The sequence below is a fragment of the Chelonoidis abingdonii genome, chromosome 1, assembly GCF_003597395.2.
Source record: "Chelonoidis abingdonii isolate Lonesome George chromosome 1, CheloAbing_2.0, whole genome shotgun sequence".
Classification (NCBI taxonomy): domain Eukaryota; kingdom Metazoa; phylum Chordata; order Testudines; family Testudinidae; genus Chelonoidis; species Chelonoidis abingdonii.
In genome coordinates this window covers 99,397,598-99,541,776 of record NC_133769.1, presented here as the reverse complement: position 1 = coordinate 99,541,776, position 144,179 = coordinate 99,397,598, and the positions used below count along the sequence as shown (strand labels likewise).

The 144,179-nt window shown below is 47.3% G+C and overlaps 3 protein-coding genes across 3 annotated transcripts; 1 reads left to right on the top strand and 2 right to left on the bottom strand.

Moving 5' to 3' along the window:
* Positions 1–20,309: 20,309 nt before the first annotated feature.
* Positions 20,310–32,676, top strand: KDELR3 (KDEL endoplasmic reticulum protein retention receptor 3). The gene is made up of 5 exons (XM_032791915.2): positions 20,310–20,869; positions 23,159–23,259; positions 24,574–24,732; positions 27,465–27,717; positions 31,855–32,676. Exons 1-5 carry the CDS (start codon positions 20,779–20,781, stop codon positions 31,893–31,895), a joined length of 645 nt encoding a protein of 214 aa, XP_032647806.1. The 5' UTR covers positions 20,310–20,778; the 3' UTR covers positions 31,896–32,676.
* Positions 32,677–33,444: 768 nt separating this feature from the next.
* DDX17 (DEAD-box helicase 17) lies at positions 33,445–65,265 on the bottom strand. The gene is given in 17 exon segments (XM_032791930.2): positions 33,445–36,607; positions 37,370–37,609; positions 41,793–41,852; positions 42,234–42,295; positions 42,738–42,848; positions 43,203–43,375; positions 43,460–43,620; positions 46,871–46,873; positions 47,310–47,360; positions 47,363–47,447; positions 47,771–47,792; positions 47,794–47,832; positions 48,980–48,984; positions 49,223–49,356; positions 49,680–49,779; positions 59,534–59,672; positions 65,015–65,265. Coding segments are annotated over 17 exon segments (2,124 nt in total). The 5' UTR covers positions 65,251–65,265; the 3' UTR covers positions 33,445–36,104.
* A 13,698-nt stretch (positions 65,266–78,963) lies between these two features.
* Positions 78,964–137,191, bottom strand: DMC1 (DNA meiotic recombinase 1). Its single transcript, XM_075061548.1, has 14 exons — positions 137,148–137,191; positions 134,626–134,716; positions 133,921–133,965; positions 132,442–132,588; positions 132,057–132,139; positions 124,003–124,055; positions 120,775–120,816; positions 119,079–119,151; positions 117,527–117,618; positions 89,700–89,773; positions 89,467–89,581; positions 88,537–88,597; positions 81,024–81,140; positions 78,964–79,835 (listed from the first exon to the last, which is right to left on the bottom strand). The coding sequence occupies exons 2-14, from the start codon at positions 134,680–134,682 to the stop codon at positions 79,766–79,768; spliced, it is 1,029 nt and encodes a 342-aa protein (XP_074917649.1). The 5' UTR covers positions 134,683–134,716; positions 137,148–137,191; the 3' UTR covers positions 78,964–79,765.
* Positions 137,192–144,179: the final 6,988 nt, after the last annotated feature.

Sequence of the window (144,179 nt, the reverse complement as noted above, 5' to 3'; positions counted from 1 at the left end):
CAGGTCCTTTTTTTAAAATCACAAAGTAAGGTCCTGGACCTTTGGGTTTCTTCTCTACTGGAACCCCACTTGCTTCATCGAGTTCTTTTCTAATATTTCAGTATATGGTGTCATTGGCCTGGTCCTGCCCAAAATTCTTATACAAGGGAACAATATGTCCAAACTCAAGGGAGACTATTTTATTTTCACCTCCAGGACTGGTCTCTGTGGAAGTTGGCCCAACCTCCAGTTCAACAACAGTCCAAGTTGCCTCCCCACAAGCTGAATGAGATCAGTTACCTACAAGCACCACCTTTTGATTCTGGGGTCTGCCCTCCTTTCTCATTTAGTCTTCCAGGATTTACTAGATGCTGAAAACATGTCTGGGGCTGATTCAGAGAAGATGGAAGGTAGTCTATTTACTGGAGTCATGACATCAGCAGCGGGCTACTACGTTCCCTCAATCAGTCTACTGGGAGTAGATTTCCAGACCCTGGGAAGTCTCATCCTACAAGCATGTGGTATAGAAGTTTAGGAATTACAGCTTCTGTCTGACTTGCTATTCTTCCCTGAACCTCTATTTGTATAGGAATGGATGGGCAATAACTAATTGTCCTGTGTATGCAGGTTATTCCTGTGTGTTTAGCCTGAGACATTGGTGTGATGAAGTGGGGGATTTTCTTGATTTTCCTTGTTTTTCCAATGGTTTGTGTGCAGAGGGGGTGAGACTCAGTTTCCCTGGGTGTTACTGGTTTGACAAGATGAGGGGAGAGGGAGTTTATTGTTACAGAGGATCGGTGAGGGTACTTGGGACCTCAGCCAATGGCCTGAAGGATGGATACCCCAGCAACTGGTGACCCGGTGATCCAGATGCCCAGTTTCGGAGCCACAGCCGGTTCTGGCCAGTGGGAGGACAATGGTCTGTGAAGAGAGGACCCTGGTGACCTAACGAGCTGGTTCCAGTCAGAGGAGGCCAGAGGACAGAAGAGGGGAGAGGAGGCCCAGGCAACCCTGTTTACCTGGAGAGAAGACAATGGACAGAGGCGGGGTTTGGGGTCAGTGATATCTGATGCTAAACTGGGAAGCAGGGGGACTCTGCGCTGGAGAGAGAGGGCAGGCAGAGCCCACCTGGATGAAGGGGAGACTTGGATGTGCTGTGCTGAGGGCCAGGCCTGAGGGCTGGGAGAGTTTCCTGTGCTGTGTTCAATGGTCAATAAACCCTCCTGTTTTATGCTGGCTGAGAGTCACTCCGGTCTAGAGAACAGGGTTGCAACAGCCCCTTTGGGAAGTGGAAGCCCTGGGGGTCCAGAGCGAGTGGACTCCCTGACAGGGCCCACGGCAAGAAACAGATGTGCTAAGGCTCAGAGAGGTGTGGCTCCAGGAGATGGGGGGATTACCCCCAAGAGAGAGCTAACCCCCGGGAGAAGGGCTGTCTCACTGAAAAGGGTACCCCTCCATGGACCACATGGGGCCAAGAGTGAGCAAGATCTGTGAGTCCGTGACAATTTGGTAGCAGAAGATGGTTCGCAGATGCACCCTGTAGACGGTTGGCTGCGATCACAGGCACTTGGCAGTGAGTGGCTGCCAGCAATAGAACAAGGGTATTGAAAGGAACCAGCCTGGAAATGGCCTATAACCAGCTCTGTAAGAGTGACCTGGCACATCTTGCAGGGAGAGAGGGCTGAGCATCAGGAGACTCTCTAAGGAGCAGCTGATTGCTCAGCTTGTAGAGAATGACCAGTCTGAGGAACAGGCTCCAGACTCCAGGGGGTCTCCTGGGGTGCCCAGAGAGCCAGGGAGTAGCCGTGGGGGCAGTCTGTGTAGAGACTGGGACTCCATCAGACCCGAATCCCTGGTCAGCATGGGGATACCCCAGTCGAGTTTTTCCCTAGAGGAGTTGCGGAAACTGGAGCTGGAGCTGAAAGCGAAGAAGCTGGAACTGGAAGAGCGGAGGTTGGTGGACTGTGCAGAACAGTGAAAACACAAGTTGGAGTTGTAGGTGCAGCGGGCCAAGAGGGCCTGCTGGAGGGTAAGTGGGGAAGGGCCCTTAGATGCCAGTGTTGTGGGGAACCTACACACCAAACTGCTGCCCCAGTTCATGGGGGGGCGGATATGGATGTCTACCTCACAGCCTTTGAGAAGGCTTGTGATCTGAACCAGACTGACGCTGCAGACAGGCTTCGCTGTCTAACCCCCCATGCTGGGTCCCAAGGCCATAGAGGCATTCAGCCTAATGAATGGTGTTGAGACGGAGGACTACAACCTGTTCAAACAGAGTTTGATGCTGAAGTTTAAACTGACCCCTGAGGCATACAGGAAATGATTCTGGGGTGTACGCAAGACCTCAGGTGTCTCTACAAGGAGGTCACCAACCTGCCAGGGCAATATCTTCATAAGTGGGGGAAGGGCACAGGGGCCACTACTGCAGAGGCCGTGTATAACCTGGTGAGGTTGGAGCAGCTGTGTGACATCTGCCCTCCAGACCTTAAGACGTGGTTAGTGGACCGGAAGCCCAAAGATCTGCACAATGTGGGGGCACTGACAGATGAGTTTGTGAACAGCATATCAGGGGCAGGAGGGAGACCCACATCTGGGACTCATAAGGGGAGTCACCCAGAGACCTCTCAAAGGTGGGACTCCAGGAAGCCCAACTCAGGGTTTCCCGTGAATGCCAGGGCCGGACGACTCCCTCTGTGGGACTTGAAGGGCCTGTAATGTAATTACTGTGACACAAGGGACACAAGGTGGCACAATGCCTGAAGATGAAGGAAATCGCAGCCAAGCAGAACCTACAGGGTGTCAACTGGGTGGAAGCCCACCGAGAGGGGGCACTGCTGGTCCAGGGGGCCGCAGTCAAGAGGGCTGTGCCAGGGGGAGGGGATCGCCAGGCCAGCAGGGGAAGGCAGGGCCCCAAGTCCAGAATACCTGTACTCCATCAGCTGGGTGAGCATGGGACAGGCCCTGGGGGACAATCACCACATCATCCCCATTGAGGTGGGAGGAAGGAGTCTCCAGGGATTCTGGTGAAGAGGTGATGCTGGTGCAGTCCGAGGTGGTGGGCCCAGACCACCTAGTGCCCGATACCTACATGACTCTGAGAGGAGTGTTCGGGCCCCCATTAAGGTGTCTGTAGTGAGGATACACCTGAAATGGAGGGCTAAGGAGGGACTCAAAGGGGTCGGGTGCACGATCACCTGCCTACCAAGGTGCTAATGGGTAATGACCTGGAGAACTGTCTGGATGGCACTCAGAGTGCCCTGGTCCTTACCCGGAGCCAAAGCCAGCAAGGGACGCAGGACCTCCTGAACGGGGGGACGAAGCACTGAGGGTAGGGCTCGAAACTGAGGCACCGCCAGCCAGGGCTGTATCCTCAAACCCAGCAGCTGAGTTCCAGACTGAGCTGCAGAAAGATCCCTCCTTGGAGAAGCTGGGGGTCCTGGCTGGCCACAGCAGTGCAGGATCCCAGGGGGAAGACCGCCAGGAGAGATTCCTGTGGGAGAAGGGATTCCTATGCCAGGTATGGGCTGGTTCAGGGCAAACTGAACCTTGGAAAGCCAGGAGGCAGCTGGTGGTTCCCCAGAGGTACCGCCATAGTCTGTTGTACTTGGCCCACAATATTCCCCTTTCGGGGCAACAGGGCATCCAGCGCAACAGGCAAAGTCCGCTGCAGAACTTTTACTGGCCCGGGGTCTTTGATGAGGTCCAACAGTATTGCAGGTCCTGTGAGTCCTGCCAGAGAGTGAGGAAGGCCCGGGATAAGTGTAAAGCACTGCTGAGACCTTTGCCCATCACAGAGGAGCCTTTCCAGAAGGTGGCCGTGGATATAGTGGGACACCTCAGCATGGTGAGCCGTTCAGGGAAGAAATATAGTCTGGTGGTGGTAGATTTTGCTATGTGCTCCCTCAGCACAGCACATCCAAGTCTCCTCAGCATCCAGGTGGGCTCTGCCTGGTCCCTCTCTCTCAGAGCCCCCCGGCTTCCCAGCTCAGCATCTGATATCACCAGCCCCAAGCCCCGTCTCTGTCCATTGTCTTCTCTCCAGGTAAACAGGGTCGCCTGGGCCTCCTCTCTCTTCTTCTGTCCTCTGGCCCTCTCTGGCTGGAACCGGCTCATTAGGTTAACCGGGTCCTCTCTTCACAGCCCATTGTCCTCTGACTGGCCAGAACCAGTTGTGACTCCTGAGCTGGGCCTCTGGGTCACTGGGTCACCAGTTGTTGGGGTCCCCATCCTCCAGGCCATTGTCTGAGATCCCAAGTTCCCTCACTGGTCTTCTGTAACAACAAACTCCCTCTCCCCTCAGCTTGTCAAACCAGTAACACCCAGGGAAACTGAGTCCCACTCCCTCTGCATGCAAGCCATTGGAAAAACAAGGAAAACCAAGAAAATCCCCCACTTCATCACATCTCTCCCCCCTTCAAACTGGGAAGCAGGGAGGGTCCGGGCTGGAGAGAGGGAGCAGGCAGAGCCCACCTGGATGCAGGGGAGACGTGGATGTGCTGTGCTGAGGGAGGCCAGGCCTGAGGGCTGGGAGAATTTCCTGTGCTGTGTTCAACGCTCAATAAACCCTTCTGTTTTATGCTGGCTGAAAGTCACTCCAGTCTAGAGAACGGGGTTCCATCATCCCCTTTGGGGGGTGGAGGCCCCAGGGGTCCAGAGCGAGTGGACTCCCTGAGGGGGCTCACAGCAAGAAACAGATGTGCTAAGGCTCAGAGAGGTGCAGCTCCAGGAGTTGGGGTGGCTTAACCCCGAGAGAGAGTTGACTCCTAGGAGAAGGGCTGTCTCACTGAAAGGGACACTCCCCACAGACCACATGGGGCCAAGAGTGAGCACGATCTGTGAGTCCATGACAATTGATTCCATCCCGCCAATAGCCCAGACTAATGTGGCTGCATTTCCTGAGTCCACTAAAACAACACTACACCATTCATCCTGACTGGCCACGTATATCTACATGGAGTCATAGCTACACATACAAGAGTGATTAATCCACATAGATGCTCACTATCCCCCAAGTTGCATTGCATGAGCTCCTCATAGTTTGGATATTGAACAGCTATATGCCCTAGCTCCCCATAAGCATGACAATATATGTAGTCCTGGATATTCCCCCCATTCTTTGGGCTACTGGGCCTTATCCCATGGCCTCTTTCCCCTGCTCCCCAAGTCCCTTCAGACTCCTCTTCAGCATCCCTTCTCCCCAGTATAGTCCTACCTGAACTCTCAGAAGTACAGACCTTCAGGACTGGGGTTGGATCCTGGTCTGGTGCATCTCTTCTCTGGTAGTCCGAGAAAACTCTCTGAACTTCAAATGTCTCTCTGTGAGGGTGACCAAACCATCATAAGAGGAAGGGTCATTCACAGATCTGGGGGCAGGTCCTCTCAGGAATCTGTCCAAAACCAACTGTTCTATTATCTTTTCCACAGTGTGAGTCTCGGGACTCAGCTACTTCTGCGTTAGATGGATAAAGTAGAACAGTTGCACTATTGGTGCTGTTGTTCTCCTGGAACCTCCTCTCATCGAATCTCTGGGCCCTTAAGACTGTAGTCACTCTGGGTCTCCCCAGGACCGCAGTTTCCAATTGGGTGTAGCCTTTAGCAGTTTGCACTGCCACATCATAGTAGGCCTCCTGGGCCTCTCCACACAGGAAGGAAGCGAGGATACTTGGCCACTGGTCTCAGGGCCAGGACGCACATAGGGCTGTTCTTTCAAATGCGAGAAGATAAAACCTCAACATCTACTCTGTCATCATCTTTTGTAGGTAACTGCTGGCCTTTAAGGATTGCGTTCCATTGTGGCCACCTCTCAGAGCAGGCAGGGCTTTCAATTATCTCACCACTTCCTGTAGGGTGGCTCACTCCTGTACCACTGGGTTCATCAGCAGTTGAGTCGTCTCTTGTATTTGTACAGACTCCTGCTGAGTGGCCATCTGGACTCTAGTAGCCTCTTACTGTGCCATAGTGGTCTGCAACAACACCCTCACCACGTGGTCCATGCTCAGGAATGATCTACCTTGTCCCCGGAGTACTTTGCTCCATCAAATCCCACCTCTAACACCTCTTTTGCCCCATCAGCCTCAACGTTTCTGCCACTGGTGGTGGGGCTGGAGTAAATCAGTCCTACTCTGGAGGTTTTTAATTCTCAACTTTGGTTTAGTCACAGTATTTAAAGGTGGGCCCCAGGGTAGGCCCGAGCAGTTCTCTTACGCAAAAATATCCACAACACAAAAGAAATCTCTCCTTGCCTCCACCAGAGCATTGATTTATTAATGCTGGTATCTGGTCACTAGGCCCTCCCCAAATAGAAAGAAACTCAGTCTTTCCTCTATTGGGAGAAGAACAGCCCTCCAGCTAGGAGAAACCTTTTCTCCCTGCAGCAACTTGTTTCTTGTTTCTTCCTCTTCCTCTCTCTCTCTCATTGGAAGAGGGAGGTTTTAAAAGGTTCCCAGCAGCCCTTAATTGGACACAGGTGTCTCTAATTAACCTGAGGTAACCTCTTTTCAGTTAATAGGGAAAAATGTCTTTAGCCTTCTAGCACAGATACACCTGCCTTCCACCACGCCCTTCCAGCTCTTGTCACAGTGCCAAAACATGACACACCATGGTTCTGAGTTTCAGAGGGGTCAACTGAAGTCAATGGGAGCTGTGTGTGCACAGCAGCCTGAAGAAAAATTAGGCCTTAAATGTCTGAAGTTGGGCATCCTTCTTTTTGGCCTAGACAGCAGTAGACTGGGCCATCCCACCGTCATGCTCTATGCTAGGAAGAAGGTTTAATCACTGGAGTTTCTCCCTTGCACTTTCCCATGCTCCGTTATTGCGCTCTCCTGTCTAGGCCTGTTCCTCATATACGTCAGGTCAGCTCTTGCCTGACAGGGTTACAATATTAGTGAGACAAGGCGGGTGAGGTAATATCCTTTATTGGATCAATTTCTGTAAAGCTTTTGAGCTTACACAGAGATCTTCCTCAGGTCTCTCTAATATTCTGATGCCTACGTGGCTACAACAAACACTGCACACAACAACGTGGGGCCTGGCTGGGGGGGAAAAGGTTTACAGTGCCATGTGAACCACCCATTCAGGGAGGCTAGCCTCCAACCCTCCCCCTTCCACCCACCTCCCCTGCTGGAGCTCCGAGCCCCCCACTGCAGCCGCTGCCCCACTCGAGCCCCGTAGCACCAGGTGGATGGCCCAAGCAATAGTCCCAGCCACCTTGAGTCCCAGGCTGCAGGCCGGTCCACACTAACTCCAGCCCTAGCCCCCACCCACTTCAGGGAAGAGGAGCAGCCTGAGCTGGGGCCACAGAGGAACAGCAGGAAGGGGCCTCGAGCAGAGTGTGATCAGGACCATACCTGGCTGTCTGGGGAGGTTTAGCCTGCAGGAGAATAGCAAACTGGGGAGGGGGAATACCATATGCTGTGGGAGCAGGGCAGGAAGGAAGCTACTAGTTGCTTGAAGTATCAACCAACTTTTTCCCCTAGAGAGGAGGGTCACATTGTCTTTGCCCAAACCCCAGTTGTACCAGCTCTGTATCAGGCTGTGACGATTGGGGAATTTATCTATGCAGCTTATGACTTCTGGTTGATACTATGAAGTCATCATGAAGTGCTACTAGCAAAACTGCTGTATCCTGAATGCTTTCCCCAGACCTGAAGAAGAGCTCTGTGGAGCTCGAAGGCATGTCTCCTTCACCAACAGCAGTTGCGCCAATAAAAGATATTACCTCCAGGGCCAGCTCCAGGCACCAGCATTCCAAGCTGGTGCTTGGGGCGGCAATCTGCAAGGGGTGGCAGTCTCTGTTGGTTTGCCCCCAAGCAGTGCGCCAAATTGCTGCAGCGGGCAGTGAGGGCAGTCCGTGCGCTGTTAGGGCGGTAGGCACGTTTCCATGGTGGCGGCAATTCTGCGGCAGCTTCTATGTTTAGCTGTCTGGGGCGGCTTCAGCTAAACATAGAAGCTGCTGCCATATTGCCACGGCCGTGGAAATGCGCCTGCCGCCCTAGGGCACATGGACTGCCCGCACCACCCATGGTGGCAATTCGGTGCGCTGCTTGGGGTGGCGAAAACTGTAGAGCCGGCCCTGATTACCTCACCCACCTTGTCTCTCTGTACATGTATCTGCCATGTCTTCCCAGCCCGAAAAGCATGTTTCCCCCAGACTGAGAACAATAGGAAGGTACTTAACTTTTAACAATGTACTTTAATAACAATAGGTATGCTACAAAGTAGCTTCCTTCTTTGAAAAGCAATTTTATATTATCCCTTTTGTGGGGGGGTGGGGGGTGGAAAGTTACCCAACAGACAGAACAAAGGAATCCAGAAGTTGGAAAGTTGAGGGTTAAATAGAAATCCACACAGGATCAGAAGTGAAGAAGGAAGGGGCCAATTTAGTCAAGGACAAAGAACGCAAGGTGGGGGAAGAATACTCCATGTTCCAGCCTGCAGGCCATACCCTGAACTAGAAGGCTCTGACCTTTGGGTGGGGACTGGAGTTCTGCAAGTTGGTGTAGCCAGTTTTGGGCCCCCCACTACAAGAAGGTTGTGGAAAAATTGGAAAGAGTCCAGTGGAAGTCAACAATAATGATTAGGGGGCTGGAGCACATGACTTATGAGGAGAGGCTGAGGGAACTGGGATTGTTTAGTCTGCAGAAGAGAAGAATGAGGGGGAATTTGATAGTTGCATTCAGCTACCTGAAAGGAGGTTCCAAAGAGGATGGATCTAGACTGTTCTCAGTGGTACCAGATGACAGAACAAGGAGTAATGGTCTCAAGTTGCAGTCAGGGAGGTTTAGGTTGGGTTTTAGGAAAAACTTTTTCACTAGGAGAATGGTGAAGCACTGGAATAGGTTACCTAGGGAGGTGGGGTGGAATCTCCTTCCTTAGAGGTTTTTATGGTCAGGCTTGAAAAAGCCCTGGCTGGGATGCTTTAGTTGGGGACTGGTCCTGCTTTGAGCAGGGGTTGGACTAGATGACCTCCTGAGGTCCCTTCCAACCCTGATATTCTATGATTCTATGTAAATATACAGTTGTCTAGGGGTATGTCTACACTGCACTTAACCCCAGGTTTTGAACTCAGGCTCAAGCCTAACCCCCTTCTGTCTACACACACATCATGCTAATCCAGGTCTTGGACCTAGGATCTTAGAAACCCACAAGAGTGGAGGGTCTGAGCCTGAGTCAAGCCAGGATTCAAACCCTATTGCTTTGCAGTGTAGCCAGAGCCCCATAGCATCTGCCAAGATCAGGTAACAATGCCAGCCTGAGACATGGTGATCTGCTCATGGGGCTGAATTCAGACAAGGCAGCGACCACCTTAACTCCTCCACCTTCTGGCATCAGAGTGTCAGCAGCATGTACAACCCAGAAATGGGAAGAGGTGGGCAAGGGGAATGGGGCAGCATGTTGGGACATGCCCATTTCACCAGGGCAAGAGACACTCCCTAGAGCTAGCCCCTTGGCTGGCTGAGGTGCTGGCAATGGAGATCAAGCAGAAGACTGGAGCCAGGCTCTGGTTTTTCCCTGTTGAAAGGATTAAAAATACCTCCATTCTCCTTTCAACCCTGGCTGCCTGAGGGGAGCTTACCAAGGCTTTGCACCAGCTCAGCCAGTGTGGCGGGGTTGGCTTTCAGCATAGGCACAGACCAAAAGAAAACGGAAGTGGATGCTCAGGATGAGGAGGTGGACTGCCTTGTTAAGTGGGGAGGTACAGTATCCTTGCTCTGGTGGGTGTGGCAGGAAGGAGAGGGTAATGCAGGGGTGGGCAAACTATGGCCCGTGGGCTAGATCCAGCCCATCAGGGATTTGGATCCAGCCTGCGGGATTGCTAAGGCAGGCTCCCTACCTGCCCTGGCCCCACGCCACTCCTGGAAATGGCTGGCACCATGTCCCTGTGACCCCTGGGGGAAGCAGGGGGCAGAGGGCTCAGTGCACTGCCCTTGCCTGAAGGAACCATCCCCCTGCAGCTCCCATTGGCTGGGAATGGGGAACTGCGGCCAGTAGGAGCTTCAGGGGAGGTACCTGCAGGCGGGGGCAGCATGCAGAGCCCTCTGCTCTCCCCAACCCCCCCAGGGGCCGCAGGGACGTGGTGCTGGCCAGGATGCAGGGCCAGGGCAGGCAGGCAGGGAGCCCATCTTAGCGCTGCTTCCACCCCAGAGCTGCTCAAGTTAAGCGGCGCCAGGCCAGAGTCCACACCTCAAACCCCTCCTACACTCCAACTCCCTGCCCTGAGCCCCCTGCAGCACTCCACACCCCTCCTGCACACCAACCCCCTTCCCTGAGCCTCCTTGTACACCCCACACTCCCCTCCCGCACCTCAACCCCTTGCCCCAGCCCTGCATTCGTGGCCCTGCATGCAATTTCCCCACCCAGATGTGGCCCTCGGACCAAAAAGTTTGCTCACCCCTGAGGTAGAGGGTATGTCTACACTGCAACAAAAGGTGTGCTCTCAACTTGGGTTAGTTAGTTAACTCGGCTTAAAACAGCAGCGTAGACATGGCTTTCAACCTCAGCTTTCCCTCTGGGCTTTAACTCGAGCTGTGAACCTGAGTTAGCAACACCCCCTTACCATGTCATGGAATGGCTCTGATAAGGAAAGGGCCCATGATGAAAAACTGTTTTCCAAAAAGTCATTACCCTCACCCCAGGAGAAGGGGAGAACAAGGCCCCAAAACTAGCAAATAGAGAGAAAATAAATAGAATCCAAAAAACGTCCAGTTTCAACTGCCAAATCCCAGCTTCCTCTCCTCCTTGTCACCCTGGCGACATGGCTTGCAGTCACCATGGAAACCCAAGGCATGGAGAGAGAGCATCACAGTGAAAGACAGTGGCAGTGTCTTGGATTATTTTGGGAGGCAGGGAGACACCTGGTGTGAGGCTTTCAAGCTTATTTAGTGGCAGGGAAGGAGGTGTGGGGGGAGAAGAGGTTTATTTTTAGGTGTTCCCACTTCATGTGCCAATTTTCTTTTTTTTAAGGGTTCCAAGTTTGGATGCCTCTTCCCCCTCCTCCAGGCCCTTCCTCCCTCATCTCCTCTCTCAGGCGTCTTGGTGGCACGGGGATCCCACAGCTGATAATCATAGCTCCCCTTGCTCAGTTCCCAGCCTGCTTCTCTGCATCAAGGCCCAGCCAGTGACAGAGAAGAATGGATGTGGTGTCACTGTCAAGGCTTGGCCTCACTTGCCCCAGGCATCCCTGCCATAATGCCACACAGAGGCCATGATGCCCAGTCAGTGCTACATCCATGGAATCCCTCCGACTGGCTCTTCCGTGCCAGTCCCACAAAGTCAGCAGGGTGCTCAGCCCTAGCAATGGACAGAACTCACCCTTTGGGTGGGGGAGTGTCACATGGGACCACCAGCTCCTGTGAAGTCAGAGGTTAAAAAGAACGAGCCTCTGTCACAGGCAATGGCATTACCATTTCCCTGCTGCTTACTTCAGTGAAGCTGCACCTTGTAGGAGGAGCAGGTGTATTAAAGGAGCATCAAAACAGGGGGGGAAACACCGACAGCTCTTAAAAACAGCAAGACTGCATTGGTATCAGAGATCCAGGAAGGGATTGATGAGGGCTGGGGTGAAACATGGCACCTCTTGAGACAGGGACAATTGATCACTATTCCATTGCCCTTGTCCTGGTTAATTTATAGGCATCTGCTGCACTCATCTCACTGTAGTAGGAGAGCCCCTATGAGATTAGGCTAGATCATGGCCCTCTGAAGGAAGAAAACACAGTTACTCACCTTTCTGTAACTGTTGTTCAAGATGTGTTGCTCACGTCTATTCCAGTTAGGTGTGTGCGTGCCGCGTGCATGGATGTTAGAAACCTTTTCCCTAGCAGCTACCCATCAGACCTGCTGGGGAGCCCCCTGGAGTGGCGCCGATATGGCTTTCTATACAAGACCCTGCCGGCCCGACCCCACTTCGGTTCCTTCTTGCCAGCTACTCCGACTGAGGGGAAGGTGGGTGGGAATGGATTAGATATGAGCAACACATCTTGAAGAACAACAGTGACAGAAAGGTAAGTGACCATTTCTTCTTCTTCGAGTGATTGCTCATATCAGTTCCAGTTCGATGACTTCCAAGCCTTACCTCGGAGGTGGGGTCAAGAAACCGCAGATTGGAGGATCGCTCTGCCAAAGGCCGCATCATCCCGGGAGTGCTGGATGATGGCATAGTGGGATGTAAAGGTGTGAACTGAGGCCCACGTGGCAGCCCTGCAGATTTCCTGCAGAGTAATGTGTGCCAGGAAGGCAGCTGATGACTCCTGAGCTCTTGTGGAGTGAGCCGTTACAGCAGGCGGAGGGACGTTTGCCAGATTATAGCAAGCACGAACGTACCCGGTGATCCACGAAGACAATCGTTGAGAGGAAACCGGGGCGCCTTTCATCCACTCTGCAATGGCTACAAACAACTGGGTTGTTTTACGAAAGGGCTTCGTTCAGTCTATAAAGAAGGTGAGTGCCCTTCTAACATCAAGAGAGAGTGGAGGCGCTGTTCACGAAGATCAGCATGCGGTTTTGGGTAGAAAACCATGTAGGTACAGGACACCATGTGACTCAGCAACCTCAGGCACTGCCTTGCTGTGGTGGTGGGAAACTTGCCGAGGCTGGTAACTATGCTTGCTATAACCAGGTGCCATGCTTCCGGAAGGAAAGCCTTCGCTTGGTTTGCGTCCAGAGCTGCACCTATGAACTCTGTTTTTTGAGTGGGTGCGAGGACGGACTTACTGACGTTTACCATGATACCCAAGCGAGTGAACGTGTCCATGATTAGATGTACCTGAGACTGGACATGATGGTGAGACCGGCCCTGTATAAGCCAGTCGTTGAGGTACGGGAAGACGTGCACGTGGTGTCAGCAAAGAAAGGCTGCCACGATCACCATGCCCTTGGTAAAGATGTGAAGGGCTGTGCACAAGCCGAACGGGAGGGCTGTGAACTGACACTGCATCTTGGTCACCACAAAGCGGAGGAAACGTCTGTGAGACGGAGTAATTGAAAGGTGAAAGTACATGTCTTTCATATCGAGGGTGGCATACCAGTCGCTCGGATCCAGTGAGGGAATGATAGTGGCTAAGGAGACCATGTGGGACTTCAGGTTGACGATGTACTTACTGAGCTCCCTGAGGTCCAGAATAGGTCTTAGGCCTCCCTTTGTCTTGAGGACAAGGAAATAGCGGGAATAGAAACCCTTGCCCCTGAGCTCCTGAGGAACTTCCTCCATTGCCCCTGTTAATGACAATTAAGATAAGAGAAGCTAGGGATAAGTGGAGCACTTGATGAGACAAGAAACCACTGTTCTAACAACCATCATGGGCGGTGAGAAGGAACTGAAAGGGGGTCGGGCTGGCAGGGTCTTATATAGAATGCCATCTCAGCGTCACTCCAGGGGGCTCCCAGTCGGCCCGATGGGTAGCTGCTAGGGAAAAAGTTTCTGACATCTGTGCATGCGGTGCGCGCACACACACCTAACTGGAATTGATATCAGCAATCACTCGAAGAAGAACTTGCCTGTTCAGCTGATTTCCAGTATGGAAGCAAGTAGTTGATTCTGTCTGTCTGAGCGTCTTGTGCTATGGCTTTTGGAGGCAATACAAAGTTTGAACAGGCATGTCATATGGCATGATTTAAAGGTAGAGATATTCAAGCTCAGTATGATGCCCTACAGAAATAAGTCTCATAAATGTAGGCCTTCCACTGAGAATGCCCTGCTTCCCCCATCACAAGCTCCAGCATGGTATCTGTTGACCAAAATGAACCCGCAGAATATAGCGGAGCAGGTGGAGAAGAAGTCATTGAAAAAACAGGGCCTAAGAGAAAGGACTTTGAAATGGACCTAGAATTTGGCGCCACCTTAGGGTGCGAAGGTCTGATGGGAGGAAGGCGCCATGCCTTTAGCGTCAGGCCAAGATGGAGTGCATTACAATGGGGGAGACAATGCACGAGTCACTGTTGCTAGTCTGCATTGGATTGGAATAGGCAAAGCGATTCAGCTATCAGAGGTGATACAGGCACCTCTTGCCATTACTGAGCACCTGGGAGAAGTGTGGAGATGAGCAGGACCCTGAAACCCCATAATGATTTCACCAGAGGTCAGCCATTGTCAATGCAGGAATGAGGTCACCTTTTTAGCCAGATCCACAGTGTTTCCCCTTTCCAATGACATCATTCCCATCCTGCCTGAGGCAGCATTTAGCCAGTTGCTCTTCATCCAGCCCTTCCCAGGCACTGCCTCTCAAAGGGAAACAGAGTGGACACGTTTGTTCACAAGGCACAGAGCTGGGCACTGATGGCATCTCAGTTTGTAGTGTGTTCTGACAGTTTCCCCTTGTGGCTTCATACTGGTGTTGAATGAAAGGATAGATTCCTGGGAACAGGAGCAGCTGCTATTAATTAATGGGGTCTGTCTGAAAGGGACAACCTACGCCCTCAGGTCCTGCAGATGGATGGGAAAGATCTAATTCTCCATGAGGGATGCCAAATGCAGTCAAAAGCTCTAGCAGAACTAACTTTGTTCTCTAACCATTGCCATGACTAGACCAGATGATCAGGGCCCTACCAAATTCACGGCCATGAAAAACGTATCACGGACCATGAAATCTGGTCTCTGCCCCCCATGAAAGCTGGTATTTTGTGTGCTTTTACTCTATACTATACAGATTTAACGGGGGAGACCAGCATGTCTCAAATTGGGGGGCCTGACCCAAAAGGGAGTTGGGGGGGTTATTTTTTTGAGGGGGTCGCAGTATTGCCACCCTTACTTCTGTGCTGCCTTCAGAATTGGGCAGCCGGAGAATGGTGGCTGTTAGCCAGTTGCCCAGCTCTGAAGGCAGCACCCCGCCAGCAGCAACACTGAAGTAAGGGTAGCAACACCATACCAAGCCACCCTTACTTCTGTGCTGCTGCCTTCAGAGCTGGGAACCAGAGCGTGGTGGCTGCTGACTGAGGGCCCAGCTCTGTATGCAGCAGCCTAGAGGTAAGGGTGTCAATACTACACCAGGCCATTCTTACTTCTGCGCTGCTGCTGGCAGTGGCGCTGCCTTCAGAGCTGGGCTCCCAGCCAGCAGCTGCTGCTCTCCAGCTGTGCAGCTCTGAAGACAACGCCATCACCAGCAGCAGAGGAGAAGTAAGGATAGCAGCACTGCAATCCCTCCCCCCACAATAATCTTGAGACCTTCCAACCCCCGCACTACTCCTTTTTGGGTCAGGCACCTACAGTTACAATACTGTGAAATTTCAGATTTAAATAGCTGAAATCATGAAACTTACAATTGTCATAAACAGCTAAGAAAAGTTAATAGCACAGAAGTACTTTACATCTCTTTGACTGTAAAGAGTTAACAAGTTTAGTAAGCCTGGCTGTCACCTGACCGGAGGACCAATCAGGAGACAGGATACTTTCAAATCTTGAGGGAGGGAAGTTTCTGTGTGTGCTGTTAGTTTTTGGTTGTTCTTCGCTCTGGGGGCTCAGAGGGACCAGACGTGCAACCAGGTTTCTCTCCAATCTCCCTGATACAGGCTCTTATAAGTTCAAATAGTGAGTACTAATAGATAAAGCGAGTTAGGCTTATGTTTGTTTTCTTTATTTGCAAATGTCCATTTGGCTGGAAGGAGTTGAACGTTATTTGCTGAAAGAGTTCAAATTTGTATTTTGCTGAAAAGGATTTTAATTGTACTTGAATACTTAGGCTGGGAAGGTATTCCTGCCTATAGCTAAGAAAACCCTGTACCTAATCATCTTAAATTTCAAAAGATTTTTAGCTTTTTTCTCTCTTTAATAAAAGTTTCTGTTTAAGAACTGATTGTTTTTTTATTCTGGTGTGAGACCCCAGGGAACGGGGTCTGATTCACCAGGGAATTGTGGGGAGAAAGGAGGGAAGGGAAGAGAGAGGCTTAATTTCTCTCTGTGTTCAGGATACTTTCTTCCTCAGGAAGAGTCTGGGAGGGGAAAGAGAAGGAGGGGGGAAGGTGAATTTTCCTCTCTGTTTAAGATTCAAGGAGTCTGATCAAGTGATCTTCCAGGGTAACCAGGGAGGGAAGCCTGAGACAGAGGCAACAGTGGGGGAAAGGGTTTACTTTCCTTGTGTTAAGATCCAGAGGATCTGGGTCTTGGGGTTCCCCGGGCAAGGTTTTGGGGGGACCAGAGTGTACCAGGCACTGGAATTCCTGGTTGGTGGCAGCGCTACAGGTTCTAAGCTGGTGATTAAGTTTAGAGGAATTCATGCTGGTACCCCATCTCTTGGACGCTAAGGTTCAGAGTGAGGAATTGTACCATGACAACAATTTTTAAAATCTTATGACTGTGAAATTGACCAAAATGGACTGTGAATTTGGTAGGGCCCTACAGATGATCTATCAGTGCAAAGAGTCCAGCCATGATGGCACATTCAGACCTAAAACCCGGCAGGAAGAGATCCAAAATATTTGAGGCAGGCAGATAATGCTGGAGATGTTCCACCATGTCTTTCTCAATGACTGTTCCTTGGAACGAAGGGCCCAAGCCCAGACAATAGCATGTGAGATCGCTGCTGTTGGTTCCTTCAGCACAGGACAGACTGGTATGTTTAGGGGCTGACAGCATCTGACTCCTCTCAGGGAGGCGCTGGTGATCTGAACAAAGTGGGCTCAGATATTCTGATGCTCATCAGTGGGGAAAAGTTAAGCCACCAACTTCAATGCTGTGTGGGCACTGGTGGGTTTCACTCCTTTACCTTGTGGCTGCCTCATTCACACAGGCTGTGTGTCCAGTCAGTGCAAGATTTTGTGAAAGGAAATGTGATTGTAACCTGCCTATTCATGCTTGGCTGTGCTTCTGGAAAATTGAGGTTGGGGGGCAAAGAGAGGACCAGCTAGATACCCTCCCCCATTTCTCAGTCTAAGAACCCTATTAAACTCATTCTGGAAGACATAGGTAGGGTTGTCATAGTTCAGATAACTGCACTTATACAACCCCTCCGTGGTCCACCAAGGGCACCCATGCCAGGGTCCTGGCTCCTACGCTGCCATCTCTCTTGGGCAGAGACCTGCAGCTCTCTCCCTCCTGATCATCATTTTTCCAGGCTGCACAGCTCCCTGCCTACACTGTGATATCCCCAGCAAGCCAGACTGCTAAAAGGCTAGCTTCTGCATCATGCTCTCTCTTCAAGGGCTATGAAAAGCACATTTGCTCACAGTTACAAGTTACCACACAGCTCCATCTAAGCAAGCACATTTATTCTTAAGATGGAAGCATTCCAGAGAAAAATGTATTAACAATGATAAAAGAACCTACACACATGCTAGAAGGGTTAGCAGAGGTCATCCCAACTCCAGTCTTGTGCTCTGGTCAGCGTCAGACCTTCCAGTCCAGGATTGGGCCACCCCTTTTTGGACAGAAAGTCCTATCTGTTTGCTGGATCAGAAAGAAAGTCTCGAGTCAGTTAAACTTGAGCTATTTATCCAAAAATCTTTTGTTTGTTGGTCTCTAGAGAATACAGTTTGAACTAGTGCCTGTGAGGGTCCCCAGGAGGTTGTACCTCTCTGGTGGTGTTACTACCTGCCTGATTTGCCTTAATTACCACCTACTGGTTTTAGTTCCCAGAGGAGCCATGGCAGTTCTTCCTCGTGGAGTAGAACACCATTGTAGACGAACCATTCATTTAAAGCAATGGACCCCAAAGAGACAAACTTAATTCAATAAGCTCTCCCGACGATATGTAGGAAATTGACATATCTGTCATAGGGGTCTTGTCTGACAACATTACAGTGGTGCTGGGGCATCACTGGCTTAGCTCAGAGAAAGCTAAACAACCCTTTGGATAGGCCAGTTTGGTGCCATGCCTGCCACACTGAAGGAAGATGTGTATCTGGGAAGAGGCTATTATATTGTATGGGAGAGGGAAATGCTGTGTACAGCTGAGTATGGGAGGGGCTAGCGTCTGGGAGAGGGATGCTCTGGGCATGTCTGGAGGAGGGGCTTTTATATAGGAGAGAGAGCTGTGTGTGTTTGTGTGTGTGTGCGCGCAAATGCTTGTGCAGCTATAAAAGAAAATGGAGCTCTCTCTGTGTGTATGAGTATGGAGAGAGCTATTAAATGGCAGAGGGGAGCCTATGACCTCTTCTGTGATGCTCCCCACTGGCATCCTTAGATTATTTCCTAGCTATTCAAAGGGCAAGAGTTCCTCACAATCTCTTTCTTTACTGACTTATTCCCAACTCCACATGGTCCCACCCTCTTGGGGGTGATGCACTGAATTTAAAAAGGGGGAGCGCCCTGGCAGATACATGATGTCAGATTGGAGGGAGGTCTCATGTGGGGTTCTACAGGGATCTGTTCTGGGCCTGCTGTTTAACATCTTTATTAATGACCTGGATGTAGGAATAGAGAGCATACTGATCAAAAATGCAGCTGACACAATGCTGGGGGACTGCCAACACTCTGGAGGATATTGCTAAAAGTCAGAGGGATCTTGATAAATTGGAAAACTGGGCTCTAGACAACAAAATTAAATTCAACAAGGGACCAAGGGAAGAAAGACCAAATGTACAAATACAGACTGGGGGAAATCTGGGTTGGCAGCAGCACTGCTGAGAAGGATTTGGGAGTTGTGTCAGCAATGTGATGCTGTTGCAAAAAAAAAAAAAGGAGATGCAATTTTAGGTTGCATCAACAGAGGCATAGCATGCAAGTTACGGGAGGTGATAGTTCTGCTCTACTTAGCGCTGGTTAGGCCTCAGCTGGAGTACTGTGTCCAATTGTGGTCACCAATGTATAGAAAGGATGTAGATAAAATGGAAAAGACCCAGAGATGATCAAAGGGATGAAATGCAAGCTCTGTGAGCAAAGGCTGAATGAACTGGGTTCAGATTGGAAAAGAGGAGATGGCGGGGGGGGGGGAGGGGATATATAGTGGTCTTCAAATATTTGAAAGGCTGCCATAAAAAAGATGGAGAAAAGTTGTTCTCTCTTGCCACAGAGGGCAGGATAAGAGGCCATGGTTTCACACTACAGCATAACAGATTTAGATTACATCTCAATGTCGTGTGGTATGCATACCCCATCCTCCAGGATGGGGTGGGGATGTGATATCACTGTGGTTACAGTCACCAGACTTCCCTTATGCTGAAAGTGGCACAAGCTAGCAGTCAGAGCCAATTATAGCAGCCCTCAGGCACTAGGCAGCATGGGCCCTCCCGACTCCACCAGGCCCCAATCCAGGGCCCTAACAGTGGCTGAGGGGTCCACCACTGGGTCAGGGGGGAATCCTACTGAAACACTCTGACCTCATGCAGGTAGGAGACACCACTCACTCACCCTCCCTGGGTGGCTTTCTACCATTCTTACGAAGCTGCAGTCCATGGGGCATTGAGGTCTCCATGCTCCTCAGCACAGGTAATTCCTTGGAGCTCTGTTGGCCGCAGATCTTCTGCAGTCCTAATCTCAGGATCTCCAGCTCCCGCAGGCAAGGACTGTGGCATCTCTTCAGCTGGAGCCTTTTCCAAAGGACTTTCCTCTCTGGCAGTCAGCCTAGAATGAGCTGGGCTGCTCCCTTTTATTCTGAGGCAGCAGTTGGCCCGTGCCCAGCGCAGTCTATGGGGTGGGACTTCCACCACCCATAGCATGGGGTTAACTCTTTCCTGCCCAGTGTGGGGTATCCCCCCATCACGCTCAGGAAACACTTCCTAACTGTAAGAACAAAAGGACAATGGAACAGGTGCCTAGGGAGGTTGTGGAAGTTCCTTCACTGGAGGTTTTCAAAAGGAGGCTGGATCGCTGTCAGTCTTGAATAGTTTAGACACAACAAATCCTGCATCTTGGCAGGGGGTTAGCCTAGATGACCCTTGCGGTCCCTTCTAACCCTGTGATTCTATGAGGGGCAGCAGCACCAGATCAGGAGGTTTCAATCAGGCACAAGAAACAATAACCACAACAACTGCACTTGTCACCTTCTAAACACTCTGCCCACAAGTGACTAAAGAGACAAAATTGAGCAAAGGGGGATTATGCATGAATATCAAGAAATATTTCCCACCTGCAACTTCTGTTAGAGGGGGGAATCAGGCAAGACTCACCTCTGCAGGCCTTTAAAATGGGACTGAACAAAGCCCCAGGCACTATATTGCAGGAAACAACCTGCCCTGCTCAGATCAGGGCAGAACCATGATGTGACCTAATGGATCTCTTCCATCACTAAAGGCTCCATGCCTCTGACAAGGGCTGATCATTTCCATCTGCCTTTTCCCCTTTAAGGACGTTTCGGGTTGTAACTTGAGAAGACCAAGCGGGGAAAAAGAAAGAAAGAAAGAAAATAACTCGGCTGAGTTTCTCCCGCCTCCTCCTCCGCCCTTCCCATGCAGACAGCAGCCACGTCACCCAGCCTGCACTGGGACAGCTAAGCAGGCTCAGACTAGGAGGGACATTCTGGGGGACAATCCCCGACTTTGCACTGGCACACGGGAGGAAAAGGGCCGTAGGCAGATCACAGAGTAGGTAGAAATTGTGTCTGATAGAACAGAGATTAAATATACCAGGAGGAGTGAGGGGACCAGTTCATTCTGGAGGTAAGAATATCACAGGAGAAAGTTTTTATACTAGGAAAGAGAGAGTTAACTCGTCTGCCAGGAGACAGGGACAGGGGACTCCATACCCACAGAGAAAGAAAGTTTAATTGGGAGAGACAGTTTAACTGATCCGGGACAGGTAAGGGAAAAGATTCACTGCAGAATTTTACCAGGTAATAGAGAGAATCTCTTGGGAGAAACCAAGAGACCTCCCCAATCCTTTCCTCCTTTTCAAAACTGCACTGAATAATTTGCCTCGGGGAAGTTCTCGGAGCAATGAATATATTCCGGATCCTGGGAGATGTCTCCCATTTGCTGGCTATGATCATATTACTGGTCAAGATGTGGACATCCAAGTCCTGTGCTGGTGAGTTCTCTCTCCCACAATTTTATGTGTGTGTGTGTGAGAGTGAGAGTGAGAGAGTGAGTGTATGCATGCGTGCTTGGGAAGGAGGGCTCCATGTGGCGTTGGCTGTGAGAAAGAAGACAGTGTGGAGATGAGGAAGGGGCAGTGAGTGGGGAGAATCAATGGCTTGCGAGTTAGTGGCACTCTGTGCCCTCCCTTTCTGAGTTCCTAGGGAGCATTAAATCTCCCTCTCTCCATCCCTCCCACCTGCCATCTCACTACCTCTTCCCCCATCTTCCTCCTTCCCCACTTGTGTCCCCCACTTTTTTGGGGGGGCCGCCCTGTTAGAACCCTTCCACCGCACAGAGGGGCCAACAAAGCCATCCTGGCTCAATATTATTTCCGTTGGAGGGCGGGACAGGGATGTGATTGGGAGGAGGGTGTTGTGACGTGGCAAACAGCATCAGCTCTTACTACAGGTGCTAATGTTGGGGTGCCCATAACATGAGCGTTGTTATTAGGGGTGGAGAATGGCAGGGAGCTATTAGCATGTGTGCAGCTGTAAAAATCTTTCCAGGCAAAAGAAACAAAGAGGCTATGAGGCATCCCTGCTCAAGGGCAACTGAATTCCAGGTGTGTAACATTACAGGAGATAAATGGCTGTGCCTCCCCCTAGGCCGCATCTGCTGGCCAGATGATGCAGAGGAGCTGTAATAATACTGTGCACCTTCTGAGCATCACAAAGCACTTTACAAATCTTCCTTTAGCCTTAACCCCCTGCGGGGGGGGGGATCTTCATTTTACAAATGAGGAAACCCAGGCAGAAAGGGGTGAAGTCATTTGGCCAAGGTCATCAAGTGAGTCAGTGACCGAGTTGGGAACCGAACTCAGCTGTAGGGTCCTTTCCCCTTCTCTAAGTGCTAGGCCATGGGAGTGAAAAGGGAGACCCTCTGCTGGGCTGCTCTCGGCAAGGAGAAGCCATTGGTTCCTAGCAGAGGGAACAGTTTTAGCAGTCACAATTTCTGTCAGCACTGGTTCTCCACTTGTGAGGTAGCTCCCTTCTCTTCATGTGTCATTATATAATGCCTCCAGCTGTAACTTTCACCCCATGCATCTGAAGAAATGAGGTTTTTTACCCACAAAAGCTTATGCCTAAATAAATCTGTTAGTCTTTAAGGTGCCACCGGACTCCTTGTTGTTTTTGTGGATACAGACTAACACGGTTACCCCCTGATAATTGACACAATTTCTGAGTGACTGTTGGGCTGATGAAAGAAGCTGAACTGAGAGCCCTGCCACCTGGAGTCTTATTTTCCATTATCCTTTCACAGCAGGGACATCATAGGTGGAAACAATCCCAGTTTCCCTCCATACTCCAGCCTCTTCACTGGTGTGCCTCAACTTTGCCCCCCAAGTTCACTGGTGACTGAAAGCTATTACCATTTATGGGCTGGGACCTGATCTTTCAGCCAGCTTGCTCCCAAGGCAGACATTGCACAAAATATCATCAGTGCAAACAAGATGGGAGGGAGAGGAGAAAGGCATGCTCAGGAGAACCAGGATTGAATGGGGCATGAAAAATGACCACCCTCTCACCCCAGAGCTGAGCCCTGCAAGGCAAGCCTGGGGCATGCTGAGGTGGTGTCAGGGGAATCCTGCACTGCTACTGCCCATACAAGACCTGTTCTGTCAATCTGGCTTGTTTTGCCTGTGCCAAGTTCACTTAACGCAGCCCAAGATAAATAGTTTTAAACACATTGGCTTTATTGCAACAAAATCCTCCTACCATCTTGCCTCCCTATGTATGCAGCATAACTCACCCCCTGCACTGCTTTGATCTAGCACAGGGTGGTTAATGATGCTCTGAGCACTCCCCTATAGATATAGGTCAGGGCAAAGTGGCCAGTTACTGGGCCATGCACGGCTCAGCCAAACATGAGCTCCAGCATGCTAGTTAGGCAGAGAGGGAAGACATGGCTCTGGTAGGATGTTAATGGCAATAGCTATTTACTTTCCAAATCAATTTTGCATTTTAGTTCAGTGAACTAATTTGGCTGCACATGTAGCTGCTTTCCCACTTGAAGGAGTGGCTGACCATCCACTTTGTATAACAGCTATTGTTCTACAAACCACAACAGAACCAGGTAACAAGGCTGATGAATTTTTTGTCCTGAACTGTTACTTAGAGGAGAAGATACCTTGATACAAGATGAGGGGGCATGTGCACGTGGAGTTTTCAATAGCTGTGTGTGGCTCCAAACCTTTCCTCTCTTACTTGTCTTATCTCCCATTCCTTCCCCTGATGTGTAGGTATCTCCGGGAAGAGCCAGATCCTTTTCACTCTTGTCTTCACGACCCGCTATCTTGACCTGTTCACCACCTTCATCTCACTCTATAACACCGTGATGAAGGTAACGGCAGGGAGACGCTGCAGGAGCCCCACTGCAAGCAACCCCATAGGCGTCTCATTGTAGTTACTTGGGGAAGGTGATGATAGACATTCACCAAATCGGGATTTTAAATTTTGGGGGGAGCTTTCTACAAGACCCCCAAAATTACAGTAAACTGCCCTTTGGCAGGGGAGGGATAAGACTGTCCTTTAGATCTACTATTCCTCTATTGAGCAGAGACAAACAATAACAGCCCACTCACCACAGCAGCTCCAACAAGTTGATTCCACTGCCCCACTAGTGCCTGCCAAATCCAGAAGCAGGAGACTGGGATCAAAGCTGGGTGTCCTGCACAGTAGGCACAGGGCCAACTCCTCCTGTCAAGACAAAAGTAGCAAGAGAAAAGACCTGGAGCTTCTACATGGCAGTACAGGAGCAGGAACTCCTAGGGCAGCAGTGGGCAAACTTTTTGGCCTGAGGGCCACATCGGGGTTCTGAAACTGTATGGAGGGCCAGGTAGGGAAGGCTGTGCCTCCCCAGACAGCCTGGCCCCAGCCCCCTCTCTGCCCCCTCAGAACCCCTGACCCATCCAACCCCCACTGCTCTTTGTCCCCAGATCGCCCCCTCCCTGGACCGCCCACTCCTAATACCCCCCCCAGACTCCACCTCCATCCAACCCCCCTGCTACTGGACCCCTTACTGCCACAACCCCTATCCACAACCCTGCCTCCTGACAGGCCTTCCCAGTATTATTACACACACACACCTATCCAACCCCCCTGCTCTCTGTCCCCTGACTGCCCCCAGGGACCTCCTGCCCCTTATCCAACCCCCCTGCTCCCCACGCCCTTACCATGCTGCTCAGAGCAGCAATACTGTCAGCTGCTCCACCCAGCCAGAGCCAGCAACACCACCACGCTGCCCAGCTGGAGCTCACAGCCCTGCCACCCAGAGCGCTGGTGGCACAGTGAGCTGAGGCTGCAGGGGAGGGGCTGGGAACTAGCCTCCCCGGCCAGGAGCTCAAGGGCCAGGCAGGACAGTCCTGTGGGCCGGATGTGGCCCGTGGGCCGTAGTTTGCCCACCTCTGTCCTAGGGTCATGTGGCCCAGCTATTGCAGCATCCCCAGGAGGAAGAGCAGGAGAGATAGGAATCAATCCTGGGTTTTCCAGAGGGCAGTCCAGAGCACTAACTCCCCCCCCTCCCCAGCAGCAGCTTAAAAGCAGGACTTGAATTAGGCAAGCAAGCAAGCCAGTCCCTTTGAAGTGAAGAAGACAATAGGATGTAAGACAAATGTCTTTCAGAAGAACTTTTTTTGCTACTTCCCCCCCTCTGCAGGTCATTTTCTTGCTGTGTGCCTATGTCACAGTGTATATGATCTACGTGAAGTTCCAGAAAACATTTGACAGGGAGCACGACTCCTTCCGTCTGGAATTCCTCTTGGTCCCCGTCACAGGCTTGTCATTTCTGGAGAACCACAGCTTCACCCCCTTAGAGGTAAGGAAGTACAAAAACTGAAGGGATGGGAGGGGGAAAAAGAAGGTGATAACCACTTAGTTGAAACCAATTGGGATTTAGATGATCAGCGGAGCATGGAAATAAATTTTGTGAAGAAAGGGGCCAGACTGGCAGTCTTTGGAGACAGACAAGACAAAAAGCTGTTCAAGTTTCTGCAGCCTCAGCTCACTCATGCCTCAGTCCTGACTTGGAAGAGTTACACCTAAAGGTTCATTCTCCATAACTCAATTCAATCTTCAGCCTTTCAGCTAATATTACTAACAAGGAAACCAACGAATATAGTGCAGGGGTCAGCAACCTACAGCACACAGGGCCAGAGCAAGGATGTTTCACACCCTAGACAAAACTTCCACCTTGCCCCCCCCCCACTGTGCCCCTGCCCTGAGGTGCCCCCCCTGTGGCAGCGATGGCGTGCTCGCGGTGGAGGCAGAGCAGGGGTGAGTTGGAGCAGGGAGTTCCCCTGCATACCATCCCCCTTACTTGCTGCAGGCGGCCCTCCCCGCGCTCCCCTGCCCCAGCTCCCTCCACCTAAATGCCAGTGGCGACCGGGGCGGCCAAAGATCCGGCCGCCGCGGTCACTGCCGAAGAAAATGGCACCCCCCAAATCCCAGCACCCTAGGCGACCGCCTAGGTCACCTAAATGGTTGCACCGGCCCTGACAGCACACGTGCCCCCTTTGGCACATGGCTGCCAGCTGGGGTCCCGGCCACTGGCCCCACTCAGCGTGCGGCCGGCTGAGTAAATGGGACCCCAGACCAGCAGCAGGCGCGCCCCGCTCACCATGCTTGGGTTCTGAGGCTCCCGGGAATGTGAGCCGCCGGGCCACGGGGCCCCAAGCCTGCTGCAGGAGGGGCAACAGCGGCTCACACTCCTGGGAGCTGCAGAGCCCGAGTGCAGCGAGGCAGGAGCCAGGGAGTGCACAGGGACTGCCATCCACATGCATCTGCTGCAGGAGCCCCCCCTCCAGGGGGGCACCAGGCCACAGCCAGGGCAGGAGCACCCCCTGGTTTCCCCCTCACCATGATCAGGTTCTGTGGCTCCCGGAAGCGTGAGCCACCGCCACCACTGCCCCTCCTACAGCTCCCCCCATCCCACTGCTTCAGCAGTCCACGTGACGTTTTGCCTCCACGTGGAGCCAGCATCTGACCAGCATAGGCATGGTAAGAGGAGTCTCAGGAGCAGTCAGGGAGCAGGGGGAGGGTTGGGAGTTCTATGGGTCCTGTCAGGGGTTGGGGAGTGGTTGGATGGGGCATGGGAGTCCTGGGAGGTCTGTCTGGGGGCAGGGGTGTGGATAAGGGTTGGGGCAGTCAGGGTGTGGGGGGTCTCAGGAGGGGGCAGTCAGGACAAGGAACAGGGAGGCTTAGGTAGGGGTTGGGGTTCTGAGGGGTAGTCAGGGGACGGGGTCCCAGGAGGGGGCAGTCAGGGGACAAGGAGCGGGGGCGGGTTGGGGGTTCTGACCGGGGCAATCGGAGTGGGAAGTGGGCGGGAGTGGATGAGGTTGGGACTAGGGCAGGGCTCTCCCCTCTTTTTTGGTTGTTGAAATAAGGTAACTCTAGGCAAGGCGGGAGCTGGGGGGTGTATGGGGTCTGGCGCCTGCATATATCCACTGCAGTCTGCAGGAGCCCCCGGGAGTGGGCACCGGGCTGAAGCTTCCAGAGCTGCTGCCCCCTTGCACTGTGCTGGCTCCTCCATGGCTGGGGTTCACTGCTGCTGCAAGCAGGATGCTCTGGCCCTCTGGGAGGCAGCTCCTCCCTGCCAAGCTGCTGCAGCAGCCCAAACCTGGCAAAGCAACGGTGGACTGGGGGCGGGGGCCACCGGAGTTGTACTGTTCCTCATGGGGGGGGCTGTGCACTCTCCAGGGGAGTTCATGGGGCAGGGAGGGGGGAACCTGGTCTGGGGAGCAGCCCCTGGGCACGGCTGGCCCCTGGGGTCTGTAAAGACTCATTGGGATTTGCCCCCTCAATGAACCGATGTGCAAGTGGAGGGGGTGTAAGATGGAAGTTTCACCTAAGGCACAAAATGTCCTTGCATCGGCCCTGCCCCAGGGGGTGCCTGCACCCTAGGTTAAGAACCACTGCACTAAACTGATAAGATCTGCATTTTAATTTAATTTTAAATGAAGGTTCTTAAATATTTTAAAAAACTTGTTTACTTTACGTACAATAGTTTATAGATTTATAGAGAGAGACCTTCTAAAAATGTTAAAATGTATGACTGGCACGCGAAACCTTAAATTAGAGTGAACAAATGAAGACTTGGCACAGCACTTCTGAAAGGTTGCCAACCCCTGGTATACTGGTTTTCAGGATTGAGCCTCCCCCCCTTCACAAAGAAATGAAATGAGACTGGGACCTGTAATCAACAGGGCACATCTGATTAGGTAAGGGGCCAGTAGGAACAGCTGAGTTATGTACTTAAACACTCTCCCTCTCCCACCCAAAGATCTAAATGATTCAGAACCATCAAATTGGGCATTGTCAGCCTATGCAAACAGAGCAGCACTGTTACCCTCATCCTCCCATTCCCCCTATTATTTGCTATACTTATTTGTTACTTCTGGTCTTAAAATGGGTTGAAAGCTCTTTGGGGCAGGGACAGTTTGTACCGCGCATCAGCACAACAGGCTCGGATTCCAGAGGGAAACCTTTCGAGGCTACTGAAATTAATTGGCCAGTAAGATTCGCTTCTGAATTGTTTCCCTCTTCCCACAGATCCTCTGGACCTTCTCCATCTACCTGGAATCAGTAGCCATCCTTCCTCAGCTCTTCATGATCAGTAAGACGGGGGAGGCAGAGACCATCACGACCCACTACCTCTTCTTCCTGGGTCTCTATCGTGCGCTCTACCTTGCCAACTGGATCTGGCGCTACCACACAGAAAATTTCTATGACCAGATTGCCGTGGTTTCTGGGGTGGTACAGACCATCTTCTACTGTGATTTCTTCTATCTCTACGTCACTAAAGGTAGGTAGGGAGCTGGACTGAGGGTGAAAGCAGGAAGAGAAGGGGTATATTCGGCTCACCTCCATAAGCAGGCTAGGGTGGGGATAGAAGCTAGGCATTTGACCATCTTCATAACTACCCTTAAAAATGGGTATTGTAGCATACTGCATTTGTTTTCAGCCCTCTTCAAACATTCAATCTTTCAAGGGCTACAGTTACATACAAAACAATCTTTTAAAACATTACCGTTGCAAAGTCAAGCACCCAAAAACAATGGGAAATGCCAGAATGAAGTTTGCTTGTGCAACCTAATTCAACCCCCTTGTGCAAATTCATTGTGACAGTCTTTAATTACATGAGGACATGCTCCATCCCCCCAACATAGGACCTCTCCCTTAGTCAGTGCAAAAGGAGGAATAGTGCTCATTGAAAGAAACTATTCACTATTTTGTTTGCTCCTCCTCATACAGTATGTGACTCTAGATCCTATTTACAGTACATCAGTGGTCTCCAACCTTTTTATGCACAAAATAACTTTGAATTTAAATGTAACCCAGGATCCACCCTGCCCCTTCCCCGAGGACCTACCCCACCCACTCCATTCCCCCGCCCCTATCACTTGCTCTCCACCACCCTCACTCACTTTCACTGGGGTGAGGCTAGGGGGTTAGGGTGCAGCTCTGGGCTGCGGCCAAGGGGTTTGGAATGTGGGAGGGGGCTCCAGGCGGAGCCCAGGGCAGGGGATTGGGATATAGGGGGGATGAGGGGTGGAAGCTCTGGGAGGGAGGTTGGGTACAGGACAGGACTCGACTCCGGGCTGGGGCAGAGTGTTGGGGTGCAGGAGGGGGTGTGGAGTGCAGACTCCAGAAGGGTGTAGGAGGGGCCCTAGGGGGCTGGCTCTGGGAGGGGGTTCAAAGCTGGGGCAGGGGATTGAAGTGCAGGAGGTGGTTTGCGGTGCTGGCTCCAGGGGGGAACTCAGAGCTGGGGTGCGGGCTCCTATCAGGCAGCACTTATCTCCAGCGGCTCCTAGTCAGAGGTGCAATGGGGCTACAGCTGACTCCCTTCCTGCCTTGGCCCCACACTGCTCCCAGAAGCGGCCAGCCAGCTCCTGGGCACACGACTCCACATGCTGCTCCTGCCTACAAGCACCACTCCTGCGGCTCCCATTGGCCGCAGTTCCCCATTCCCAACCAATGGGATCTGTGGGGGCAGTGCTTTCTGTCCTTAGCCCCACTACACCACCAGACTTTTAGCGATCGATTGTCAGAGTCTCCAGGATCGACCAGTTGATCGTGATCAACTGGCTGCTGATCACTGCTATACTTGGTCTAAATTCTGCTCTCAATATGCAATTAATGTTCTCAAGGACTTTTCTATGGTATTCATCACTGGAATATTTAAGTGCTTCACAAACATTATCTTCAATTCCCCCATGAGGGGGGCAAGTATCTCCATTTCAAACATGGGGAAAATGAGGCACAGAAAAATTAAGGCCAAAATTGTTACGTGTCCACTAATGTTGGGTTTCTACCTGGAGATGCTTCTGGCCTGACTTTTCAAAGGACTCTGCATTTTTATAGCATGTCATGTTCAGAGCAGAGCTAGTGGAATTGTGAATGATGAATACTTCTGCAAATCAGAACCAAAGGTCTCAAGCTGGACAGACAATGAGAAACCCAAACAGAGGCCACCTGAAATGCAGATTAAGTGACCTGCCTGACATCATATAGGAACACTGGCAGAGACAGGGATAGAATCCAACTATGAAGGCATCACTTAACTGCCTAAACCAGAAGACCATCCTTTCTCTTGCTCAAGTTTCTTGTCTCATTCATCAAATACCTTCCAAGTACTGCAACAAATGAGGCAGGGGTCCTGCAAGCCCACAGCCTCCTTCACAATCCTGGTTCTTTCCCAGATTAGGCTCATCCTGTATACTGAGGCAGGGGTCCTGTGGAAAAAGAACCCCTCTTTGTGATCATGGAATTAAAGACCGTCACATAATGCATATGTATAAGGTGGCCAAATTAAAGTTGTATAGAGAACTCTAATACAGGTATTTCTTAACTTTTGAGTGCTTGACTCTACAATCTCAATGTGGAGTTTCCTAGGTTTTGGGAGGGAAATTTATATGGAGCCATGCTGACCCCTCCCCCCCTGTGTCATCAGCAAGGGAGAGACATTTAAAACCATAGCAAATTCTGCCTCTTGCCATTTTATGAGAGCAAGCCACTAGAGCAGGATGAGACACGTTGCCAGTGTGTTTCACAGCTATTTGTTGAACAGCAGAGGAATGTTGAAACTCTCCCACTGTAGATTCCATTCTAGGCTTTGGAAGAGTGTATTCAGTGGTTTCAGACCCCTTTTTCACCATCCCCTCCTTCTGCCTGTTCTGTTACAGCCTCTCTGTTCCCTGCTGCAGTCTCTGCCCCCCCGCCTTGATTCCTCCACCCTCTGTTTCAATCAGGCTGTTTCTTCTTCTCCACCCTGCTCAGGTATCAGCAAAGGAATTACAAAAGCATAAGGCCAGGTCTACACTATAAACTTACGTGAGTATAACTATGTTACTCAGAAGTGTGAAAAATCCACCCTTTGAGCAACGCAGTTATACAAACCCAGCCCATGGTATACACAGCACTATGTCAATAGGAGGGCTTTTCCTGTCGACATAGCTACTGCCTCTGGCGGAGGTGGATTAACTACATTGGCATACATCTTCACTGAAGCACTACAGCAACACAGCTGCACCACGACAGCGTTTAAAGTATAGACTTGCCCTAAAAGACAGTTTCCCATATCTCAGTGCAGAAACAGCTCCCACAACTTTTAATTGCAAGGAAGGTCCTGCCCAACTACTGAGGAATGCCCAGTAGACTGAATCTTCAGGACAGTCTAACTGTAAAACTCTTAGCAAGTCTCTACAGAGCATATGGAAACAGATTTTCAAACAAAGTTCAGTCAAATGTGGGTGGATTTTCACGGAAACAGCAAAAAGCACATCACTTATATAAAGGCAACCATTGCCTTTGCCAATTTTCAAGTCCCTGCACCAAAACACAGAGATAGTAGAGATTCTCAATGAAACAACTGCAAGAATTTGTTTTAAGTTAAACGTGGGTAAAACAATGCACCATCTCCAAATCTCATTTTCAGAAATGTCTCAAGTGTTTTCACTGACACTTTCCCAAAAGTCAGCCTAAGGCACGAGAACCTTTAGCTTGAATGACTAGTTTTGGAAACTTCTGAAAACAGGGTCTTTATAAAAGAAAGTGTTAGGCAACCGTAACGAAGTGTCAGCACCAGCTCTCCCTTTAATATATGCTATCACCACACTTGTACCTCGAGCGGAGGACAGCCAGCCACAATAGTCGTTTCATTGTCCAACTCAAGAATGAGATGGCAAACCCGAACAAACTGATGCTACACATTTAGAAGCAAGTTGTGAAATACCTAGCAGACACACACGCTTTTTGGTAGAGTTCAGGCTACAGTCCCAGCAACACCACTCAGTGGTCCAAAGTTTGATCCCTGACCATGTATTGCATGGTTTTACACTCATTAAGAAAAAATAAAGATTTCATAAGTGAAGAGAGTGAACCCACACGACCCAGATGGCTATGAAAGAGAGATAAGGTTAATTCAGAATGACTCATTTTCATGAAGAGCATTCCTCGGGCCCCCTGCCCATGTTGCACCAGCTGTTTTCAACCAAGAACTGAATATGTATGTCTCTCTTCCCAAAGCTCCTGTTTTGCACACATTAATCCCACTAAGCCTGCACAGTTCAAGAGGATGACATCCAAGAACTTGACAATACAGATTGTATCCTCTGGTGGTATTAGCTTATGGCACTAAACTCCGAACAAGGCTTTTGGCTCTTGAAGCAAGCTCTAGAGCTGTGAATAAGGAACAAGGTAGTGCTAAGGATGCTCTACCTGCACTAAAGTCACGTGAGGCTTAAAAAGTAACTCTCTCTCCCTGGCACACCTCTGCCACCAGTAATCCCCTGGTGACATCCATTCTAATTAGTTGTGAGCTGTTAACCTTGCAGATGATAATGTTATGCTTTAGAGAGCAGGCACAGGGACTTTACTGGGAACGTGAAACTGTGAATTTCCTCAAGTTTCATTCACTATGCTTTCTTCCTCTTCCTTGCAGTCCTGAAGGGAAAGAAGCTAAGCCTCCCAATGCCAGTCTGAAAACAGCACCATACAACCCAAGAAGTTCCTGCAGATGCAGTTCCAAGATCACAGCTTTCTTCTTATGCCCCACATTGACAAAAATGGCTCAGCTAAGAATCTCAACTCAGTGCCAGTAATACAGTGAGGCTTGGATGGCTGATAAGCTCTTGATCTGCATAGGGCTTTTCCTTAAATGTGTGCTAGTGTTTTTGCTTAAGTGAATTTTGTACTGGTGAATGGTTCTGGCTAGTGACTGAAGTCCTCTATTCTCATAGTAGATACAGAAGTGCAAGCTTTATTTTCTCTTTTCCTCCTCCAACCCACTTCCAAAATCTGCCTCCTTTAAGGGATCACCTCAAGGAGTGAAAAGTTTGGTTTCCACAGCCTATTTTTAAGTCTTTCAAAGACTTCCATCTGTAAAATAGTTGCTAAGTTCTTAGCAAACAGGTACCCAAAACACCAAAAACCACCAATCCATTTCATATTGGGAAAACCGTGGCAGACAGACCACTTACAATTACTGCCATTTGTTTGCAGTGTTCTTGCAGCCATGTGATTACTGCCACTGAAGTCAATATGGACTGGTAATCAAAGAGGTGCAATTCCCCATATCCCAGTCTATCTAGGCCCTGTAATATTTTAAGGGAACATCTTTCCATTAAAATGGCAAGGATTACATCTGAAGATTTCAATATTGTAAATATTCAAACATTCTGCTCTACTCAACCCCTTTCAATCACAGTCCCTGATGTTCCACTGATAGCGAGCATTTTTATTAAAATATATTTGGTTGCTGACAGACGTGACTATTCCCTGGATTATTTTCTGTTATGTAAAATGGGGGCGTAGCAGGGTGGCCACCCCACTCCTGCCCTGAAGGGCTTAAAACAGCCCTGGGAGAGGACTGTGGGTAGAAAAAGGCTAGGCTGATTGGGGGAAGCAGCCAAAGGTGGAGGCATGCCCCAATCAGGCCACAGCTGGCCCTATAAGAGAGCTGAGGGCCACAGACAAGGACACTAACTTCTAGAGAGAAGGACCTGGCTGCCTAGGAAGCTGAGGGTACCTAGGGTGGAGCAGTGCTGGGGAAGGGCAGAGGGAGCTGGAGAGCTCCAGCCTAACAAAGCCCTAGGCTGCAGGCTGAGTTGAGGGCCCACAAAAGGGTACTAGGGCTGCAGAGGGGCAGCCTAGAGATTGGCAAAGGCAGCTAGTCCAATCCCCCTTGCCAATGAGTGGTTTACAGACAGCAGTCTGCCCCAGGAAGCAGGGGCTAGATGATGACTGGCAGTAGCCACTGAGGCAAGGTGTGTTTAGAGGGTTGGGGGTTCCCCTGGGAGGGGAGATCCAGAGCAAGGGGGTACTGTAGTGGGCAGATCCCCTGGGCAAAGGGCACTGGAGTCTGGGAGGCACAGGGGCCAGCAGCAGGTGAGACACTGACCTGCAGAGGGCTCTCTGGGCTGGAAAGAGAAAATTCCCAAGACGACTAGCAGGAGGCGCCCCACCACATGGAGTAAGTGGAGAATGAGGGTAAAAACCATTTACAGTCTGGAAACAAAAACAAGTGCTCACATTTTACTGACAACAGTGTTTTTATTTATACCTACAAAAGAAAACAAGATGGTATCAAAAGGACAATTTACAAACTAAGAATAGTAACATAGCTCTTAGCATCCTGTCTGAACATCACAAATTTATGACTCTCTCAATTCAAGTCTTCGTTAATACAACAGGAATGTGTCCAGAGACCAGCAAAGGTATGAAACAGAGCACTGATCCCCGACAAAAGCCACTAACCCTTCAGTTGTTGAGAGAAATCCACACAGTAAGTTGTTTCAGGAAGTGGGAAGGGAGGAGATGCCAGACTCATTTGACACTCCCACAAACATTTACAGATTGAGAACAATGCAAACATTAATAGATGTTAACACTATCAACAAGGGCTCTTCAGCTGGTACATGGAACAGAACAGCAAGCACCAGGTGAGACGGGGCAGCACATGCTACTGTGCATTCAACAATCAGATTGGGCATGAGAGAGACTGGACTGCAGCTGACATCAAGTTACAATAAAGCATTGCAAGACCTCAGCATAACTGTTTTACATCTACCCAAGTCCCTGAAGGAAGAAGTGAAAGCTACAGCACACCACAAGGCAATTTTGACTTTCCAGAGGCCCTTTTTAACGCCAGCAAGGCAGTGTGTCCCACCCCACGCCCTTCCACGCCCACAGAAACTCACAAATGAAGAATAGCTCCATGCTTTGCTTGTGGGGGAGATAAAAGACAACAGATCAGTCAGTGCTGGGACAGTAAGAGTTCATTTTGTGGCCATTATTTAAAAACACAAGCACAAACTTCTTGCCAAAGTACTAGTTAATTTTTAAAATAGCCTCACCTTAAGAAAGATAGGGGTGTTAAGGGAAAGTTATCTGTCCCCGAGATTGTGCTGATAACCTACCTGTATGCTGCACACAAACCATATATTCATCCCACCCTTCACACTATGTCCTAAGGGGAAGATGTCTAAAATAAAAAGTTTTTTTTAAGCAAGCCCTCTCTCCTGGGGCTATCAAATGTTCTGTTCTCCTACCAAAGGGTTTGGCTGCCTTTTAGAAGGCTTGAGATGCCTTGTTTGTGACTACTACAGACTCCCCCAATAGAAAATAAAATCACAACAAACTCTTGTAACACAAGGATTATGCCTTGCAAAATCGGTATATGGCTCTGGTTTCCTGCCAAGTTACCCAAACACAAGAGCAGCCAACTCTCACTATGATCTACTGCCCCAGAACCGCCTGCTCATGGCAATCACAAAGTAGACAAACTTTACTATTTAAAGGGGAAAACCCCCACACCTACCGTGGCCTGTAGAATAAACAAGATTGAATTAAAATGTTTACTAAATTTCCACTTTTTTCTTACATTTCCTAGAATGCTACCTACCTGCAAGAGCTGATCTCAAAAGGGACTGCTGGGGCTGAGGAAATGCCAGGGAAAGCACTAGGCAGTCCAAGGTATGAAGGAAAAGCAGCTTCAGAATCAGGACACTAACCAGCTCTCTCACCTCATGAAGAGGGGTTTCCAGTTGCACCTCCCCTGCCCCACACCAAATCCCATTAAGTTTTAAATGGGAAAACTTTGCTACATTTCACTCAGCAGAGTGGCACTCTGAACACTCCCCATGACCAGGTGCTCTGCTCACTAAGAATATACACAAATAGTACTGAACATCATCTTAATTCTGGTCAGTGTTTCTGTGCCTTCTACTGAATAGTTATCTGAGTGACCCCAGCAATGGGAATTTGAGGGAAGAAGTTGGTTTAAGAAGTCAGTAATCAGATTCCATCCATTCCTGCAATTTAACTATCATTGGGAAAGAACTTCAGTGGTAAATATTTAAAATAGATGTTATATTTTAACAAGTTTTTACAATGATTAGATCTAGGGTTTGAGACATCAAATGGAAACTGGTTTCTGGTCCCTGACACTGGGGCTTTATTCCCATTCTCCTTACCACACATCATAGAAGTTACTTCAAAAGGAAGGCTGCTGCAACAGGAGCTGCAAAAATGCCAACCAGAACAGTTTTACACTTTATTTGTGGGGCAACACTCAGAATCCCTCCGAACTGAGCCAAACAAGCAGAGTTTTCCTTAGAAGTTTACTTATGCGAGTACAAGCATCAATATTCGGTTATTAAAAAAAAACCCTCAAATCTAGAAACAAATGAGCACTGCTCCCTTGGATTTATTATGTTAAAGGAAGCGTGCCCTGACTCCCCAGAATTCCCCACCTCTCAATACCTCCTGAAATTAAGTTAGCATGTTATGGCAAAGAGGCCTCCCCAGCTCTGCATTAAGTTTTCACACACAAACCTCATCAAAAAGATTGGGCTGGGACCTATCTGCCTTATACCTATTTTTTTTTAAGAGAAAAAAAAAAAAAAGTTATCAATTTCTTCAACATGCAAGACAAAAAAAAAAAAAAAAAAATCCAGTCAATTGTGTTTGTGTGTGTAATATATATATGTATATATGTAGTTAAAAACCCACAAGATAAGTAATTGTGGACTGGGGGCCATTTTTGGTGGGAAGGAAGGAGGAATTGGGATGGTGAATGCTAAATCTAACCAGCATGAGAAAGACAACACAGTGGGGAAAAAAGAAAGAAAAGAAAGAAAAGGGTCCTTTAAATGCAAGAGGCCGAGACTGGTCACCAGCAGCCAAGTGGTCTCATTTGCGTGAAGGAGGAGGGGGTGGGGGAGGGGGTGGATACTGGTATGTGGCAGTCTGTCCCATATAGCCTATCATGTTAGTGGCCGGAGGCTGAGGAAATTGTTGTGACATGAGAGGCTGCGGCTGCTGGCCTGACCGAGCTATCCCTGCATACTGCGGTTGGGTGGCGGTTTGAGCGGTTCTCCCAGCGGTGGCAGTGCTAGCGGCAGCATAGCCACTAGCATTGTATTCTGCAGTGCCATAACCACTTGTGCCATAGGCAGCTGCTCCATAGCTCCCTTGGGCATAGGCATATTGGCTCTGCTGAGCCCCAAATGCGGAATTCGGACTTCCATAAGCACTGCCATAGGTTTTGTTTGCTCCATTGGCAAAACTGTCGCCACGGTCACGGTCTCTCCGGCCATCTTTTACTCCCCGAAGCCTCCGTTCACACTCATCCTGGTACATCAGGTTAGGATTGTTGGCTGAACTGGCAGCAGTACGGTAACGAGAACGACCTCCTGGTAGTGAATACAGTGGGGTTCAGTACTGTGTATAACTCAAATAAGAAGGTCTGTAAAACACTGAATTCTCACAATGGTTTTAATTACTCCCTCACCACTAAAGTCAACAGTTCCATGACAATAGGGACAAAGGCCATAACATTTTCAAATGACTGTCGCAACATATTCCTGCACAACTTTGCCCATGGCCCTTCTTTTTATCCAAGCTGTGGATACCAAATTCAAATCCTGTATCCTGATCTACCCCAATATATGAGAGCGAGCAGAACAGAAACATACTGGAAGAAATGTAGCACTGACTTAAAACTGAATGGGTCAAATTTCATTTGTTTCCTTGTGGACTGGGATGCAGCACTCCACCTGTAAGAAGGCGCAGTGTATCAGATTACTGACTGTGGTTCGATTAGGTGGGAAACAGGACATGACTGCAGGAAATGTAACTATTTTACCAGTTCACCCAGAGGCAGTTCTCTGCAGGACACTGTTTGGGGAAAGAAATCCTGTGGGTATGATTGAAACACTGAACACCCTCCTTCAGTTAGCTAAAAGGACCCCTATATTGGGTATGTATGCCTCAAATTACAAGGTTTTATATCAAATATTTATTACTATAAGTTTACATATAATAAGCAAGACAGCAGCAGTGTGATGTTGAGATGGTTTAATTATTAAGGTGTTTTGCTCTGCCTCTTTACACCTATCCTCCTTCAAGACGGAGCACCTATTCCATATTTCTAACCCCCTCCCGTTTGCCTTTACCTCCACCACCTCCTCCTCCTCCTCTGTGGTCCACAAGCTGCATCAGTTTCGGATTGATGGCCTGGTTGGCTTCCTCCAACACTTTGATCAGCTCCCTGGCCTGTTTCAGGTTCCCCGGTGTGAAGAAGGTGTAGGCAGTGCCCTTGTTGGTGCTACGGGCAGTGCGGCCGATTCGGTGCACATAATCCTCAGAGCTGTTTGGATAGTCGTAGTTTATCACAAACTTAACGTCTTCCACATCTTGCGAGGTGCCCAGGTAGCGAAGCACAGTGAGGGGGTAGGTGGAGGAAAGGGGAGAGGAAGAGAAGGACGTGCCAACGAAAGGTGGGGAGCACGAATGCAGGTGACAGTAATAAGAGAAAAAAACAAGTTAGTAACTGAACGGAATAAAAACAAGAGACTCATCCCAAAAGAGTAGAAGGTTTAAATTTGAGCCATGCATGGGTCAAAGGCCAATGACCTGAAAACTGATGGCACATATTAAAGCAGTTCTCTCCATTCAAATTCACCCTTCCCTTGTTGCATCTTTGTGCCACGTGAGAGGATCTTTACACAATACCATCTGAATTTGTTAACTGACTTTAGTCCCCTCTCTTTCAGAGAAACATGATCTGAAACAAAAAATGCCACTATTGTTGTGGACACAGCAAGCTGGGGTGGAAGAGGGAGAGATCTGCCACAGGGAGACTTTTACTCTGTTGGGAGAAGTCCATTAAAGACTAACTGCAATGAGATCACTTACCTTCCAATCAAGCACATGAAAATTAAAAATGAAAGGCTTTTACTTTGCTATGAATTTTAAGGACTATAAAATATAATGAATGACTTCCCCTATCCTAGAATTTAAGGGATCCCAGTTACACCACAGTAGTCAAATTCTGCCAACTTATTATTTAAAAAAAATATATCAAACCACAACTAAAACATTTTACCTGCCTTCTTAGTTATCATGAGAATGCGTTGCACTAACATTTCACCATGCTACTAAGCCCAGTGTTAGCAAACTTTTGAATCTGAGTCATAGAATTTAAGGTTGTCCAAGTCAAAACTTTAAATGTTAGACTGAACTGAGTGAGTGTTCAAAAAGACAAAAAAGCTGTATCATATGCAAAAATGTCATTAAACCCTAGGAGATATCAAAATATTTTAGTCTCTGTTGGGAAATCAGATTTTTGTAAATTTATGGGGCAGAAACTAAGTAAATGTTAGTGTAACGTTTTAGTTAAAACACCTACAGTAGCAGAAGTATTTGCTATGGTAAGCAATGTTAAAATAGAATGGTATTACAATAAAAAAATGTTCTTAGTTCATGAAAAAAATCTGCATTTTAAGAAGAATATTCAGAAAATATCCAAGATAAAACACAGATTTTTGTAATTTTTTTTTTTTTTTAAAAGAGAGAAACATTCTCTGTTTGTTACCAGACCGATGCACACTCCCTCCTCCTGTGGGAAACCGCTGCAGCCGATCCCGTCTCTTTGCCTTTTATTTTTGGCGGCCTCCTTTCGAAAACTCCGCCTTCTGACACGGGACCACTGGAGCGCGGGGAGCATGCATCAAGGGTCCATGGCAGCGAGAAGTCCCCACACACGCTCGCTCTGTGAACTGGCTTAGATGCTTCTCTGTAGCCCCAATTGGTTGTGAAGTGCCGGAGAACCTGGGTTCAGGTAAAAATTTCAGGTCCTCCAACGCTTTTTGGCCCCACCCGGGGTTAATAGGGGCGAATGTCAAAAAAATGAAGATACAAAAAATATATCCAAAGGGTCAGACTGCATCTATTGCCCAGACTTCTCAATTTCAAAGAGGGGACAGGGAGAAAATAAAAACAATGGGTTTGTAGTGGTAAGAGGGGACTTTATGTCTGTTTCTTATTACAGCAAAGGGGTCTCCTTAGTCTTTGCTGACTCCAAAGTCCTGAATCACACCAAAAAGGGAGTGAGAAGGCAGATTTCACAGGGGGCTGCGCGAGTCTCCAACTAGGGTCCTTGGTGCAATAACAAAGAATATTTTAATGGGAAAAGTATAAGGCAAGGGAGGGGCAAATATGATAGGCACAATCACATCTTCACAGACAGAGTTTAACTAGAGTCTGACAAGCAGCAGGCTACGTGATCTTTAGCCAATCCTATTCCGCACATCCATGAGCAGCAAAGTGAGTTGAATTACAAAGTGGATACAGGGAAGCGCTTTCCTGGCAGAAAGCGCCCGGAATTGTAGCTAATAGCACAGACACTGCTGACTTGATTTTTTTGAGGGGAGGGATAGAAAAGGCAGGGGATGTTCTCCAGATTAAAAAGGTGGTCCTGTATGTGCACATATCAGGCTGAAGAAAGATCAGAGCAAGTACAAGATTTGGTTTCTCCAGTCTAGCATGCTCCATGTATTTGTGCACAGTCAATCTTCCTGCACTTTTAGAAGATACTGTAGCAAGATCAAGAACAAATTGTAAAAGTGATCCGGCCAACTGCGTGGGACACACACCCTTTGTCAGACAACCAGAATACTCTATGGCACAGATCGAGTCTCTGACTGTTAATCAGGAGTGATATAAATTAGCAGACATGCTTGTCTAGAGAGCTGCTTCGACCACCAGTGCAGATATGCCCCCGACCCTGCACTGAGAATGATCTGCAGCTGATATCAAAGCTTCTGTTAAAGAAAACAAAACAAAATAAATTCAATGTTTTTAGTTTAACAGAGTGAAGAGTAACAAAAACAAAAAAATCGGTGCAGAGGGAGGACCTCGCTCCTGGAGATTATCACAAAGAAGTCATTATGGGACCCAGAACTTACCTGGAAGGAGCTTTTTGGAAACCAATATTCCATTGGGATGAGGGAAAGCCCTGGTGACTCAGCCAAAAAGCGCGCACCCCTGTTTTAAGTTATTTATGTAGAAGCCTTCACTTTCCAGGATCTTGGAGGAAGTCGTCCAGAAGTTTGCCAGTTAAGTGACTTTATTTTAAAAAGCAGCAAACTCAGGGCCCCAAAACAGGCAGAGATGTTGTTTGGTAACAAGAAACAGACTATGGTACCTTTCCCCCACAGCTTGGGTGAAGTGGGGCATGGGGAACAGGGAGAGTGTTTTCTCGAGAGGTATCCAATTGAGTTGTTTTGGGGGAGCATTTTGGGGGGTGGGACTGTTTTAAATGTCTAGGCAAGACGCACAAAGAAGCTACCAGCACATAGCAAGCCTGTTTAAAAAAAACACTGCTACAGAAAGCAGCTCTCTTTCATAAAAACTAGTTTCCGGCCTCAGTCCCTTCTCCCAACAGGCCCAAGTTCTAACTGCACAGGTCCAGACATGACCCTAGAGGGCAGAGACTGAAGTCCATATGATCACCTCTTAGAGGAAGTGTTGGACAATTTTGGAGGTGGGGTGAAGGTTATGTGAATGAAGGCTGCCAAGTCTCACACTAGTTTGCCAACATTTAAATGACCTTGAGATTCACAGTGCAGCCACCCTTTCAGGATATAAAAAACGGTTTCAAATAACTAAAACTCTTCTGTAATCACAGAATTTCCCTCTGTGCTTCTTGATGGATCACGTGCAATAGTTTTACTTAAGAGTGCCTCAGTGGTCTGATCCATTGTGGCAAATAACTCTGGTATATGGCCCTCAGAAATGGTCTTTGCCACGTCTGGAAAGTGTAAGAATGCAGATGGACCCAAACTGCTTTAGAATATTTCTAAACTTATACTGGGCAAACGTATAAGGGAGAAAGGTTAATGTTTAAACACAAAGGTGTCATACTACAAATATACTTATTAAAGGGGGTGTTTTAACTTATCCATCCAGAAAGTTTATTTCACTGATGTGAAAATGATCTATGTAATTCTGATCCAACACCGCACTTGGACAGTATATGTTGAAGGCATATAATAGAACCTGCCTACAACCAACACAGAGCTGGGAAGGCTGTTTGAGAAAACAGAAAAGCTGGACCAACGCTTTCCCAGATGTGAGCACATCTGATGGGGAAATTATGTGTATGCAGGGATTTATTTGTATATTTCATCTATGTATTGTTAATTATTTTATGTTGACCTACTCCCCCATACGACTCTCTATTTCAATTATTATTTGATCCCCTCTGTAAATTGGGAACAATCCACCCCTAGCCATCCAGCCGCAAAAAGCTGGAAGTGGGGAGGAAGTAGGTGCAGTGGAAGGATTGGGTTGCATAATTGGACGTCTCTTCTCCCTCTTGGCGATCGATTAGTCATGCCTAGGCCTTGCTGCAGACCAAAGCCTGTTCATTAGGAGCAGGAAGAGACTTTGAATATGAAAGAAAAAAAAAGAGTAATGTTACAAAAAGGTATTTCACATGTGGGGGAAAATCACGCTTTGAATTTAAGAAAATATTTTTGAGTTCAAAGAAGAAAAATATGGAGCAGCAGGCAAGAGAGGCCTGTATGTACAAACCTAGCCCACGAGATGCAACATCTGTAGCGATGAGGATAGGAGCCTTTCCAGAACGGAATTCTGCAAGACAAGAATCCACTGTGAAATCAGACTAGGAGTCACAAACTATGCTGAAGGCTGTGGATTTAACTTATGTATGACCTTTCCAGAATCCAAACAGGATGGGAATTTTTTTGAGAGTGAAACATGGGATGCTTGGAAGTTGTCAAATCCTTTTGGGTTAGACAGAGGAGTAGTTCTCTGCAACAACCTCCCAGTACTGAAATTAACAAGTATAAAGGCTAAACAAAAACCACTGTAGGACTACAGGTAAATCAATTAACACAGATAGTGTGTGCATCTGAAAGAAAGACAGCAACAGAGGGGGAAACATGTTTGCCTAAACGGAGCAGAAGTTCTTCAGTAGTTCAAGTTATCAGCTTTCCTGGACACTGCACTCACCATTAAGTACCCAGTCTCTTTCTGGCTGACTCTTGTCTCCATGGATACACATAGCTGGCCAGCTGTCAAATGGAAGATGCACATGATTTTAGAGAGGTAACAAGAAGTTTTATTAATGTTAAGAGAAAACAGGCAAGGATTAAAATCATTAAGAAATACTCATGCATTCTTTCCCTCCTATGTTTCTGTAGAGACTGAAAGCACATATCATTCTTACAGGTACTAATAACTAGTGCTTAATCCAATCATGCCTATTATACTGATAAAACCCCTTTGCCTTGGCAGTGTCATACACATTATGTCCCACGTAGGCCAGCACACTGTCCCTCTTATATAGTGCTTCAATGTGATGGAACCTTCCAGGAGCCTCAGCATTGCATCTGGCTAAGGGGTTGAAGGGAAAGACCACTTCCAAGACTAGCAACATAAGCATTTCCTCCTGCTCTTCCCCACACTACAGTTTAGGGATTCCTAACGGGAAATAACTGTAAACAAGATACTCACCCATCCCTGCGCATTCTTCGGGTGAGGTCATCACATCGTCTTTTTGTCTCAACAAATATGATAGTTTTGTTCTCTTTCTCAGCCATGATTTCTTCCATCAGTTGAATTAGTCTAAAACAAAAGGAAGAGCTAAGATGTATTTACAAGAACACAGGAGAGAGCTTTCAACTTATCATTTTGAGAGAACGCCTGTAATAAGCAACCACTTAAGAGAAAACTGGGTCAGTACTATTTATGAAGAGTTAAATTATCTTAATATTTAATAACATTAGGGAACAGTGAGAAGCAATTAGATGACTATGGGATTATATTGGTTAGTAAGTCTCAGTAGTGAAAAGTTACATGATTGCAAGTAAACTGCAGTGGACTGATCATTTTAAAAAATACTCCTGTGCAACAAAGGTTTTAAGCCTCCCTCCTCCTCCCACGTTCAAAAAAATTGGGATAGCAGAACAACGGCCATACTTATGGTCCTTCTCGCTCTCCATGCATACATCCACTATTTGCAGGATGTTGTGGTTAGCACTCAGCTCCAGGTTGCCCACATTGATTTGAACATAGTCACGCAGAAAATCCTCAGCAAGCTGGCGCACTTCCTTTGGCCAAGTGGCACTCCACATCAAAGTTTGCCGGTCAGGCTAAAAGAAAGGGAAAGGATGTTATCTGGATGATATATTTTGAGAGGAAATTTGAAGGAAACTATAAGTGAGACATTCACATACCCTTATCTGGTCAACAATTTTACGAATTTGGGGTTCAAAGCCCATATCCAGCATCCTATCCGCTTCATCCAGCACAAGGTACGTACATCGGCGAAGGTTGGTCTTTCCTGCCTCCAGGAAGTCAATCAAGCGGCCAGGTGTAGCAATGCAGATCTCAACGCCTTCAACACACAAGAGGACGGGCTTATATTTCTACAGTCACAATAAACTATTTTTGACAGTAAATTTGTTATAACACTTCCCTTATATGTGTGCCCAAGACTAAGCCACTACAATTTTACTTGGAACTCTAGGCATCCTTAATCATTTTATTAACCATTGTGAAGTTACTGTTACACTACCATTAGAACCTTGAATACAGTCCAGGAGCAGACAGCCTCCTCCCAGAAATTACATGGAAGAGGAAATTTAAAAAGACTCAATAACAGCAGAAAAGGTAAAATTAACCTATGCTTCTAGTCCAGCTGAATCCCCCTCATCCAAAGCTATTAACTCTAGAGAGCTCAGTTTGTAGAGGAATAAAAGTTCAAGTCCCAACTAAGTTTCCCATACTGCAGGGGTTATCAAACTGGGAGTCGGGAACCTCAGGGGGTCGTGAGGTTATGACCTGGGGGGTCACGAGCTGTCAGCCTCCACCCCAAACCCCGCTTCACCTCCAGCATTTATAATTGTGTTAAATATATATATAAAAATAGTGTTTTTAATTTATAAGGGGGTGGCACTCAAGAGGTTTGCTGTGTGAAAAGGGTCACCACTATAAAAGTTTGAGAACCACTGCAATACTGTATCTAATCAGCCCCTTTGTAACAACACAGGAAGCCACACCCTGTTCAACAGCTACTAGATAGCTCAACCTTTCATTTTCTCAGAAGGCTTTATATACAGAAAGAGGAAATGTTGTACAGTATCGTTTAAATTAGGCAATTATTACGGAAGATAGGCATCTGTTTTTCCTCTGTGGCATCTGCTACTATTCGAGATATAAGCCTAAACAGACTAATGGTCAAGTATTACAATTCTTACGTTCCTAAAAAGGAGACATTATTTCCACTTGAGTCTCACAGTTAAGCCCTCCAATCTCATGGAAGCTGTCCAGTAAACAGTTTAGAGACTGAAGAAGGAAGAATTTTCCTCTCTGAGGAGCTCCATATCCAACAGTCTCCCTAGCTGCTCGTGGCAGACCAAATCTTTTAGTTCTAGGCCAGGACTTCAGACTAAATTCCAAGAACAGCAGCTTCCAAAGCTGAAGGAAAAAATACTAATATACTTAAGGACAACATATAGAACAAACATTTGTAACAGAGCCTTGAGTCAAAAGGTCAAAGTAGAGACTCAAGTGAAAGACTCCTAGATCCACTGTATTTAACACACACTGATGTTAATTCATTCCTCTACAGCAGTGTAAACAGTTGGTCATAAAAGAATCCCAGAAAGAAAATTTATAGCTGAAAACAAATTTTCCCCTTCTCTGTACTCTATATTTGACAGCGTTTATAGTGAGAAGAGGATTCTGATCAACTATTTACAGAAAAAGGAAGGCAATTTGAAAGACTAGGGGCACCATATTCTACAGCATATTCCAATCATATGTTACACTCCTAGAGAGGAAGTTTACTTTTTAACACCGGGAGAAAGCGTGACAAGTGACCAAGATGTGGCTTCACAGATCTCTTCTTGAGTTCTGACCTCTCCACCCAGGAACTCACTGCTTCTCTACTGGATTGTGAGAAGATTTTCTTGGGTGGGGCTGCAACTTTGTTCTTTTAGGCTTCTGCTATGCATGCCTTTATCAATGGGAATACTGAAGTTTTGGAACAGGTCTTTTCTTTGACTGCAGGGATGTATAAGAGAAACATGGATTTCCTGAAGAGGTCTGTGCAGTTTAGATAAACCTTGACAGACCTCTTCCCAGCTGGCTCATGCCATTCTATTGTTATGATTCTTTGGTTTGGGACAGAATGAAATTAACCCTACATTCTTGGATCAATGAAGTTGACCTTGGGAAGACTGGGTGACTCTTGGGCACTTATTTATCTTGGTGGCACACACAGAACTGCGGCTCTCTGGAGATCATGTTTAACTCTGAACCATCCTTATGGAAATAATTGCAGTTAGAAAGGGTATGTTGACCACGCATAAGAAGAAAAGCTCCCTAGTTGCTGTGCAGGAGATTTGGCCTTAAGCACTTCAGAGGACACCTCATCTTTCAGAGGCCCATGCAGGCTGTGATTCTTGCATCCAAGGACGGCTTCAGAAAGCTGAGAAGCAGTAGGGCATTTATTATTTCCCCTTGGTGTCACTATTTTTGAGGAGAAATAGGATAGAGAAGTTAATGCCGTAGCAGTAGGGTATGTCTACACTTAACAAGCTGCTGTGCTTCAGTGTAGGGCTTCAGTGTAGGCAAAATGTACACTGATGGCAAGGGTTCTCCCAATGGCGTAGATAATGTTTTCGCCCCCCTTAGCCACGAGGCAGTAGGTAGGCTGCCGGAAGAATTCTTCTGTAGACAGTGCTAGGTCAACACAGGGACTTAGGTCAGCTTAACTATGTTGTTCAGGGGTGTGGATTTTTCACACCCCTGAACGAAGTCATGCCAACCTAATTTTCTAGTGTAAATCACACCAGAAATTATGCCAATTCTCCCCCACTCCTCCAGTCCAACTGAAGATACAGTTTACAAAGGCAAGCCTCTGAGAACAAAAGAGTCTGAAGGAAACTTGCAGATTTTTTTTTTTTTTTTTTTTAAAGTTCTGCTATATACTAAGAAACTGAGGTTGACTGTTTATACAACTTTGGAGGGAGAATGCTTGGAGTTCAACCTGAGGGAGTCAGTCAGTCCTAAACCTTGACCCACAGTCAATAAATATGGTCTCTTTCCAATAAACAGGGAGAAGGGAACATTTAGGGTGACCAGGTGTCTGATCGAAAAGGGACCCTGGTGGCTCTGGTCAACACTGCTGGCAGTTAAAAGTACGGTTGGCAGAGCAGCGGGTCTAAGGCAGGCTAGTCCCTGCCTGTCCTGGCTCCATACTGCACCCCAGAAGTGGCCAGCAGGTCTGACTCTTAGGCCGAGGGTGTGGGGGGTAGGCACAGGACTCCATGTGCTGCTGCAGCCCCGCACTCCCATTGCCAGGAACCATGGCTAATAGGAGCTGCGGGGGGGGGGGGGGGGGAAAGTGTCTGAGGACGAGTTAGGGTGTAGAGCCACCTGCCAACTTCTGCCTAAGGCCCGACTGCTGGCCACTTCCAAGGCGAGAGTGGAGTCAGGCAGCAGGAGGAAGCCTGCCTAGCCTCGTTGCACAGCTGACCAGGAGCCCAGAGGTAAGCCCATGCCCCAACCTGGAGTCCCTCCTGCATCCCAAGCCCTCATCCTAGGTCCACCACCTAGACGGAGCCTCACCCCCTCCCAACCCCCTGCCTCAGCCCATAAAAGTGAGTGAGGGTGAGGAAAGTAAGCACCGAGGAACGTAGTGGGCGAGGGCCAGGGCCTCGGGAAGGGGCGGGGCAGGTGTTCCATTTTATGGAATTAGAAAGTTGGCAACTGTAAAGACTGTCAGATGGGGAGGATGAACAGAGAAAAGGGAGGAAAACAGCCATCTAAATAAGTTACAAGACAAATTGGATGACTGGTACTGTTGTATGCACACCATCTTCTGACTAGAGGTATAATTGCCACAAATTGTAACAGTATGGGGTGTGATCATGCTGAAGCACTTCCCAACAGGCTTAAAAAAACGAAAACAAACCAACTGCACTACTTCTTTACTATATTTTACAGTATCAGATTTTCCTGCTACCTTAACACAGCTCCTGCAACAGTGAATTTGTAAACACACAAGAAAACCATTACTCTCTCCAGGTCTCGATCTGGGGACCTTTGGTGCTCCTCCATATATGCAGTACTCTTAAGTCTTGAGCATTTGCCATAATCATCAGCCACCTGCTGGACTTGCTGGGCCAGCTCTCGGGTAGGAGCTAGAACCAAACACTGCGGAGAGAAAACAAAACCATCCAGGATAAGCTGAGTGGAGAACACTGTCTCAAGCTAAGATAATTAATTATCTCTGCTCAGATATCAGAGGCAGATTTACTAGATTGTCAGCGCTCATTACCTAACAAAAACAACTAACAGCGGCTCAAGTACATGTCGATAATTATCACTGGGCTTTTGATACACGGAACATGCTACCCACACTGCTCAATGAGCAGTTCTCTACTTATCTCTTTATGGCATTGTGGTGCAAATTCATCTACACAGTTCTGTTAACTGCATATTATACATGTAAAAAGGAAAAACTGAGGAGCACTTACAATTGGACCGTCTCCCCTCTCAATATGGCTGGTGGTTAATGTGAACAATTGCAGGTGCAAGTCTGAAATAGAAGAAAATTAATGAAAATTAAGGAACGAGTTTTCCATACTAGATCATGCCAATGATCATCATTGATCCTGGTAATGGGAATTTAGCTTAACATCCTTCTCAAGCAGTGGCAAGTACCGCATGCTTTAGTGGCTGTAAAATACCTTTCCAAACTTGGATGTCTACATTTAGATACATAACAAAAAGTAGCCGACTCTGAATTATGAGCACCTACAACCTAAGTTCCTCTAGGTTGCATGGCCCCTATTAGCCACTGTGCAGACCCTCAGGGCTGCAGGGGGAGGGGCAGATTCCTCTTCCCCACCCCGGATGCAACCAACCCAGCCACAGACCTGTTTGGTCGGTGACAGTTGTCTCTCCGCAGCCCAACCCAGCCTGGCCCGGAGCTGCCACACAGTCTCTCTCGCACCAAGCGCTGGAACACTGGCAGCAAGGCGACTCAAACTGCGGTGCACGAAAGGAGGAGCGTATCTTTGCCATTATGCCCCGCGCGGCGGCACAACTGCTCCCCCAGGCAATAGCCAGGGAGATCACTGATGCTACGGAGCGCTGGCGTGCACTCTGGGCTGCGGGGGGGGGGGGGGGGGGGAGGGAGGGGAGAGAGGAGGACAGCCTGTCCTACAGCCGCAGCAGCCCCGGGCCAGGCTGGGTTGGGGTGCCTCTCCCACGGCCGCGGCAGCTCCAGGCCAGGCTGGATTGGGTCCAAGGGAGGAGTGCTCCTCCCCCGGCCCCAACCCAGCCCAGACCTGCAGGGGCCATGTGAGAGGCACCTCTCCTCCAGAGCTCAGGTGCTGCTGTGGGGAGAGAGCGCTGGTTGGAGTCCTCTCTCCCTGTCGCAGTCTGCACCTCAAACCGTTTGTCCCTGGCCCCACCCCAGAGCCCCCTCTCTGCCTCAGCCCCATCCCACATGCCAAACCCCTTGGCCCCACCCCTGCCACATTAATTTTGTTATGCGCACCAATATGGAGGTGATGTGCACATAAAATTCATTCTGCACACGGGTTGGAAAAATTAGAGGGAACACTGCCTACAATTCCTGCCTATGTCAGTGGAAAGTATGAGCCTGTATTATCCTTTGTGATTTTAACTTGTGTAACTAAGTCAACCAGTAAGTGAGGTCCATTTAAAAAAAAACAAACATATGCTCCCCTCTAAAAAATGGAAACATTGGTTGTGGGACAGCCAAATAGAAAACAGACAAGATCAGGCACACAAAACAAACCACGTGCTCATTACTACTTAACAATCCCACTTACAACACCGAACATGCTTTAAAATGCTATAACCCTCCCTTTGCACATGTCTGAATGACCAACCAAGAGATGCAAAGCAAGAAGAAACTCATACAAAGTAATTAAGAGGAAATGGTCACAAACACGTACTGCCAATGTCTTTCCGGAGCCTGTCTGAGCGATGCCCACCATGTCTCTGCCACTGAGGGCCAATGGGAAGCCCTGGCACTGAATTGGAGTGGGTTCTGTGAAATTCTGATCGATCAAGACATCCATTACATACTCTGCAAGTTAAACAAAAAAAGTGAAGAATACAAACTATGTAGGTCTGAGTAAATGCCATCAGTTTGAAGACAGAAATGCTGGGGAAATTTTCCTCCAGAACCCAGTTTGGGAGCAATTTAAAGTTTCTCACTTTGAGACTCTCAGATTGACAAGCTAGAGGATTCCTTAAAGGTTTACTTTTCTGATTAAGATCTCTAAAGCTACACTAGATCTGACAGCCCTTCTAGAACCAAACAGGTCTGATCAGAAGGGTGTTAGCCCAGCACTCCTTCCTTACCCCAACAACAAAGCTGATCAGCATACTGAATGACAGAATACTCACGTGGGAAGTTAGCATGGTGGAAGGCAAACACAGGTTTGGGGCAGGCATCTGTCCCCCTAACTGTAATCTCTTTCTTTCGTCGCAGTTCTTCAACTTCATACTATTTAGGTGGAGGGGGAAAAAAACAAAACACAAAATTCTAGGTTGTCAGCAGCAACTTAATACACATTTCTGATGCCAACTATTAATAAATTCCACAAATGCTTTAGCTGGCAGCCTGGTTGAGAGGTCTGATTGTGTAAGGAAGCAAAATAGATTTCTACTCACTAAGGATGGGGCATGAAGCAGGGTGGTCCCTCTCTTTCCATCAATACAATTAAATGGGAACTCCATGCAGTAGCAGCCCTAACCCAGAACTGCTGCTGAGAACCACTTGTGAACTAACATTTCCTTTCTTGTGGAAAACACTACTCAGAAACATAGCAATGATAAATTAAGGCCCAAATACTTTTTAAGTGGGATACTGACATTTTCTGAAACATTTGTACCTATTTATTGTTATAAGTAACATCCCAGGTTAGCTTAACTGAAGAAACAGGAAAAATCTCTCTCCACTTTTCCAGTTTACTTTGCACATTTGACAGTACTTTGCACCAAGTCAGTTTCACTGTTCCCCCAGTAAAGGGCCTAATCCAAAACCTAGGGAACTCAATGGAAAGACTCCCACTAATGTATGTTTTGGATTAAACCTATGGTTACTTTCCCATTTGTGAAACGAAAAACATTTTGAAAATACAAACATGGGATTGTAAAACAACAAAAATTAACAGGGGCATTCAAATGCAGTGCAGAACTTGCAACTAATGATATTTATGGGTTTTTTTAAAATGAGTTGAAGTTGATATTCCTTTGCATGGTGTAAATAAGGCAATTAAGGAAAGACTACTTATCTTTCAGTAACTTGAGTTCAAGATGTTTTGTCCCCAGGTACGCATCATTGTAGGATGCACGCACCCCCACGTGCTCGACTGGAGATGTGAATCAACTGTGTCCACCCACACACTATGAAGCCTCTTACGCCCAAGCGAGGCTGTATATGGAGACAGATCTGCTGATGCTCCCCAGGTTCTTAACTACAGAGCCAAAGCCCTGGTCTACACTGGGGGGAGGGGAATCAATCTAAGTTACGCAACTTCAGCTACATGAATAACGTAGCTGAAGTCGATGTACTTAGATCGACTTACTGTGGGGTCTCCACTGCAGTGAGCTGACTGCTGCCGCTCCCCTGTCGACTCAGCCTGCACCTCTCAAGGTGCTGGAGTACAGGAGTCAACAGGAGAGCACTTGGGGGTCGATTTGCCCACCAGATCGATCGGGGCAGGGACACCTCAGTGCTTTGCACATTGGCCTGCTAAACCCAGGGTTGTGAGTTCAGTTCTTGAGGGGGCCATTTAGGGAGCTGAGGCAAAAATCTGTCTGGGGAGTGCTCCTGCTTTGAGCAGGGGTTGGACTAGATGACCTCCTGAGGTCCCTTCCAACCCTGATATTCTATGATTCTATGATCTGGCGGGTAGTGTAGACATACCAAAAGACGCCACAGGAGGGCAAGGGGTAGAGTACCCACAGGAACAAAACATCTCAAGGAACTCAAGTTCCTGAAAGGTAAGTAACTTCTCCTCCAAGTATATATCTCTATGCGTGCTCCACCACAGGAGGCTCACAAGCAGTAACTCAGCAAAGTGGGTGCTGAGGAGGTGGATCCAGGACAATTTGGAGAACTGTGTAGCCAAAGGAAGCATTCATCTTGGACATAGGTAGGACAGCGTAATATTTAGAGAACATGTGAACTGAGGATCAAGTTGCAGCCCTGCAAATTTTTACAATAGGAATGTCTTTGAGAAGGGCAAAAGAAGCAGACTGAGCCCTGATGGAGCAGGCTGTAAGCTGGAGGTGGGAATTGTACCCTGGCAGTCTCAGAGCAAGCAATGATATAACCTGAAACTCACTCTAATTGTCTGAGTGGCTGCAGACTGTCCTTTCATTCTTTCAGAGAAGGTTACTAGCAGCCACGGAGACATTCTAAAGGATCTAGACCTGCCAAATAGACGATGAGGGGGCTCAACACATCTAAATGTATGGTGGCAAGCCTCTTCCCTCAAGGGGTGAGATTTGGGAAAGAATACTAGTAGACTGATATTCTGACCTTCAGCAGGAAATGAAGATGAGGACATAACATGACCCTATCACAACAGAAGGCAGTGTATGGCAGATCAGCTTCCAGCTGAGACAAAAGCTACCAGGAATGAGGTCTTGATGGAGAGATGAAGGAATGAGCAGGTGGCCATAGGTTGGAAAGGAGAGTTTAAGGCACTGAGGACCAAGTTAAGGTCCTCAGGAGGTGTGGGGTTCCAGATACGAGGAAAAGTTGGACAGATTCTTAAAAGAATCTGGCCACGCTAGGGTGAGCAAAAAGAAACAAAAAAAATCTTTCATCAGGCAAATTGAAAGCCATAGTAGCTGCTAGGTGCACCTTAAAAGAAAACTCAGGTAAAAAGATGGTAATTTCTAACAGGCAACCAAGTATCCTTGAGCGAGTAGCTTCTGAAATGGATATGGAGTGACAGGAACACCAGGAAAGGAAGCATTTCCACTTCTGCAAGTATGTCTTACATGTGGAATGCTTCCTACTATTCAAAAGTACAGCCTGGACCTAAACCACACAGTCCCATTCTAAAATTTGAGACACATTGAGAATCAAGCCTTGAAGTTCAGATAACAAAGTTGGGGTGTCAGGAGCTCCCATCTGAGAGGGAGGTGTTGAGATATTCCTCCAGAAAAGTGGAGTAGATATGAGTACCACACTTGTCTGGGCCAAGACAGTACTATTAAGACCACCTCACTTTCTCTTGCCTCAATTTGACTAAAGTGCTGGAGATCAAAGCTGCTGGAGGGTAGGCACAGAGAACAGCACAGGACCAGAGGACTAGAATGGTTCTCCCCTAAAGAACTGCAGCTGCATCCCATTTTGGAGCAGAAGATTTGGCATTTCATACTGGTCAGGATTGCAAAGAGACCCACTATGCGGGGCCCTATGCTTCACAGCTGCTGTGGCAGATCAGATTATTGAGCTCCCACACATAGTCCTGTGGAGATCTCTATGTGGTAGGCAATGCACCAGTTCCATAGTTTTAGTAATTCTATACACAGACTGAGATTTTGCCCCCCTCCGATTTATATAGTATGCATCCACCCTGTTGTCCATCCATTACTCTAGTAGCATGACCCTGAATGTTGTGGAAAAAACGCTGGCACGCATAACAGACTCCCCTGATTTCAAGAACATTTCTTTGTGAAACCTGTTCTTAAACCCAGTGCAAACTTTGCACTTGGATGGGACGTGAGAGTCTCTGGGTCACTGAAGACAGCTAGAAAACCTTTTGCCTTTGAGTGAAAAATGTATTGCAGGTCTGGCAGGATTTGAATTCTGGGGCCCTTTGGCATACCTCAGAAACTAGGTTGAAGAGAAAGGCCAAGGAAATGTTCCCAGGAAACTGAGATGGTGGAATCCCCCTCCCTCCAAAGCACAATCTTGTGCAAAGTAAGAGGAAATAAACAAGTATAATACAGGCTGGAAAGAGCTTCTAAGAAGCAGTGGACACGCACTTGCTGTCTTGAGCTGCAGGTGTCTGAGACGGAACTGCAGCAATGGCAGATCTGTGCTCCCCTCCATACCCTCGCTTGAGGTACGAAGCTGTATAGTGTGAAGATGAGGATCTTGCAGATTCAATCTTCAGACTGAGCACACAGGTGTATGCATCCTACAGCTGAGCACCTATATGAACATAGGCTCAAAGAACTGTTTCCTATGAAGAGTGTATGGAATTTGTTAAGAAAGGTGATTAAAAAGATAATTAAGTTTATTATACACCTTTTATTTTCTGTATATGGGGGAAGGGTGATCTAAAGGGAAAAAAATAGGAAGATAGGATTAAAATAAATTATGAAAAGGGCAACGGACTATTCCTAAAATTTCTCATCCATTAGCAGCAGCATCTGTGATTCAAACAAACTGTTCTGCTTTGTTTTACTTCAACTGTTCAGTTTGTTAAAAAACTTTCCTGATGTAGGGCTTGCAACAATGTAGCTCATAGCCAACAATAATAAATCATGGCATCAGATATGCCTCACTAATGGAACCAGACAGGTCAAGCAAGGAGATGATGGATTAGAAAATAATTAAATTGAAGTCTTATATTTAAAATCCAATCTAACAATGGGGAAAAGGAAATTCAGAAGCACACAGGACAGATGAAAAAGGCTGTATAAGGGTCCTGCTGATCCACAGCCCCCCAGCCCCCCCGCCCACTTCCTTCTTGCTGGCTAACTCCAACAGAGGGACAGGCGGGGAGGAGGGTGGGTTGGAATGGACACAAACAACACACCTCAAAGAATAGTTATGCAAGCTTAGTAACTATTTTTTCTTCTTTGTGTGCTCTCTAATATGCTGATTGCAATACCACTTGGCCAAACCCAGCACCATCTCTAGCCTGTTGAGTGATGGTGTAGTGAGACGCAAAAGTATGAATGGACGACCACGATGCCACTCTACAAACGTCCTGGATAGGAACTTGAACCATAAATGGTGCCAAAGATGCCTGGGCCCCTGTGGAATGCACTACCAGGTCAGGAGGAGCAGGGCCACATCATAGCACGAACAGATACAGGAGGTGATGCATGATGAAATTCTCTGAGCTGAGACTGGAAGATCTTTCATCCTGTGTACAATAGCTACAAATAGCTGAACAGATTTCCAAAATCATGTAGTCCTTTCTACGCAGAAGACCAGTGCATGCTTGATGTCCAGCAAGTGGAGCCTCTGTTCCTCCCTGTTGGCATGAGGTTTCGGAGACCAGTAGGAAGATATCCCAGTTACTATGGAATTGTGAAATCACCTTACGGAGGAAGGCCAGATGCAGACACAACTGGACCTTGTCCTTGAAGAATATCATATGGGGTGGTTCTGAAGCGAGGGCCAGAATCTCTGAGAACCTCCTGGCAGAAGTAATGTCTACCAGGAAAGCCACCTTCCAGAACAGGTACAGCAGAGCGCATGTTGCCAACGGTTCAAATGGGGGTTCTGTTAGCCTTGCCAACTCCAAGTTGAGATCCCAGGGAGGCATTGGTTGCCACACAATTTCTCAAAGCCCTTAAGAAACCAACTGCAAATGGAGTTTGAGAAAATGGAACAGCTGTTCATCCATGGGTGAAAGGCCAAGAATGCAGCTAAAGGGACCCTAATAGATGACACGGTTAGGCCTGTTTCAAGTGCAGCAAGCAATCTAGAATGAACGTAGTGTTAACTGTGTAGGTGTAGCACCTTTCTTCGTAGACCAGATCAAGAATCTTTTCCACTCTGCCAGGTAAGTGGCTCTAGTGGAGGGTTTTCTGCTCCCTAAAAGCATCTTGCGATCCAGCCCTGAGCTCTGTGAGGTTCAGTCATAGCGCTTTCAAGCCATGAGATGAATGGACTCGAGGTTTGGATGACATAGATGGCCATGGTCCTGGAAGATCAGGTCTGGCAGACAGACTGGCATTTCAACCAAAAGGTCTAGGAGTGTGGTGAACCAGTGCAGACATGGCCAAGCCAGGACTATCAGGATGAGACATGCTTTGTCCCTTCTGACCCTCAGCAAGGCCTCGTGTATGAGAGGAAAGGGAGGAAAAGTGTAGAAAAAATATAGGCCATCCAAGGGAGAAGAGAGGAATCTGCGAGCCGCTGCGGACTGTGAACCATGAAGGAGCAGAACTGGAGACACTTCCTGCTGTGCTTCATCATGAACAGATCTACCTGGGGAGTGTCCCCACTTCTGGAAAATGCCTTTCACAACATCTGGATGGATGGACCACTTGTGATGGTTGGAGAAAGATCAGCTGTGGTAGTCCACTAACTTGTTCTGCGACTCCGGGAGATGGGCAGCTTCAAAGTGGATTGAGTGAGTGGGCGATACAGAATTCCCACAAGAAAAATACTTCTTGGCACAGGTGAGAGGAGCGTGCTCCACCCAGCCTGTTGATATAGAACAACATCGTTGTGTTGTTTGTGAGAACTGACATGCACTTGCCCGCCACGTGGGGTTGGAACGCTCGGCAGCCCAGACAAAAGTTCCCTGATGACATGTAGTGAGAGCTCTTCTGGAGACCAGTGGTTCTGAGGGACCCTAAGTGAGCTCCTGAGCCCATCCAAGAAGTATCTGTGATGAGAGACACTGATGGTTGGGGGTCCTGAATATAGGACTCCTACAAATATTGTCAGTGAGTCCAACCACCAAAGAAGGGAAGTGATCACTGATGAGGGAAGTGTGATGACTCTGTCTACGGTGTCAGCCCACCGAATTCATGCCTGAAGAGATGCTGTGGTAATTGTTGAGGTTCTCTATAAGCATCCCTATTGCTGGGAATCGAGCTTCTGGGAGGAAGGCTTTGGTTGGGACCAAGCTGAGGATCACCCCGATGAACTCTATTCTCTGAACCAGGGAGAGAGTAGACTTCTGCACGTTTATCAGCAGACCTAAGTCCTGGAATGTTGACTGTATTAACTTTATATTGGATTCCACCTGGGCAAGGTCTGATCTTTGATCAGCCGGTCGTCGAGGTAAGGGTAGACCTGAACCCCTTGTCTCCTCTCAGGAAAGCTGCCATAACTTCCATGCACTTCATTAACATCTGAGGGGCAACTGATATTGTGAACCGTGTGCTTCTGTTCAGCCTAAATCTGAGGAACCTTCTGTGTCTCTGAAAGACTGAAATATGAAAGAAAGCATCCTTCAAATCAAGGGCGGCATACCAATGCCCTGGATCCAGAGAGAGGATGATGGAGGCCAAGGAAACCATGTGGAACTTAAACTTTTTCAGAGATCTGTTGTGGTTTCACCGGTCCAGAACTGGTCTGAGACTGCCGTTGGCTGTAGGGACTAGGGAATAATGGGAGTAGAGCCGCCGGACCCTTAACTCCTGTGGAATCTCCTCCACTGCTCTCACCCTTAGAAGCAACTGCACTTCTTGGGTTAGAAGCTGTTTGTGAGAAGGGTCCCTGAAGAGGAACAGGGAGAGGGGGTTGGAAGGAGGGGAACAACTGAACTGAAGGGTGTGTCCCAGTGCTATTGTGCATAGCACCCTGAGATCCAAAGTAATACGGGCCCAGCCTGATAGAAGAGGGATAATCGGTTCACAAAAAAATGAGAAAATTGGCTCCACGCATTTTCCCAGTATGTCGTCCCCAAGTGTCCTATCAAAAGGCCTGTTTAGACCCTGCCAAGTGTCGTCCCCCCCCCCCGCGCAGAACAAACAAAGACTGGGGCAGAGGTCTTCTCTAATAGCCCCTGCTCCTCCCTCTTACTATAGTCTGACTGGGCAGGTGCCTGGAAGAAACCAGCAGCTGGTTGGGGCTTGAAGTATTTCCTAGAGGGACCTGGAGTACGCAGTCCTAGGGACTTCAGCGTGGCTCTCATGTCCTTAAGGCTGTGCAGTCTGGAGTCTGCCCACTCCAAAAAGAGCGATGTATCCTGGAAAGGGAGGTCCTGCAATGTCTGCTGCATCTCATGGGGTAGGCCCAAGGACTGAAGCCAGGAGCATCTCCACATCGCCACCACTGAGACCATGGATCGGGCTGCAGAGTCTGCCACATCCCAGGCATCCTGCAGGGACGCTCTTGCACTGATCTTTCCTCAACAAGGGCTGCAAATTCGCATCTGGACTCCTACGGTAATAGTTCTTTATGTTTTGCCACACAGTCCCAAGAATTAAAATCATAGTTGTTCAAGAGCGCTTGCTGATTTGCAACCCTGAGCTGGAGGCTGCCAGCTGAATAAACCTTTCTGTCAAAAAGGTCTATTTTTTTTTGGCATCCTTGGCCTTGGACCTTGCTGACCCTGTCACTCCTGCTCATTGGCTGCTGATACTATACCAGTGAGCCTGGTGGTGGATGAGCATCGAAGAGTTCAAACTCTTTAGCCGGAAAAAAGTATTTTTTCTCCATCCTTTTTGCCATCAGCTGAAGGGATGCTGTGGTCTGCCATAAGGCCTTGATGGAGTGCATAGTAGCCTCATTGAAGGGCAAAGTCACTCTTGAGGGGCCCGCTGCAACTAGAATATCCACCAGAGCATGGGAGGACTCCTTTATCTCCTCTACCTGGACCCCCAGGGTTTGTGTTACTTTTCTGAGGAGCTACTTATGCGCCCTGTAATCAACCTGGGAGGACACAATGTCCATTCCTGTCACCACCACATCTGTAGAGAAAGAAAAAACCTGCGCATACAGGGAGCACTGCTCCTTGCTCTCAGCACAGGACGGGTCTCATGGTGCCAGGTCTTGATATTCAGCCCCAGGCTAAGTACCAAAATCTGGGTCCTGCTCCTAGGAGGGCACTGGGGGTGCTCTAGAATCCGATACAATGGAGTAAGACCTTATGGACTATGAACCCTAGACTGGAGGAAAAGCCCAGGGGTTCCAGAATGGCCATCACAGTGGCCAAACTGCAGGAGGGATGCCCTGGTCCAGGTCTGCCATCAGGTGAGGTCGGCTAGAGTGCTGGTGCTGGCTTTCTGTAGGAGACATGACTCCACCTCCAAGTCCATCTCCAAGGATTCCCTTCCAGGCAACCAGAGTGGAGTTGTGCCGACTGCTACTGGCAAACAGTGCCAGGAGGGAGGAGACACCAAGGCCCTAGGATGACTGGTTTCCCTTATGACGACACCTGGGGCCTTGGTGCCATGGGAGCTCTTGAAGCCACTAACATTTCCCATACAGCAGAGGATGGTGGTACCAGGAGAGATACCTCTTGACCATCTCTGGCACAGATGGTATTGCGAGGGCAGCAGAGCTCCAATGGTTATTGTATGGCAGAGAGTTCATCGGTGCCAGCCTCAAAAGGTGTCCATTCTGGAGCCAAAGTCAACAGCATCAAGCGAATTGCAGGGGTCTCAGAGTGGCCCAACATGGGTCACACTCTGTTAGTGTCTTTTTGCTTCGCGGACTTCGGGGTTAGGGATCACAACGTCCATCGTCTTCTGCTTCTTTCTCAACACTGGCAATGGAGAACAATGCCGTAAGTTCCTTGGCAGAGTGGTGATCTTTGGCACCTAGGATGACGGATGGCGCTGGGTGTCCCGAGAAGCAGAAGCATCCTTTTTCAGTGCCAGAAGCATGGAATGGTGCTGAGTCTTCCTAACAGAAGCCAGGGCGCTTCTTATCAAGGTTGAAGTACTCGGTGCCAACTCCGAGTGACTAGGCTCTGAAGGAAGACAAAGTGCTACCTCCAAGGAGGAACCTGAGCCTGGTGTCCATTTCTTTTTTAGTGCACGGCTTGAAGTGACTGCAGATTTTGAAGTGCTCCCACATGTGAGCTTCCCCCAGGCACTTAAGGCAGCTGGAACGGGGGTCATTGACAGGCTTCGGTTTGTGGCACGAAGCACAAGGCATTCCCTGGTGCCAGGAAGGACTAGCTCTGCTGATCAGGGTTGCTAATCTAAGTAACTTAACAACTGAAACGTAACTAATACGAATAAAGATAACTATTACAATCAAAGTCCACGGAGAGGAGTACTTGTCGAAAAATCAAGACCAAGCTGAAGTTCCAGTGACCGTGATGGGCAATAAAAAGGAACTAAGGGAGTTGCAGGTTAGCAGAACCTTTACACTGGAATTATGAGCACATGACTTCAGGGGGCACCAGCGCCAACCCAACAGATACCACCAAGGGAAAAAATTTCCAGTGGCAGTGCTCGGGGCGGGCACACACTTACATTGGAATGGACATGAGCAAGCACCCAAATATAGTCTGCATAGCCCCAGTTTTCCCACTTTTAAAGATTCTCTGGTGCACTGAAAACGGAAAGGATCGGAGAAGGAAACTTACGGGGGTTAGCCTGGCCACTTCTGGATGCTCCACATAAAAGTTCTTCTCAAATTTGGGCAGCTCATTCAGGTCCCACTTCTTTTTGCGTAGACGCTCCCCTGGATTACCAAATTTCTTTGGGGGCAGAGGACTACCAAACCTGGGGGTAACATAAGTTTTTTTAAAAAAACAATTTATAAAAGGATTTCACAGCTCTGGTATTTGTAGATTCCTCAGATGCTTTCACGGTTATCTAAGTTAAAACAAATACTGAAGTTTTAGTTACTCTGAAAATGCCCTTAAAATACTGTTAGCCACAAAGGTTGGGAAGGTCTTCAGTACTCTTGCTCCCTTCAGTGAAGTCTATCATCCAATTACCACTCCTCCAATGATAATGTTAGATTCTACATTAAAAGTAATTATTTCACCATTCCTCTTTCACCTTTTCTTTCCCTCCTCCTCAATATGCCCCAGTCAATGTACAAATAAAGCGCAGAAAAAAGCTGATGTCAGTATCAGAGTTTTTGCTAGGCAGATCTGAAGCCATTACAAAGCAGCCACAATTTTTATCAGGGTCACAGCAGAAGTGTTTGGATGCGGAAAAAAACTAAGTCCCATTTCTTAGACACTTCTGAGAAAGTCTCAAGAGAAAATAAAATGTCAGTTTTTATTCTTTACTAATTTCTGAGTAGCTCTGCCAGGTATTACAGTTTATCCACTACATAAGGAATACACTTCACCCTGCTTTTAATTTTTATTTATTTTTAAAAGAGGTGGGGATTTACATGTAATTATTCATTTATCCAAAGGAGAATAAACATGGTTTTTCTGGCCTACAACACAGTTGGGAAGTATTGAAAACTGAAGCACAGTTTGGCATGAAGTGTTTAGCTGTTGTACTGTTAAGTAAACATCTATAATTATATCTTTTAAACAGTTCTTAGAAAAATCTGTTATTGTTTCACTATTGTGCCAGATTTCAATAGAAGCTGCTATTTTAAATAGTGTGAGGTCAAACACTATTCTAACTTTAGGCATGATAAGGAATAAGCTTTTGAAAAATCTGAAGGCAAGAAAGAGTGTTTAATTTTTTTAAAACTCCAGTTGAAATAAAGACCCCTGCAGTATTTCCATCGAAACAACAGAACACTATGCTAATACATGAGTACCAGAAAATGAAACTAACTAGAAGCTATCAACAAAAAAGGTTTACCTTATCCAAGTTGAGAAAAAAAATAAAAATTTACACTCTGGTCAAAACTAAATTAGTATTAAAGTGCTTTTGTTTTAATAATCCATGGTTTTATTTGTAATATTGGCAAGGAAATGTTTTAAATGTCAAGTAAGTGTCCTCTGAAAGTTATTTCCCAAGAGAAACTAGAGTGACAATACAGAGTAGAACTCAGAGAAAGCAGAACAGCAAACGGGATTACACTTGTAGAAGGCAAAGCAGATTTATAGTTAATTTGATGCTGGTTAAAACACTTAAGTTATAGGTTCAAAAATGTTGGTTAAACTGCAGTCTTGACAGCCCTTTTCTCCTTTCTGTAAATGTAGTTCTATTCTGTATCAGATTGCTAAAATGGCTGCTTATTTACTTTTATCATATTTAACATATAAAAGTAATTTACAACCATCTGTAATTAAGCAGTGATTTGAATCTTTTATGACTTCTTAGGACTGTCAGTGCAAGTTACTAGTTACAGGAGCATTTCACAATCATTGAATACATTCTTCAGACTATGTTAGTTTAGAACCTGAAGGTGTGTACCTGAGTAATTTTTCTGACGAAGGCAACAGGACTACATAGGTGAGTAAAAATTAAATATATGCATGAATGCTTGCAAATTCGGAGCCTTGTATATTTGGACATTGCTTGCTTTATTGCCATCAATACACAAAAACATGATGCAGTTTGCAGAATTTCAGTTCCATGTTGCTCTGCTTATACACAATACAGCTTCAGACTGGCCTTCCAAAAAAGTGAGTCTTTTAGCATTTATAATACCTCAATACGTATCATATTTCATTCACTGATCCTGAGGTAATTGGTGTAAATCCAGAGTAGTTCTATTTACTTGCATAGAGTTATTTCATTTTCCCTGATTCAGAAGTGACTGAATCCAGATTGGTCTTAGATATTCAGCGATCACTTCACCAATAATGAAATTCAGCCATCTCCAGAACTGACTGCAGCAGCAGCTTATTCAAGTGCCAAAGTAAAACTGTACCATCCCAGTACTAAAAAGTCCTGAATGAGTTGTAGATGACAAGCAGCAAAGAAAAATTCCATATCTAGTTTGCCCTACAACAAGAATGAACAGTAAACAGAATGTAAACATCCAACTGGAGTTTATCCAGCACACTGGTGGAGTACCCAATTACCTTTCAAACATCACCATGCAATTTTTGATAACTGCAATCATTAGAAACATTGTTTTACATCTCAGAAATGATTTTTTCAAAAAAAGTCATGATGTGCTGCGGTTCTGGTACATAACTGTCCAGGAACAGAGTTTTCGATATCAAAACAAATTTACAATATAGCTATACATACACGCAACCCAGTTTTTGATATGACAGAAAACTAAGTTTTGAGAGATTTTTTGTAGCAGTTCATAAAGATATGCAACAAAGCAAAGTATTACTTGGAATAAGATCAGGGCCAAAACCCATTACTTACGCCTTTATGTGAACTAAACCTTTTTTTTTTTTTTTTTAGAAGATCCATTGTCAAGTAGTTTCCCATTCCCAATTCTGTCCTTTTCTATTTGACTAAAATATTTTTCCCTCCCTGTAGCAGGGTGGTCACACTGCCACAGCCTGGAAGGGCATGAAGCAGCCCAATAAAGGGCTGTGACAGGAAAAGCAGGGCTGATTGGGGAAAGCAGCCTCAGCTTGGGACACGCCCCAATCAGGCCATAGCTGGCTTAATGAGGGCCCAGCTGGCCCTTATAGGAGGGCAGGGGCCAGAAGCCAGAAGCCAGAGACACACTCTCTCTAGCCTTTGAGAGGGAGGGGCCTGGCTGCTGCAGAGTGTATATGAGTACTTGAGGTGGAGCAAGGCTAGGGAAAGGCCAGAGCAGCTGGAGAGCTCTGGCCTGGAAACCCCACAGGCTGCAGGCCTAGTATAAGACCAAACAGGTACTGAGGTTCCACGGGGCAGCCCAAGGGTAGGCAGAGGCAGCAGGTCCAACCCCCCTTGCCTATGATGAGTGGCTTTTACACTGCAGTCTGCCCCAGTGGGGAGGGGCTAGATGGTGACTGGCAGTAGCCCATGACTGAGGCAAGGTGGGGACAGAGGGTTGCGGGTTCCCCTAGGTGGGAAGACCCTGAGACTATGGGGGTATTGCCGAGGGCAGCACCCTAAAGACAAGGGGCACCAGGTTCTGGGAGGGATATGGGGGCCAGCGGCAGTGGGACACGGGAGGCTAGAAATGCTTATTCCCTGAGGCACCACAGGAGTGAATCCCACACTGTCGCACACCCCTTCATTTAGCATGGAGATGAAATAAGATTTTAAATTACCTCTCCTGTGGTCACTCTAAACCCTATTATAATACATTTTGATGGTGCAAGGTGTATCAACAATGTCAGCAAAATTCTAAAGAGAACAGTCGGTTCTACACCAATGATGCCTTAAAATCTGAAAGCAAAGTTCTTTAAAGGAAACATCTCTTTACCCCAAATGACATCATGTAAATGTCAAGGCAGGTCAAACGCTGATGCCTTAAAATTTAGGTAGTGACCCTTTAAGTATCTGTGTACAGTGCGACCCTCTTCTCTGCAATACAGCTGAAAGGATCTTTTTGTTTCATAAGGGGGTTGTTTGTATATATGTAGGATGTGAATATAAAATTAGAGTGGAACTCTTAGCTTCCCCTGCTCTACTAGGAAAGATAATGTTAACAAGCACTTCCATGTGCAAGGAAAACATTCTTGAATTTCACCTGGAGTAAAAGGGGAAATACATTTAAATGTGGTAAGCAGGCACTTTTCCTGATTCAAAAATCATCAAAGAAAGAACATGAGTAGCAGCAAGTATATTTTATTATTTGCTCTCTCTCAGGGCCTGATTCCTCCTTTTTAATCCCCACTACTTGTCTTTTTTAGGGAAAACTTGGGGTACTGCCATTTCTTAACCTCCTTCTACTAGGAAAAACAACAACCCTGGACCATTCATATATTTTCTCTCAAACATTTTTTGATATTGGATGGTTTCTTATACTTTTGTTTTGCTCCCAAAAATCAGAGCTCAACTGAACCGGATTCTCCTAAACTGAATGAAGCCCCTAGATGAGTGATATCGAGAACAACAAAAAGAGCAGGGAACTAAATTGCTAGGCCTTTGCACAGCAATATGGAAGATTGTGTTTGATTGCGGATTTCTTTTTCCCCAACCCTGGACACACTCCTGAGGCTTAATCCAGGGCCATGGTCTCTGGGATCAGGGCTCTGCTACTACACAATGGTCCCACATTCAACTTTCAGGTCTGTTTCCACTCTCACAATCAGCAGGGGCTGGGAATACCAAAGAGATATGCATTGTTATTTAATAGCAATCCTTCTGGTCATTTTAATGGTAATAACATTCAGAGAAGTGGTCAGGGCCAGCCCACCCTACAAGTTGTGTGTGTCGTCCACGGTGAGCAAAGGCTTCTAAAGCGAGGTTAGCAGCTGGAGGGAGAGGGATCCTTATGGCTCAAAGCGGGAACAGTGTGGAGGAAGGAAAAGCAAAGTAAAAGCCCTCGCTCCTAAAGGCCATGAAATAAGACCTAGGGGCCGGTAAGGAGTATCCTGCCAGCCACAGGAGAAACTTCCCTGTCTCCTCGCACCAGACACTGCAGAGCAGGAACAACGGTGTGCGGAGGCGATTCCTTCCAGACCTTGTGGCTACTCAGGGCCCCTCACTTTCCACCCCAGGGATCCCACCGGGCTCCTCCCCCCCGGGGGCACAACCAGCTCCGAGTTCCCAGCCCGTCACTCGGCTCCTCACAGGCCCGGACCCCGCCTAGCATTGGACCCAGCCCTCCCCGTGGCCCTTGGACGTGACCCTGCCTCCGAGGCCCCGACCTAGGCCCCCTCCCGCCGGGGACCGAGCTCCCCCCACCCAAGTCTTGGGGCCTCGCCTGGCTTCTCCGCCGCACCCCGCCCCGGGCTTCCGCACCCCCCGCCTCTTACCCGCCGCGGTCACGATCGCGGCCCCGGTCTCCGAAGCCTCGCATTGTCCCAGAGGGGGCACCGAGCGGCGCGAGCTGGGGGTGGCGCGGGGCTGGGGGCTCGGCCGGCGGCGGCACTGGTGTCCCGGCGGAGTTGCCCTTAGCCGCCTCACTTCCCGGGGGAGGGAGCGGGGAGGCTAGAGATCCGGTCCGGATTGGTTCGCGGGACCGAGAGGGGCTCGGTTCGCGTCAGGGCCCGTCGGGTGTGGAGACAAGACAGCGTCCTCTTCCTTCGGGCGACCGGCACAAAATGGCGACCGCCGCCCCAGCCCGCTCTACTTACGTTAAGGGCGGCTTGAACTTTGCGTAAACTCCGTCCCTGAATAGCCGGGGGAGGGGGCGAATGCCGCTGCGCCTATTCTCGAAATCCGGGTACGCACGAGACCGAGGCCGGAAAACCGACCCCAAACAGAACAGTGTACGAAAATTACGTAGTTCCCAGTAGCTGAGTCGGCTTTTTGCGTGTGAAGGCAACGCTCTCCCTATTCCCGAAATTCGACTGCGCAAAATGCCAATCATGTAACCCACCTACGAACTGTGAGGAAAAACCTGGCCAAGCAGCATATTATGTAAATATTATACGAAAGTTTCGTAGCTGTCGCTTGTTCCGAGCTGGGGTTAACGTAGGTAGCGGAAGGAAGAGCCTTCCATTTTGCGTTAAATTCTTCTTTTGCTTTTTGCTCAGCTGGCGGTGGGGGGAGGGGTGTGTGGAAAATTAGATGTATTCTGTAGCGCATTGTGCTCGGAGAATAAGGCCTTTTGCCTTAACAGCAACTGCATGTGTGGGAGGTGGCAATAGGCAGGAAAGACAATAATTCTTCTCGGTGGCAAGCTGCAGAGTTTATGGCCTCAGTGTGCAATTTAACTCCGCTGCCCAAGGAATCTCCCTCCTAATCTCCCCTGTGCAGGAAAGTCACCCTCAGACACAACATTTAAGCTCAGTGTCTGCTGGAGCCCACAAGGGTTTGCAGTATAACAGATGCCATAAAGGCGATCTTGCCGCAGTGCTCGCGCAGCACAGGGTCAGTATCGGTAGCCGCCGCCATGATATTTACTTTCTCCTTATTTCCATTAAATAGAAGGGGAAAGGAAGTTTAGCTAAATTAATGCAATTATTTGCGTGAAGTAGTTACAGACCCTTCAATAGGAGGGAGATTCCTTGCGACCTATACGAAAACCCAAACTACGGAAGCATTTAAAACACTTCTGCTGCCCAGACATGAAGAAGAGCTCTGTGGAGCTTGAAAGTTTGCCTTACACTAGCATTGGACCAGCCAATATCACCTCACCTCGTCTCAGGACAACACGACTACAACAATAGGGCGAACTGTGTTATTTTGTGTGATAGTTTAGTGTGGGCTTTAAAGTGTTCTGTTGCAATTAAATTTTTTACATTTTAAAAAGTATGAGTAAGGACAATATTTTAAAGCCTTCCACAACCTTGTAATAATATTTGGCAAAATTCTGCCTTCTATTACATCTGTGTAACTCCACTGGTATCAATAGGATTTCATACGTTTGTAATGTAAATGTAGAATGAACTTGGCTCTGTATATTGTATTCCTCTGGTCCTTTTATGCTGAAGGATTCCAAGGTGCTTTACATGGCTCAAATCTTTTCTATGCTTCCGTAAGTGGAAGGCATGAAACTCCACTGATCTGAGCGGTGGAGGAAGTGGAAAGAGGTAAGGTAATGTCAGCTCTGCAGTGTCATTCCAATCCTTTGGAAACACTGGCTGAGGGCAGGGTGCAGGGCTAGTAGTTGTCCCTGCTCTGCACCATCATCACCCCCACAACACTTCAACTGTGAGCAGCAGAACAGAAGCTCCAACAGGGAAACCTTCCATAATCTGGCCCATACAAACTATATCCCGGCATCACAGGTCATACACTTCTCAAATGTCATCACCTCTGATGAAGGAACACAGCTTTATTTAACTGCATAAAAATACAACTTTCAGATGGAATGTAAATAAAAATGTGTCCCCTTGAAACTACAGGGGAACTTCAGGTATCCACCTGATTTAGAATATGGCGAGAACACTGGGATTACTACCATTATCTTTGTGAAAATGGACATGGGATGTAGCGTGCACACCATCATTTTTACTCAGTGGCTGCAGATACAAATACAGGTTTAAAATGTTTCCATTTCCTGTTTAACACTTAAACTAATTTTAACTCTGTTTAATAAATAAGAGTTCATTTAATCTGAGCACCATTTTAATGTGTTTTTTATTAATTATTATTATTATTTATTATTTATTTACAGTACTATTTGGAGTGCCTGGAAGCCCTAGTTGTGCACCTTGACCCTGATCCCATTGTGCCAGGCGCTGTACAAACACAGACCAAAAAGACAGTCCCTGTCCCAAGGAGCTTACAAGCTAAGGATAAGACAAGAGACAACACATGGACACAGACACACAGATGGGGGGAAACAATGAGACAATATTGGTCAGCATGATGGTTGGTGATAGACACCAGATACATAACCATTCCCAATTTTTTTGTTGGCACCATGGCAAAAGAGAGTTCTAAGGAGGAATTTGAAGAGAGATAATCTGTTAGTTTTTCAGATGTTCATGGGGAGCTCCTCCAAAGCATATGGGGCAGCATGAAAGAAAGCATGAACATGCCTGTTTGAAAATTTAACAAGTAGGACAATGGAGGTTGGCATTGTGGGCCGATTTGTAGTGGGAGTTGACATCTTGATAGTGAATGTGTGATGATAGGTAGCTTTAGGATATATACGCTTGGAAGGGCCTTGAAAGTAAAAGACAAGTGTGACGGTGCACCCCATAAGACTTTATGGAAATATGCTTAGGAATGTATCTATATGACATAACTGGAATATATTTTATGCTACATATGCCATGTGACGTATATCTGTAAAGGTTATGATCTACTGAATCTATTTATCCTATTTGCATGCATGCATCATTTTTGTATGATGAGAGGGACAAAGGATTCCCGCCTTATGCAAAAGATGTATAAATAAGTGGAACAGAACAAAGGGAAGAGCGCCATCATGAGGAATCCCCTAGCTACCACCTGAGCTGGAACAAGTGCTGTACCTGGGGAAAGAATTGTGCCCAGGCCTGGAAGGTGTCCAGTCTGAGGAAAAAAATTACTGAAACATCGCTAAGGGTGAGATTATCTGCATTTAGACATAGATTTGTGTATTTTATTTTGCTTGGTTACTTACTTTGTTCTGTCTGTTACTACTTGGAACCACTTAAATCCTACTTTTTGTGTATTTAATAAAATCACTTTTTACTTATTAATTAACCCAGAGTATGTATTAATACTCTTTATACAGGGTAGAACAGATTCATTTGGGTTTAGACCCCATTGGGAGTTGGACATCTGAGTGTTAAAGGCTGGAACACTTTTGTAAGCTGCTTTCAGTGAAGTCTGCTGCTTTGGGGCAAGAAATTCAGAACCTGGGTCTGTGTTGGAGCAGATGTGCGTGTCTGGCTCAGCAAGACAGGGTGCTGGGATCCCGAGCTGGCAGGGAAAGCAGGGGCAGTAGTAGTCTTGGCACATCGGGTAGCAGCTCCCAACAGGGTTTCTGTGATCCAACCTGTCACACAAGGATAGAGTCCTGGGGAAGAAATGGTTACTTACTGTAACTAGTTCTTCTATGTTCTTCCACTGGTTCTAAGTTTTGGCTAGGAAGAGGTCATTAGAGACTTTAGTGAGAGTGGTTTCAGTGGAATGCAAGGGGTTAAAGCCAGTCTAGAATGGAATTTGAGAAGAAATGGTTACTTACTGTAACTGTGGTTCTTCAAAATGTGATGCAGAAGTGTATTTCATTTAGGTGTGTGTGTGTCCAGCATGCTGGAGACTTCTGGCTAGCAGTACACATAAAAGGGCAGTGCTCATGCCTCGTGGGTGTGTGAGGCAGTGCCACACCACCATGACGCCCCCCACTGTTCCTTTGCACCAAAAGACGCATGAGAGGAGACTCCAAAGAGAGGGGATGGAGGGTAGGTGGTGGAATACGTCAGCATCACATCTCAAAGAACCACAGTTACTGTAAGTGACCGTTTCTTGTTTTTCAAGTTGATGCAGATGTGTATACATCTGCACAGTCACTTGATGATTACCTGTTAGTTTCACTCTCTCTGGGGCACCTAGCATTGGCCACTGTCAGTAGACAGGATACTGGGCTGGATGAACCTTTGGTCTGACCCAGTATGGCCAGTCTTAGTTCTTTTACGTATTCCACTTTAGCGACTTACAAGCTACCCCATGCAGAAGTGGGGGGCTCTAGGTCTACTGAAATAGGGATTGCAGGACCCCGCTTCCAAGGCCTGCGTCCACTCTGGAAGATGCAGTAATAGCATAATGGTCTGTAAATGTATGTATGGACCACATGGCCACCCTGCAAATGTCCAATATGGGACTGTTACTGAGGAATGCCATCCATATTGTTTGTGCTCTTGTTGAATGAGCTCATATCTGCTGAGGCGGCATGGCCAAAGCTATCTCATATGCAGTCTTGATACAGGATATTATCCATCTAGAAATGGTATGGGCAGAGATCACTTGTCCTTTCATGCAGTCTGCATAAGACATGAACAGATGAGGCAAAACATGAAAAAGACGGTTACTCACCTTTGTAGCTGTTGTTCTTCGAGATGTGTTGCTCATATCCATTCCAGTTAGGGGTGCGCGCTGCGTGTGCACGCTCGTCGGAAGATTTTTACCCTAGCAACCCTGGTGGGTTGGCAGGGTCGCCCCGTGGAGTGGCGCCACCATGGCGCCGGATATTTACCCTTGCTGACCCAACCGCTCCTTAGTTCCTTCTTGCCGGCTACTCCGACAGTGAGGAAGGAGGGCGAGTTTGGAATGGATATGAGCAACACATCTCGAAGAACAACAGTTACAAAGGTGAGTAACCGTCTTTTCTTCTTCGAGTGATTGCTCATATCCATTCCAGTTAGGTGATTCCCAAGCCTTATCTAGGCGGTGGGGTCGGAGTGAGATGTCGCAGAGTGTAACACTGCGGAGCCGAAGGCTGCGTCATCCCTAGACTGCTGAACCAGGGCATAGTGGGAGGCAAAGATATGGACCGAGGACCAGGTAGCTGCACGACGGATCTCATGAATGGATACGTGAGCGAGGAAAGCAGCCGATGAGGCCTGAGCCCTGGTAAGAGTGCGTAGTCACGTGGCTCAATGGAACATGAGCCAAATCGTAACAGGTGCGGATGCACGACGTCACCCAGGAGGAAATCCGCTGTGAGGAAATGGGTAGGCCCCTGATACGCTCAGCCACCGCAACAAAGAGTTGGGGGGGTTCTGCGAAATGGTTTTGTTCACTCGATGTAAAAAGCGAGCACTCTACGGACATCTAGGGAGTGTAGCTGCTGCTCCCTGTGAGACGAATGTGGCTTTGGGAAGAAGACAGGTAGGAAGATCTCCTGGTTAACATGGAAGGCCGATACCACTTTGAGGAGAAAGGCCAGATGTGGTCACAACTGCACCTTGTCCCTGTGGAATACAGTATATGGGGGATCTACTGTGAGGGCCTGAAGCTCGGAGATTCGTCTTGCTGATGTGATGGCCACCAGGAAAGCGGTTTTCCATGAGGGGTAGAGAAGGGAGCAAGTTGCTAACGGCTCAAATGGGGCGGACATGAGTCTGGCAAGAACCAGGTTAAGGTCCCATGTTGGGGTGGAGCGGCATACCTGGGGGTAGAGGCGCTCTAGGCCCTTAAGGAATCTAGACACCATCAGGTGTGAGAATACCAAGCGGCCATTCTCCCCTGGGTGGAAGGTAGAGATGGCCGCCAAATGGACCCTCAAAGATGATACCGCTAGGCCCTGTTGTTTGAGAGACCACAGGTAATCCAAGATGTTAGGGATGGAGACCTCGGTGGGAAGGAAGTTCCGCTCCACGCACCAGCACATGAAACGCTTCCACTTGGCCAAATATGTCGCTCTAGTGGAAAGCTTCTGCTACCCAGGGGCACCTGTTGCACTGGGGCAGAGCAACACAGCTCAGACTGGGCCAGCCACTCAGGAGCCATGCTGTGAGGTGGAGGGACTGAAGGTCCGGGTGACGCAGTTTGCCGTGGTCCTGAGTGATCAGGTCCAGGTGAAGAGGCCGGGGGACAGGGTCTGCTATGGATAGGTCTGGCAACATGGTGTACCAGTGTTGCCAAGGCCACGCTGGAGCTATCATGATTAAGCGGGCTTTGTCCCTGCGTACTTTCAGTAGGACCCTGTGGACGAGCGGAAATGGTGGAAAGGCGTAGAGCAGGTGCCTCGTCCACAGTATAAGGAAGGCGTCTGCCACTGAACCCGGTGAGAGGCCTTGAAAGGAGCAGAACATCTGGCATTTCCTGTTCCCGTGAGACGCGAAGAGGTCTATCCAGGGAAACCCCCACCTCCGGAAGAGTGAAAGAGTAACGTCCAGGCGAAGTGACCATTCGTGGGAAAGGAAGGATCTGCTGAGGCGATCCGCCAGTGTGTTCCGAACTCCCGCGAGAAAGGACGCGATGAGGTGTACAGAGTGGGCTATGCAAAAGTACCAGAGTCGTAAGGCTTCTTGACACAGGGGCAAAGACCTCGTGCCGCCTTGCTTGTTTATATAGTGCATGGCCGTTGTGTTGTCGGTGAATACTGACACGCAACGGCCCTGTAAGTGCTGTTGGAATGTCTGGCAAGCGAGGTGGACCGCTCTCAACTCCCGGATGTTGATGTGCAGGGTCAGCTCTTGAGATGACCAAAGGCCCTGGGTGCGTAGGTGCCCGAGGTGAGCCCCGCAACCCAGGGATGATGCGTCCATTGTCAGGGACGCCGAGGGCTGGGGTGGATGGAACGGGAGCCCTGCACACACCATGGAGGGATCCAGCCACCACTCTAAGGAGTCTAGGACGGTCGGGGGAATGGTGACGACCATGTCCATAGCATCTCTGGCTGGTCGGTATTGTGAGTTGAGCCATGACTGGAGGGGCCGGCGGCGCAGTCTGGCGTATTTTGTTACGAATGTACAGGCCGCCATGTGGCCCAGAAGAGCGAAGCAAGTGCGTACCGAAGTCAACGGCGCCACTTGCAGACTCTGGATGATGGCTACCATAGTCTGGAACCGTGGCAGTGGTAGACAGGCTCTGGCAAGATTGGAGTCCAGGGTGACGCCAATAAATTCTATCCTCTGAGTGGGGATCAGAGTCGATTTTTCTGCATTGATCATTAGGCCTAGATGTAGGAAAAGGTCCTTGGCAATGTGGACGTGATGGAGGACTCGCGCCTCGGAGGTCCTTCTGATGAGCCAGTCATCTAGATACGGAAACACGTGTATCCGACTGCGGCGGAGGTGGGCGGCGACTACAGCCATACATTTGGTGAATACTCTTAGGGCTGTAGAGAGGCCGAACGGGAGGACCGCGAACTGAAAATGTTGGCGGTTGGCCACGAACCAGAGGAACTTCCTGTGAGGTGGGAAGATAGCTATGTGGAAGCAGGCATCTTTCATATCGAGGGCAGCATACCAGTCTCCAGGATCCAGGGATGGGATAATGGTCCCCAGGGATACCATACAGAACTTCAACTTTATCATGTATTTGTTGAGTTCCTGCAGATCGAGGATAGGTCTGAGACCTCCCTTTGCCTTGGGGATTACGAAGTAGCGGGAGTAAAATCCCTTGCCCCATTCATGCTCCGGTACCTCCTCTATGGCTCCTTTGGTGAGGAGCGTTTGTACCTCCTGGAGAAGGAGTTGCTCGTGAGAGGGGTCCCTGAAGAGGGACGAGGGAGGGGGATCGAAGGGGGGGGTTGAAATAGATTGGAGGTGGTATCCAAATTCCAGCGTGCATAAGGCCCAGCGATCTGACGTTAGCTGGGACCACGCAGGGAGGAAAAAGGAAAGATGGTTGGAGAAAGGAGAGGATGGATCCTTTAAAGAAACTGGTACAATGCCCTCGGGCGCACCTTCAAAAGGAAGGTTTTGGCCCTGAGGAAGGCTTGAAGGAGCCTTGGTTTTGGCCCCTTGGTTGCCCGATTGCCTTCAGCGACCTGTTCTGCCTCGCCGTCTGGCGAAGTCTTGCCTCTGCCGGAGCTGAGGGTAAGGGCGGTGCAGTTGGGGCCGGAAGGGCCTGCGCTGAGTCACTTGCATGTGCAAGCCTAACGAGCGCATAATGACCCTGTTGTCTTTTAGGCTCTACAGCCTATGGTCAGTTTTATCCGAGAACAGCCCTTGGCCCTCAAAGGGAAGATCCTGAATAGTGTGTTGGAGCTCCGGGGGGAGGCCGGAGACCTGCAGCCACAAGATACGCCCATAGTCACGCCAGAGGCCAGAGTCCTGGCAGCTGAGTCCGCGGCGTCCAGGGAAGACTGGAGGGAAGTTCTTGCCACCTTCTTTCCTTCATCGAGGATCGCCGAGAACTCCTGTCATGCGTCCTGCGGATGCAACTCCTTAAATTTGTCCGCTGCTGCCCAGGTGTTATAACTATAGCGGCTAAGGAGGGCTTGCTGATTGGACACGCGGAGTTGGAGTGCCCCTGCGGAATACACTTTGCGCCCTAGCATGTCTATGCGTCTCACGTCCTTTGATTTAGGGGCTGGAGCCTGCTGGCCATGGCGCTCCCTCTCGTTAACCGACTGGACAACGAGGGAGCAAGGAGGAGGGTGGATATAGAGATATTCGTAGCCCTTGGAGGGCACCATGTATTTACGCTCTACACGTCGCGCAGCGGGTGGGACAGAGGCCAGGGACTGCCAGATCGTAGTGGCATTGGCCTGTATGGTCCTAATGAAGGGAAGAGCCACTCTAGTGGGGGCATCTGATGACAAAATGTCCACCACTGGTCCTGTACCTCCGGGACCTCCTCGGCCTGCAAGTTCATATTTTGTGCAACGCGTTTGAGGAGGTCTTGGTGGGCCCCGAGGTCGATTGGTGGGGGGCCAACAGACGAGGTTCCAGCTACAGCCTTGTCAGGGGAGGATGAAGAGGAGAGACCTGGAACAAGCGGGTCTGACGATGGCTCCTCCTGGTGGATCGTCTCTGTCTCCCTGGGGAGCTGGGAGTCCTGAGGCTGGGTCAACCCTTCCTCCATGGGAGGAGAAGGAGGGCGGGTGATCGTGGCTTCCGGCACCCGGTGTTCTGAGGTGGCCGAGCGCGATGGACCTGGGTGAGAGCCTTGGGCCTGATGGTATGCCCAAGGTGTCCAGAAACCCCACTGTTGTGGCCCATGATCTTGAGGCTGAGGCTCATGGAATAATGCAGCAGGCATGTCGGTGTCTGGGGCGTAGGCACTATCCTCCTGAGAAGACACGGACTGGTGTCAGGACGGCCAGGGAGGAGCCGAGCGAGCCTGGTATGAGTCCTTTGCTCTCATTGCTGGAGATCTCCTCGGTGCCAGGGATCGGTACCAGGAGTCATATTGGTGCCGAGAACGAGACCAGGACCTGCAACCAGCATGGTGCTGGCAGGTTGACCTGGATCTCGAAGGTCTGCGGCGGGACCGGCTGCGAGAGTCTCGGTGCCGGGAGCGGTGCCTAGAACCGGAGCGGCACCGAGAGTACCGGGCAGGACAGAAGTGGATCTGTGCCACGAGTATGACTGGTACCGCCTAGGTGAGCGGTGCCGGGACTGCGAGCAGCGTCTAGACTGGGACCGTCCATGAGACTGTGAGCAGTGCCAGGACCTGGATCGAGATCGGTGCCAGCTTGCCGATTCCAATGAAGGAGGTCTCATAGCGGCTGGCTTGCCTCTGGAATGTAGTACCCGCACCGGCAGTGCCGGGGGTTGAGGCAGGGCAGACTCAGTCATCGCTGTAAGGTCCCTGGCTGAGGAGAATGTCTCCGGTGTGGAAGGGATCGTAAGCTCAACCACAGGCCTCAGTGGGGAGCTCTCAAGGACCGGACTCGACGGCCCTCTTGGGACCGTAGTCGACAGTACCACAGTGGTCGGTGCCACAGCAGGAGTAGGTGCTGGGCGGTCTGAACGAGGTTGAGTCTGCGTCAAAGGCGTGGAGGAAGCAGAGGGCCTCCGATCAGGTCCCTGTGCCAGAGAAGGCTGGTGCCGAGGTGTCTTGGCGGAGCCGGCACAGTCCGGTGCCGGAGGAGCGCTGTCAGTGCTCGGTGCCAAGGACGGAGGGTTCAGGGGTGCCTCCATAAGGAGAGTTTTCATGCGAAAGTCCCTCTCCTTTTTTGTCCGTGGCTTAAAAGTCTTACAAATGTGGCACTTATCTGAGATGTGCGATTCCCCGAGGCACTTTAGGCAAGAGTTGTGGGGATCGCTTGTGGGCATTGGCTTTTTACTGGCCGAGCATGGTTTGAACCCCGGTGAACCAGGCATGGGCCCCGGCACCAGGTGCGGGGAAGGGCTAATGCCCAAACCCCGCTAAATTATGTACACTAACTATCTAATAACTATAAAACTAATTACACTATAGACTAAGTCAACTAGGTACAACAAGATATTGAATGAACAAGGAGAAGCTAGGGAAGTGGAGGACAGCTAAGCCGCACTCCACTGTTCCAATGACCGACATGGGCGGTAAGAAGGAACTGAGGAGCGGTCGGGTCAGCAGGGGTATATATCCAGCGCCATGGCGGCGCCACTCCAGGGGGCGACCCTGCCGACCCACCGGGTGCTAGGCGTAAAAATCTTCGACGAGCGCTGCAACAGCACGGCATGCAACACTAACTGGAATGGATAATGAGCAATCACTCGAAGAAGAACAAGTTCAGATCCTATCGCAGATACAAGCTAGATATGCCAGATGACATCCAAAGTTTCGAGGTGCTGTTTTCTCTAGGGGATGAATGTAAACTTAGGGAAAAAGTTAAATTACACACCTGGTTCAGATAAAATTGACAGAAACACGTCTGAAAAAACATTTGTGTGTAGTTATAAAGTTTATACTTTGGAGGATGTGTGTAAGAGAGGGCCCATGCTATGAGAGCCTGCAATTCAAACACCCTTCTTGGGCAGACTAATGGCTACCAAGAACATGGTTTCTACACCAAGAGGGGCAGTGGCACTACAGGCGTGTACGGCTTCGAATGAAGGGCCCATTAGGAGCCATGAAACCCATGTTTACGGTTCCCCACAAAAGGGACCGGCTTCTTAGGGGGGAACAGGGGGGGGGGGGGAGGACCACAGAGTATCAAATGGAGAAGCCATTTTAGAAATCCTAGTTACCACAAATAGTATTGGCAAAGACCAATTCCCCCCATTCCCTTACAGTAGGGGAATGATATTAACAATCAGATGCACCCTCAGTGACCATGAGTGTAAGTCCCAGGATACTGAAGGTGTCCTGACAGATGTCCAAGTTGGTTGTTCCTACGGCCCAAGGACTACACTGAAAACCTTTTCACACTCTCGCTAAAGTAGGCCGATCCCGGTAGAAAGGAACTTCCTATCGTTGAGTAGGACTTTTGGACAGCCTGGCTGAGCAATGTTCTTCTCATTAAACTGTGCACAGCCACGCCATCAGAGTGCACGGATTAGTACAAGCATGGCGAATGCAGTCATGGTTAAGATGGAGGAAAAGGGTAATGGGAGGCTGAATCAATACACAAGGTCAGAGAACCAGTACTGTCTCGGCCACACTAGGGTTATGAATAGATAAGTTTGGCCCAATCTAAATCTGAGCTTGAAGGATGATCTGTGTACCTCACAAACCTTGCAATTCAGTAATTAAGTGTTAGGTTGGTGTGTGTTATTCGTGATGCCTTCAGTGGGGCTCAAACATGGGCCTTCATATGGGGGAGTGATTCCTAACAGTGATCTCCACACACACTGCCTGCTTTGGAGCTCAAACTCCAGTCACAGGTAGTAAGAAGGAACTGAGGAGAGTCAGGGCGATGCCACCTGATATAGCCAAAGGAGGGGCCAGAGTCACTAAATGCAAGTATCACCCCTCTATGGGTACTGCTAGGGAAAAGTCTCTGCCTCCAGTGCACTGGGCACACACACCTAAGTGGAATACATGTCTTCATCTACTTGAAGAAGAACTGCAGTATTTGTAAAAAGAAGAACTGCACCAATTGTAAAGAGCACACTCAGTGAGCTTAGAGATGAAAGCGGTGTGACACTGTATGGAATATGGGAGACACTTTATGATATTATTGATACTAATATTATAATCTTACCAGATATACCATGTAAGGTATCAGTGAAAATGTTATGATTTGCCAGGTATGATCATCTTTTTTTTATGTTTGTATCATCTTTGTATTGTAAGTTATAAATATGTGTGGTATATTTGTATTTCAAACTTGTGCTGTGTATCTGGGTGACACCCCCAGACAGAAATACATCAGCGCTGCCTAGCCCAGGGGTTCTCAAACTGGGCGGTCGGGACCCCTCGGGGTTATGAGGTTATTACATGGGGGGTTGTGAGCTGTCAGCCTCCACTCCAAACCCCGCTTTGCCTCCAGCATTTATAATGGTGTTAAATATATAAAAAAGTGTTTATAGTTTACTCAGAGGATTGTTATGTGATAGGGGTCGCCAGTACAAAAGTTTGAGAACCACTGGCCTAGTCTGTTCCATGGCCCATCAGGGGCAATCAGTGACAATAAACTCATTGAAGGAAGCCAGAGGCTTCACCATATGAATCAGCAAGACTTGTAGGGGCATGCCTGTGAACAGAGAACTCTAAGGCTTTTCCATGCCATGTGCTGTGAAGCTTGTGTTTGGGACAAAAGATGTACAAGCCGCATGGCAAAAAATATGAAAAGACAGCTGCATCATTCTCCATTTTGTCTTCAATCCTGCTTCTATCCTCTGGAGTAACTTCTCTACAAACTGAAGCTCTGAACAAAGGACTGTATGACCCATCCAAGCTTTGGATGTGTTCCAAAGGGATTTTCAACCCAGCAAACTCACCAATACTGCTAAGAAATGGATATATAGATCTGGAGACATATATCTATCTGATTGCTTTACCATTTAACAACTCTCTTCTTGTTCTTTCCTTTTCTTTTCTAATAAACCTTTAGTTTTAGATACTAAAAGATTGGCTGGCAGCGTGGTATTTTGGGTAAGATCCAAACTAATATTGACTGTGGGGTTCAGAAGAACATTTTGTATAGTGAGCAGAGTTTTTAAATAACTCCTTACCTTACTGGACCTATGTGCTAATTGGGAGCCAGATAACTGGAATGCAATAAAGGGGGCTGTGTGATTTCTTTTTTCAGCTTCTTGATAACCAGTATAGGGGATCAGGAGCACAATTTGTGACTGGTTGGTGTGTCTAACTTCATTGTTAACCACCAATTTTGGGAGAATCTGCTCTCCTTTTTGCAGCCTGCCCTGATCTTGGCATTTTAGGTGAGGGCTAGCCTAGGCACACTGGGTCACAAGAGTGAAATGGGGCAGTAGTTGGAGAGGTAAGTTGGGTCAAGGGTGGGTTTGTTGAAGATGGAAGAGACTAAAGCATGTTAGTATTGTGAGAGGAAAAAGCCAGAGGAGAGCAAGAAGTTAAGAGTAAGGGTGGAGATTAGTATGGGCATGAGGGAGATCAGAAAATGTGACTGGATGCAATCACTAGAGCAAGTGGAGAAGTTAGTGGAGGAAAGTGAACAAGAAACTTAAGCATCCCTCACAGGGAAGAAGCAGGAGAGAGTAGTAGGAGGGGAGGGAGGAAGAGAATGCAAGCCAAGGGGAGGGAGAAGGTCATATCATATTTCATCAATTTCCTCTTAAAATAATGTGTTGATGTGTGTTCTTTGTGGGCCATCCATGAGACTGTGGACTCTCTGCAGCTTTTTGCTCAAGGTAGTGTCTCATAGGCTCCATGAAGTCTTCTATCTTGTGTTTCATGAAATTTATTATCACTAACTCGTCACCTGGTGCTGAGTCTCTTCTTTGTACTGTATTGAAAAACGGTAAAAAATATACACCTTCCTAATATTTTCTGAGAGAGCAATTGCTGTTATTGCCACAGGGATATTATGTGATTGTGAATGGGAAGAGAGATGGTCCACAAGATAATGTTGCTTATTAAAATGTTCTTTACTCTGAACAAGTTTGGAAACCACTGGCTTAGAGCAAGTAGAGAAGAAGGGAGTGTACTATGTTGCTTTTGTCGCATTGACCAATCTTAATAGCGTTGTCAGGCACCAGTTAGTCCCATCCCATCCGGCTCTCCTTAGTTGCAGGGAGGATCTCTGCAGCCTGGGACCCTCATAGATAACAGCTGAAGTAAAACGAAAAATTGAAGAATCCCCCCACCCCCCCCCCCCCAAAAAGTGTTAAACATATAGTGTTTCTTTATTTTTTAAAAAATATTTGAAGCATTATAATGTTGGGCTATATCTCATTAGTTTACTCATGCAAATTCTCACAACAAAATCTGTGAGACTACTCACAGAACCAGGATCTCACTCAAACTATGTGTTGGCTGTACTGCACACAAGCATAAAGAGAGATGTTTTAATTTAGCATTTTTCCTAGATATAAAAAATAGACAACAGCTTTAAATATTCCAGAACAAAAATACAGGCACTTTAAAAACAAATAAATAATCGAATCAAGATTTCTAAAAATCTTTTCAAGCAACTATCATTCCTCTACTGTCAATGAAACATTAGAAAGTTCACCCATTCTTCTCTCTCTTTCACTGCACTTTCCCTCTGTCTGTTAGTTACTCATTATTTTTTAAAAACTGTGTTTCAATGCTGTTCCATTCCATGCCAATATATTCTATTCCAAAGACATTCCTTTCCCAAGAAACTATAAAAAGTGCACATTAAGCCCATGTGACAAAACGGCTTTGCTTCTCCTGAACCACTAGGAAAGTATTCCTTGAATAAGTCACATTTCTGTGCTTTTTCAACTTCTGGCTGCTTGAAAGATCATTTTAAAATAGCACTAAGGTGAACCAGGAACTGTTAAGATTATTGAAATATGATACCTAAAAAGCTCTTCCCGGCATTCTTCTAATTTTAAACTTTCCAAATTGTGTATGAAAAACACTAAGTAACCAAGGAGTCAGACCTTGGATACCATGGTTTCATCTGAGGTGCATGGGCTGTTTTCAAATGGAGATTTGCACCAGTTTTCCATCTACTCTTTGGCATCCCCAATCCCTCCAGCAGTTATTGCAAATGTAGCTTCATTTTCAGGCATCTCAGGGCTGGGAAAAGAAAGAAGCAAGAAAATGGCTGTTCTCTGTGTAAAATGTAGTCATGATGCAATAGCCAAGATTTTATCAATTCAAACTAGGTAGAATACCTCTGTCATAAATAGATAGCTAAGGGTTAATGTTTCTTTTACCTGTAAAGGGTTAACAAAGGGAACCAAACACCTGACCAGAGGACCAATCAGGAAACCAGATTTTTAGTTTCTTTAAGACTTGTTTGAGTTTCTCTCTGGGTAGATTAGGAGGCAAGGGAAGATTCTCTTGTGTAGATCTACGGAGGGTAGGCTCGGCCAGCACCACGGAGTTGGTGGGAGGGAACAGAGAGATAGGATCATCTCTGTTTCCTTGTTGTTGGGGTTTGTCTCTTTGTGGAATAAGGAGACATGCTTCTTGGTAATGGTATTGTGATGTAAAGAGATTGCATCAGCTCTCTCAGGTTAGCCCAGAGAGGAAAGTCTGGGTGGGAGAGGGAGGGGGAAGGGAAGTGGAGGATTTCCCTTGCCGGTAGACTCAGAGCTTCTGGGTCTTGGGGGTCCCCCCAGGGAAAGGATTGGGGAGACCCGGGAGAGTTGATCAGGTACTCCGAATCCTGATTGGTGGCAGCGAGATCAGATCCAACCTGATAATAAGCTTGGGGGAGGTTCATGCTGAGCACCCAGATTTTGGACGCTAAGGTCCAGATTTGGGACCGGAGGCTTATTACAACCTCAGAGCTCATATTCTTAGTTGTAAATTATAGAAATTGTCCATCAGGATTTATTACCAAAAAGTTCGAAATCCACCCCTGAGCAGAGGATAAAGAGCAAGTCCATTCCCCACTTAATTTTCTTTTAAATGTTTCAAAAATAAAGACTGGAATGAGTTGCACACACAATTGCATATATTTTTGTTTAGATTTCCTGTCTGGAGTGGTTTCTAATTTTTTTTTATGTGATGTGGCAGAACCAAACATAGTTCCTGTCCAAGGCCGGCACAACCCATTAGGCGACGCTAACATTTGGGGTGTGGCAACCGTGGCGGCCGTATCTTCGGTCGCCCTCGTTGTCGGCGGTATTTTGGGGGCGGGACCTTCCGCTGCCTCTCTCGGGGACACCATTTCCGGGGGTGGGACCTTCCGCCGCCAAGGGCACCAAAAAAGCTGGCAGCGCTCCTGCTCCTGTCCCACAAAAGAGAGGTGTTTACCTGTCATATATCTTGGCAATACGCAACTCCCCCCTTCCTTTCCGCAAACTAATCCTTGTGGTTGAAGCATGAGCAAGGATGTGGCCGCCAATGGGCTTCTTAGGGTCTGCCTGAAAACTAAATTAACAAAAAATAATTATTAAATTTCTCTTGGTGAATTCCATAGGCTAACAATCATGACAAATCGTCACACAAGGCGTGATTATCTCAGATGAATGGATGTGTAACAAGAGGATTTAGCTAAAGGGTTGTCTATACTTAAAACAATCCAGTGGCACAGCTACACCACAGCAGTTGCTCCACTGTAGTGCTTCACTGAAGACACTTCCTATGCCAACAGAGAAGGTTCTCCTGTTGGCATAGGTATTCCAGCTCCGTAAGACAGGAGAATTCTCCCATTGATCTAGTACTGTGTACACCAAGGTTACATCAATTTAACTGCATAGCTCAAGGATGTGAATTTTTCACAACCCTGGGGCAACGTAATTATACCAGCCTAATTTCCTAGTGTGGACCAGGTCTAAGTTTTTACTACATTTATGCTCTTAGGTGTGGTTTTCAAAAGTGCTTAATGTTGGCTGAACTCTGCTCACATGGACTGCAACAGGCGCAAAGTTAGGCCAACACTGAATGTTTTAAGAAATCCCACCCTTAATCTTTACACCTAAACTGGTTCCACAACAATTCTGCTCAAAATTTTCAACATTTCTTGTGATATGTTTTCTAAGTTCAACCCATGGTGAAAGTGGCCATCATGACAGACAGGGCATGGACAATGAAAGGAAAAGAATTTAAAGACTCAGAGAAACCCATGAGTGTAATTTGTGAATGATCTGTTGACCCTTTTTGACCTGAGTGGCTAGTCAAAGTTCAGGGCCTGGGGTTGTCTCAGTTGGAAGTAAGGTATCAGAGGGGTAGCCGTGTTAGTCTGGATCTGTAAAAGCAGCAGAGAATTCTGTGGCACCTTATAGACTAACAAGACCGTTATGGAGCGTGGCTTTCGTGGTGAATTACCCGCTTATCGTCCAGACGTGGAGGTAGTGAATTCAGGGGTAGGTAAAATCAATATGCTAAGCAAGCAAGCTAGAGATAACGAGGTGTTCCAATTCAGGGAGGTTGATGGGGCCTGTCTCTAGCAGTAGGGGTGAAACAAGGAGAAAACTGGTTTTGTAGTTGGCAAGCATTCAAAGTTCTTTGTTTAGTCCAGAGCTGCATGGTGTCAATTGCAATGACTGAACTTCAGCAGTTTCCTCTTTGAAGTCTGATTCCTGAAGGTTTTTTGCTGCAGATGGCACGTTAAGTCTGCTATAATGTGCCAGAGGGAGTGAAGTGCTCTCCTACAGGTTTTGTATATTGCCATTCCTGATATCTGGATCTTGTTGCCATTTAATCCTTTTCCGTAGTGATGTCTTTGGCCAAGTAATAGGCAGAGGGGCTTCTGAATATATAGGGTATTATTACATTGGTGAACGTGCAGGTGAATGAACCGTGATGGTGTGGCTGATTCTGCGTTATGTCCTGTGATGTGTCGCTGGTAGCGAGTATGTGGGCAGATTGGTATCTAGAGGTTTGTTGCATGATTGGTCCTGAGAGTAGAGTTTACATGGTAATGGTTGCATGTTGTGGGTGAGAATAGGTTTCAGTGGGGGTTTCTGTTGGCAAGGATTGGCCTGCCACCCAAGACCTGATGAAAGTGTGGGAATCATTGTCCAGGATGGGTTTGTAGTATCCCTGATGATCGTTGAGAGGTTTAGGCTGGCGTATGTGATGGCAGTGGAGTCCTGTGGATTTCTTTCTTGGGTTTGTCTTGTAGTAGGAGGCTTCTGAGTACACGTCTGGCTTCTGTTGATCTGTTTCCTAATTCTACTCGTCGGTATTGTAGTTTTGAGAATTGCTTGGGTGAGATTTTGTAGTGTTGGTCTCTGTCTGATGGGGTTAAGAGAATGCGGTGGTATCCAGTCAGCTGTTGGCTGTAGAAACAATGGATCGTGTGATGTGCCCGGATGGAAGCTGGAGGCATTGAAAGGTAGGCATAGCGGTCGGTAGCGGTTTTGGAATATAGGGTGGTGTTAAATGTGACCATCACTATTTGCAACCGTGGTGTCTTAGAAAGTGGACCTCCTGTTAGTATTAGGGATCACTGGCGAGGTGATGGTGGGGTGAAGTTGTTGAAATCGTAGTGGAATTTTTTAGAGTCTCCTTCACCCTGGTCAGATGATGAAATGTCATCAATGTAGCGTAGGTAGAGAAGCGGCTGGAGTGGACGAGAGCTGAGGAAGCGTTGTTCCAGGTCAGCCATAAAATTGCATATTGTTGGCCATCGGAGCCCATACAGTGCACTGAATATGAGATGTATATTATTGTCATCAAACTTGAAATATAGTTTGTGTGGATATAAAGGCACAGAAGCTCAGCAAGCCAGTTGTGCTGTGGCATCATCAGAGGAATATGTTCCTGACGGCCTTGTATTCCATCTGTGGTGTGGGATTTTGTGTAGAGGCCTCTACATCCATGTGGGCTAGGATGGTGTTTTGGGAGGTGACCAATGCATTGTAGTTTCCTCGAAATCAGCAGGTGTCACGGACGATAGCTGGGATGCTGGTTCGGCATAGTCTGATAGAAGTCCACATTCCAACTTCAGTGAGAGTGCAATCGCTGATCGATTGATGGGCGCGTCCAGGGATTTGCGGGTTTTGTGATCTGGGTAGTAGATAGAATACCTGGTCGTGCTCTAAGGGTATTGCTGATTGTTCCGGTTAGTGTAGGGAGTGTCTGAGTTAGATGGTGAGCTTCAGTTTGTATTACCTCAGTGGGCTCTGAGGGAAGTGCCTGTTAGAATTTTAGTATGGAGATGTTGTCTGGCGGCCTCCTTTTGGTAGTACAGCACCTGTTCATGATGACAACAGCACCTCCTTTATCAGGCCTCTGATGATAATGTCAGGGTTGGTTTCTGGCGTGTGATGGCATGCGTTCTGCAATGACTTAGGTTAGTGAGCAAAGCGGTGTTGTTTTTCCACGATTTCTGCCTTGCAGCTTCGGCGAAGATTCAATGTTATTGAATTGAATACAACCTCCCTGGCCACACATATAAGCAGACCTTAAGGTGGGCCATCCTGCAGCAAAAACTTCAAGCCCCGACTATCAAAGAAAACTGCTGACTTCAGTTCATTTGCAAATTGACAACCATCAGCTCTGGACTAACAAAGACTGTAATGCTTGCCAATACAGAACCAGTTCTCCTTCCTTAGTTTTCACACCTCTATGCTAACAGGGCCCATCTCCCTGATTGAACTAACCTCGTACTCTAAGCTTGCTGCTACATATTAAAGCCTACCCCTGGAAATTTCCACTACCTGCGTCTGACAAAGCGGGTATTCACCCACGAAAGCTCACACTCCAAAATGTCTGTTAGTCTATATAAGGTGCCACAGGATTCTCTGCTGCTTTTTCAGTTGGAAGTAGAAATTGATGGCATCTGGTATTTTCTTTAATTTACAAGTAACATACAAAATCCTGCTTCTCCAAATGCTGGACAAAGAACAAATGGAGCACTTTCTTAGCTTACATCCACAAGCCTCCTTAGCCAACACCAAACCTAAAAGCTCTCTCTCTAGCTTTTTTCCAGGTTCGTATACAGTGCTTACAGGCTACTGCTTCAATTTCTTGCTTTTTGCCTCTGCCTCTCTCTCAGTTCTTCTCTGTTCTCAGTTGCTGAATGTTCTGCCTCCCTCACATAGCTATCTGACTCAAATATTTACAAGACAATGGACAACCCTCAGATATCCACCCCAAACACCTCACCCATAATCATTTATACTTAACAGCAAATACTTTGTCCAAACCATGGCAACTAGGATGGCTCCCAATACACCAACCTCTTCATAGGCCATGTTGAAGAATTTATAGACAAATGCACCACAAAACTAATGATATACCTGACATAAATCGATGATATTTTCATCCTCTGGACACACAATTTAAATTCCCTCACAGATTTCCACGACAACTTCAACAACCACCACCTGTCCATTAAACTCTCTCTGGAACACTCCCCCACTAGCATCAACTTGCTGGACACCATGACCAGCTTCAACAATGGAACCCTACAGACAGCTATATACAAGAAAGCCATGGATCACCACACTTATCTTCATAGATCCTGTAACCACCCCAAACATACCAAGAAACCTGTTATCTTTAGCCAGGCAGTCAGATACCACAGAATATGCTCTGAGGAGAATGTCCGGGATATACACATTAGCATACTCAAAACCACCTACACCAAAACAAGGACACTCCACCAGAGAAGTAGATTGAATCATGGAACTGGCCATTCAACTACCCCAAGAAAATCTGCTTCAGTACAGAAATAAAATCCTCTCTGACTACACACTTCTAGTTGTCACCTACCATTCCATACTGGAAACCATACAGAGTATCATCAAACTACAACAACCATACTCGATGGGGACCCTATCCTGAAAGAAATCTTTACTGGACCTCCTCTTCTGGCCTCCAAACAACACCTTCAACCTCTCCAAACTCATCATCAGAAGCAAAAACTCCCCACAGATTAGGATACACCAACTCAAAGCAGCACCAGACCCTGCCAGAACAACAGATGCAAAACCTGCAGACATATATCCACTGCTGTAATGATCAACACTCCCCACAACGTGTTGTAGGAGCAGCAGAGATCTGTATGCTCTGTATAACCTGTATGTTCAAAAGGTCTGTGTGGTGGTGCGATGACTTACCGGCATGGCACCTCCTGCTGGTTGTCTCAGGAATTAGCTCTTCCAGCCTGGAGCGCCCTCTGCAGGCTGGTGTCTCGCCTGCCACTGGCCCCATGTCCTTCCCAGACCCCAGTGCCCTTTGCCCAGGGGGTTCTGCCCACCACAGTACCCCTCACTCTGGGTCTCCCCTCCCAGGGGAACCCCTAACCCCTTATTCCCACCTTGCCTCAGTGGCTATTGCCAGTCTCCATTTAGCCCCCACTCACTGGGGCAGACGCCAGTCTGTAAACCACTCATCATCAGCAAGGGAGGTTGGACCAGCTGCCTCTGCCTATTCCTGGGCTGCCTCTCTGCAGCCCTAGTACCCTTTTGTGAGCCCTTAACTCAGCCTGCAGCCTGGGGCTTTGCTAGGCTGGAGCTCCCAAACTTCCTCTGCCCTTCCCCAGCACTGCTTCACCCTAGGTACCCTCAGCTTCCTAGGCAGCCAGGTCCTTCTCTCTAGGGAGCTAGAGAGAGTGTGCATTTGGGTCCTTCTGGCCCACTGCCCCCTATAATGGCCTGCTGGGCCCTGATTGTACTGGCTACAGCTGTGACTGCTTTCCCAATCAGCCTAGCTTTTCACCTGCCACAGCCCTCTCCAGGGCTGCTTTAACCCCTTCAGGGCTGGAGCGGGGTGACCACCCCGCTAGTCTGTTACACGTTCTCCCCGCCCTTTCGTCTCCTCTCCCTCACTGAATATCTGTGAAGTGGCTTTCCCCCTCCTCTTCCCTCCTAGAATGCTTGTGGAATGAATTGCTTGAACAGCTGGAAGATCAGAAGAGCTCCCAGGTAGACAAGGTGTCTGGGACTCTAATTAGGCAGCGCTCACACACCCAATGCATGGACACTGCATGGACACTGTCCGAGGTGGAGTGTGACCAACCAGACATGGCCAAGTCATCTCTAGTCGCAGGTCATGAGGAGCAGGTCCTTAAGAGGGGAAGGGGCCATGTGCTCAGCAGTGCACTCACAAGATTGTACCTCCTGCAAAGGCCCTTCGCCCAGAACACGTGGCTAGTGGTTCACCGCGTTGCATTCCATCGTGCCTTGGGAAGACTTACCTTCATCGCACCATCCATCGTTGCACTGTGGGACACTTACCTTGAAGGATCCTGACATCTCTAGTGCTGTGCCTGTCCTGGGAGCGTGAGTATGTGAGTGTAAGTGTGACCCCTCCTCCCCCCTTCTTTTGAGCTTAGCTATCAGTATAATAAACATGCTGCTTTCTGCCAAACTCTGGTGGGTCATTAGTCCTCCCTAAGCTTACTAGCTGGTCCAATTTCAGGTAACAGTCACCTACCATCCCACTCTGGAAACCATACAGAGTATCATCAAACTACAACAGCCATACTCGATGGGGACCCTATCTTGAAAGAAATCTTTACTGGACCCGCTCTTCTGGCCTTCAAACAACACTAGATGACCTCCTGAGGTCCCTTCCAACCCTGATATTCTATAACACCTCCAACCTCTCCAAGCTCATCTTCAGAAGCAAACTCCCCACAGACCAGGACACACCAACTCAAAGCAGCACCAGACCCTGCCAGAACAACAGATGCAAAATCTGAAGACATATATCCACTGCTATAATGACCTCCCACAACACAGCTTTCAAGATACATGTGTCCTACACATGCTTATCACAATTTATGGTGTATCTCATCCAGTGCACTAAATGCCTCAATAACAACTGTGTGTGTGAAACCAGACGATCACTACACTCTTGAATGAACTCACACAGAAAAATGATAAAAGACAAAAATAGCCTATCACCTGTGGGTGAACACTTTTCACAAAGTGATCACTCTATGTCTGAACTATCAGTCCTCATCCTCAAAGGAAACTTGCACAACACCTTCAAAAGACGAGCCTGGGAGCTTCAATTCATAACTTTACTGGATACTAAAAATCATGAATTGAATAGAGGCACTGGATTTATGATATTTGTCTTTGTATTTAGCTGTGTGATCCCGAGTACATTTCCCAGACCTGACAAAGAGCTCTTGTGTAAGTTCAAAAGTTTGTCTCTCTCACCAACAGAAGTTGGTCCAATGAAAGATATTACCTCACCCACCTTGTTTCCAACCCCCACACCCACATACACTAAGCGATACTTAGTAAAACCCCTATGCTCACAATCAGTCTGCACTTCTGGGCATGTTCCACACCCATCTTTTGTCTTAGATGGGTAGCTTCTGACAACTCACCTAACAGTTATGTTAATTGAAGAGTGCATTCATGCCCAATCTTAAAGTGTCTTGTGATCGATGCAGCCAGTATCTCTCAGGTCATGCTTATACTACCACTTATGTCAGCAAAATGTTATGTTGCTCAGAGGTGTTAAACACACATCCCTGAGCGACATAAGTTTCACTGGCGTAAGTGGTAGCATGCACAGCGCTATGTCAGAGAAAGATCTTCTCCCACTGGCATACCTACCAGTGCTTATTGAGGTGGTTTCATTATGTTGACAGGAGAGCTCTCTCCCATCAGCATAGAGCTACTACACAAGCAATCTTACAGCAGTGCAGTTGATACAACTGTGCCGCTGTAAGCTTGCTAGTGTAGACATGGCCTCAACAAATCACAGCCTAGTAGTAAACCTGTTTAAAGATGTAGGGTGCATCTTCATACCTGTGCTTGCCCTTCCTGACAAAACTCCATTTCCCATATCTGTTAAGCATTTAATGCAAGAGGAGAAGTTTAAAAAAAAAAAAAGAGAAGAGCAAGTGGCTTACGTCATAGTTGCTCCTGGATCAGCAGTCATCTGATTGGTCACAAACACAGCCACATTGTATTCTGCAATAAAAAACAATATAAAGACCTAAAGAAAGGGGAATATATCAAACTAGAATTCATGTATATTATCTCATGAGTGGCACAAGGGAGACAGTTTCTGACTGACAGGTCCAGCACTCCTGCCTATCTTTCTGATGACCTAGACTAATTAGGGATGGAATTTTTAAAAGCGATCAGAGCTGGCTTAATTGTTCTTCCATTTGAACTTAGTGGGAGCAGAGTTAGGCCAGCACTGAGCTCCTTTGGAAAACCCATCCTAGAAGCCTTTTTTTTTTAAATGGTTAACTTTTAAAAATTTATTGTATAGAAAGAACCTCTGCCACTACCTTCACCAGTTGTAGTGAAACATTCAAAAAATGGAGGAAAATGTAACTTCCTACTCAGCCAGTAATAAACTATCACAACATTCCAATATTGCTGGTAGACTGTGACAACGAGTAACTCACTTTACCCCTTCTGCTTCTGTTTTTCCTTCCACCATTTGTCTTTCTTGTCTATTAAGACTGTAAATTCTTCAAGGCAGGAACTCTCTCTTACTATGTTTGAACAATGTCCCAATTCTCTCAACTGGGGCTTCTACGTGCTACTGAAATACATATAAGAATAATTCTGAGACGCTTCAGAATGTTGAAGAATCCTAGAGGCCAATTAGTCAAACTGAAGTCACATGACTTCTAACACATTTTTGTATCACATTTTTGTTAGTAGGTTGTGGCTGTGGTGGTTGTGTAAGGCAAGGAAACATTCACTGGGGAACGTCTACCATTAAATTCATTGGGGCTACCATGTGGTAATGCTGGGTTACCAACAACTGCCTTTTCGCAGTAGTTCCAATTCATTTTTCACTTTTCCTGCAAGGCCCCCCCTACCTTCTGAGATTTTCTGGAGCCTTGATAGCATCTGAGCAAGTTTCTGTTGCCGTTCAGCCAGCTCCCCACGGCCACTGAAATCTACACGGAAGAGCGCCATTATGGAGTCAATGATCTGCATGGTAAAGATACAAAATAAAATAAAAGTAGTGAAAGAAAAAGGAGCAAAAGAGAAAATTATCCTGAAAGCATTAAGCTGATGCAGAAGAGTAAAATGACCAAAAGGCTTATACCAATAGCTTGAAGATTCCAGCTTCTTCATGGAATTTGGCTGCTACGTAGTCAAGCAACTCCATCTGATGTTCACCTGGTGGGAAGTACAGTTGGAGAATGAAATTAAGACCCAGAAGGAACTAAGGTGTGAGGTAACACTAAGGCCAGGTTTACACTAGAAACTTTTGCAGATGTAGTAATGTCAGTTATGGGTGTTGGGCTTTTCTTGGCAACATTTTTATGCTGGCAAAAACCCTAGTGTGGACACAGTTATACCAGCATTATTTCATTCACAGAATCAGTATAAGCTATACTGGCAAAAACACGTTTTGTCACTGTAAGTGATGTGTACACTAGGGCCAGGACTACATACAAATTTTTGCTGGCATAGCTGTGTCAACCAGGAGTGTTACTTTGGCCAGTATAGATTATTTTGCTCAGGGGACCTGGAATAAGCTATCCCACAAAATTTTCAATTTTGCCAATGTCATAACTATAAAGGGAAGGGTAGCAACCCTCCTGTATACAATACTATAAAATCCCTCCTGGCCAGAGGCACCAGAATCCTTTTACCTGTAAAGTGTTAGGAAGCTTAGGTAACCTGGCTGACACCTGACCCAAAGGACCAATAAGGGGACAAGATACTTTCAGATCTGGTGGGGGGAAGGCTTTTGTTTGTGCTCTTTGTTTTGGGGGTGTTCGCTCTTGACTAAGAGGGACCGGACATCAATCCATGTTCTCCAAATCGTTCTGAACAAGTCTCTCATATTTCAAACTTGTAAATAACAGCCAAGCAAGGCATATTAGTTTATCTTTGTTTTCTCAACTTGTGAATGTTCCCTTTGCTAGAGGGAGGTTTATCCCTGTTTTACTGTAACTTTGAAACTAAGGCTAGAGGGGGTTCCTCTGGGCTCTTTGAATCTGATTACTCTGTAAAGTTATTTTCCATCCTGATTTTACAGAGATGATTTTTACCTTTTCTTTTTAATAAAATCCTTCTTTTAAAAACCTGACAGATTTTTCCATTGTCCAAAGACTCAGGGGTTTGGGTCTTTGATCACTTTGTAACCAATTGGTTAGGATATTATTCTCAAGCCTCCTCAGGAAAGGGAGTGCAAGGGCTTGGGAGATATTTTTGGGTAAGAAGAACTCCAAGTGACCCTTTCCCTGTTTCTTGTTAAATCACTTGGAGGTGGAAGTATACCAGGTTTTAACCTAAGCTGGTAGAAATAAGTTTAGGGGACTTTCATGCGGGTCCCCACATCTATACCCTAGAGTTCAGAGTGGGGAAGGAACCCTGACAGCCAGTAAAAGCTGTGTCCACACTAGGAACATCTTGCCATGACAGTATACAAGCATAGCGATACTGTTAAAGCGCTCCTAGTGTAGACCTGACCTAATTCTTAAGGTGGAGGCAAAGGACAGTAAACTGAGTGTTCATAAGCTATGCCCTATGTATTCCATGACTGCAGAATTTTCTATAGAGCCCACCACATGCATGGAACTGTGCATCATATCAGTTTTCATTCTTGAAACATTAAGTTCTTAGTGTTTAAGGTTGAAAAAAAATACAAAACAATTTTAAAATGTAAACCAGCACAGCTGAGAGGCGTGAATTGCCTCATTCATATGAAATTAACTATGAAACCTAAGATGACAATTTAAATGTCAACATTGTTTAGTATTTCACTGCTAATAGTTTTAGTAACAATTCCAACTAACGTGTTTACACCCCCTACAATGTACAACTGCCTCTCCTGCCTCTGCAGGTTCCAAATGCTCCCTATCCAGCTACCAAAACCTTCAACTTCCCCAAGACAATTTCTGCTATGAATCAGGACACAATTTTGCAGAACAGTGCAAGTGGAGGGACAAAGTGAAATGAATTGTCTATCAAATTCATTAGCACAAGGAATATTATACTAACTACATTGTTCATTTTCATATTTAACTCAATAAAAACTTCCATTTTAAAAATTTACCTGAAGTTGCCACAGAATTTTGAGTCTGTTGCACCACAAGTGCTGCAGGATATAGAGGCCTTGCCACATAGTGCATGGGATCATGCCTATAAGGTTCCATTCACAAAACGACAGACTTTCCCAACGTTGTTTATACTCCCCACTTCGTTCAAGCACTCACAATTAGTCTCCACCAAATATACAGTTTCCATAGTGCTTCAAAGAAAGCAAATTCAGATACCATGGTGGTATACAAATATTATAAGATATGGAGTTCACTAAGGCTTTCTACACAGAGGGTTTAAACCAGATTGATTTGGTGCACATTACTTAACACACAATATGCAAGCTACACGAATAGCATGCACACAGGATGGCTGGATTCTCTTTCAATTCTCATCATTGCATATCTGGCAGCAGTTTGCAGCATACAAAGTGCATGGCATTCTCAGAGGGTACTTTGTTGAGCAGCATGCATTCTGGGATTTTTCTCGCTGTGCACTGTAGGAGGCATGGGGGAAGCCAGGCAGGTTCAAATTTTAAAATAATTCCATAAGCAGGACAAGGAAGATGAGGATGACACCAAGCAACTGCTACTACAGGAGCTGTTCCTGGAGCAGCTTCACAACATGCAGTATTGTTTCTGGGCTCAGAAAACCAGTGTCAATTGGTGGAAACGGATTGTTTGGCAGACCTGAGATGACCTGCAGTGGCAAGAGAATTTCAGGATGGGGAAGGCAACCTTTTTTGGAATATGTGCTGAACTAGCCCTGGAGCTGCAACAGCAGCTTACCAACATGCTGCATCCCATATTCATGGAGAAGCAAGTCACCACTGACACCTTGAAGCTGGTCACCTCCAAATATTACCGTCTATAGCCAACCAATTTGGCATAGGGAGATCGACTGTTGGGGCCATTGTCATGCAGGTATGTGATGCCCTGAATAAAGTACTGTTCCACAGGTTATAAAGCTTGGTAATGCTCAAGAGATTATTGATGACTTTGCATATATGGGGTTCCCACATAGTATTGGGGTAACTGATGAGACCCATGTGCCTATTATTTGTGTATTCCCTCCACACACACAGTCCCGGGCTCAGAATTTATAAATAAAAGGAGATATTCCTCTATGGTGTTCCAAGGCCTGGTTGACCATGGAGACAGGTTTACAAACATAAATGCAGAGTCTGGAAGGGTCCACAATGATAGGATCTTTTGGAAGTCAGCTTTATTTACCTTCATGAATAAAGGACTGTTTGCCCCCAGGATCACTATGGACATGAATCGTGTGGAGACTACTCCAATTATCCTGGGAGACCTGGTTTATCCTCTGGCACCCTGGTTAATGAAGCTATTCACAGGCCACTTGTACAGAAGGAAGAAACTTTTATCACATACAGTCATAGACACATCAGTACATAGGCTCCGATTCCATGTCTGCTCCGTGGCTGGAGCACCCACAGAAAAAAATAGTGGTTGCTCAGCGCCCACTGGCAGCACCGCTAATCAGCTGCTCCCGCCACCCCTCAGCACCTCCTGCCCACAGCAGATCAGCTGTTTAGCGGCGTGCAAGAGGAGCGAGAGCACTCGGGGAGGGGGCAGAGCAGGAGTGGGATGGGGTTTGGGGGAAGGGACAGAGTGGGGCCTGGGGCAGAGTGGGGGTCAAGCACCCCCTGGCCACTCATAAAGACAGTGCCTATGCCTCAGTAGTTGCAGAATGGCAGTGGAGTGTGCATTTGCCCATTTGAAAGGACAGTGGTATTGTTTGTGGACTAGGTTGGAAGCTGCAGAAAGGTGATAGCTCCATGTTGTATTTGCACAATATCTGTGAGAGTAAGGGAGAAAGCCTTAATGATGGGTGGGAGGCTGAGGTGGAGAGACTTGCTCAGCAGTTTGAACAGCCAACAAGGAATCCAACAGAAGAACAGCCAGGGCAATGCTGCCAGGGATGCCTACTGTTCTTACTTTGAGTCTGAGGCCTGAAAATGTACAACTGTACATCCAGCTGTTAACCTGCAGACAGGGTTGGGTGGGATGAATTGTGGGCAATGCAGTCTTGTTTATGGGCAATGAAAGTGGACCACTGTGGCAATCCTTATTTTACCTTTTGTCTGTGACTCAATACTTTATAAAACCCTAGTATTTAAAATGTAGGGATTTTCTGTTTAAAATGCACTGACAACTCTTTATGAATATTTAATCATTTTTATTATTATACAATCTATTATATAGCAACCAGAAATAAACCTTTAAAACAATAACGAAACCAAAATTCAAAGTTACACAGTGCAGTGGAGGGCAGAACACAACAAGGGCAGGCAGGAATTCAAGTCACAGGTGAGTATATGCCTCAATTCTGCAGCTTCTTGTTCTTGGGCCATCTGGTGTTGAGAGGTTGGCAGGAGGAATCTGGGGGAGATTGGGATAATAATCTTCTCTACATCCCCTTTAGGCTGTCCTGATTCTTTATGACTTGACACTGAAGTGGGTGACTAAGAGGCAGAGAATGTCCTTATTCAAAAAGGAAAAGGGCAGACCCACCAGGTACACTGTGAAGTTATTCACCAAGGGCGTCCGCCCCAGAAGTGTTGCAGGAGTGGAAGGGCATTGCAAGCGATACTGGGGAAAAAGACCGTGTAGCTATCCCTCATGTCTGGACTAAAACTGAGACACTTCTTAGTCTTAGCCCTAGTCTACACTACAACTTTAGGTTGAATTTAGCAGCATTACATCCATTTAACTCTGCACCTGTCCACACGATGAAGCCATTTTTTTCGACTTAAAGGGATCTTAAAATCAATTTCTGTACTCCTCCTCCCATGAGGGGATTACCGCTGAAATTGACCTTGCCAGGTCGAATTTGGGGTAGTGTGGGGTAGTGTGGTTGCAATTTGACGGTATTGGCCTCCGGGGGCTATCCCAGAGTGCTCCATGGTGACCGCTCTGGACAGCGCTCTCAATTCAGATGCACTGGCCAGGTAGACAGGAAAAGGCCACGAACTTTTGAATCTCATTTCCTGTTTGGCCAGCGTGGCAATCTGCAGGTGAATGCAGATCGCATGAGCAGAGGTGACCATGATGGAGTCCCAGAATTGCAAAAGAGCTTCAGCATGGACTGAACGGGAGGTATGGGATCTGATCACTGTATGGGGAGATGAATCCATGCTATCAGAACTCTGTTCCAAAAGACAAAATGCCCAAACATTTGACAAAATCTCCAAGGGCATGAAGGACAGAGGCTGTAACAGGGACCCGCAGCAGTGCCGCATGAAACTTAAGCAGCTCAGGCAAGCCTACCAAAAAACCAGAGAGGCAAACGGCCGCTCTGGGTCAGAGCCCCAGACATGCCACTTCTATGATGGGCTGCATGGCATTCTAGGAGGTGCAGCCACCACTACCCCAATCCTGTGCTTTGACTCCCTCAATGGAGTAGCGCGCAACAGGGATGCGGGTTTCGAGGACGAGAAAGATGAGGAGGAGGAGGTTGAAGATAGCTCACAGCAAGCAAGCGGAGAAACCATTTTCCCCGACAGTCAGGAACTGTTTCTCACCCTGGACCTGGAGCCAGTACCCCCTGAACCACCCAAAGCTGCCTCCCAGACCCACCAGGTAGAGAAGGGACCCCTGGTGAGTGTACCTTTGTAAATATTATACATGGTTTAAAAACAAACGTGTTTAATGATTAATTTGCCCTGGCATTCACAGCCAGCACAACTACTGGAAAAGTCTGTTAACATGTCTGGGAATAGAGCGGAAATCCTCCAGGGATATCTCCATAAAGCTCTCCTGGATGTAATTCCAAAGCCTTTGGAAAAGGTTTCTGGGGAGGATAGCTTTAGTCCGTCCTCCATGGTAGGGCACTTTACCATGCCAGGCCAGTAGCACGTAATCTGGAATCATTGCACAACACAGTATATGGTCCCGGTGTTTGCTGACATTCAAATAACATCCATTCTTTATCTCTCTGTGTTATCCTCAGGAGAGTGATATCATTCATGGTCACTTGGTTGAAATAGGTTGATTTTATTAAGGGGACATTCAGAGGTGCCTGTTCCTGCTGGGCTGTTTGCCTGTGGCTGAACAGAAATGTTCCCCACTGTTAGCCACGCAGTGGGAGGAGGGGTGAAGCAATCATCCCAGAGAATTGTGGGGGAGAGGGGAAGTGGAGGGTTAGCCAGGTTTGTACTGCACGTTAACCCGAAAACTGCAGCCTCTCCTTTTAAATTGCCAACCCATTTTAAATGGCCAGCCCAACAGCTTCTTGGTATGGGAAATGAGGGCACTGCTGTTTGAAACCATTCCCACATGTTATAAAGGTTAAAGAAGCCAAAAGACTGTGTCTTACCATGGCTGCCTGCAAGCCGAATTCTGTTGCCCGGCCCTGCGTGAGTGATCTCTCACACCAAACCGGCATACCCTCAATAAGAGGCAGAATGCGACCTTGTACCGAAAGCACATATGCTATGTAATATTAACAGCAAGCTTCACCTGTGAAAATGTCTACCCATTGTTCTCTAAAATGTGTTTTGTTAACTACCACTCTCTCTTTTTTTTCCCTCTACCAGCTGCAAACGTTTCAATGCTCACACTATCTTCTCCTTCCCAGAGGCTAGCAAAGATTAGAAGGCAAAAAAAATGCACTCGCGATGAAATGTTCTCTGAGCTCATGCAGTCCTCCCACACTGAAAGAGCACAGCAGAATGCGTGGAGGCAGACAATGTCAGAGTCCAGGAAAGCACAATATGAACGCGAGGACAGGTGGCGGGCTGAAGATAATAAGTGGCGGGCTGAAGATGATAGATGGAGTCAGTTTGCTGACAGAAGGCAAGAGGCAATGGTGAGGCTACTGGAGGAATAAACTGATATGCTCTGGTGTATGGTTGAGGTTCAGGAAAGGCAGCATGATCACAGACCACTGCTATAGCCCCTGTGTAACCAACCGCGCTCCTCCCCATGTTCCATAACCTCCTCACCAGATGCCCAAGAATGCAGTGGGGGGGCCTCCGGGCACCCAACCACTCTACATTGGATAAATGTAAAGTAATGCACATTGGAAAAAATAACCCCAACTATACATACAATATGATGGGGGATAATTTAGCTACAACAAATCAGGAAAAAGATCTTGGAGTCATCGTGGATGGTTCTCTGAGGATGTTCGCGCAGTGTGCAGAGGCGGTCAAAATAGCAAACAGGATGTTAGGAATCATTAAAAAGGGGACAGAGAATAAGACAGAGAATATATTATTGCCCTTATATAAATTGATGGTATGCCCACATCTTGAATACTGCATACAGATGTGGTTGCCTCATCTCATAAAAGATATACTGGCATTAGAAAAGGTTCAGAGAAGGGCAACTAAAATGACTGGGGGGGGTTTTGAAGACGGGTCCCATATGCAGAGAGATTAAAGAGGCTAGACTTTTTGCAGCTTGGGAAAGAGGGAGACTATAGGGGGGATATGATAGAGGCCGTATAAAATCGATGAGTGATGTGGAGAAAGTAGATAAGGAAAAGTTATTTACTTATTTCCCATAATACAAACGAAATACAAGAACTAGGGGTCACCAAATGAAATTAATAGGCAGCAGGTTTAAAACAAATAAAAGGAAGTTCTTCTTCACACAGTGCACAGTCAACTTGTGGAACTCCTTACCTGAGGAGGTTGTGAAGGCTAGGACTATAACAGCTTTAAAAGAGAACTGGATAAATTCATGGAGGTTAAGTCCATTAATGGCGTCCCTAGACTCTGTTTGTCAGAGGGTGGAGATGGATGGCAGGAGAGAGATCACTTGATCATTACCTGTTAGATTGACTCCCTCTGGGGGACCTGGCATTGGCCACTGTCAGTAGACAGGATACTGGGCTAGATGGACTTTTGGTCTGACCCAGTATGGCCGTTCTTATGTTTATGTTCTTATGTTCACCCCAGAGGACTGCCCAAGCAACAGAAAGCTGACATTAAATAAGTTTTAAAGTGCAGTGTGGCCTAGTCTTTCCCTCCCCACACCTCCCTCCAGGCTACCTTGGCAGTTATCCTCCTATTTGTGTGATGAATTAATAAAGAATGCATGAATATGAAGCAACAATTACTTTATTGCCTCTTCAAGCAGTGATCGAAAGGGGGAGGGGAGTGTGGTTAGCTTACAGGGAAGTAGAGTGAACCAACGGGGGAAGGAGGTTCATCAAGGAGAAACAAACAGAAAATTCACACCGTAGCCTGGCCACTCATGAAACTGGTTTTCAAAGCTTCTCTGATGCGCACCGCACCCTCTTGTACTCTGCTAACTGCCCTGGTGTCCGGCTGCGCATAATCAGCGTCCAGGCGATTTGCCTCAACCTCCCACCCTGCCATAAACATCTCCCCCTTACTCTCACAGATAGTGTGGAGCGCACAGCAAGTAGTAATAACAATGGGAATATTGGTTTCGCTGAGGTCTATTAGAGTCAGTAAACTGCACCAACACGCTTTTAAGCATCCAAATGCACATTCTACCACCATTCTGCACTTGCTAAGCCTACAGTTGAACAGCTCCTGATTACTGTCCAGGCTGCCTGTGTACGGCTTCATGAGCCATGCCATTAAGGGGTAGGTTGGGTCCCCGAGGATAACTATAGGCATTTAAACATCTCCAACGATTATTTTCTGGTCTGGGAAGAAAGTCCCTTGCTGCAGCTTTTGAAACAGACCAGAGTTCCTGAAGATACGAACGTCATATACCTTTCCCGGCCATTCCACCTTGATGTTGGTGAAATGTCCCTTGTGATCCACCAGTGCTTGCAGCACCATGAAAAAGTACCCCTTGCGGTTTATATACTCGCTGGCTTGGTGCTCTGGTGCCAAGATAGGGATATGGGTTCCGTCTATCACCCCACCACAGTTAGGGAATCCCATTGCAGCAAAGCCATCCACTATGACTTGCACATTTCCCAGAGTCTCTACCCTTGATATCAGCAGCTCTTTGATTGCGTTGGCTACTTGGATCACAGCAGCCCCCACAGTAGATTTGCCCACTCCAAACGGATGCCTGACTGACTGGTAGCTGTCTAGCGTTACAAGCTTCCACAGGGCTATCGCCACTCGCTTCTCAACTGTGAGGGCTGCTCTCATCTTGGTATTCTTGCACTTCAGGGCAGGCGAAGGCAAGTCACAAAGTTCCATGAAAGTGCCCTTACGCATGAGAAAGTTTTGCAGCCACTGGGAATCGTCCCAGACATGCAACATTATGTGGTCCCACCAGTCTGTGCTTGTTTCCCGGGCCCAGAATTGGCATTCCATGGCATAAACCTGCCCCACTAACATCATGCTGTCCACATTCCCGGGCCCTGTACTTTGAAAGAAGTCTGTGTCCATGTCCTCATCACTCTTGTCACCGTGCTGCTGTCGCCTCCTCACCTGGTTTTGTTTTTGCAGGTTCTGGTTCTGCACATACTGCAGGATAATGCGCGTGGTGTTTACAGTGCTCATAATTGCCATAGTGATCTGAGCGGGCTCCATGCTTGCCGTGCTATGGCATCTGTGCTGAAAAAAGGCACAAAACGATTGTCTGCCGTTGCTCTGACAGAGGGAGGGGCGACTGATGACATGGCTTACAGGGCTGGCTTACAAGGAATTAAAATCAACAAAGGGGGTGGGTTTGTATCAAGGAGAAACACACATAACTGTCACACAGAATGGCCCCCTCAAGGATTGAACTCAAAACCCTGGGTTTAGCAGGCTAATGCTCAAACCACTGAGCTATCCCTCCCGCGACTATTCACCGAGGGAGGGAGGAAGGGGGAAGCAAATGAATACAAAACAAATCTGGTCTCTTTCTTGTTTTGATTGACTCTATCTCTCTTTTACATCTTAGGCTGGCAGCAGACGGTGCAGTACAACTGCTAGCCATTGTCGTCTCCTGGGTGCTTGCCAGAAGACGGTGCAGTACGACTGCAGGAAGGACTGAATCTCCATGAGACGAAACTTAAAAAGAGACTCCCATTTATGTCCAGGCGCCTCGACAGACTTCACTGAGGTCTGCCAGGAGCACCCATGTCTGCCAAGGTGCCCCGACCAACCTCACCGAGGTTGACTAAAAGAGCACCCAGGAGACAACGATGATGGCTACCAATCGTAATGCGCCGTCTGTTGCCAAAAGGCAATGAGCTGCTGCTGTGTAGCAATGCAGTACCACATCTGCCAGCACCCAGGAGACATATGGTGACAGTGAGTTGAGCGGGCTCCATGGTTGCCGTGGTATGGCATCTGCACAGGTAACCCAGGAAAAAGGCTCAAAATCGTTGTCTGCTATTGCTTTCACCGGGCGGGGGGGGGGGGGAGCCTGACGACATGTACCCAGAACCACCCGCAATAATGTTTTTGACCCATCAGGCATTGGGATCTCAACCCAGAATTCCAATGGGCAGCGGAGACTGTGGTAACTGTGGGATAGCTACCCACATTGCAACGCTCCGGAAGTCGATGCTAGCCTCGGTACTGTGGGCGCACTTCGCCGAGTTAATGGTCTTACGTGGGGACACACACAATCAACTATATAAAATCAATTTCTAAAAAATCAACTTCTACAAATTTGACCTAATTTCGTAGTGCAGACATACCCTTAGATTCTGTTTTCTCTCTCCTGCAGACACGGTGAAAGTGCAGAGAAAAACATAGAATTCTGCAATGATTGTGTGAAGTATTTATTATTGCCAGTCTTTCTCTATGTAAGCCTGTGAAAAGCCACTAAGAATTTTGCTGTCCCTAAGTTAAAGCTCTTTCCCTATAAAAATGTGTTCTACAGGACATTTATAACTGAGTGGGAGCTGTAGTCTTGCCATGCAATGTCCACATCTACCTCATGTAAAGTGAGAATACTAACCAAACTTCTTTTTCTGCGACCAGTCTCTCAATAAACTGTTGAATTTCACATAATTGAATGTTTTCATTATTTGCAACCGCTGCAGTAGGCAGTTTGGGTACAGGCTGAGGTTGCACCATACTGCCAGCAGACATGTTGAGCTGGTGAATGGAACTAGGGGGCGGGAGGGATTTTGCAAGGAAGGATAGATGCAGGGAAGTGAAAATAAGTTAATAGTCTTGTGTCCTCCATGGCGTGGGCTTCAAATTGGTTGATGGCTGGGACTTTAGCATGACACAGAGGGTGACTGTCCAGCTGGAGCAGCTACCATTTTGAAGAATTGTATGGAGGAGATCGGAGGGAACAGGCAGCTTGGGCCTAGGGAGGCAGGGGGCTGGATAAACATCTGTCAAAAATGACTGCACCCATGGGGCACCTGGAACAGAAGCTAGCACAGGATTATAGCATAACAAAATAATAATACATTTTAGATATGAATACTTACATGCTTATGTTTCCTTGATAGGATCTACCTCCTCAGTACCATTTTGAGTTTCTGGCTGGAAACTGGGTTCATTCCTGTACGGCAGGAATAAGTCTTGCTCTTTACCCAGCCATCATCAGGTTCTTGAGTCCCAAAAAGATCCTGGCTTTCTGGAGACAGTTCTTCGCTGGCCTCCGTGTGTTCATCCTCCAGTGACTCTTGGTGCTTGTCCTAGAGGGACGTGGAGCAGCAAACTTCTTGGTTTCTGCAGTGGTGTAATTGATCAAAATCCTGTTCAACTCCTCATAAAAAGGACAGAACACCTTTCCATTGCTGGACCTTTTCCTAGCATCCTTGGTTTTAATGTACATTCTCCTGAGTTGTTTGTTCTTTGTCCTGCACTATTAGCTGTGGCCTCTCATGGACATCTACTTAGCCATGTCTACAGAAAGATTTTTATTCTGGAGACTAGCCACAAGAGCTTCCTGCATCAATGTTTCCCCCAGGGGGAGATGAGATAGGTCTCTGCAGGATTCCAAGAGGCTCCTCAAGACATACTATAAGGCTTCTGGAGTAATATCACAACATGGTTGATATACTCAAATCCAGGAGTAAATGGGCAAATTCTGGCCCCAGGCCAATTTTTATATGGGGATGTGGATGTCTGATCAACTCAACAGCAGAACAGTGGAGGGCTCTGTGACTCAGGAATCTCTTAGTGTCAACTGGCAGAGGGCACAGGGGGTGCATGGGGTTTTGCAGGTATCCCCGCTGTCAGATATATGCATAATACTACACCAAAGGGTAGCATTTGAAGTCGATACCAAGAGCCACCATAATCACTGGTCATCATCATTACGGCAAATTACATGCATGGATAATATTTAAGAAATTATGTATCTATATGGAAAGTTACGTTGGTAAGGTACTAGAGTTAAGGCCAGTCACCAGGACGTGACATGCTCAGATGTACTCCTTTGAGGCAGGAGGTAACAGATGCTTATCTCGCAGTCTGGTCATATGTGTACTGTGTATTGTCTGCATCACAATGGAGGTCTATTTGCATACTGAGACGGGGCCAATTGAAAGGGTGTGAAATCTACAAGAGACAAAATCTACAGGGGAAGAACCAAAACAGCAGGGGGTGTCCTGTACATGAAGACAAAGGATGGAACTTGTATATCTTAAGAGGCAAAGGAACACAATGGGCCAACTAGGAGACAAACATGTCTGTCTCATGAAAGGAAGCTCACAGCCAAACCTGGGTGTAAAATGCTGCAAGGACTTTGGGTGAGCATTATGCTTAAGACAACAGAGTATCTAGTTCAGCGGTCAGCTACCATTCAGAAGTGGTGTGCCGAGTCTTCATTTATTCACTCTGATTTAAGGTTTCGCATGCCAGTAATACATTTTAACGTTTTTTTGTTGGAATGTTGCAATCCAGGTGTCAGGAATACAGACATTAACATAGAAACAATTGCACCGTTTAAGGGCAATTGGTGAAGTATTAGCCTTAGATCGATAACAGTTAGTAAGGAAGTGGGATATGCATGCTGTGCCCCAGGTGGTTTTTACTGTTTTTGCTTTCTTTGTCCCTTTGTCTAATTCCTGCTCTTTTATCTGTATAAATAAGACTGTTTAGGTCTTGCATGGCCTACTCACATATCTGAATGTTATTGGCGGAGCGCTGCGCTAAAACAGAGTGGTCTGACAAATTGTGAGTCCTGATTCTAACTTTGACAATTTGGAGGTTCCACGAGATGGCAACCGTCTTCACTGGGGCTGTGTGATTCCTGACCGTTTTTTTTGTAGGATGACCGTGGCAGCCAGCACCTGGGCACTTGGCCCAAGCGGTCCTCCACTAGAACGGAAGGGCGCACAACCACAGTGAAGTCTACGCCATCGAACCTGTTGGTTCCCACTCTGTTCTGGTAGGGATCCGGGATCTGACATCAGGAATCTGGTCAGGTAATTATTTCTGTGTTTTTGTCCGGACTGAGGACTGTCCTGTCTCTGTGTCTATCCGTCCTCCCTGTGGAGTGTTTGAGTCTGGGTGCCTGTCTCCCATCCGGGGATCGGCCGACCAACGGGTTCCTGTCCCCGGTCTGAGTGAGTGAAATCTGCACAATCGCAGCCGCACCGCACCTTGGGTAAAACCCTTAGTGTGTGAAAGCAAGGGCGATTGAGGCAGTAGCCTGTGGGCTCCTTTTTTGTGTGTTGCACGGGCATAGCTCTGACGAACCCTAATTTCCTTCTTGTGTGATTGGTGTGTAAAGTCCTCCTGTATGGGTAACCAGATGTCTAAGCCGGGGCAGTTCCCTAAAGGAACCCGGCTCATTTTATGTATTTTAGGAAGGGTCTGGACTCCTGTAAGTTTCTGGAAAAATGGTCTAGACTAACTCAGGGAGATCCCAAAACTCAGTGGCCACTGTTAGGATCTTGGGACAAGGATCGAGTAGATGTCTTAAAACACAAACTCGGCCAATCTAAAACTAAATTGGCAAAAGGAGAGGTCGATTGTTTCATGCAATGGTGGGAAGAGGCAAATCGTAGATGGACAGAATCGAAACTCGCCTGTCTTAAAGATTCAAATGATAAGTTAAAAGCTTTATTGGAAACCTCCTCTCCCACCACTAGACTGAGCGCTCCGCTTTACCCTGTTCTCCAAGCAGACCTCCCTTCATACTCCTGTCTCGGGGTGGGAAAAGAAGAAGAAAACCCCTTGCTAGATTCCAGGGATGAGGATGAAGAAGACACATTAATTGGCCTGACAGCCTTGCGTCGAATCAATAGACGGCCACCCACGCCCCCAGCTCAGGAACAACAATCACCAGATTTCCCAGCTCAGGAACAATTCCCAGAAATCTCCAGTTCAGACCCGTCCGAACCATCCGGTACTGCCAAGGCCCATTCCTCTGGACACACTCTGCCTCGTAAAAGCTCGCGCTTGGGCCTTAAAAATATTCAGGCTCCCCTCCGAATCCTGCATACTGGGAGCCAGGATGGGAGTCCCACTTGGAGCTATAAACCCTGGACTCGCACTGAGCTCCTTTCAATTGTAAAAGGCTTTCCAAAGCCCCGAGAAAATCCTACCAAATTTGCAGAGGAATTTTTGTTAGTGTGTGATACCTATGAACCCTCTGAGGCAGACCTCCTGCAGCTGTGCAAGCTACTTGTAACAGCCCCTAGTGAGCATGAAAAATGGCTCACAGCAGCAGATTGGCTCACTGCTGACTGCCACTCCACTTTACCAGACACTGGCCCTAATGCTGAATACTGAAAAAAGTGTAAGGAAGGAGCTAAAAATCTATTTGAAGCCATCGCTTGGGTATGGACTCCTAAAACCACCTGGACGGCCATAAATGGCTGTAAGCAACGACAGGGAGAAAACCCAGATGACTATCGCACCCGGCTAACTGACATTTTTCTGCAACATTCTGGTATACAGCAATCAGATACAAATGGACAAGGCACCCTGGCTAGTGCATTTGTTAATGGTCTCCTGCCTGCTGTTGGCAATCTGCTAAAATGAATAAGTGTTGGATGGGAGACCGAAACCATGGACAAATTGCAAACAGTGGCAGGGCACTGCCAATGTACTTTAAAAGGAAAGGAAGAACAATCAGCTCAGCAGTTAATGGCCTTGCAAATACAGCATTATTCAGGGCAGGGCAAACAGGACCGGGGACGGGGAAAACACCAGGGATGGGGATGTGGTCGTGGGAGGGGACAGGGAACTGGATTTTTGGGTTATGGGGATGTTTGTAATTACTGTAAACAGACAGTGTCTCCCCCTTTCCAGCTCTGACACACGCCAGAGCCTTTGTCTAGTCCCTGTTCGCCTATTTCCCATCCCCCCCTTAGCAAGCATGATTCCAGTTTCTCCTTCCACTTCCTTGTTTGACCCCCCTATTTATACAAAGTAATATTCTCTCATGCTAGACCTCAACCAATCAATTTACTGAAATGTTACTAACCAATCCTAATACATACTGTACAGAATTCGCTAAACCAATATACCCACTCCCCTAATTAACTTGCAACCCAGCAAAATTAATTTGCAGCAGAACAGAAGAAACAATTAGAGAGGACCAGACAGCCTGGACAATAGAAAGTGGGGGATAAAGATAAACCTACAGAAGTTATGAGGGTTTCACAACCACACATTGAAAGGCGATTTTTTTGCCAGACCGGATGCTCTCTTAAGATCTGTTCTTTATCTGGTTGTGTTGAATGGGCACTACGGGGACAGGATCGTCTTCCCTAACAGCCAACCACCACCTTCTAGTTTAGTGTGACAGGGTTTGGGAAGTGAGGATGGACCCGATCGATTCCCAGCTTAAATGGCTGGCCCCTGCTGCTAGCCTATAAGGCCTTAGCCTCGAACAGGGACTCAGACTCTCCTAGGGAAAGGAAGGCCCAGACACCGGCAGACTGGGATGTTTGGTTCTTTTGTTTTATACCTCTGTACTAGCGTAAGTCGATAAAATACCTAGTTCTTAAAGTCTAGGCTCTGTAACAGGCAGCCTGATAATCTCTAGGTCTTCCCTATTCCAAAACCACAGAGATGAAAGTAAAACATTCCAGGGCTCTTTCCGGGTGCACCTGGCTAGTGCATTGGCGTTGAAAGTGCTTGTCCAGAGTGGTCCACAATTGGTGCACTCTCCAGATTCAAGTCCCAGAGCCAATACCAATCGAATTTGACACAATGCTGTTGTCAGCACTACCCAATCAGTGACTGCTCGTAGGCCACAAGCCTGCCTGCACTTGTTGTGGGGAAGGGGTGCACAACAAAAATTGCAGTATTTACTGCAGAAGAGAGATCGCCTCTGCCAATCAGCGCAGGGTGCCTCACAGCCACTAATCCATGAGCAGGCAGGACCCTAGCCAAGGAGAACATGCCACGCTTGCCCTGTTACATAGCATTTTCAGGGGAGCTGGGCAAAAATGGAAGCCCAGAAGTTGAGGGGGGTGCAGGTAAACCCCATGTGCCTCCCTCGCTTCACCATGGTTGGGAACCGCAGGGGCTGTGTGTTTTAATTTTAGGGACCCTGGTAAAAAGATTGTTGAAGAACACTATGAGAGGTCTATTAAGCCAGGAATGAATGGGCTAAAGTGAAGGAGCAAACGTGTCATTTACCCTTTCCCACCATGCAAGTAAAAGTGGGAGGAGGAGCCACCCGATGAAAAATTAACGTGCGCAAACTCTCTGCCATGTATGATGTTAGGGGAAGGTATTTCCGGCTTCCACCAGAGGAGAAGCGAGAAGTAATAGAGACTAGGTCCTGAGAGTTATTAGTGCGCCTGGGTGCAGAGATGCAACCATGATTGAGCAAGCCCTAAACTCTGACTAACACAGGCCGGAGTGGAAGCTGGGGTTTGGATACGCTCACAGATGTCCTGTCTGACTGCACTCCACCAGAACTCTCGTAGTTGCAATAGTCAGACGGAATCTGGGGCTAGGTTGGACTGTTTGTCTGCCCACTCGGCCTTCTTACAGGAAATCTATGGGAATGAAGAATTAGTCGGTGGTAATGAGCTTCTGCCCTGCATAAGAGTCATCTAGAATACGCGACAGGCCAGTGTGAATAACCTTTGTGTACCATTCAATTAAACAGAAAATATGGGACTAGTTACTTCTAATCCTTCCTTTGGAAAATGAAATGAGCATGAAGATATATCACTATAAAGCGCTGTTTCTCAGTTAAATCCTGCACTTCCTCTTCATCTAATGACGGTGATCCTCACGACTGCCTTGCAACTGTCTCTGCTATCACCAACCCGCGCTCTGACCTTTCTGATGTCCCTCTCCCTAATTCTGACCTTGTTTTGTTTCATGATGGTTCCTGTTTTCGAGACAACCAAGGTCGTTTCCTTGCAGGATATGCTGTAGTGTCACTCTCTGAATCTAGAAGTGCGCCTTTACCTTCTGTAACCTCCGCACAAGTTGCTGAATTAGTTGCTGCTACCTGTGCCTGCTTTTTGCGGAGGGACGCTCTGCCACATTTACACTGACTCCCGCTATAGCTTTTTGGGGTTGAAATGACTTTGGTACCCTCTGGCAAGCTTGGGGTCTTTACATCTGCGCGTACCCCTATAAGAACGGCCCTATATGCTGCTCTCCTGTATGCAGTTTTACTTCCCTGCCCTGGCTATTGTTAGTGCCCTGGCCACTCGATGGCAAGACACTGAAGTTGCTAGGGTAACGCATTTGCTGAGCCTCTGCTAAACATCGCTGCACAGACACAGAACCTTCCCCAGCACGCATTTCTAGGTTCCTCTCTGTTCTATACCACACGTCCCTCACTGACCTCACCCTGCTCCAGAACTCTGCCCCAGAAACGAAAAGATCCTGGGTTGCCCAGGGTTGTCTCTACATCCTGATTCCCTTTGGGCATTCGCCCACTGGTGCCTTGTGGTCCTTTTTCATTCTACTCATCGCTGGCCGCCTGCTACACGGTGTTCGCATGTCGGAAAGGAGGAATGGTCTCTGCTCTAACTAAGGCGGCGATGGTGGGCTCCCATTTCAGCTTCTTTGCAGCCCGCCACTGTGCCGCCTGCACCACTTGCCAAAGCCACAATATTGGTAAACCTGTAAAAGTGGCTCAGGGATTCCGGGGCTTGACCCCAGCACCCTTCTTACACTGGCAACTTGATTTTGTACAAATGCCTAAGTGTCAACGTTTGAATTATTTTGGTTATGGTATGTTTATTTTCTGGTTGGATTGAAGCCTTCTTGTCGCAAGGCTGACTCACTGTCCGTTGCTAAATGTTTTGTAAACCATATTATGCCTGCCAAGGGAATCCTGCACTCTGTCCAGTGACCGGAGACATACTTCCCCGGACAATGGTGCAACATGTGGATCTATATTATGTCCACACCTGCTGCACTGTCCCTACCACCCACAAAGTGCAGGTGCTGTGGAAAGGAGAAATGGTGTCTTAAGAAAAACTTGCTAGATTTGTGACTCCACAGGGTTAAGCTGGCCAGCAGTCTTTACCACTAGCCCTTATGGAAATGCGTCCACTCCATCCCAAAGGCACAAACTGAGTCTTTTGAAATCATTATGGGATGCCCTATGCGAACTGTGGCTACCATTACTCCAGTCCAGACTTGAATTTGACTCACAGTACGCTCCTTCAATATTGCAAGGAATTAATGCAAGCTGTAAGTCACTTCCATTCACAGGTTCAAGCGCCTGGACGACGGAACCCACCTTTGACTCCTGCCACAACCTGAGCCAGGCGACTGGGTCTACGTACGGCATCAACCATCGAACACGGCCTTGGACCTCGGTGGAAGGGTCCTCATCAGGTACTGCTTACCACCGAACAAGCTGTTAAGCTATCTGGCATCGCAGCGTGGATACATGCTTCAACAGTGTAAAAGACACCCTCCCGCAAACCATCAACACCTCGGACTGCGCAGGTCAGTTTTGACTCCAGAGAGAAGACGCAGAGGAACAGCCTGCAATACCTTACATCTACGCTCTCGTAAGGGTTGCCAGAAGCAGCGACAACCTAAAGCAGGCCCAAGAAGCAGCAGTAGTGAGCCTAGCACCTGCTGCCTGGTGGACAAAAACCGCGACTGCGGTTCCCCCAGTTGAGGTTGTCAGAACCAGAAGGGCTGCCTCCAACATGCACCCTGGTGGCACCTGTTTCTCGGCTGCTGGTAACTTAAGATCTGGGAAGCCCACAATGACAATTTTTTTACCAGCAGCAAGTCTGGATAGCTCAGACCTTAATATTTCCAAATGCTGGGTCTGCAGCCACATCCAGCCACTCTCAAGCTGGTGTTCCTGTCCTGGCTATCCACTGAATTCCCCAGACCTTACTGGAGGACCTCGTCCATTTAACAAACAATGGAACAGTAATGACTTGGGAAACGTGGGAATAAATGTATCTAAAGATAAGTGTGGTGGGGGGAAAAGGTCATTGGTGTGGGTGTGTAATGGGACAGGGCTAGATCTGGAAAAAACCGTTGCCTTCAGCATATGTGGCAAATGGTGTATGGGATTTGTGGCAAATTGCCGGTACTGTTCTGCTGGGTCTGCGCTTTTCTCTTCTCTTGGGTAGGTTCAGGGCGCCATTGCTTGCCTCTGAACCAGTTCTTAATCATTCCCCTAGTGTCGCTGAGAGGGGAGTGGAGAGGGAGGACCTGGGCCGCCTCTACTCCAGGTCCCACCCAGGGCTGGGTTGTGGTGAACCACTTGACTGCGGTTTCCTCCCCTGGTTACTTCCCTCTCATACCCGTCAGCTTGTGAAGGGCTTCTCGCCTCTCTTCCATACAAGCCTGGTGCCTTACCTAGGGTTCTGTGGGGCTTCCCAATCCACCGCAGCACTCCTCCAACCTTCTATTTTCTCTCTGGACAAACTCTTCTCTTCTGCAATCTGCACTCTGCTCCAATCCAACCTTTCTCCTTCAACTCCATCCCCTGTCTGACTGAAGCAGGGGTTTATATCCATGACTGGAGTCAGGTGCTCTAACTGGAGTCAGCTGCTCTAAGTGGAGTCAGGTGCTTCATTGGCCCACGTGTTCTAGTTAATCTAAAGCAAACCTTCCTCCCTTGGCAGGGATAAGGCCCCTGCTAACACTCTTATGCTGCCTTCTGGCCATGCTGTATCACATATCCCCCCCCCTGCTCAACACCAGGGGTTGGGCTACTCGGGACGAGAGGAGTGTTGGCGTGAGAGGCCATCAGCATTGCCGTGTTGGCTTCCAGCCCTATGCTGGACCCAAAAATGGAAAGGTTGCAAGGAGAGGAACCACCGCGTCTCTCGCGTTTCTGTCCTTGTTCCTATGCATCCACTGGAGCGGGGCGTGATCAGTCACAAGGGTAAACCGCCGCCCAGGAGATAGTAGCGGGAGTCTCCATAGCCCATTTTATCACCAGACATTCCTTTCAACAACAGCGTATTTTTGTTCCCTGGGGAGGAGCTTCCGACTGAGTACAAATGGGTGCTCCTCCTCCCTACCATCTGGGAAGGACGGCACCAAGTCCCACCTCGAGCGTCGCGTCTGCGGATGAATTCCTTTCGAATCTGGGGCCATGAGTACCGGATGGCAGCATAGGGCTGTCGCCAAATCGCAAATGCTGCTTCGCCGCATCTGTCCACTTCATTATCTCGGGCCCGAGCTTTTATTCAGATCCGTCAATGGCCCCGCCTCTTTGTGGCAAAATGAGGGATGAATCTCCGATAGTATCCAACTATACCCAAAAATGCCTGACCTGCTTCTTGCGGATTGGTCGAGGCCAATCTGTATTGCCTCACCTTGTTCCATTGGGGCTTCACCACCCCTTCCCCTACGACTGCCCGAGGTATTTGGCCTCAGCTCGCCTATCACGCATTTCAGAGGATTAGCGGTGAGACCAGCCTTCGCAAAGCGTCCAACATGCTTCCACTTTGTCCAGGTGTGTCTCCCAATCAGGGCTAATGTATTATGTCCGTTAGATAGGCGGCGGCATAGTTGGCATGGGGTCGTAATAACTTATCCATCAGTCTTTGGAATGTGGCAGGGGCCCATGGAGTCCGAAAGGGAGGACAGTGTCTGAACAGGCCATCGGGTGTAGAAAAAAGCAGTCTTTTCCTGGCATCCTGGGCCAGGGGTATTGCCAATATCCTTTGGTCAGATCTAGGGTGGTAGGTATTTGGCCTTGCCTAACTGATCAACCAGCTCGTCATGCATGGTATCGGGTAGGCATCGAAGTGGGATACTTCATTTAATTTCCAGAAGTCGTTACAAAACCTCAGGCTGCCATCAGGCTTGGGACTAGTAGATCGGACTGGACGACTGGCTGTGGGATTCTTCAATGACCCGAGTTCCAGCATCTTTCGCACTTCCATCCTAATTTCTTCCCTTTTAGCTTCCGGTATTCGATATGGTCTTACGTCACCCTTACTCCGGGGCTGGTGACAATATGATGTTGGACTAGTGCCGTTCGACCTGGTTGGGTACAAAATACGTCCGGTTCGCGGTGGATGCATTTCAATTACTTCCATCCGTTGTTCTGGGGTTAAGTCAGGAGATATCTTTACCTGCTCCTGCGGGCCGTCTGCCTGAGGTAGAGCTCTCGAGTGCCCAGACATGTCTCTCTGTCATGCCAGGGCTTCAATAAGTGATGTGGTATATTTTGCTCTGGCTTCCGGCGGTCTGGTTGTCTAACCTTATAATTCACTTCTCCATGGTTTTCCACTATCTCATATGGTCCGTGCCAACTGGCTAGGAGTTTGCTTTCTGTGGTCGGCACTAACACCATCAACCGTTCCCCGGCTGAAATCTTCACATTTTCGCCGCGACGGTTGTAGTATGTCTGCTGTGTCTCTTGTGCTTTTTCTAAATGCTTCCCGTACTATATGGGTTACTCGAGTTATCCGCTCTCGCATCTGGTCACATGCTCTTATATTCTTTCCTGGGTTGGGTTGTTCCTCCAATCCTCCTTGGCGATATCAATATCCGCGTGGGTGGGCGTCCATATAAGAGTTCAAAGGAGAAAAACCCGTGGACGCTGGGGGAACTTCCCGTATGGCAAACATAGATACGGCAAAAGAGTGTCCAGTCCTTTCCATCCTGTGCTACCACCTTCCGGATCATACTTTTGAGGGTTCGATTGAATCTTTCGACTAGTCCGTCTGTTGTGATGGTAGACGGAGGTCCGAATGGCTTTGTATACGGAGCAGGCACATAAGTCTTTCATTAGTTTTGACATAAACGGGGTTCCTGGTCTGTCAGGATCTCCTTAGGGATGCCCACTCTGGCGAAAACTGTAGTAGTTCTTTAGCTATTGACCTTAGACGTGGGGTTTCTTAAATGGATGGCCTCTGGTTATCGTGTGGCATAGTCAAGGATGACTAGTAGTTTCGGTGGCCCGTGCCGGACTTTTCTAGTGGGCCCACTATGTCCAAAGCTATCCTCTCAACAGGACATCAATAATAGGTAAAGGTACTAGGGGGCCCGAAGTGAGGTGGCGGGGCTATGCAGCTGGCATTCAGGGCCAGGAGGGCACAATAATGCTGGACTTCTGCTCGTATTCCTGGCCAATAAAACCTTCTTAGTATCTTCTATCAGTGTCGTTGTCTGCCCCTAAGATGTCCCCCAGATAAATGAATGTGAGCTAACTCTAGTAACGGCCTTATGTTGTTCCGTGGGACTAGGAGTTTGGCTCTCCTTCTTCCCCTCGTATTTGCTCTATCTGTCAACAGATCACGTTTGAGCACGTATATGGCCTTGGGCCTTTGACTTTTCCTTCTACCGGACTCCATTTCTCCACTACCTCCTCTCACGTTTGCATATAAGGATCTTCGGCCTGGGCCTGCCCAAAGGTCTCACGTGCGGGCTGAAGACTGACTAATTCCAGGGGCCTATTTAAACTCTTCCCTGGGGTGCTCCACTTGGCGAACTCCTCTGAGTCCCGTGACCGAACCTCTCTTGTCTCCTGGGCGGGGTTCGCCTACCCACAAGGGAAGTCTTTTGGATACTGCAGAATCCTGGTCCCTAACTTTTTAGCGCCCTTGCGTTCTCGCCTAGCCCTGCGGGGTTTTCCAAGGGGATGAGAACATTCTGGAGGCAAATTCAGCAAACATTGGGGCGAGGCTATCTTTAGTTGCCTCTGTCTCAACCTGGGGGTTGCTACCCTCTTCCTGCCTCTATCGGGGGTCAGTAAGTTCTCAACCCAGGAAAGTCTCTCCCAATCAAAACAGGATAAGGAGCTTGGGCGTACTCCTGCAGAAACTCTGTGGTATTCCCCTGGATTCATCCGTACTGGAATTGTAAAGGGTAAACAATTCACGGTGCCCATGGTACGCATGTTACCCCTGTGTTTTGGCCGCGAGTTAGTTGGTCTGTTCCCACCACTTTCCCGGACACACGTGACAGCATCCCCGATTATATAATGCTATGTTTTATACCATTCATTTTTACTGGTCTGGTAAATCCTGTGAAGGTCAATGTAACCCTACCCCGGTTGATCAGGCCACATTGCTTCCCCATAACTCCCAGATTACACTGTCATAAGGCACCTCCTTGTTGGGACACTGGGCTGCTATATGCCCCAAATTCCCCACTTCATAACACCGTCCCTCCATCCGGTACACCTGCCTGGGGCCTAGTTGGCATGGCCCCCCACACTCTTTCCCACAACCCCCAAGGTCCTTTCAATGGCCGCGAGCATTCCTCCTGTGTTCTCCGGTTATAGTTTTTCTAGAGTTCTCGACAGTGCGGGGCTTGGTTTGGGTTGTCTGTCCTGGTTTGCCGTTCTCCCCGCTGGAGTCTGAACAGTTCGCGGCTGCCAGTCATGTTCCGTCCACGGAGAGGAGCAGCCAAACCTAAGAGCAGTCATAGAGTTAATGAGGGAGGTCGATTACTAATATTTCTGACGGCGACACCCCGAGGAGTCAATTAGAGAGGTCCTGGTGGGAAACCCCGGCAAGGTGGACTCTTCGGCAACCAATAACTAGTCAGCGCACTTCCAGTCTCGCCAGGCGCCTCAGGCTTAGGACGGCGCAGCCACTTTCCGGATCGGTGGACTCAAGTCAACGAACATGGCGTAGGTTGGGTGTCCTGCTCCCTCACTAGATGGGAACGTATCGCCAATTCAATGGAACGTGTGGGGCAGCCGCGCGTAGCTCGCCGTGGTCCACGTCCCGAACCCTGAACGCACGGAGAGCTCTGCCTTTCAGCTGGCAGATACGAGTTTGCTGCACGCTTCTGCAGACAGAGTAATCAACTAACATGCCTTCTGAGAAACTCCCCACATGAGGAACTCGGCGCGACACGGATTTACCCAGACCATGTTCTCGGGGCAGGCCTCCCGAGAGGCTTATTCTGATAACAATGCCAGGAGATATAGCATTACACATACAATACCTGCGCACTGGGAATTTCTGATCGTAGAGTCATAGCTAGCCGTATGCGACCGGGGTCCTAGCAACAGTGGGTGAACTTGGGTGTGGTCATAAGGGTTGGTTCATCGACACTTGATTAGTCGTCTGAGGAGGCAGTCCGATACCTTGCACGCAGCAGAGGCGCGGCTAGAAGCTGATACTACGGGCTCATTATGCTAGCGAGACTCGTTATTAGTTTGCCGACTACTTGGTGGGGGATATGGGCTGGGGGTGCACTTGATCCACTGCAGGTCACGCAGTCGTCCCAATGCACAGTGAGAGGTGCCTCATCGTGACGTGTTGAACATCGTAGTAGGGATTATGGGAGCAATTGTGCTGATAAACCTGGTAGGGGGCTCACATTGGACCACCTAGATGCGCATTTTACTATAACGCTGGTGAGATTAATGAATGCTATCACCCTGAAGCTACGTCACTCACCGCAGTCGCGGCAGATATCGCATTCGGCTGGCCAGATGCTGAGATCCACGACGTGGTGCGCAAAGTGTAGCGTGTAAGGATTACATGATCCCAGCGGAACTCGCTAGCACATCGACCATACATCGGAAGTCTTACCTCTATAAACTCGCATCGATTCAAGCAGGGAGTACGAGTATCAGTCGGCACCTAATGAGCGTCTCTGCCTTCTGACCAGTCGGGATGAGGGCATACAACCCCCTCATGGTGGTTCTCTTTGGAGAGAGTGGGAGTGCGAGATGGAGAGGGCAAGAGACTGGGCCGAGCCACCTCTCAGCTAGCACGAGGGATGGGCAACCAACCACAGGGGCCTGGGTTGTGCTGCACCCACTTGACATAGCGGTTCCTCCCTGGTTACTGCTCGGCATATCATTACCCGTCCCAGCTTGTGAAAAGGAATTCTCTGCGTCTCTTCATAAAAAGTCTGGTGCCTCCAATTACACGCTAGGTGTTCATGTGGGCAATATCCAATACTGCAGCATCCGCCAAACCTTCATTTTCTGGACAAAACTCTTATCTTCTGGCAATACTGCACTCTGCCTCAAGCCACCTACTTCGTCACCTCCTACAGGCTACTCATCCTGTCTGACGGAAGCCAGGGTTATATCCCATGAACGGAGTCAGCGCAGGTGCTCGAAACTGAAGACCAATCAGCCTCGCTCTAAGGGAGTAAGGTGCTACGTTACTCGCCACGCTCGTTGCTAGTTATTCTAAAAGCACACCTTCCTCCTTGCGCAGGGAATACAGCGCCCATGCAACACTCTTTGCTTCGGCCTTCTGGCCATGCTGTATCACAGATTATTTCAACAAAACTAAAGAGTGCGGGCTGGTATGGGATCGTGAATTTTTTCTCCTGGGATGCAAACAGCAAAATCATCTCACGTTCCCTAAGTAATCTTAGTAAAATAATACAATCTTCCAATGCATACAAAACACTACCACTCCTTTGTAGGAGGATGACCCTGTGCCTTTGGAGGATAGTTAACTCCCATTTGGTAGATACCATGAAAACTGATGCATCGGACCCTTCCCGGCCTTAAAGGCCATCATTGGGTTTGTGAACCAAAGCTTATACTGGTATTAACCAGCTACTGTCAGGCTAATCTTGTTTATCGCCCAACTCTTTCCCACAATTCCGAGTACTAGAGTCCTCCCATGCGAATGCTCCGTAATTCAGGCGAAAAGAAGGGACTTAACAGATGCCCAATGGGATTCAATGAAGCGCCCTTGAACTTGGGGACGAGGCACTGGGCACTTCCTTTATCCACTTGGCGAGTACACCATGCAAAAAGACTCCTAGGTTACAAGCAGTGGTTAACATAATGGAAATGAAACCGGGAAGAAGTTTAAAAACCCTGGCCAAAGAACAGGGGTGATCGACAGGTGGCCCTCCAAAACCGTCAGCATTAGACATACGCTGGCGGCCAAAGGAGGAGACCTGTGCTCTCATTGGGAAAGAATGTTGTGTGTTAATACTGACCCATACCAATGAGGTAATAGATCGCACTAACGCCACTTAGAACAAATAGCATATATTCCTCATGAAGAGCTGAGTTCTTTCATGGAAGAGGCTAAGTAACCTGTTCAATTTCTCTGGCATAGGAAGCTGGTTGTTTTCAGGGAGCCCAACTATCCTGTTTGGAATCTTGTGATTTTTGTATGCTTTCAGTTAATCTCTCTGTTGTATCCAGATTGTGTCACCCAGATGACTGCCCCAAAACAGAATACCTAATATGATGATTTTGAATATCACTGATAAACAAAGAGATAAGGAACGGTTAATTTGTGGAACCCAGTGATGGTTGGTCATGGCGTACGCCTGACCAAAAGGAGGGATTGTGAAAGTAGAATAAATTGTATTGTAAGAATAGAAAGGATTAAAGAAATGTTGTCTGTACCTTTAAGCAAAATTGTTGGAAAGTTGCAATCCAGGTGTCAGGAATACAGACATTAACATAGAACAATTGCACCATTTAAGGGCAATTGGTGAAGTATTAGCCTTAGATCGATAACAGTTAGTAAGGAAGTGGGATATGTATGCTGTGCCCCAGGTGATTTTTACTGTTTTTTGCTTTCTTTGTCCCTTTGTCTAATTCCCGCTCTTTTATCTGTAGACGGCTACTCACATATTCTGAATGTTATTGGCGGAGCGCTGCGCTAATAAACAGAGTGGTCTGACAAATTGTGAGTCCTGATTCTAACTTTGACAGTTTCATTTTATACGTACGAATTTGCTTCCAGAACTTCTACATGGTATTACTTGAATCTCTATGCTTTGTTAAATAAATTAAGAAAATAAGAACAGCTATACTGTTTTTCCTATAAACATATCTTACTGCTGTTTGTTAACCAGAGAAGTGATATGAGGTGGAATTGGTAAGCTGGAATTTACTGATTTTTAGGAAGCACGTGATCTGTGAATACTGCAAGTGTCCAGTGGACCAGGGACTGGACACTCCAGACAGACACTTGGAACAGTTGAGGAGGGTTGGAGTTTTCCTATTGTTAACCAGTAGAGAGACAGCAAGGTCTACAAGGCCTAGAGGGGAGTGCTTGTGTTGCCCCTGGTCAGTGGAGTTGGGGAGCTGACTCCCTGCAGACACAGACAAGGTTTCCTATTGCTAAGGACAAGTGGTAGTGAGATTCCTCACAACCCTGGGTATCCCCAGGAAGCATCACAGCTGCACATGTAAACAGACAGGTCAGTAATAGTTACCCACAAAGCAGTATGGGATAGTAGCTGGAGGACTGCCAAAGTAGTATGCAGCAGCATTGTGTGCAGATGAACAATAGACTGAACTAACTCAACTGCATCAAACTTAGTTCACTTTGAAAGAGGACTCCAGAGTGAGATAAACGCAGAGTTAATATGCTATAATGAATTGCACTGTGTGTATGCAAGCATTTTGAAACTGCATTAACTTGACTTAGTCTGGTTTAAACCCCTGTGTAGACAAGCCCTTAGTATTTCTGGAATTTGCTAAATAGTTTACAGAATGCAACTAAGTAGGACCACTTATCGTGAGCAAATATGCGGCAGTAGAGGACCATAACAGAAAAATGAAGCAGACTTGTGCCTCCCCATGCCCAGAAAAATGTTAGTGATCCTCAGGGGAAGGTCTTAGCCAATAACTTGTAGCGTTCTGGGGGTTTTTTGGGTGGGGGGGAAGGGTGGTATGCCCATTCCAATGATGATCTTACTGGTATATGCACGTGCATACAGCACATTGTCAAGCACTGCATCATGGTCTAAGCTGAAGCGATCAGCAATGTTACGAAGACGATCTGGACGGCTGGAATGTGTAAGATTTAAGGAATCTCTTTATATACACATTATGAAAATCCACAAACCTTAAGTCCAAATCCAGAGCTCCCAGACAAGGCCTTGGCCTTTCGGTCAATATTGCCAACAAGAGGAGCAATTAGTGCTTATGCTGATGTGTTTTGTTTTGTTTTTGTGATACAAACTAAGGGCATGGCCACACTTGCAGATGTAGAGCGCCGGGAGTTAAACCAGCCCTTGGAGACCGCAGCAGGGAAAATGCTGCATTGTGTTCACACTGTCAGCTTCAAGCACAGTGGCATGGCCACATTAGCAGCTCTTGCAATGGCACGGAGAGCAGTGCATTGTGGTACCTATCCCAGTGAGCAAGGGGCTGCAGTGTGCTTTTCAAATCAGGTGGGGGGAGGAGGGGGTGCAGTGTGATAGGGAGTCTGTTGTATGTGGGGGGAGACACTATGTTTTGGGGGGCAGAGAGTGTGTCAGCATGCTGTCTTGTAAGTTCAGACAGCGGCAGACGGAAGGGGAAAACCCTGACATCAGCCCTCAGCCCCATCTCTCTCTCTCACACACACATGCACAAACACCTGCCTCTGCAGCAGGAGCATTCCATAGTAATGGTTTGCTTTGTCCCAGAGCAGATAAGCATGCCGGCTGTCAGAAACGGAGCTTTGAAAGGGGATATCAGCATGCCCACAGCAGAGTTCAAAACAATGAGAAGAGTGGCCACTTGACTTCAAGGGATTATGGGACGTCCACACTGACACCTGGGTGTTTCAGCTGGGGTGCAGCAAGCTTTATGCTTCTTGTGGAGGTGGATTACCAGGAGCACTCCAGCTGCAAAGTCCAGGCGCTCTATATGCTTTGCCTAACACCTCAGGAGTTAGGGCGCCTAGAGCTGATTTAATGCGCTCTAACTTGCAAGTGTAGCCAAGGCCTAACTAGAAAGAAAGCAATCTCATTTTACCTAGTCCATCAAAAAGCTGAGAGATAGTAACAAACAGTGGAATCACTTTTGAAGCAGTAAACTGGATATGAAAAGCTTCTATCATCAAGATATTAAAAAGATGAGCATACTAGAACTACACAAATAGAAACACAAAACAAGATCTGTATCTTAACCCCACCCATCCTCTATTTGGGTTGGATTATAACAAATGACATAGAGATAAAAAGCACCATGTCCAAACTCCAATACCTAAATCATTTTGGCTTCTTGCTTTAATAACTTATACTGTAATAAGAATAAATTGTTGTGGACAACACTGACTTTGTTTTTCTTCATGATGCCATGGGCCAGATCTGATAGACAGCTCCTTACTTTTATCCATGTATGGAGCCATTTAGAGCATCTATCTACTTTCTGCAACAAAATTCACTCCATCAGAAGATTATGAGGATGCTGTACTCATTACAAGATGCATCAACATCCCTTTCTATCATACCTGAAACTTGCTTAAGTAAAAAAGATACAAAGTGTTTTCAGTATCAATGAAGATAATTTTTCCTCCTGTGTAGCGATCTGCTCCTGGAAGCTGAGCTGTCACTAGAATGCATCATAAAGAGAGGATCAAAATGAACAGAGGAGAAAAAGCCTCTTCCACCACTCCAACTCTCTCTCTGCTACTACTTTTAACAAATGACAGATCCACCAGTTTGTACACAATACACAAATGATCCAGTACTAATAACCAGAGTTGCCTTTATAGCAAGGCTGACTTGCCTCCACCGCTATATTAAGAAGGAACCAGAGTAACTTTTCTCTGTGGGATGTCAGGTCAAACTTAATCAAACTTTATGTTACTGAGCACCAACACTTACTCTGCATCTAAATTTGCAAAATTTTTATTAAAATAAATATTTAATGAAAATAACTAGTACTAATTAATGCAGAAAAACATCTTCTTGGCCTTCTCGCTAAGATCAATGGTAATGATCTAATTCCATCTTTTACTACTACACTTTTACCATACTTTATTTGGATATGTATCTTTCTTGGTAGATGAATAGATGCCGACTGTTGTTTATCAGCAATGAACAAATTCAGATGATCAGTTTTGTCCTCATCCTACATGCAAAGAATTATTACTCTGCTGCCAAATGCGGCCCTCAGGCTGTAATTTGGACATCCTTGGACTACATGAAAACACTTCCATTTTTCAAGGAAGAGCCTCAATATCTGTCATAAAGGAGATCAGACTGAGGAATTGTTGGTTCTTCATAATTTTTATTAACTAAATTCCAATATTATTAACAACTACATTATTTATTATTATGTATCTGTATTGTGGTAGCATCAATAGTCCTGTTATGTTTTGCATTGTGCAAACATACTACAAAGAGATGGTCCTTGACCAAGATTTTACAATGTAAATTTAAGATAAGAGACAATAGGTGGATATGCAAGACAGACTCAGGAGAGCACAAGTTAACAGCAAAACAGTTAAAACAATATAATAAGCAGCAGTCTCAGCGGCTGCAGCACATCAGCTGCCTAACCATTTTGTAGGCATCGTGGCAAAGGTAGGTTTTAAGGAGGGATTAAGAGGAGGATAATGTAATGGTCTCATCAGTTATTACCAAAAGCTCTTTCCAAGCATAAGGGAAGGCATGAGAGAATGCATGATGGTGCTTATCCAAAAGTTGGACAAACAGGCAATCGTGGGTGGCACTGTTTGCAGAGTGAAGGTGAGAGTCTACATTTCTACAGAGTATAAAGATGAGAGGTAGGGCAGGGATAAGCCATGAAGAGCCTTATGCTCTTGTTCTTGATGCAGTGGAAAAGGGGGATCCAGTGGAGGGATGCATAGAGGAGGAAAATGGCAAAGGAACAGATGTAAACAAAGAAACTTACAATTCATATACATCTGAATTAACAGAAATAATACTCACTGAAGTCTTTACTTCACAACATTTCTAGAGGTAACAGAACATGGCATACTTCCACTTCTCTAAGACAAAGTATTTCCTTCTCATGTATCTAAGAAAGGAGCTCATCTTTAGGTATGTGTACCCAAGCTACATGCAGGCAGGTCTTAGTTCCTCAATGTTGTTTACTAGCTTGGTAGAGTGTTTCTTTTAGAGAGCAAAAACTGACATTGTGATAGAACTCCTTGATGAATGAGATTACAAAGGGATATAACTGATAATATTAAGACAGTGTACCTACCACAAAGGGTGTGGGCAAGCTGGGTTTTGCCTGTTCGGAATTCTATTAAAGAGAAAAAACAAGGGGAAAAGTTTTTGCAGTTTGTCAAATACATGAGTTGTTTCAATAAGAATACACTTTCATTCATAAACCTCAATCACCTGTATTGCTTTCTGTCCTTCAGTCCCCACTCATAAATCGTATGAAGAACAGTGCAAATTGTACTTCTGAACAGCAGGGCTTAGAACTGCTGCACTGTGAGAGGTATCATGCTTGACAATGTTAAATTGAGCTAACTTCCACTTGTCCGTGGTAACTGCATCCAGGTGGAAGTTAAATGTATTGTTACCATTTTTTGACTTGAGTAGGTAGCCAAAGTTCAGGACTGTGTGGGTTGTTTCCATTAGGAGGCAAAGTAGAGGCCAGGAGTCAGGTGTTTCTTTGATGAAATCCTGTGTATTTCCAAAGGTTGTACAAAGTCCTGTATCCTTGAACACAGTAGGAATCAAATAATAAGAGACAGTGTCTTCACTCACAATTCCAAGTCCCTTTTCCAGTTTTTTCTCAGGGCAATGTTCCCTGTACTTGTTCTGACTACAGGTATTTCTACATTGCAGTCAGAAGTATGAAGCTGCACAGGCTAGCCCCTGAAGTACATAGTCAAGGTCCCAGACCAGCTTGTACAGAATGTGCTTTTGCACTTCATTGTTATTTTTATTCAAGCTAGCTAGCTAGATCAAAGCTAGCTCATGTATGTCTATATTTGCATAGACATCATAAGTGGTCACACTTATGATGGCAGGGCTGACATAACTTGTGTCATTGGCTTTTCTCTCCTGCTCTCTCTCTGATACACACACCTCTACTAAAACAAAGCCAACAAAGTCCCTCCACTCACATAGGTCAAATTCCTGAGCGGCCTCACACATGCCTTTGTTTTTGGCAGATAAGTACCTGTATTTGATTAGAGGAGGCCCCTATTGTTTCAGCTACCTGCTTTCATAAAGGAGCTTAATGTCTTCTTACAAAGTCTTAAATGAGCAATGGTTATACCCAGCCCATAGTAATATTAACTCCAAGACACTGTTGGAAAAATGTTAGGTGTTGCTGAGGGTATTGGGTTAACTCCACTGACCAGGCTTAACTTTATTTTCAGTCAAAATGGGCTCCAATATCAGAAGCCATGTGAGCAATCCCAGAACCCATTATAGCTACTGCTTTGCTCTCCAAAGCGGTTTGAGAATTGCACCATTGTAATTTATACCATATGATCACTATGGTGCAGTGTGTCTACACTAGGCATCTTGTTCTGGTTGTCCATGATATATGTTGTCCACAAAGAACACTCACTGCAAGTATTGCAGGGTCTATGGATTGTTGCATCTATCTCATAGTCCCTGGCACAGCTCCCTGGAATAAGTGAATAAGGTCCATAGAATTTAAAAAAAAAAAAAAGGAGAGAAAAATATATTACACGTTTTATAAATTTGTATTTTATATTATCTTGTTGGTTGTTCACTATTATTCTGAGGGCAGGGATCTCAGGAAAGGTGCCTAAAATGAGCTGAAACCACCCAAATACTGTCTCATTTGCTTTCGACCAGTCCTGAAAGGAAGAGAGGTGTGGGGGGCATTGTGGGTCCATGTAGAACCATAACTGCTGTTGTGCCATACAGAGCCATCTTGACAGGTGCCAAAGACACTGCCATGAGCTGTCAAAGATATTAGTACAGTCACAGAATGCTCCAGTACACCCTTTACTGAGAGATTAATTGCATTGTGCAATGGCTACACCACACCAGTGCTTGCTGTTCCACTGGCATTGCACCAGCGAAAACTGACAACGTGGATGGTAAATAGCCTTGCTCAGAGTTAGTACAATAATACTAATAATACAAATGGTGGTGTGATTGCCATTCCCACTAGTGTGTAGGGTCCAGCAAACCTAGCACACATCAAGACATCTCACTCGCGACAAGAATGATGAATGTGAAACTGTTTCTCAAAAAAACACAGATGAACACTGCAATAATCATTACATCAACCTACAAAGAATTCCATTGACTGCAGAAGTGTGTTGCACTCAAATGGAAATATTAGCATCGGTTTTAAATGGATACAATCAATTAAAATATTTTAGACAGAAGTATGGTTTTTTTACTTACTATTTTTACAAGTAATATCTAAGTTTGCAATAGCTAAAATGTTTATAAAAATATTTTTTCAATTTGCTTAGTTTCTACATTTGACAGCACTTTGTCTATAGTTATTTCCCCTATTTCTCTTATACATTCAGATAGTTATTTTCCACTATCAGTTGTGTGGGTCTTCCACATAGCAGATGAGAACAGAAAATTTTATTTTAAAAATGTTATTTTAAATCCATAAAAATTGGTCAAGAGACTCAAGGGTGGGTGTAACACCTGAAACAAACTTTATCTCATTTTTATCTAGATTTCAAATTGGTGGTATTACTTTGAAGACCAGGAGATAATACATTAAGACAACATGTCCAGAAAATCTTTCATCAAACCTTTCAAGCCTCAAAGACACTTTTTAAAAGGGGAAGTGTGCTGTATTTGATAAACTATAGTTATTGCTGCTGAAGTCTTTTGATCTTGGCTTACTATCTAAATCAGATATGAAGGGCATTGCATTATTTGCTTATATCTCATTGTTTGAATTACGTATGTCACATCTGTGGATCTGCATACTTTATATTGCTTTACACTGTGACTTTTGCCTGTAGTACAGCTAATGAATGACAGAAGCTGGGTGCAAATATTTACACCTCTCTTAAATTACAATAGTCTATTGTGGGCTGAACTTTAAATTTTGATTCTTCGTGGAGAGGAGTATGTATCAGCAGGAAATCTCACATCAAGATTTCATTACGGTGAAGAAATGGAGAAGGAAAATGGGGAAATGTTTCCTGAGCAACACTATTCATAATGGTATATGATACTGAACCAGCATGCCCCCTAATGTGAGTGTTACCCAGCTCAACCCTCGTCTGCAGCAACTGAAGAAGAACAATGGCAAAACACTGACAAAGATGGGATTATTTCCTCTTACATCAGTCCTGGAAAGGGACCATTCACTATAGTTGAGCTTGAACCTCCATCTTTTCAGATCCAGCGTGATGAGAATTTGATAGAAATAATGTCACTTGCTTTAAAACCTAAACATCTGCTGCAGCACTCTACTGATAATCCACTCAATAAAATCCATTTAATATGGTTCACTTACCTCCAAAGGCCTCTGTGATTGCCATGCTTTCAATCCCACCACCCAACAGTTTACTGGAGGGAGAGAAAGAGTTAAGCATATTGAAATGCCCACAGTCACGAGAGTAATGTCAAAAGGGAAATCTTTGCCACTGTAAGAAAATCTCTTCTCATCCAAAAGGCCCTGTACTTAACTCATGATGTGATAGGGTGCAGGGGCACCAGATGATCCCTGGTATACAGGGTCCTATTTCTGTCTCAGCTTCCCCTTTCCCTTCTACAGGTGCTTAGGAGAAAATCTAGAAGAGTGGCCATTTGGGAGATAGAAGTGAGAAAATATTTTTGAGATGATAAGGCTCCACCAACAAGCGGTCATGGGATTGATATAAACCCTGATCTATTAATTTACCACATTTTCTATTTATTTCCTGCTTATGTTTAGCCATTTTTACTTGCTTTTGCACGCACTATCCATTAAGAAAAAAAATTCAGAATGTATCTTTAAGGCACAAATCACTGTTAAAAATAGTGTGGAGCTGCATCAGCCCAGAAACAACTCCTTTAGACCAGGGGTTCTCACAACGCATTTTTTGGTGGCCTCATTGTGAGGCTACCAACTCTTGCTGATGGCCACTCTGACGAACCTGTCTCTCTGTTCCTGCCTCCTGAGGCCCTGCAGCAAGAACTTGCCCCAGGAAAGGTGGGTCAGGAACTCACCAGTCACCTGTGGAGTCCAAGGCTCCCCGTGCCCTGTCTGGACAGGAGTGGGGGAGCTACTCAGGGGAGCATCCCAGTGACTGAATGCCACAGCCACCTCCACTGACAAGAGCTGCCTCTGGCACCATACACGCTGGCCCCATGTATATCCAGAGGCACTGCCTGGAACCCACAAGAAGGCTCCACAGTGCAGGGCACCAATCCCTGCTCGTGGCACTGACACAAACACTAAGGCAGTGCATCTTGCTGCCCTTGGAAACAGCTATTCAGGAGCAACAGCTAGGCACTGCAGGAGGGGCTGCTGCTTTCCCTCTGTCCCAATCTCCGCCCATGCTTTGGAGGGTGTCGTGGAAGCAACAAAATTCGCTGGTGGCCACATTTGAGAAATGCTGTTTTAGACACAATGCTTCTAAAATCTCCCAGGCAGGCTGGGGAATGCACTTGTTACATTACCTCTTAGAAGGGTGCAAGGAGTGCTGCCTTGCATAGTCAGCTATTCTACTGTCTGGTATGAGACAGTGTGTAAAGACACCCACCTCCTCTTTGTTCCCTGTAGGATGGTAAACAAACTGGGGGTGCTTGAAGAAGCAGTCACGGCAGTTAAGACAGTATCCGGATTGTAATTGTGCCTGGCACCTCTGCAGAACACACAAAGGAGGGAACCCTCCTTGTGCATGTGCATGCTAAGAACCAAACAATCTGCTTCTACATTTTGAGGAAGAGTCCTTTCTTATTCAGATGGAGGTTTTGCTGCTGAACCATTCCACCATATTGCACATATATTGTGTCACTTCTGGGAAAGCATATGAACTTGGGGAATTTTTTTCAGGTTTTCCTACATAAACCTCAAGCAAAACAAACAGAGTCAGCTAGTACTTTTATTATTTAAAATTAGATTTGAGGCGCATGTTATTGACATGAAACTATCGTGTGTGAGCTTGATTAGCATACAAAAAGGTTGAGTCTACTCAGGCAAATTTAGGTCCTACTACAATTCACCATAATTACAGTTCCACAGGTGGTAGCAAGAGTGGAGACTGCTGCATAAGCAGGAATCAGGCTTTTTACCAGTGTCACCACCGAACGCTACTCTGAGCAGGGTTAAATGACTCACTTCCACTTGCTTTTTTGCAAGTACACCCACTGTGTCCTAACTGAACATTTGTCTCTAATAGTTGTTTTGTCGCCAGTGGAGAAAGAAGACAGTTACTCACCATTGTAACTGTTGTTCTTCAAGATGTGTTGCTCATATCCATTCCAATTAGGTGTGCGCGCACCGCGTGCACGTTCGTTGGAAGATTTTTACCCTAGCAACACCCGGTGGGTCGGCTGGGCGCCCCCTGGCGTGGCGCTGCTACGGCACCGAATATATACCCCTGCCGACCTGTCCGCTCCTCAGTTCCTTCTTGCCAGCTACTCCAACAGTGGGGAAGGAGGGCAGGTGTGGAATGGATATGAGCAACACATCTCGAAGAACAACAGTTACAACGGTGAGTAACCGTCTTTTCTTCTTCGAGTGCTTGCTCATATCCATTCCAATTAGGTGAATCCCAAGCCTTACCTAGGCGGTGGGGTCGGAGGGTGAGAAAACTGCAGAGTGCAGACTGCCAAGCCAAAGGCTGCATCGTCTCTGGATTGTGTGTACCAGGGCATAATGGGAAGTAAACGTGTGTACCGAAGACCATGTAGCTGCTCGACATATCTCCTGGATAGGCACTTGAGCTAGGAAGGCGGCTGACAAAGCCTGGGCCCTAGTCAATGTGCGCGGTAACGTGGCCCGGAGAGGCGTGAGCAAGGTCGCTAGCAAGCCCGGATGCATGCCGTCACCCAGGACGAAATTCTCTGGGAAGAGACGGGCTGTCCTTTCATCCGGTCAGCCACCGCAACAAAGAGTTGGGGCGTTTTACGGAAGGACCTCGTGCGGTCAATATAGAAGCTAGCGCCCTACGGACGTCCAGCGAGTGCAACTGTTGCTCCCTACGGGATGCGTGGGGCTTGGGGAAGAAGACCGGAAGGAATATGTCCTGGTTGAAGGTGAAAGGACGAAACAACCTTGGGAGGAATGCCGGATGCGGGCGTAGCTGCACCTTGTCCTTGTGGAATATCGTGTAAGGCGGGTCCACCATTAGAGCCCCGAAGCTCCGAGACTCTCCTAGCCGATGTAATGGCTACAAGGAACGCCGTTTTCCACGATAAATATAGAAGTGAGCAGGTCGCCAAGGGCTCGAACGGGGGGCTGTAAGTCTTGTCAAAACCAAATTGAGGTCCCAGGCAGGGGCGGGGCGTCGCACCAGGGGAAAAAGGCGTTCCAGCCCCTTCAGGAACCTTGGAGACCATAGGGTGGGAGAAAACGGAGAGTAAAGCGCCTTCTCCGGGTGGAAGTAGAGATAGCCGCTAGGTGTACTCGCAAAGATGATAGCGCGAGGCCCTGCTGCTTGAGATGCAAGAGGTAATCTAATATCGTGGGGATGGACCCCGGTAGGTGCTGCATTCTGCCTCTGACACCAGCAAGAGAACCGTTTCCACTTGCCCAAGTATGTAGCTAGAGTGGAGGGTTTCCTGCTGCCCAGGAGTACCTCCTGCACCGGGTCAGAGCGGCGTAACTCCGATTGAGTTAACCAAGCAGGAGCCACGCCGTAAGATGGAGGGATTGCAGGTCTGGGTGGAGAAGCCTGCCGTGGTCCTGTGTTATCAGGTCCTGATAGAGGGGCAGGGGAATCGGGTTGGCTATTGAGTGGTCCAGCAACGTGGTGTACCAGTGTTGCCGGGGCCACGCAGGGGCGATCAGAATCAGACGAGCCCTGTCCCTGCGAAGTTTCACGACAACCTTGTGCACCAACGGAAAGGGTGGGAAGGCATAAAGCAGGTGGTTCGACCAAGACATTAGGAAGGCGTCCAATATTGAGCCCGGGGCGAGGCTCTGGAAGGAGCAGAACCTCTGACACTTCCGGTTGCTGCAGGAGGCGAAGAGGTCTATGCGGGGAAAACCCCACTTCCGGAAGATGGAATGAACTATGTCCGGGCGAAGTGACCACTCGTGGGCGAGAAATGACCTGCTGAGCTGGTCTGCTAGTGTGTTCTGGACCCCTGGAAGGAAGGACGCCACTAGGTCTATAGAGTGGGCTATACAAAATTACCACAGTTGGATCGCCTCCTGACAAAGAGGAAGAGAACGAGTCCCTCCCTGCTTGTTTATGTAGTGCATCGCGGTGGTGTTGTCCGTGAGCACTAGAATGCAACGGTCCTGCAGATGATGAAGAAAAGCCTGGCAGGCAAGACGGACTGCTCGTAGCTCCCGAACGTTTATGTGCAACGTCAGCTCCTGGACAGACCAGAGGCCTTGCGTGGGACGATGGCCTATGTGTGAGCCCCCCAGCCAAGAGACGACGTGTCCGTTGTCAGGGATACAGACAGTTGTCTCGGGTGGAACGGCATGCCTCCGCACACCAGGGAAGGTGTTAGCCACCAGTTGAGGGAGCCTAAGACACTCTGAGGAACCGTGACGACCATGTCTATGGCATCCCTGTGTGGGCGGTAAATGGAGGCCAGCCAGACTTGAAGGGGACAAAGGCAAAGTTTGGCGTGCTTGGTCACGAAAGTGCATGCAGCCATATGGCTGAGGAGGCTGAGGCAGGCATGGGCTGAGGTCGTCGGGAAGGTCTGAGGGCTTTCTATGGCGGCGACTATTGTCCGAAACTGGGATAGCGGGAGGTAGGCTGTTGCAAGCATGGAGTCTAGAACGGCTCCAATGAATTTGATTCTTTGAGTGGGCACTAGAGTGGACTTGCCTATATTGACCATCAGGCCCAATCGCTCGAATAGGTCCATGACGATGGCAACGTCTGGAGACCTGAGCCTCGGAGGTCCTGAGGATAAGCCAGTCGTCTAGGTAGGGGAAGACGTGGATGCACCGACGACGGAGGAAGGCGGCCACTACAGCCATACACTTTGTGAAGACGCGTGGGGCAGTAGAGAGGCCGAACAGGAGGACCGTAAATTGGTAGTGTCGACGATGCACCATAAACCGTAGGTACCATCTGTGCGGAGGGTAAATGGAAATATGTCAAGAGCAGCGTACCAGTCGCCTGGATCCAGGGATGGGATGATGGTCCCCAGGGACACCATGCGGAACTTCAACTTCTTTAGGAAGGCATTGAGACCATGGAGGTCCAGGATGGGTCGGAGACCTCCTTTTGTCTTGGGGATTAAGAAGTATCGGGAGTAAAACCCCTTGCCCCTGAACTCCTCCGGTACCTCCTCTATAGCTCCGATTTCGAGGAGAGTGCGGATCTCCTGCCAGAGGAGTTGCTCGTGAGAGGGGTCCCTGAAGAGGGACAGGGAGGGAGGGTAGGAGGGAGGGGGTGAAATAAACTGGAGATGGTATCCAAACTCCACCGTGCGTAGGACCCAACGGTCTGAAGTCAATCGGGCCCACACAGGGAGGAAGGAGGAAAGACAGTTGGAAAACTGGAGAGGATTCCGGGAAAGGACTGGTGCTCTGCTCTCGGGCGCACCTTCAAAATAGTTTGGCTTTGGTCCCGCTGATGGTTTGGCGGGACCATTATTTTGGCCTCCTTGAGAACCCGACTACCGTCTGCGGTTCCCGCGACCACGCCTCCTACTAAAGTCTTGTCGAGGCCGGGGCAGGGGTAAGGGCACTGCGGTTGGGCCCGGAAGGACCTGCGTTAGGTCTGCGCGGTATGCATCCCAAGGGAACGCATGATAATGCGATTGTCCTTGAGACTCTGGAGTCTAGGGTCCGTTTTCTCCGAGAAAAGGCCCTGGCCCTTGAACAAAAGGTCTTGAATAGTATGTTGCAGCTCGGGGGATAGACCCGAGACCTGCAACCACGATATTCTCTGCATCGTAATCCCGGAGGCTACGGTTCTAGCTGCCGAGTCAGCAGCGTCGAGAGAGGTCTGTAGGGAAGTCCGAGATACTTTCTTCCCTTCCTCTAGGAGGCTGTGAAATTCTGGCCAGGAGTCCTGTGGGATCAGTTCAGCGAACTTACCCATCAACTGCCAGGTGTTATAATTGTACCTGCTGAGGAGGGCCTGCTGGTTAGCTACCCGCAACTGAAGGCCCCCGTCGGAGTACACCTTAAGCCCCAGCAGATCCATCCATCTTGCCTCTCGCGATTTTGAGGCAGGGGCTTGTTGGCCATGGCGCTCTCTCTCATTTACAGATTGCACGACCAGAGAGCACGGAGGAGGATGGGTATATAAATATTTATACCCTTTAGAGGGTACCATATATTTTCTTTCCACGTCTCTGGCCACAGGAAGGATAGATGCTGGAGACTGCCAAATAGAGTCTGCTTTGGCTTGGATAGACTGAATAAATGGCAGAGCCACGCAAGTCGGGGCATCTGCGGATAATATGTCTACGACTGGGTCCTCCACCTCTGGAACCTCCTCCACCTGCAGGTTGATATTTAACGCAACTCGCTGGAGAAGATCCTGGTGGGCTCGGAGGTCAATCGGGGCCGGACCCGATGCTGTTGTACTGGCTACTGCCTCATCTGGCGAGGAGGATGATGACAGGCCCGGCACGAGCGGCTCGTGTTGAGGCTCCTGTTCCAGGGGAGCATCGGAATCCGGGAGGACCTGATAGGTCCTGCGTCAAAGCCGAAACGACCATATCTGCTGGAGGAGGACGGCTAATAGTGGCCTCCGGTGCACCATGGTCTGACGAGGCGGACCGAGATGTAACTGTGGGTTCGCCCTGGGCCTGGTGATATGCCCAGGGCATCCAGAATGACCACTGTGGAGCTTGTTCCATGCTCTGGGCCTCCGGGAGGACACGCCTCTGTGGGTTCAAATCTCCATAGACAGCGCTGTCAGCGCGGGAAGACTCCGATGGGTGTCGTGATGGCCATGGCGGAGCTGAGAGTCCGTGAGAGGGACCCCTGTGAGCGGGGTACCGGACATCGTGCCACACCGGAGAACGGTACTGGAAGTCGTACCGGTGCCGAGAGGGAGACCGGGACCTGCAACCAGCACAGTGCCGGGAAGTCGACCGGGAATGAGAAGCTTGGTGGTAAGAGCGACTATGGAGGGAGCGGTGCTGGGAGCTGGACCACCGTGCGGAGTATCTGTCTGGAGACCGAGACCTGGAGCGGTGCCGCGAGTACGACCGGTACCGAGAAGGGGATCGGTACCGGGACTGTGAGCGGCGCCTGGATCTGGACTGGCGATGAGATTGGGAACGGCGCCGGGATCTCGATCTCGAACGGTGCCTGCCGGCAGCTTCGGTGGAGGGTGGCCTGACCAGAGCAGGCTTTCCCACTGACGTAAGAACCCGCACCGGCGGTGCCGGGGGTTGAGGCAGGGTGGACACTGTTAGACCAGTAAGTTCCCTCGCCGTCGAGAAGGTCTCTGGCGTAGTGGGAACGAGAAGCTCAACCGAGGCATGTGCCGGGGAGCTGTCGCGCACTGGACTCAACGGCTCTTGCATGGCTGGAATCAACGGTGCCGAAACCACCGGTGCCGCGGCAGGTGTTGGTGCCGGGCGACTCGGCTGTAGTTGGTGCTCAGACCGTGGTGGAAGAGTTGTAGCCACGGGAGTTTTAGCCTGCTTGGCCCGCGGGGAGAGGGAGCTGTGCCGGGCTGCCTTCTGTGCCGGAGATGGCTGGTGCCGGGGTGTTCTGACGGTGCCAGCGCTCTCCGGTGCCAATGAAGCACTTCTCCCTGGCATGGGCTGCGCGGCACTCGGTGCCGAGGCTGGAGAAGTGAGGGCCGCCTCCATTAGGAGCTGTTTTAAACAAGAGTCTCGCTCCTTTTTTGTCCGCAGTTTGAATGATTTACAAATGCGGCACTTATCAGTCAGATGAGATTCCCCCACGCACTTCAGGCAGCGGTCGTGAGGGTCTCCCGTTGGCATCGGCCGGCGGAGCACTGCTTGAAGCCCGGTGAGCCCGACATGGGCCCGGGCCCCGGGAGAGGGGAAGGGGCTAATCCCCAACCCTCTAAACTATATACACTAAGTACGTTAACAAAACTAATAAGGAATAAGTACAATTATAAAACTATATACACAGAAAGTACAAGAACGGGTGAAGAGCTAGGTAAGTGGAGAAAGGCTAAGCCGCACTCCACTGTTCCAACGACCGACACGGGCGGTAAGAAGGAACTGAGGAGCGGACGGGTCGGCAGGGGTATATATTCGGTGCTGTAGCGGCGCCACGCCAGGGGGCGCCCAGCCGACCCGCCGGGTGTTACTAGGGTAAAAATCTTCCGACAAACGTGCACGCAGCGCGCACACACCTAATTGGAATGGATATGAGCAAGCCCTCGAAGAAGAAAGAATATGATTAGTTTTGGGCAAGGCTTCGGCAGGGTTAAGTAGAGATAAACTTACTCAAATTCCTGGCTCCCAGTGGTGATATGAAACACCATCTTCCTTTTCTCGCTGTACTCAAAGGCAGTCAAGAATCCTGGTTCCTAGGGGAACACCAAAGGAAATTATTCAGTTTGGTCTGATACTTAGGAAGAATGTGATATCCTCAGCCAAGATCCATTTCTCCTCATTGACCTCTCATCTGTCTGAACCTGTCAAGGGCCATCATACTTGTCCGTCTGGCTGCTGTTGACTATAAAGTAGTATCTCTGACTTCAGACTAATAAGCACAATCACTTGTAAGCATGATTGTTCTAATGTTTGCAATGGGAAATGCTGCAAAGTATCTTACAGGGGGCAGGGGAGGTGTTCTACGTTGAAAATGTTAGGTATGTGATTTGCTTACAATTAGCTTGTTGGCTGCTTCTTTGATCTTGTCCACTTTGGCCTCTGAAAGCCCTTTCACATTGCACAATGCCCGCCTCGTTGTCATCTGGATCCCTTTGACGGTACAGATTCCCACGGACTTCAGCTTTTTAATATCAGCCACATTCTGTGAAAAAAGCTCACATTCTGTGATCACTAGCTCATGTAATGCTACAACTGGAAGGTAGAGAAAGTTTTTGTAGCCCATTATATTGTACGTTCACGTGTATGTTTATTTTCACTAAGAAAGAAATAGATTTAACTGCTTTGTTGTTTCTGACTGTTCTAAGTATGTCCAGGGAAGAATACACTTGCTTGTTGTCATATGTTACAGATACTCCTGAGTGGGTGGAAATGTAATGGAACAGAGGCAATGAAGCAGGTTACTTAGATAAAATAGTAGCAGAAGGTTTAATGGACACTGCTTCAAACTGTCACCTCCAGACAAGTCCCTTCTTTGGGTAAAAACTATGAACTTGGATGTGTCACCCATTTATGCACAGGAGCTGTGTGCAAATGACACTACAGAGAGAATAAGAGATAGCTTAATTGCTCCCACTGAGAAGCTTCTGTCTTCTCCTTCGGTTTATCTTGTGCATATTATGATGACAAGGATGGGTGAAGAAAAGCCAGTCATGAAGAACAAAAGTCTTATACATAAAGGGGTATAATAAGTACTCACTTAATATAAATCATTGAGTTATTTTTTCCAGTTTGAGAGAAGCCTACTGGTGGAATTTACTGAAGAATTTTTAACTAGTAAGAAAACTGCTCCCCATTTCACTAGCATTCTGACAACAGCATAACAAAGCCACTCACAGTATAATGCAGGAGCTAGAGAAGACATTGGCGTAATTATAGGTATTTATTGGCTGGTGCAGAAACTAATCTATGGACAGATTATCAAAAAATGCTCACCATCTAACTGCTCTCACTTAGGTACTAAAATAAGTGGCCATATTTTCAAGAGCTGCTGGGTGGTAAACACTTTTCAAAATCTGGCCCTTAATATGTAAACTATCAAAAAGGAAACTTGTCCAGCCCTCCCTGTATCTCTTAGGCCTGGTCTGTACTCAAAAGTTAGGTTGACATAGCAAAATTCACACACCTGAGCATCATAATTAAGCCAACCTAATGCCCAGTGCAGATGCAGCTAGGTTGATAGAAGAATTCTTCCATTGACGTAGCTATCACCACTCATGAAGATGGAATGGCTACATCAATGGAAGAACCCGGTCTATCACTGTAGGAAGCATCTACATGACAGGGGTACAGCAGCATAGCTGCAGTGTTGTGGCTGTGCTGCCGTAGCGCCCAGAGTGTAGATATGCCCTTACTTAGAAGTTGTTATGAGGAGAAAGTTTGTTATGCACATCACTATGGATAAGTGTTTTTGATAACATTCCTAAATAACATCCCATGCAGAACTGTCTAGATAATATCTATTACTTATACTTACAATTCCATGTTTCTGTAACAGGTCAATATCCTGAAACAAGGATTCCTAAAGGAGGCAGGGGGAAAGACAGAATCTTGGTCATTTTTTTCACCACCTGTATCTCCCTTTATTACCTGTCTAATTTAACACATGTCCGTTTTAAATCCTTAGACCTGGATTGTTTTTCATAATAGTACATGTCCTACTACCTACCAATATAGACACAACAAAGAAAGAACCAAAAGAATTTCAGCATTTCCTGTTGTCCTCATATTGTGTAACCATCTGGAGAAACATAGTCACCAATCATGCTGAGAAACTCTACTAATGAAACAATATCATGATACTCGTCCTTCTAAACCTCTACTAGAGTGTTTCTCAACCTTTTCAGATTGAAGACCCCTTATTCAAAGTCAGATTTTTGTGATCTCCTCACATTTTACTCTAAGAATAAAACATGTACTGATAACAGTAAGCCTACATAATTTATTTGGGTGTGTGTGTTTCAAGAGGTTGACAAAGACACTTGATCTTGAAGGATAGGAGTGTGCAGGGAGCAGGGAAGCAAGATTTTCTTTGCTTTAGATTGTAATCAAATTTATCACCCTGCAACCCTCCAATTTTCTTTCATGATCCTGCACTGAAGAAACACTGCTCTTCTACAAAGAATTATGCGTGATGCCCTCAGACAGAACATAGACATATTTTTTCATAATCCATAAATACCTCATCATCCTGGTATCCTAGTTCTTCTTGCACCACTTGATCCTCCATGGCTTTCATTGTGAAAGAGCAGGCAATAAGGCGTCAGTCAGTACTAAAAAAGCAAACAAATACACCATCAAGGTGGAAGTACGTAAAGTAATTATAAAGTACTGTTAATAGGAGTTCAATGGCATAGTGGCACCTTGATGCGCTATCACATAAGAATCCAAACTCAGATTCCAAGCTTGGCCCTTCACTACATGTGCCAGCAGGGGCTGGATGTGTTGCAGAGGTGCTTAGCTCCCCAATAAAGGAGGGAGAATCTTGTTTTTCTCTCAGAAGATTCCCTCTGCCCAAATTGGCTTAGGCAAAGTTTCCCTTTCTGGAGGAAGCACTGATGTGACAAAGAGCCTTCCTGGCTAGAGGAAATGGAAATAAAGGAAGAAAACTTTGGTATAATTTCAGAGGAGTACTTTGGAAGTAAAAATAAAATGGAATGACTTATGTTACTTTCTAATGAAAAATATTCAAATAAGTTGTTTCTGAAACATCTCCATATGGCACCACAATGTACTTCTTTTCTCTAGACCAGGGGTCGGCAACCTTTCAGAAGCACAGTGCCAAGTCTTCATTTATTAACTCTAATTTAAGGTTTCGCGTGCCAGTAATACATTTTAACATTTTTAGAAAGTCTCTTTCTATAAGTCTGTAACAGGGGTAGGCAACCTATGGGCACGTGAGCTGATTTTCAGTGGCACTCACACTGCCCGGGTCCTGGTCACCGGTCTGGGAGGCTCTACATTTTAATTTAATTTTAAATGAAGCTGCTTAAACATTTTAAAAACCTTATTTACTTTATATACAACAACAGTTTAGTTATATATTATACACTTACAGAAAGAGCCCTTCTAAAAATGTTAAAATGTATTACCAGCAAGCGAAACCTTAACTTAGAGTGAATAAATGAAGACTCGGCACACCACTTCCAAAAGGTTGCCAACAGCATAACTTAAATACTGTTGTATGTAAAAGTAAATAAGGGTTTAAAAATGTTTAAGAAGCTTCATTTAAAATGAAATTAAAATGCAGAGCCCCCCAGACTGGTGGCCAGGACCCAAGCAGTGAGAGTGCTACTGAAAATCAGCTCGCATGCCATCTTTGGCACGTGTGCCATAGGTTGCCTACCCTTGCTCTAGACAAATGGATGGAATCCCTGCCAGTTATGAAAATTTAGTCATCTGTATCCATTTTCCTTTAATATATTAATAACAAAAGGTGAAGTATTTCCTGAAGTAACATGAACAAGCCACTTGCCCCGCACATACTGGAAGAAGAAAAATTAATATAAAAGGTAAAGAGCATGTTACAATCCTCTCTCTGCACTTTTTAAAAATAAATCTTCCCTTCTCTGTCCTGAAATGCATATAATCCTGCATTCCTTGCATTCAAAATGGCAAGGAGACTGCTCCCCTTTGGGGAAATGGCAATTCAAAATTGGCAGAGTAGGCAAAGCCACAGTTGTACCTTCCTATTGGTCAGCAAGGGATATAGGGGGAACTATACCACATCCTATTAAGAGGTGTAGCAGTGTAAACACTCCCCTGTTCTCTGGGGAGCCTTCCAGTGCCGCTGCTGTGGCAATGTGGCTCTGCCCCACAGCCAACTTGGAGTTATACCTAAAATCTTATAGAGACCAACTAAAAAAAAAATCAGGCACAAATGCACCCAGAGGATGAATTTATCTTGAAGTATCTGTTTTGTCTTTACAGCTGTGTGACATGTATTATTGTTTGTCTTGCCCAACAAGATAAGGAGGGTTCCAAGCACATGGGACATGGAACAGGGCTTGGAGACAGGAGATAAAGGGTTGAGCCAGAACGTGGGGCTGCGCATGGGGTTGGGGAAGCCTTGAGAAGGAAAAAGTATGAATCCTTCCGTATTACTCCAACCCTAACCAGTTACTGCCCCACTGTATTTATTTCTACACCTCCCAAGACAGTGTTAAAGAAATAAAGGGGAAAATCCTACTTGTCTTTCTGGGGTATGTTTACACATTACAGCAGCTGTGCCACCACAGTACTGAAATGTAGATGCTTCCTACGCCAATGGAAGGGGTTTCTCCACTGCTGTCCTTAATCCACCTTTCCCAGAGGCTGCAATGGGGTCGAGGGAAGAACAGCTGGGGTTAGGCCGACCTAACCACACCATGACTCTGGCTACACAGCGCCCTAGCCAGGCCGAAATAATGTTCAGTGAGCCCGGGACTCAGCCGAGCAGACGCCTCAGCTGCGCTATTTGTCTGTGCAGGGCAAACTGGCTCTGGCCGGCGCGGTGAGATAGGGCCGGAAGCGACGCCCACGGAACTAGCCGCTATCAGCCCCGCGGCAGCAGGCGGGACTCAACTCCCGCTCACCTCAAGCGCAGCCTCCGCTGCCTCAGAAATCACCCGCCCCGCCCCGGCCGTTATTCGCTATTCGTTGCCAGGGCCGAGCTGGAGTCACCTCCCCTTTCCCGCCTCAAAACTCCCGCTAAAAGGGGCTCACACTGAACTGACGAGGCTGCGCCGATTACCCGAACGCGCGCGTACGCAGACTCCGAGCCGATTTGCGCAGGCGCAGTGGTAAGTATCTAACGCCCACGGCTGTCTGCGGCGGGCGAACGGACCGTACCACCTCGATAGAAGAGGGTTAGGACTCTACCACGGGGGAGAGGGGAAAGGCGGGAACCGGTAGAACGTTATTCTATATAAGGGCATATGTTAAAGTACGTCCTCTCCCCAGGGCTCTCCTCATTCATGGAACGATCCGTATTCAGCGCCACTGTGAGAGTTTCGAGATATGAACCAGTATCAGATGTCGGACCCCCCTTCCCCATCCCGGAATGGTAGTGTCGGACTCGCGAACTGCCACGCGGCGGGGGGAGGAGCTAGACTGTACCATGTCAGGGGAGAGGGGTGAGCGCGACGTTCATTCTTTGCCTCACCGAGGACCCGCCCGTGCGAAGCCGGGAGGTGACGCTGCGCCCCCTAGCGGCGCCAGGAGGCGCTCGGAGCCCGGGCGGGGCTACAAATCCCGCCTGGGCTGAGCTCGGCGCTGCAGCCGGGGGGGGGGGGGCTGCCTATAGGGGCCTTTGGAGGCTCCCAGTGCCAGGGGCTGAACTGGCAACAGGGCACCTGAGGGCTCCGTTTGGTTCCGCCGGCCTGTCGGTGGACGGGGGAGGAGGCACTAACCCAGTGCCACCGTGGGGCCTGTGAGTATTGCTGGTGCCTGGCGCGGTGCCTGGACCGGGTCATTTCTCCCCTGCTGGGGCACCTGTGTGTGACAGCCCCAGTCTGGCAGACGGCGGCAGGGGTGAGACTTGTGACACAACCAACCCTGCTATGTCTTAGTCACTTCCCAAGAAGAGGCGCTTTTGAGGCTGTCATGGTATAATTCCCCACTCTGAACTTTAGTATCCAAAAGATGGGGTACCAGCATGAATTGCTCTAAGCTCAACTACCAAGACCCAGATCCTCTGGATCTTCACACAAGGAAAGTAAACCCTTTCCCCCACCGTTGCCTCTCCCAGGCTTCCCCTCCCTGGGTTACCCTGGAAGAGCACTGTGATTCAAACTCCATGATTCTAAAAACAGAGAGGAAAATTCGCCTTCCTCCCTCCTTCTCTTTCCCCTTCCCAGACTCTCCCTGAGAGAGGAAGTAATCCTAACACAGGAGAAAAATTAACCTCTCTCTCCCCGTTCTCTCCTTTCTCCCCACCAATTCCCTGGTGGATCCAGACCCAGTCCCCTGGGGTCTCACCAGAATTAAAAAAAATCAGGTTCTTAAACAGGAAAAGCTTTTAATTAAAGGGAGAAAAAACAGTAAAAATTATCTTTGTACATTTAAGATGGATTAGGTACAGGGGTTTTCAGCTATAGACACTGGGAATACCCTCCCACCTTAAGTATACAAGTTACAAATTAAAATCCCTTTCAGCAAAATACAAATTTGAACTCCTTCCAGCCAAATACACATTTGCAAATAAAGAAAACAAACATAAGCCTAACTCACTTTATTTACCTAGTACTTACTATTCTGGACATATAAGAGACTGTATCAGAGAGACTGAAGAGAAACCTGGTTGCACGTCTGGTCACTCTCAGAACCAGAGAGAACAAAAACCAAAAACTAACAGCACACACAAAACTCCCTCCCTCAAGATTTAAAAGTATCCTGTCCCCTGATTGGTCCTCTGGTCAGGTGACAGCCAGGCTTACTAAACTTGTTAACCCTTTACAGTCAAAAGAGATATAAAGTACTTCTGTTCTATTAACTCCTACTATCTGTTTATGACAGAGGCGCTGTGGTAGTGCAGCCCTGTTGGTCCCGGGGTGTGTGAGACAAGGTGGGTGAGGTAAGAGTTTGTATTGGATCAACTTCTGAGGGTGAAAGAGGAGACAAGCTTTCCCGCTCGCTCCTCTTGAGACCTTCAGCTCTGGTGGAGTGAAAGCCCTTCTCTTTCACCAATAGATGTTGGTCCAGTAAAAGATATTATCTCACTCATCTTGTCCCTCTTTTAAGGAAACTCATTTCATCAGGCCAGAGGGCTACTTCTCCACCCTTTCCTCCTAACCAGCTGCTTTTCCAGATTCTCAAAAGGGAATTATCTTGGTTGATATTTTCATACAGGAACTTCTGACAGGCCTGTTTGCTGCTCATTTGCTGGTGGAAGGCCCAGACATCGTGCATTGGCACATACATTTATATTTAAAATTAAAAAGCTCTAATATTTATATGTAACATGCATAGTACACTTAAACTGTTTTTTGTCTTCAAAGCATTTTAATAAACATTAATCTTCAGTACTCTTGTGAAGCAGGCAGGTATTAGCTTGATTTTACAGATCAGTAAATAGAAGAAGAAAAGATAAAAACCAGTTTCTGGGTACTTCAATTTTTGGCTCTCAACTTGAGATATCTTAGACCCATAGGCATAGTTTGACTTCTGTATTTGGGGGGACAACTCCAGTCAGGCCAATAGGGGAGCAAATTCCACAGTTTCTTGAGGCTTGCAGTTTGGGGGACAACACCCTCACCCCACAAACCACATCCATGCTTAGATCTGGTTTTCAAAGGTGCTTTGCACATGCAGCTCCAAATAAGGGTCATGGTGGTTCCAAATTAGGCAGCCAAAAATTGACATGCAAAATTATAGACCACTTCTGACCATGTTGATGTAAGTAACTTTTATAAGGTCACAAAAGGCAGTGTCTGAGGTAGTCACATGTGTGATCCATCAGCTCATCCTGCTTCTTCATACCGTCAAAGCAGTTACAAACATTGTACTCTTACCTGCCTGGATAAATGAACAGAAATTACTTGTCCAAGTTTAGCTTCAAGACTGGAGTTAATATTGGTTCACTATAATTCCATATAATATATCCTTACCACTACAGGTGTGATCAGTGAAAGGGGGTGGGGGGAGTTTGCTCCCTTTTATAAACACTCAGCCAGTCAGTTAGCTACAAAATCCCTGTTAGTAGCTGTTGTCTACTTGCTTTACCTGGAAAGGGGTTTAAAAAACCCATAGGTAAAAGGAAGGGAGTTGAGCATATGACCAAAAGAGCCAATGGGAGGGCTAGAACTTTTTAAAATGAGCGGGAAAAGCTTTCCTGCTGTCTATTGTTGTTCTCCAGAGAGAGGGGACAAACAGGGACAGAGCTGAAACTATGCTGTAAAAAGCATTAAACCAGGTATGAAAAACCATCAGATCATACCTAGAAACTACTTACTGAAATCCTGTATATGTAAGTAGATCAGGAAATATTAGGAAGATGCAATTAGGTTTATTTCTTTGTGGCTTGTGAACTCCTCAGTGCTAATACCCAAATGCTTTTGTTTTGCTTGTAACCATTAAGCTGGACCTCAAGAAAACCATACTTGATGCTTAATTATTATATTTGCTCTTTTTAAATCTAGCAATAGCCTAAGTTCCAGCTGTATTTTCTTTCTTTGTGTTTTTAATAAAGTTTTACCTTTTTTAAGAACAGGATTGGGTTTTTGTGTCTTAAGAGGTTTGTGCATATGTTAATTAGCTGGTGGCAACAGCTGATTTCCTTTGTTTTCTTTCTCAGGGCTTGGCTACACTCGAAACTTCAAAGTGCTGCCACGGCAGCGCTTTGAAGTGTGAGTGTGGTCGCAGTGCCAGCGCTGGGAGAGAGCTCTCCCAGTGCTGCACGTACTCCACCTCCTCATGGGGATTAGCTTGCAGCGCTGGGAGCGCGGCACTGTTTACACTGGCACTTTACAGCACTGTATCTTGGCAGCTCTCGGGGGCGTGTTTTTTTCACACCGCTGAGCGAGAAAGTTGCAGCGCTGTAAAGTGCCAGTGTAGCCAAGGCCTCAGCTCTTCCCCGGAGGAGTGGAGGTGAAAGGCCTTGAGGGTACCCCACAAAAGGGAGAAATCCCACATGTGCCTTCCTGGGTTCAAAGAGGTTTTTTTGCATTTGGTTGGTGGCAGCATCTACCCCACCAAGGTCAGTGAGAAATTGTAACTTTTGGAGTTTAATACAAGCCTGGAGTGGCCAGTATTAATTTTTAGAATCCTTGTGGGCCCCCACCTTCTGCACTCAAAGTGCCAGAATGGGGAATCAGCCTTGACAACAGGAAAAGAATGGCTGTAGATCAAAGCTGCTGGCTTTAGTTGTGGTGAGATTTTTGAAACCACCTGAGTAGAAAGAGTACAAATACCAGTGACATTCAAGGTACTTTTGAAAATACCACCCTCAGTCCCCGAGGGTGTAGGAGTGCATGTAAGCATTTCTAATATTTGCCATGTGAGAAAACAAAACATGGAAAGGCAAATTGTGATCACCTTCCTCAGTGGGAGTGTGTGGGTGCCCAGCACTTTTGAAAATCAAGCCATGTATTTAGGTACCTGATAGTGGGTTTAGGAGCCTAAGGCTGCGGCTACACACAGAGCTCTTGTGGAATAAGCTATTCCCCATCTGGACGCTTCCAGAATAAAAGTGACTTTATTTTGAAATAACTACTTTATTCCAGAATAAAAGTAAGCTACGTGAGCAGTTGCATCTGACGAAGTGGGTATTCACCCACGAAAGCTCATGCTCCAAAACATCTGTTATTCTAAGGTGCCACAGGACTCTTTGCTGTTTTTATGTGAGCAGTGTGTCCGTGTGAGGGAATTACTGTACTTTGGAATAGCTAAATTATACCAGTAAAACTGGTATTTTTTTCTGTGTAGACAAGGCCTACCTTTAGCCTCCTATTTAAAAAAAAAACTTGGCCCATTTTCCTGTTTATAGACAGGCTCTTCCAGGAGGCAGATGAGTGGATCAAGCTAGAAAGGATACCACTCATCCCAAAGTGCTGCTAAAATGATAATGTTGATACTTAGGACTTAAACTTTACATCTTCAAAGTGCTATACAATCCTTAACTAAGCTTCACACCACCCTTGTATGGTAGATAAAATCAGGGCCGCCCAGAGGATTCAGGGGGCCTGGCGCAAAGCAATTTCAGGGGCCCATTCCATAAAAAAATTGCAATACTATATTCTCGTGGGGGCCCCTGCGGGGCCAAGCGCAAATTGCCCCATTTGCACCCCCCCCAAGTGACCCTGGGAAAAATAAACCTTCTGCATCCCAGCACAAACCCAGTTTTGAGAGAACTTCTTTACAAGGTATCACTGGTTCTCAGCATCAGCTAGTGCTAAAAGGCACTAAAGCTCATTAAAAGGGTTGGACAAATATTTTCCGTCAAAACTTTTTCTGAATCGAAAACTAGGGGTTTTTAAAAAGCAGAAAAAAATCACGGACAATGGTCTGCTTTCTTTAAAATTTGTTGTGGTTTTTTTGTGAATGAAAGCTGAAATTAGTCTGCCAAACAACCTAAATATGGTTTGGGTTTTCAGAAGTGTGTGGCCAAATATTTGCTGCTTGCTGCGTTTGATTGTTAAAAGAATAATAAAAAAATTCTGCTTAAAAAAATCCAAAACATTTTGAACCACCTCAGCTTGTGACCAACACCTGAGCCCATCCAGTCAGAGATTTTTCCAAGGTTTCTGATACTCTGCTGGCTTCCTTGACTCATATCTGTCCTCCATAACTTTGGTTCAATTTAGGTTAAAACATAGAACAGCCATACTGGGTCAAACCAAAGGTCCATCCAGCCCAGTAATCCTTGTTAGGATATAGATATTCAGGCCTGTCTGCAAAGGCCTATATTTAAGAAATTTAGGTGTATTCTCATCACTTAGCTAGTTATAGAGGTATAAAAGAAGAAATCAAAGATCACTATCTGTGTAATGGCCTTCTCTTACTGTGACAGGCTAGGTCTTCAGCTAAGATGTAGTTAGGCAGCCATAAGCTGGGAAGTGTATGGTCACATCCTCACATTCCAAACTAGTCACATTGAAATAAGGGTGCTATTGGGCTATTAGGAAATACAGTCTGTCCTGATATTCCTGTCACATCCAGAGAAAGGTAGAGCCTAGAAGATGTAAAAGAAAATTAGCTTGATTAGCATCCTGTCTGGCAAGACACTCACTTACAATAGAACAGCTGGAAAATCCTTATGTCTGTATAGATGTAGTTTGGAATCCTCACTTCTATATTGTTTTGTATGTTTATTTGCAGAAATCCTCACTTCTGTATTCTTTTGTATGTTTATTTGCATGGCCTCTGTCTTGTCTGTAATTGTTTCTGTCTGCGTATAATTAATTTTATTGGTGTAAACCAATGAAGATGTGGGAATATAATTGGTTAAACCATGTTACAATATGTTAGGATTGGTTAGTTAAATTTTAGTAAAATGATTGGTTAAGGAATAGCTAAGCAAACTCAGGCTTTACTATATAGTCTGCAGTCAATCAGGAAGTGGGGTGGGGGGAAGGGGGACAGGGACAGGGATGGGGGAATTAAATCGTGTCTTGCTAAAGGGGAAATGGGAACAGGGACACAGGCAAGGCTCTGTGGTGTCAGAGTTGGGAAGGGGGACACTAAGGAAGGAAACTGGAATCATGCTTGCTGAAAGTTTCACCCCAATAAACCCCAAATTGTTTGCACCTTTGGACTTTGGGTATTGTTGCTTCTCTGTTCATGGCGAAAGAGGACCAAGAGAAGTGAGAGGGTGAAGGAATAAGCCCCCTAACAATCCTGTCTACCGACAACGGCCAATGCCAAGTGCCCCAGAGGAGAGTGAACCTAACAGTAATGATCAAGTGATCTCTCTCCTGCCATCCATCCCACCCTCTGACAAACAGAGGCTAGGGACACCCATTCCTTACCCATCTGGGCTAATAGCATTAAGGACTTAACTTTCATGCATTTATCTGTTTCCTAAAGACTGGCTCCATGGGTCCCTCACAAACTGGAGACAGTTACTGTGGGTTGTATTTAGTATAGCTTATGTACATACTCCACGAACTAGCATTTGAGCTTGTTCAGAATCTGGGATGAACCTGTGTTGTGAAACTGAAATGCTCAAAATAGCACATGCATGTGACTGGACATGGGTCTAAAATTAATTAACCCAGGGGTTCTCAAGCCTGGGGGGGTGGGACCCCTCAGGGGTCATGA

What these genes read in the sequence shown, in the direction of transcription:
- KDELR3 (XM_032791915.2), top strand. Translation starts at nt 20,779, where the DNA reads ATGAATATATTCCGGATCCTGGGAGATGTCTCCCATTTGCTGGCTATG. An exon ending in GACATCCAAGTCCTGTGCTG is followed by an intron (nt 20,870 to 23,158) that starts GTGAGTTCTCTC and finishes CCTGATGTGTAG; the next exon opens with GTATCTCCGGGAAGAGCCAG. An exon ending in ACAGCTTCACCCCCTTAGAG is followed by an intron (nt 24,733 to 27,464) that starts GTAAGGAAGTAC and finishes CTCTTCCCACAG; the next exon opens with ATCCTCTGGACCTTCTCCAT.
- DMC1 (XM_075061548.1), bottom strand. Translation starts at nt 134,682, where the DNA reads ATGAAAGCCATGGAGGATCAAGTGGTGCAAGAAGAACTAGGATACCAG. An exon ending in TGTTACAGAAACATGGAATT is followed by an intron (nt 132,589 to 133,920) that starts GTAAGTATAAGT and finishes CTTTTTTCACAG; the next exon opens with AATGTGGCTGATATTAAAAA. An exon ending in GTATGCACGTGCATATACCA is followed by an intron (nt 89,774 to 117,526) that starts GTAAGATCATCA and finishes ACTTCCCACCAG; the next exon opens with GTGAACATCAGATGGAGTTG.